General features: G+C 44.6%; 1 protein-coding gene across 5 annotated transcripts; it reads left to right on the forward strand.

Annotated features, from left to right (window-relative positions):
• The first annotated feature begins 2,379 nt into the window (after positions 1-2,379).
• Positions 2,380-75,261, forward strand: LOC140731166 (LIM/homeobox protein Lhx2). 5 transcript variants are annotated; one of them, XM_073052571.1, is made up of 5 exons: positions 2,380-2,819; positions 21,775-21,977; positions 24,900-25,258; positions 56,493-56,698; positions 74,482-75,261. In XM_073052571.1, exons 1-5 carry the CDS (start codon positions 2,778-2,780, stop codon positions 74,770-74,772), a joined length of 1,101 nt encoding a protein of 366 aa, XP_072908672.1. In that variant the 5' UTR covers positions 2,380-2,777; the 3' UTR covers positions 74,773-75,261. The 5 variants fall into 5 exon arrangements, with proteins under 5 accessions (XP_072908672.1, XP_072908673.1, XP_072908675.1 ...); XM_073052572.1 differs by lacking the exon at positions 2,380-2,819 and adding an exon at positions 2,888-3,011; XM_073052574.1 differs by lacking the exon at positions 2,380-2,819 and adding an exon at positions 17,352-17,371.
• Positions 75,262-144,179: the final 68,918 nt, after the last annotated feature.

Here is a 144,179-nt window from a genome sequence, read left to right on the forward strand (position 1 = left end):
TATTAAAGTACCGAAGTTCGGGGTGGTTAGAGATTGCAAGGGAGATCTTTCCCAGCCGTCATTTGTAAAGATACATTTAGGAACAGTTACAAGTTATTTGCTACCGGGCGGTTGAATTTTGACGAGGTAGAGGAGGTCTGACAGGAACGGGAAAGATTATTGATGAATGGGGAGAGGTGGCAGACAGTGGGGAAGGAATTGCTGGTTTTAGGGGCCAATAGAAGAAAACCCCTAAAGACCAAGTGACCTGCGACCCACGCCCATAATGAAGTCCATGGCTTTTAAATTCCGTTCAGACTCCGAGAAATGGTCCCGGCCTTTGGCGATAATTTAACCGTCAGAAACAAAATACCATAAACGCCTGGAGATCAGGGAGTACTTTCAATGGTTCACGGGGAATGGGATTTATTTTTTTTTAAATCTCCTCCCACTCGTTATTTGTCAGTGCATTGTGTAGGCTGAGAGAGGAAAGGGTGCAGTAAAGGCTGGCATTGTGTGGAGATTTTGTGTTACGGACTGCCTCCTTGTACTGACCCGCTACAAGAGCTGATAATATATTCATGGTGTAGAAAGAGCAGTTCCTCAGAATGCGATACTTCCAAGTACGAAAAATATTCATAATACTGCTCGTAATTCTGTTCTGGCATCGGCTATTAAGTTTAATGCAAATTTAGTATGAACATCACTAAAGCTCCCTGTAGCTCATGGGAAGATTGTCCCGTTTTTTTTAAAGAAATAATTCATCTTAATCCCTGCTGTTTCCTATCCTTCAAGGATTTTGTTTTTTTAAGATACGTATGTTTGTATTAAGTACACACACACACACACACACACACACACACACACACACACACACACACACACACACACACACACACACACACACACACACACACACACACACACACGTGACGATGTAATTCCTTTCTGATGGACCCTGGTGCACCCAGCTTTGTTTAATGAGCGCATCCTCGGTGACAGATTCATTATTTGCATTCAGTTGCTTGAAGTCAAAACACATTAGTTACACTTACATTGCAATACAGATTTAATGATTTACTGTTTAACACCAATTTATTTTGATTAACATCTCGCTATTGGCAATTGTAAGTCCAATTAAATGCAGGACAACAGCGATTATGCGTTGTATAAATTAAAAATTCCGCAAACAGCAAATGTTACACGTTATTAGTATAATTTTGCCTGTAATTTCACATAAGAAATTGTATTCAATGGAATGTTGCAAAGGGCGTCGAATAAAATTAAATCAGCGATTATTAAATATGTTTTTTTAAAAATACCGTTTCAATATTCGACATATGCAATTTGTATTTCCAGTGTGATGCTTAATACATTAACGGGACATGAATAGTTGATCGTTTTTGTAAAAATTGGCGAGGTATCTCCCGGTGCCAAGATACCGGGCGGCGCGCTGTTTTGCAATTTATGAACTTCGAGCCAGGATTTCTGAAAATGTCAATCATTATAATGTCATTTTTAATATATCATGTGAAAGATTCAGGGTCACCAGCGCCTACACAGGAGAGCTGGTGGTAATTTAAAGCAGAGAGTCCTGCTACACGGTGTATGCTAATGTGGGATGGGTGCAGGTAACACGGAGTGAGCATGAAGCTGCCTCTTACATTACCGCTACAGCGCTGTCATACGTTGTGACTTTAAGCGAATTCATGTAATATGAATGATGTAAATGCAGAAGGTGTTTACCATTCTTGTCACCTCCAAAGAGACTGTTTTCAAAATAATGACACTTCACAGAACTTTCGGAAAGGCTATGCTGGAAAAAAGGGACATATGAAATGTTCATTTACATTCTAAAAATGTGGATTGTGACAGCGTGTATTTAAGACGGTTCTCGGGGCGGAAAATAATCTAATTGCGTAAATAAAATAAAAACTGTTACAAGATTAAGAACCAATACCAATTACAAAGTCCCCCAAAGGAAAAGCTATTTTGCCCACCAAGCGTTGCGTGTTATAGCAACAAACAGCGGCTTCTATTCAGTTCCGTCTTCGCTCCCCCCCCCCACCCCCCCACACACAGACTCCACTAATGCTCAAACTCACGGAGAGCCCTGCTCTTCCGCCGAAAGTTTGCGGATTCTTTTGCAAAGGCGATACTTTGTCACCCACAACGACTTATTTGTCCTTAGGTCAACGCTGTGGTATGGAAGAGGCGCCGGGCTTTCAGTAGGTTCTGCTAGATGAGGTGACTAGCTGTAAAAGCTAATCAGAACCATTTGTTAGAGAGAGCGAACAGGACTTTTCCGACTAATAGACGTAACCGACGTGGAAGAATAGTTATTCGTTTCCGGTATAGCACTTCATCGGAAGGATTTTATTTGTACTGACTAAGGCCAGGGGAAGTAAAGGTAACGGGCATGTCTTGAACTTATTAAACGGGCCGTGTAAGGGGTCCTTTGCAACGACCAGACAGTCTGACTGTGAAGCAATCATTCAGAGGATTTACATTAACATTTTGTCCAAGGTAGTTCCCAACTCTTCCGATACTCCCTGCAACCTATACGGAGCTCGTCAAATTAATTAGAGTGGGTTATAAAATCGTCTTTTCCTTTGTCAAAGAATTCGCAGCCGTTGCGACCGAGAGAGAAAGAGAGAAGAAAAAAAACTATCTGACGAAAGCGAAGGATGTTGCAGTTGGCGATATCAGATCACGATCAAACGTGATTGACTTGTCACGGGGCATGTTTAACAAGGAAAGTCAGCCAGCCCTCAACAACAAGAAAAAAAAGTTCAGAAATGGAAGAAGAATTGATGCGGCGGCGGAGTTTGACGCTGCAGGTGGGTCAGAGGTCAGATATACACAAGGATTATAAAGGGAGTGGGGGCTCTGGATTACAGCTGTATGTGGCGTTCCGTCTGGGTTACTGGCGATCGAATACAGATTCTCCAATTGTTCGTAAACAATTAGGTTACAGTCCTGCCAGGAGAACAGGTCTGGCGGTGTTACCGCAGTGGCGAAACTGGCTGGCGGTAAGACATGATTTATCCTGTGACGGCGTAATATTGTTCGAACCAACCTCAAATTTATTAGACTGTGAAAATTTAGTAGGCTGATTAATTTATGCTCGGTTGATGCATTAATCGCTTGTGAATGTTGCAATATCATATTTCATACACGCCTGCGGACATCCTGTGTATAAGAATGATGTATAATGTATAACCCAAACATCTAGACGTTATAATGCCCCGATAACATGCGCCTGTATTAAATATGTATTTATTCAATTAAGCATTCTGCATGTTTTAATTTGCATGGGGCCCGAGTAAGCGGGAGCCGATCTTTAAGCAGTTGCTGTTTATTATGTAGATCCGTAGACGCTTTAAGGTTATTGATTTTAATCTTAGCAGCACGAAGCAGAGTTGAAGAGACAGTTAGACTAAATAGTGTACAGCGATTTCAATTGCAATATATATATATATATATATATATATATATATATATATATATATATATATGACTACCACTATTAAAAATAAAGCTGACTTCTATACTGGATTTATACGCTTCATGTACGTTAGGCAGAAATAGTTTAAGAACCTCTTGTGTTTAAAATATTTTAGAGGATTGATTCTGTGCTTTGCACGTGTGGTGACCGATCCGTGTTGCGCGATGTTGAAAGAAAATTGTACATGGTAATTTAAACCTGATTGTGTAGCGGGGATCGACCCTTACGAATATAACAACAGACAGATCGTTTTGGGACGGTTAATCCATGTAAGGTTGAGGTTTCTTTTGTTTTGGAATTACACTGTGGATTTTTGTCCCGTTTTTAATGCCCGCTTCAGTGGTGGCTAATTATTCGAATGTCGCTTCAAGATAGTTTGACTTCCTCTTACAGCGTTTTCCCTGTATTGACAATGCCATAGATAGTGTCAGGGCTTATCACACTGCACGCCACCCTCGTGTGCTTCTGTTCATCAACAGAGCTCTATCCACATTTTAACGTGCGGGCTTTTTAATGCCCACATTTTGTGATCTATTTATTATCATCGATTCTAACATGGTGTGGTCAGAAATACAAATAAAGCGAATAGCTTCATAGGAAATCCTGGATATATTTCATAGTGAAATTTATGTTAAAATAAACTAGCGTTATAAAGACTGATGTACAACGATTATTTATTCTAGTTTATGAAATTACTATGCCTATTGTTTAAAATGTGAACGCGTGTAGCCGAAATAATACAGCAAAAACAACGCCTACAAGGTTGCTAAGCATTGTTTTTGTGCTCTGTGAGATCTTGGGTATAATCTGATATTTTACGCAATACTGTGGATACTAACTATCTTAATCTTGACCCCCATGCAAGGTAAAACTGGTCTTGGAAAGTAAACATTTTGGGTTGTTTTGTAATCTCCCCTCTATGTACACATTGTTTTATGTAGAAATTTTGTTTTCTACCTTCGAGCTAACATGAGTTACGAAGTTAGAAGCGAGCCTGTGTCTCAAAGAAATTCTAAAACAGCCCTCACAATGTATGGCCGTTTTAAAAACCACTTCCTATTGAAGTATTCAGTCCAGCAACCAACAGTGTTAGTTAAACTGGTTAGGATAAACAAAGCGCGATTGTTTAGTTAAACTAGTTAGCATAACACAAAGCGCGCTGGTGAATTCAGTTCTGTAATATCCTCATTATAAACGTAGAGAGTAAATATCTGACTTCTCTCCCGGTTTAAGTTATGCATCAGCGATACATATAGACGGACTAGTCTGTTAAAGGGGGTGGGGGTGGGGCGGTGGAGGTGGGGGGGGGGGGGGGGAACAGGTCCAGGCTGCTTGTTGCCCAGAGTAAACCATGAAATGTCTCGTACAGCAGGGCTGTAGTTAATTTGGCAGACAAGTCAAGTGTACCATCAAATAATCGGCTTTAAAGTCGTCAGAGCGAACTTTCCCTCGTGTGTTCAGATTTTGCGAATGCTAATTCATTCCCCAGCGTAAGTTTGGAAATCAGGGGGCCAAGTTGGCAAGATAGGAACGTATTTCATCCTCTATTAATTGTTACTAAAACTGTCCTAACTCGGGTTATTTGTCTTTCTCGCCTTAATGCAATGCTCATTCGCAGGATGAATTTTATGATGTTAAAATGGGGTCGTATTTGTCCGCCAGATAATCTATAAAATAAAGGGAACCGGAGCCATGGAGTTAAAATAGCCGGCACTTTGAGTAAGCTTAGTCTTTGACTGATGAAAGGTCTCAGCCCGAAACGTCGACTGTTTATTCCTTTCCATAGATGCTGCCTGTTCTGCTGAGTTCCTCCAGCATTTTGTGTGTGTTAGTCTTCAACTGTGTGACTTGTTCACTTTGTAGTTATAAGCGGGTGGGAGAAATTCTGCTGATTTCACTAGAAAATAGTTCTGGAAAGCGATTAGAACATGGGACTTGAAATACGATGGGCCAAGGAGGCCGTGGATAGCGGATAGCCGACCTACGTTGTAGATTGATCTACAGACCGTGTTAATGAATCAAGCGAGGAATGAATTGATGTCACGACTAAAGTGTACAGCATAGATCAAATTATCAGACAACATAGGACACGCCAATTGCTGACAGCTTGCATTCGCGTGTTGATAGATCGGAAAGACACTCATTCACCGTCATGAATTATCAAGTATGATTGTAAAGCAGTTAACCAGGCGGAAACCGGTCCTTTGCATTGGAAACCTCTCCAGCGACTGATAATTTAATTGTAGTATTAATATTAGTGTTGGTTGATACTTATATTCCATTCATATAAATATTTCTCACGTGCTTTAATGTTTCAGTAGATTATAAACATTGCCCAGGACTGCCCAGTCTGGCTAAAATTAAACAGGGAGTCCTGTCGAAACGTCGACTGTTTATTAATTTCTACAGATGCTGCCTGACCTGCTGAGCTCCTCCAGCAATTTGTGTGCGACTGTGTGTTGCTCCGGATTTCCAACAGAAGCTCGTGTTTTAAAATACCGAGGGTCCGTCTACTGACGCGGATAAATTGCCGGCACGACCAGTACTTGCGAGAACCATATTCACCGCCTACCCTCTAAATTTTGAGCAACTATTTTAATCTGAATCGTTCTTGGTTTCCAGTTTAATCTGAAATGTTCTTGGTTTCCACTGACAACGAGGAGAGAGGTCTCGGGCTGTAATAAATGACATCTTTTTACCAGAGCACGAGGGGGCAGGTGCAGAATAAACTAGGTATCTTTATGCAAATTAAGGAATGCAAATATTTACAACATGCTTTCTAAAACTGTGTTTTGAAGACGATATCACCACAATTCCCTTTTCTCGATGTTTGCCACTGGATTGGTTCCCGCCACGCCAACCTGTACTTGGGGAGATCCCAGTAGTTCCTCTCAATATTTGTCAATACATAGCGTCAAGATTGGAGCCATCAGTAACTCAAGCAGCTCCTATCTATTTGACTCAAAGTAAATTTATAACCCAAGGTGCCTGTATGTCACCTTATACTACCCTGAGATTCGTTTTCTTCTGGCCATTCACAGTAAATACAAAGAGAACAATAAATAAATATCGACAAAATGAGATGAAGAGTCCTTGAAAGTGTGGGAACAGTTCAGTGTCGAAGTGAGTGAAGTTATCCCCTCTGGTTCGAGAGCCTGATGGTTGAGGGGTAATAGCTGTTCCTGAACCTGGTGGTGTGGGTCCTGAGGCTCCTGTGCCTCATTCCTGATGGCAGCAGCGCGAAGAGAGCATGGCCGATGGGTTTTAAATCGTTATTCCGCTGTGGCAATAAATGTAATGGGGAGATGTAGCTCAGACCCCTGGTGCCCAATTTCATGGACTACCTATAACATCTCATTGGCCAGAATCCAAACTTAAATCTATCACTGGCGTAGTAGTGTTCAGCACAGTTGACCCTCTCACCCTTGCAATGTTAACAGACAGTATTAATTATTCTGGTTTACTGGTTTGACCGGCCAGGTCTTCCCAATTGATTAACTAAAGTAACTAATGATTCAGGGTCCAATATGCTTGAACTGTTTTTAATCGGTCCAGCCGCCTTGTTAGGGTGGAGAGGGAACAACTGGTCAACAGATGTCAGTCACGCTGATATAATGATTAATCTGTTGTACAGCAGGGAGCAGTTACTCCGGCAGACCGCGTGCACGTCCGGCATCAGACGCCGTCAGTGGACGAGACATTTTCCAATACAGAGTGCAGCTGATACTGGTGCCTGGCCCGTGCCTCCCGTAACATCTACTCCGGTCTTAAGCGGACTAAACAAGCCAATGGGTTGACAACACACAGAGAATGCGGAACTCCGCAGGTCAAGCAGAGTGGGAGGAGCCGAAAGAGCAATGGTTGAGGATGGGGACCAGTTCCGCCGGACGGTGGAGCGGTGGTGGTGGAGAACCGCATGGGTCTGTTGTCAAGAAAGAAGTCGAGAGCTTTAAGGCCTTCTTGATAGGATGGGGTGGGGGGGAGGGGGTGTATACTGACCGGAGATGCATGCTGAAAATGAGGCGGCCATGGCTATGGAATGGAAAGCTGTTGAGGGGATCGTGAGCATGTGATGGTGTCGCGGATGTGGGCGGGAAGAGACTGAACTAAAGGGGATTAAATGGAGTCGAGGTTATGCGGACACCAGCTCAGTGGGGCAGGAGCAGGCTGAAACAATGGGCCTACCGGGACAGGCAAGTGTTGCCTGACTTGCTGAGTTTCTCCAGTATCCCGAGTGTTGCTGTGGATTTCCAGAATCCGCAGTATTTCTTGTGCCAACGGGGTGTCGGTTGTGCCACGAGTTAAACTGCTTCGCCAACAGTGGCGTGCAGTAAAACTCAGCGCAGATTTCACAGTCCACGTGGGCTTAGGTGCGAACAAGTCAATTTCACAGAATGATCCATGCGGTGGGCGCGCCATTTCCATAACTCTTTACTAAGATTCAAGATTGTTTAAAGTCATTTCCAGCACACAAGGACGAAATAATTGTTACTCCGATCCGGTGTAGCACAAGAAGATAAAGAGCACTATGATAATGAAAACACAATAAATATAAATACATAGTATATATATATATAGTATGTTTATAAATTCACACTAAGCACAGGAGTGTCTGTACATAGGTGACTGACAGGAAATGATAAAGTAGTGGTGATTGGGGGTGTGGAGGGGAGGGTTAGTGGGTGCAGGTGTTGATCAGCCTTACTGCTCGGGGGAAGTAACTGTTTTTGAGTCTGGTGGTCCTGGTGTGGATGCTACGTAGCCTCCTCCCTGATGGAGAGGGATGAACAGTCCATGCGCAAGGACTCATGGGCATTTACTAAGTTAAAGTAATGAACACCATTCAGTAATCTCACAAACAATGAGAGCTCCTGTTCATTTTAGATAAACTTGTGATAATAATTTGAGTCATTAGCTGTCTTCCGGCCTGGGGCGTCTTATAAATTGTAAACTGAGTTCGCATTGATGATCTAATATATACACAGGTGACGTTTCGTGCCGAGACCCATCCTCAAGTCTCAAGGGTCTCTACCCAAAATGTTGCCGTTTTCTGCCTTTCCATAGATGCTGACTGACCAGCAGCCTGTCCAGTATTTTGTGTATGTTACTCTGGATTTCCAGCTTCTCTTCTGCTTCTGATATTTAATTCGAGTTGTTAGCCGTCTCCGGGCCTGGGGCGTCTTTGAAATTGCAAATTGAAACAAAATAAAACCTTTAAATTTCTGAAGCGAGAATTTGGTGCCTGTATTTCTCTCAAAATACAATGAATTCCTGATGAATTTCAGATCACAATTAAAACTGAGTTTGTGCCATCTAGAATAACACAAAAAGACACTAAACTTGATGCTTGCTGGAGCTGATTAAATGATAGACTCCACTCTCCGGTCCTCACTTAAAAACTTAATTTAAATAATTGGAATAAAATATCGTGTTCGATGTATTTTTTCGAAATTGAAATGGACAGAATAATCAATTTCCTTAATCTAACTTTTAAACAAATCACTACAAGACGGGCCCTATCATTGGAATAGTACAACTTGACCAGCAGAATTACTGAAATGTAAACACAAACGGAAGCATCTCCCGATTTCTTTTTTTTTTTAAATCTTGTTTTAGTACAAACTGATTCTGCTAAAACATACAGAAACAAAACTCCGCCATGGACAGTCCCAAGCCCGGCTGTGAAAGGTGGGTGGCTGGCAACTCATCCCGCAAAGACCCAGAGCTACAGAAACTCCAAAGACCTCATCCCTGGGTGAGGGAGGATCTGCGAAGTTGGGCCACACCTGGGGGCAACTTGAAAGACTGGCGAGCTGCTGTTGGCATCCTTTGCCCCAGTAGGGAGATGGCTAAACACAACGACAAAATGTGAATAAGAGAAACGCGTGCGTTGCGAAATACAGAACTTGTCGCTTCATCGACATGTATAGTACATCTGGTCCCACAAAAAAAAACACATTGCCTTCTTACGTTTAACTTCGAACTTTTTACATTTAAGTGAGCAGAGCTGGTATTTTAAAATATTCCACCATCACTTCAAATGGGCCTCAGAAAACGTTTGCAATCTTTCCCAAATTCTTCTTAGTTTCATGAAATGTAAGTAATCAACGAACCAATCAGGTCAAACAAAATGAGGCCAAAATTTAAACATACCTCTGCTTGGATTGAAATTGAACTTGCGAATGACAAAACCTGTTCTTACGAAGCCAACGTTTAAATAGCGTTGGGGCTCCCAGCGAAAGATGGGGAGCCTTAAAGTGGTCACAATCGCAATCAACTCGAATAACTGACCTTTCACCTTGTTATGTTTGACCTGGCACTTAATTAATCTGCTTTCTTGTAGAAGATGTTGACGTGAAGATCAGAACTAATCTCATCAAACCAGCAGTTTTTTTATTTTTAAAAGACGCAAAATCAGTAAATTTCCAGCTTCTCGGTGAGAATTATGGAGAAAGTTTGCTCCATCCTCTCCCCTGTAAAAAGGGCGCAGTGGTCTGTCCTCAGTGAAAATCCGCCAGGAGTACTTAATTAAAGAAACGACCAGCTAATTGCTCCTCGCGTTGATACGCAGAGATGTTAAAGTGCGTTGGGAGTAAGGTCGGTTCAACGTGTGAAGTGCGTACTTTTAAATTTTGTTTAAAAGCGTTTATGTGTGTGCGTGTGTGGAACCCTGAGCATTTTGGCCGCCGCTTTCCGATCATGAGGCAAGCGTGACATTTAAGTGTTCAATTGAGTTTTAATTAATGGAACTTCTGCAGCCCGACCTATTAGTGTCATGACCGATATACTGAAGCGTTTTATTTAACTTTCGGCAGGTGGCTCCGTTAATGAGAGAATGAATCATAGACTGGTTAAAAAAGGCGATTAAATTTAAAATGGGAACCTAATTCAATATAGGCGTTCGGTACTTACCATCAAACTGAGGAAAACATAGGCATTGTAAAGATTTATCTAACCTCTCCTGCTGCACGGATGCTAAACCAACTGCAGAAGACAATGGCATCTTGACATCTTATTTCCTTGCTTCTCATGACGCTATATAGTTAATAGCACAAAACTCGCGTTGCGCTGGTTTCTAGTTATTTATCTATTACAATCGTTAAACTGCGTGTGTCGTGCCCAACTAATTCTGAAGACTTCCACGTTCATCCCCTCCCCCCCCCCGCTTAGTTCCCGAGTCCGATCACAAAGTTTCACATACCGTTATCTGCCTGTAAAAGTAAATTCTCAAAAATTGCGTATTTAGTATTCAAGAAAATGCTTGAGTACTGGGAGCATTCACCCAGTGAACCCCCACCCCACCTCCCCAACAGCCACCCAACAACGTACAGTTAGCGGGCAGAGCGTATGGCGTTAAATGCCAACCTGAAGTTCGGTTTTTAAAACAAATCTCCGGCTGTAACTCCAGAATCCTTCTTTTATCTGCTTCGGATATATTCAGATCAGGTCGATCTCTCTTAGGCTGCAGTTATTTTAGTAACCTTTTACAGATGTTTCATGCTAAACAAAAGGATTTGGGACTACCCCTCTGAATTGTATTTACTAGAGTTCCGCAGGACAGAAATTCGCGTACAATCACATATGTGTATACTATTCCTACAAATGTAAGTATAAATGCATATAAAGGCCCATACAGTACATACAGGCGTACCTACATGAAACATACACGTGGGCGTCACAATAGCATAGTGGTAAGCACAACGCTTTACAGTACCAGCAATCCGGGCTCATTTTCCGCCACTCTCTGTAAGGAGTTTGTACTCTCTCCCTTGTGACCCTGCGGGTTTCTTCCGGGTGCTCCGGTTTCTTCCCACAGATCAAACACTTGATAGAAATTGGTCATTGTTGATTGTCCCATGATTAGGTCAAGGGTTAAATCGAGGATTGCTGGGCTCGAAGGGCCAGAGCGACCTATTCCGCGCTGTATTTCAATAAATAAAAATAAATAGAAAAATATTCAAGCCCATATATATTAAAACACACACAAGCACGTTCATAAACACATACATGCAAAAAACTCCGACTAAAGTTGAAATAACATACACAATTGCACACGCATGTAGACCACATACACAAGAGGTGCACACATACACACGCACTCACATTCAAACTCGTATACATACATGCATCTACTTTAATTCCGGATGCAAGGGAAAACTAAAGACAATTTCGCCCTTTTGTTGTGATTTCTAACCGAGCCGGCCTCTTGCGTTGGAGGCCAGCCCCGCGGAAGTAATGCGATACTGGTCTCTGCTGTGCTAAGAAGAATGCGGATACATCCAACACTCCAAAAACACTTCTGCGTCTAAAAATTTCATTTGCAGACAGATTTCCCGCAGACGAATACCCCCTACAGCCATCCTCATAACCTACTCATAAAAATGGAAACGTGCAGAAACACATCAAATAAAAAGAGATTCTTTACTTATTATTTCCCTGAGAGGAGACTTTAAGTGTGTTGAATCCTTTTGATGTGGAAAGAAAATTATGAGAAATGGCCAGTTCCTGCAGTCTACAGTAAACGCGTCCAAAAGTTTCTCTCTGAAAAGTCTGATGGTTGTTGGAATCCCAAACGAGCAACATTCCCAGCAAGGGGATGTTTGGGGGGAAATTGTCCAAAACCAGGCACCGTTCGCATGCTTGTTCTCTGAATAGCTGCTTCGTCCTGCACGCATCAAAAACTCGGCTCCAAGATCAGTTCTAGCTCCTCGCTTAGTTGCCACGTTTACCCTACAGGGGCACTGTTTTAATTGTGAATTTGATGCTGAGGGTTCATAGGAAGCCCGTATTATCCGGTAAGGACAAATTGTTACTGTCCCGGTAACAGCCAAAGCGGCTAATTAATTCAGGTCCGGGCTCTCCACATTTTGAAGACAGACAGCAGGGAGAGCTGGGTGGGGGTGGGGAGGGAGGGTGGAAGGATATGCATGTATACACACAAACACACACACAGACAAACACATACACATACTCTCACACACACAAACTCACAGACAACACACACACACAAACACTAAAACAAGTGCGCGTACACGCACAGAAACACGCCACAGACACTGTTCACACACCAATACTCCAATTTTTACACTCATCGGCCCTCGCAAAAACGCACGAGGTTCACACTCGTACACGCTCACACCAAGGCGCACACTCGCGCAAATTACGTAGATTCGCATTTTGACACAGCCCACAAAATCAGACACACAAATACGAACACAAACACACCCTCATTAGATGCACATCTCTCTCTCTGTCACACACACACACACACACACAAACACACAAGGATTTGCATTCATACCTGCGTACAGGCAGAGACATATCTACACTAAACTACACTCAGTCTTTTTTACAGATTTACATTAACACACAGAGAGAATCGTGCCGAAGAACTCACACTCACAAACAAAACAGGTCCACACATACATTCAGATTTACAGAGACTCTCTCTCCCTCAGTCTCTCAAGCACAGACACACATCCACACAGATTTAGTTATATATCTACATACTCATACACACTCAGACATGTAGAGATTTAATCACAATACCTACACACAGACACACTCATACGCCACCATATACACAATCTCTCTCCCACTCTCACACATGCATACTCACTTTCACAAACACGGGAAAATCTGCAGATATTGGGAAGCTTCTCTCTCTCTCTCTCTCTCTCTCTCACACACACACACACAGATTTAATCACACATAGTTCGAAGTTCAAAAGTTCAAAGTTAATTTTATATCAAAGTACATTTATGTCACCATATACAATTCTGCGAATCATTTTCTTGCGGGCATTCACTAAAGAATACAATAAATTCAATGGCAGAGAACATCCAACAGGATGGACAAACAACCATTGTGCACACGACAACAAAATAATGCAAATACAAAAAGAATCATATTGAGAACTCAATACATATCGAGAAAATGGTATGACGAGATTCTCTCTCTCACACACACACAGGGAAACTCTCTCACACAATCTCTCCCTTGCTCATACATACTCTCTCTGTCTCTCCCACTCCCCCCCCCCACACACACACATACTTTCCGTTGTGGTATTCAGATTCTCGCGGAAACGTTTCTCCAAAACATTCGCCAGTTGCACGGTTGAGCCGTCTGACATCTCTCCAGCTCCAGTTTCCAAAACAAGTTTGTGGCGAAAACATTCTCAGTGACGGGACAGACACACAGACCAGAAGGGGCCACGAGCCACCTTTCCGAGTAAAGGGAGCGCTTACCCTCCACCCTCACCTCCCCCCCACACACACACACCACCCAGACTAAATAGGAACGATTACGGGGAAGCGGTTAACGAGGATAAGGTTAGTTCAAGACGGCCTGATTGTGTAGCTAGAGCGTGCGGTGAGTTCAAAGCTAACTCAGGAAAGGGGCTACTGGCTTATAAGGAGGTTGCACTGTCGTTTGGAAGTTTACCCCCTCAACCATCAGGCTCTTGAACCAGAGGGGATAACTGCACGCAACCACACTCACCCCAACACTGAACTGATTCCACAGCCTATGGACTCACTTTCAAGGACTGTTCATATCATGTTCTCGTCATTTATTAGATTTAATTCATTCATAATATTATTATTTTGCGTTTCTTTTTTAAACTGTGAATGTCCACAAGAAAACGAATCTCGGAGTTGTATATGCTGACATATAACTAATTCCGATAAGAAATTTACTTTGAACTTTGTGTGAAATTGGCGCCCGTTATTTACTAATTAGATATTTACACGGGCATCTTCACAGTCACTGAATACGGCGTTTAGAACACGGACCGAAGCAGCCCACACTGTTCCAAACGCAAAGTTTAACACAGGAAAAATGAAATGAAGCTTTCAAGGTCGGGTCACATGCTACCTTCCTTGCGCTGAGGTTTCGCAATAATGCGTCGATATTTTGGACAAAATAATTCAGTTTATATTTACTTGTGATATTGTGATCGTGAGACACCGAACACGCTCTCACGCAGATTTCCCATTGCATGTGTTCCTCGTGTCCAGGGAACCGGTTTGTGCAGTGAAATATTGGCGCTGAAAACTCGACAAATGAGCTTGTCAGTAGGCAGTAACTTCTGTTCAATTAAGGCAGGTAGATTTTACGCCCCTCCCAGATATATCGTGACATCTACGCGCTATCCAATTTAAATCAAGTCGCTGATATTTACCAGGAGAGGATCGTTCAAGTGTTTTACGACTATTTAGTTACTAAAGAAGCCGCGCTCTCTCTCTCTCTCTCTGGGATCAAATGCTTACAGAAACCTACATTCAATTTGAGACTTTCCGAGGGGATTGTAACATCTCCGGTTGTAACATTGCCGGATGAACGAGGTCTGGTTCAGCTGGTTGGGCGCACCCTCGGTCCATGCTCGGCAGCGCCTCCTGCTGGCAGACTGCGCGGCGTCTTAGCACTGGAGACGGGACAGTTACTGGAGGGGAGGGAGTTCTAGCGGCGGACAGGGCCCGCGTGAAGGTAATAGGCCTCGGGGTTTTGTAAAAGAAAGACTCTGCTCCAGCGCCCACCTCTGCAATTATTTTAAGCAATGGGGACAGTGAATGAAACGTTGCTGATGTACCTCGGGATGTTTCTATGACATTATCACGTTATTGAAGTTTGGCCATTTAGCAGACAAATCGACTTAGTGTTGACAACACTGAAATCTTGCCCTCCTACTGTCTTTCAGTGTTGACAGTTCCTTCCCCTATTCCCCCGTGCTTTTACAAACTTCAGCTCACTGTCAAAGAGCAGTACAGCACAGAAACAGTTCTTCGGCTCGTCTAGTCCAAGCCGAGACCCATCGACCCGCACCCTCCATTGCCCTCTCATCCATGTACCTACTCAAACTTCTCTTAAATGTTGAAATCGAATCGAGGCCACCTGTTCCGCTGGCAGCTCGCTCCACACCTTCATCACCCTCTGAGTGAAGACGTCCTCCTCCCACCACCCCCCCCCCCCACCACCAGCCCACGTCCCACTGCTTTTAGATGTTATAATAAGATTTTTTTTCCATAGAAAAAGAAACAGCCAATCTTCAGCAAAGCAAATCGAGTCGGTATGGAACAGCTCGTCCGCAGCTGAAGGGGACCCAGATAGAGCAACTGGCCCGCACGCAGTCGGCGGAGGTTTCAACTGATCACAGTTTGACATCAACGCGCTGTTAAATCATTACAATAAGCACATTACATGTAATTTAATCTAATATCTCGTATTTTCATTTGGAAAAAAATACCACGTGGAAATAAAATGGTGGATTATTGCACTCGAGAAAATTGCTGATGAGGGTTACAGAATAAACCCATACTTACAGCAGAAATAACGATGATTAATTATACCTTGTCAATCACTGTGTATGAAGATATAAAGCCACCATCAAGCAGTATATTAAGCGCCTAGAGCAATTACAGGTTTTAATTCGCAGTTCAATTTATATCAAATTAAGTACTTGAATTTTAAATTCAGATAAAATCATTTAAGTGAAGAATAATATGGTGCTGGTTCAGTCGCTTAATAATATCAAGAGATTTGCTGGATCACAGTATCTAGATTACAACCTGTCATTTATCAGAGCGGAGCTCGGTCACGTAGATTAAGCAGTCTGCGCCTGGAGTTTTATTGTTTGGAGTTAGTCACGGTTGCTGGCTGGTGGTACCTTTGTGTGTTGGTGTGGGGAGCGGCTGCTAACAGATGGTAGCGGGGAAGGTGACGTGTTGTTGCTGAGGTTGCAAGCGGCCGCTGCAGTCAGCTATTCAATTCACCTATCAACTCTTACCCCGCGCAGGAGACACAATCTGTGATATCAGCAGCATTTCCCGAACACCCCCCCCCCCCCGCTCCCCTGAGCGCGTGGATAACAATGTCTTTATCTACCGCCCCCCCCCATTTATTTAAATCTGAGGAACCGAGTCTAATTCGGTGCTTTCCAGAAGTAGGTAGAACGTGCATGTCACACACGTGACAAAATAAAGTTACAGGTATTAAAGTTATAAAGATTTATTTTTCACATTATTGGGAGAAATGAGTAATAATCCCCCTCCCCACACCCTCCCACCCTCCACTGAGTTAAGCCGCTGAAACGTCGTAACACCGCCAAGGCCTACCTGTACTCGTGGATCCCACCTAACCTTGTAAACTGCAGAAGCAAATGCGATATGGAGGGTAAATGGACGTATACTTTTCTATAACACCTCAAGACCACAAGACTTAAGAGCCAAATTGGGCCACTCGGTCCATCGAGGCTGCTCCGCCATTCTATCACGGCTGGTTTATTGTCCCTCTCAACCCCATTCTCCTGCCTTCTCCCCGTACCCTTACTAATCAAGACCCTATCTTTCCGACTGCGAGTTAGGAGTGGCTCCGGTGAATTGCATCTGGATTCAGGGTGCCGCCGACTCCTTTGTGACCAATGTAGAATGCCTTGATTTTCAAGTTTAATCTTGTTCTGATTGGGCACCGTGCGCTCCCGAGACTAACAGGATTATTCCTGTTTTCTCAGGCGATCTTGTAGTTCGTATTATTCGAGGCTCCCAGCACCCACCCACCTACGTTCCGCTTAGAGGCTAGCCCTAACAGCTATATTTCAAATGCATGCCGTGAAAATATTCCAATAGGAATTATTTTAATTGCAATCCAGAGAAGAAGAAAAAAAAAATCAGACGTCACGCCTGGCATCCACGTTCTGGGGATTTAATGATAACATGGCACTCGTCCAATACTTGGTTCATTCATCAGTAACCTCAGGATACAATATCTTGACTGTTATGGGAAACTCAGTATACGGCTCATACCGCCGTTAGACGCTGCTAACATTGATATTGCGGAGAAATTGTTTCCCGACATGATACCTAGACCAGGATGTACTTCACAAGGTGGGTAAGGGGAGGGAGGAAGAGCTCTCAACTGTAGAAAGCGCGCCCGCCACGCTCATTTGCCTCAGATCACTCCCGCGACGGTTTCAATGCACCCCCTCTGCCGCCCTTAGTCACTTACAGGGAAATAAACCTTCTTCTTATCAAAAATGGTTTGCAACGGAAGCACAAGTAAGTAGAAAAGCAACCTGTTTATTTTTAGATTGTTCAAACATGCGTTAACAACTTTGTAGTGTATTTACAGACAAATAGACTGTGCATTATATTACTCCCGGTACACCATCTACGCTGTGCACTAGGGCTATTTGCATTTCACGTTTGCAATATGCGGTCCCCACCAATGGCGAACGCTCATTCACACCTCCAGTTTATGTAGAGTTAAATTAAAGACGCAACGCTTCGGTTTATTAATCTTGTTGCGGCCATCCAGTTGAGAGGAGTAATCTTTTCCCTTATCCGTCAACTTTCCCCGGTGTTCTGCGTGTAATGTTGAGAATGCCAGTTCGGGGATTGTCATCTCAGAGAGGTCCCGTTGTATTCGGTAGCGGGTTTTGTTTTCAGAATTAGTCCTCCCCCATAACCGAGCGGGCGTTATCAATACCGCCCGCAGTAAAACAGACGTCGCTGGGACGGGGCAGGATCGTAATCGCGGGATTGTTGTAAACAGAATGCGTTTTATTTATGGGCTCTATAATGTAAATTGCTGAACATTCAGCCAAACAACGATCTTCTCTCCTCGCTGTATCACATAAACAAAATATACATGTACTGATTGTTAAGGAGCTGTATGTTAACCAACAAGCGGCGTATCCGTGTTCATATCTACATACCAGTCTCTGGGGTTATACAATCACAATCTGAAGACTTGTGCGATAATACTCATAGTACTTTCCTATATATATATATAAAGCTCCTTCATACACACAAGCGCGTGCGATATAAAGAACGCTTGGCCTATATATAGGTGTGCGTATATGTATACATGTGTGTATACTGTATATTTCCTATGTACATATTAACAACGCTTTGCCCATTCTCCTTTCTCCGAACGATATTATATCTACTTGTATAGTTTGAGCATGGACAGCTGGTCTTCGTCCTTGCGTGAAACCAATTGACTGACTAGGCCAAAGTATCAGTGACTATCAAAAACCTCTGTGCCACGGATCATTCGCGACCCGCGTCTATCGCAGCCCAGGCAAGCAAGACAATCCTCTGCCAGAGGCGAATTCCGTCTCTTGGGTGTTTTCGCCCCGACTTGGAGCTCCATGCTGCGGAGCTGGTCCAAGCGGTTATCTTTGTATGCGGTCTCTCTGCTTACAAATATGCAGTTTGACAACTGACTCCGGCCACCGTGTTCTCCGATAAAACAATTATATAAACAAATCGAATTCAGCATATAAACCTGAACAATTAATGAGTACCCTTCACTGTATAGGACACCAGCGTGGCGGGCAACACTTAGTGGAGCCCGTTATCTTTCTCACAACTAATAATAAATCGATATGAATGAGCAAAAATCGTCTGCAGACAAACAAATTTCGAACACTGTTTAATTGCTGCCAAGTATAGAGATTGAAAATCTCCTGAAGTTGCACCATTCCTTGACACGGGGGATTGGTCAGATACCTGGGATGTTTAGGAATAAAGTTGCGGTTATTTGATACTCGATTTCCGGCAAACTTACAAACCTTGGTCATTACCAGTGGAAAATGAACTTCTTTCTGCATTTCTCCAAGATGTACTGACATAAATATCTATTTAAAAAAAAGAGATAAAATTTCAATGGCGAATATTTGCCCTTTGTAACGACTGCAATCAGGGGAATAAAACTGGGCTTGCGGTGCTTGGTGTGTATGGGAAAGGGCCAGAAATGCAAGGCCAGACTTTGACTGTTCTCATTTGGGGTCACGCCTCTTCCCGCTCAATCCACAAATCCCATTCCACTTCAATACAATTCATGATTGTAAAGTTTTGGTTAAACCCCATTTCGCCGCCGCATGTAGTATCACTACCGATTTAAATGTTGGATATAACGGGAGTCCATAGTTCAGGGGCTTCGCTGCTAACTCGTTTTCTTAAGTCCGAAGCGCTGCCTTACATTCTGAAGCAGATGCTTCTTTGCAAACCAGTACTTTCGAGTTAGTCAGGGTAATTATTGCAATGACCCGAACGCGTGTGGGTAGGTTTGCGATTGACTTAATGGGGCAAACTAATTAGGATTCTGCGTCTTTAAGGGAAAAATCGTTGAACTTTTAAAAATGTTATTTTTCCATGCAGTCTCCCTTTAAATTTGAAAGCCCCCAGCACGCGTTGCTATAATAGGAAGGCGGTGGCGTGGAGACAGCCAATGGGCACACGCGGGGGGCGGTGACGTGTCGTCCCGGTAGAAAAGGCGCGGAGCCGGCGATGGCCGCTGCTGTCAATCACGGAGAGAAAACCGGGTGCAACAGAGCGGCGTTAAAGGATTACACCAAATTCAGAACTAACCCCTCCTCCCCAATTACTCACACAAGACTTCGCTTTGCACAAGAGTAACTTACTAAAAACAACAAGCCATCAAGTCTGCAGCTTTTTGCATCGAGATCAGACATTGTAAAAAAAATAACCTGTGTTTTTTACCCTCTGTGATCGAGCCTTTGTACATCTTGATGCGAGCTATTTAAAAGGAGCGGGGTACCTTCCCCACTTAAAAAAAAGTTGCAAGTGACGTGATTTTTTTTTTGATTTTCTTATTTTTTTTTAAAGACCGGTCCTGTGGTCTGACCTCGCTTTTGTTTCTGTTGCTGAGAGAGCGAGAGCGAGAGATTTGGGCATATCCGCGTATAAATGCATGGCTTAAGTCTCCGGCTTATGGAAGTTCTGAGTTCGAAGCCTGAGCAAGACACGTGTAATTTCCGCCGCTCAGCGATGCTTTTCCACGGAATCTCGGGGGGTGAGATGCAGGGAGTTATAGAGGAGATGGAAAGACGGTCGAAGATGGAGCCAGCCAACAGTGCGGGGATAGAGATGGGGGAAAAAGACACGGTAGGCACCACGGGTTTAACTATTCTAGAGGACTGCGCTGGGATTGGGCAATTGTTATTTAAAACAAAATCGTTTTATGCACCCACGCCTAACGAAGTAAGTTATTTTTAAAATTAGTTTTTCTTGCTATAATCTTTTTAACCGGATGCTAGAGCGACTGCTTTGAATCTGAGTATCACAGACTCGGTCCTGGTGGCGGGTGACTGATGTCTTCCGGAGTATCCATCAGATGGAAGACTTTAATCAAACGTTATCATTAATCAGATTTTTAAAGGAAGATGCCTGCGCTTGTGAAATCAAAACTTTGGAGAAAGGCAGACAATGTGTAGGATCCTGCCCACGAGCAGGTCGGATGTGTTCCGCGTGATAACCTGGGCTCTGCCGCTTGTGTTTAGTCTTAAAATTTCACCAGACAAACAACAAAAAAAAATTAAGAAAAATTAGGGGCAGCTCGATTTCGTTGTCTGAGTAACTTTATTTTCAAACTGAAACAGACATGTCTGCGCACGGATTAAGCAGACGGTAAGAAATTGCAAACATGGGCTCAAGGGTTCGGCTGTTCTGGTGGGAAGTCGCCTGGAATAAGTTGTGGAGCAAATGAGTCTTAGACGGGATTGCTGCGAAAATAAATCCCACAAATTACCGATCGAATATTAAAACGTTTACAATGATTTTCTCGAAAGGAACCGATGTTGCCTTTCTTTTTAAAGATGGGGTTGTTTCAAATCGCTGGCATTCAGGTTCCAAAGTATCACCCTCAAAGAGATGTTTCAATGGGATTGCAAAATAACGGTAGGCCTGTGTTCATAAATAATAAAACTTGTCATATAAACAGCGACTTTAAACCTGACAGTTATTGAAACAGAATGTGATTAATAGTTTGGCAAAGGATCAGTGATACGTGTTTGTGGAAATGAAGGCGCCCTTTGTATTGAGCGAAATTGTTAGCAGGAATATTTGCATTAAAGTGGAGATGAGGTGTTTTAAACAGTGGTTGTGGTGGCGGATAGAAGAAGCAAAAATATTCTGTGTGACGAGGCTGTTAGCCCGCAGCTACTTTGAAGGTTTGCAAGAATTCGGAAGACAACAGGACAAAAAGAGCCGCTTCGGTAATATTCAGCAGCAATCAAGTTCTTGTTAACCACGTAATTTAGTCCAAGTCAAAAATTAAACAAGGCAGCATCTAGAATAACCATAGAAGCGTGCATGTAACGTATCAAAAGTATAACGCTGTAGTGGAATTAATCAGACCGTAATCCGTGTTTGAAATATATATGGTGTGAGCACTTCCCCGGCTGACAAGGTGTATATATCTATCGCTGTTTCTGGTGCGTGGTAGAGTGGGCGCTGACGGGGTAACCGCTTCTGTTTTTCAGACTATGCCGTCTCTTAGCGGCGACCGGCCCGCTCTCTGCGCCGGCTGTGGGGGCAAGATCTCCGATCGCTACTACCTCCTGGCCGTGGACAAGCAGTGGCATATGCGCTGCCTTAAGTGCTGCGAATGTAAGCTGGCCCTGGAGTCCGAGCTGACCTGCTTCGCTAAGGACGGCAGCATCTACTGCAAGGAAGATTATTACAGGTACCTCAAAACACTAAAATCGCGGCCAACACGCCAATCCCAGCCCGCAGCAACACGGGGGCGACCGCATTGTAAGAGAGAAGACGCGAATTTCCACCCAATTAGTCGGGATGGTCTAACTTGGAATGATATAGCCATAATTAGCGTTAAACATTATTGTCTGAATCACTGTGCGTCAGTTAAAGACCTTTTTTTTTACACAAAGTGCTTTTCGGAGTAGACACCACACTCAAGCAGAGGGCACGAATGCCTTTTTCTTGATAAGTAAATGCTTTAATTCCATCGGGTACTTAGATACTTTTTTGCTGTTTCCCTGTCAGAGGGTCTGAAGTTTAGTGTGAAAACAGTGAGATGATCATCCGTCTATGATCAAAACGGAATATTAAATCCAAACAAGCAATTAAATTGTTTTGCGATGGTCGAAGTTGTTTGAAACCTGTTATTGGGGGGACGGTGTATAAATAAAATCACATTAGCTCTTGTCACGCCGTAAGTAGACCACAATAGAAACAATAAAACGAGGCTTGTGTTAATACTCTAATTAAGTTTAATTGTGTTCTAACTGTGTTAAATAAAATTTAATACCAGCGACAGCGATTCTTGCAGTTAAATATAATGGAATGAACGACACCCAGCAGTTACAATAACCCGGCAGGGCACGGTGTGTTCCCACTGTATCAGGCGAAAGCGGTGTTTCTGCCGCTAGTCAGTTTCCTTGTATCGGGGTCTTGGCTATGGAATTAATCCGAATCGGAATCAGGTTTATTATCACTGGCATATGTCGTGAAATTTGTTATTTTGCGGCAGCACTACAGTGCAATACATAAAACAAATTTCACGACATTGTGCCTGTGATATTAATGCTAATTCTGATTTTGATTAAACGGACTTGTGAATTTAAATTGGGGGCAAATATAGGCAGTCCGGTACCGGAGAGATCTGGGCTTTTTGCTTTCAGCCAACCGTGTGGTTACCGGGCACGAACAGGGAGAAAAGAACAAGCTCGAGAAGTTTCACACAGGGGAGGTTACTACGAGTTAACGATGTTTATTTTTGTATCTTGGGAAGGCATATTTGCCGTATTTTATTGCAAGGCCGCGAGACAGTGATTCTATCTGGCATTGATAGCGAGAGAGAAAAAAAACCTTTGCAAACCTTTGAAACGCTTACAACGACGGGGAAATGATCCCCTAATCCGCATTCGGCGCGAATAAGTGAGGGTTTAAAATAGGATTCTGCTAGTAATAAGATTCTGCGGCTCTACAGGACGGAGCTGGTTAGTAGAGATTTCACGCCTAGTCTCAACTTGGTCTGTGAGCTATTTCTGCAGAGCACTCTTATACTTACAAGGGACATTTAAATAGTTAATGTTTTAAATCATGCAGCGTCATATTTTTCCAACGATTTTCTAATTTAAGACCCGCAACGCAGTTTAAGGCAAACGGGCCGAAATATAACAGGAATATTTATTTCGGTTCGTGTGCTCTAGAGCAGGCGAAACGTCAGCCAGCTAAGCTCAGAGAAGCTGTTTTACGGGAGTAGTGATTTCCAAGTGGAATATGTGGGAACAAGTGCAGGGGACGCCAACGAATTATCATAATTTTTCGGATGGGAGGGGTTGCTAAAATGTGTGGGATATAATGGAGTCTAAGGAATTGTTTTGCGCTATAATTCCAGTTGTTAAACTCCCTCACCCAGTTTGATTAGCGGTTAACGAAGGCGGAAGGGTGGCGGTTTAAATGGAGCTCACCCGTTAACCGGTATCCAGCACCCCCAAGTTTTAAACCTTCAGTTTCAGGGAGGAGGGAATCCTTCCTGAAAGAGCCCCCCGCTGTAAAACGAACCATTTGCCCTTCTGCGAGGAACTGTGGCCTAAAACGGTATAATATTTCTAAAGTTAAGACAAATCTCATTGAATAGAAAAGGAGATGGAGTGTGTCAGGCGCCGCTGCGAAGATGTGGCTGACAATCTTTTCAGCGGGGACGGGCAGTATTCTACAACTTCACGCCGACCCCAACCAAGAGTGTGTAGGATTCTTAAAGCAGGGAGACGGGACGTTTTGAAAGTAGAGTTTAATCATTTTCTTGATATGTTATTGCAAATATGACGGTACTGCCAAAACCCCAAACTCTAATAATTCCTGACCAAAACCTTTCTGCAAACCCGACCTGTGCTGGGGGTGGGGGGGGTGGGGGGGGAATGTGGTTTTAGTGCGTTGTTTGTATGAATGCTTATGGTAAGAGTAGAGGTGTGTGTGTGTGTGGTGGGGGTGGGGGGGTGGAGGTTGAGAGAGCTAAAGACAGAGTCTTAGAAACACAGTTGGTGCGTGTGTGTCAGATTGGTGTCTGTATCTGTGTATGAGTGCTGACAGATGTGTGTATGTGGGTATTTGTGTAAGTGTCAATGTATGCGCGAGAGAAGAGAGCGTGTGGGAGAGGTAAAGGCTGACTTAGGAAAAACTGTTAGTGATCGGTTTAGTGTGTGTGTGTGTATTCGTGTAAGTGTCTATCTATTTGTGCATGAGGGAAAGATAAAGACAGAGACTTTCAGTACATGTGATAGGTTTTGTGTGTGTCTGTGTGTCTATGTGCATGAGTGCTCATATCAGTGTGTGTATATATATTCCAGTCTTTGTGTGTGTGTGTGTGTGTGTGTGTGTGTGTGTGTGTGTGTGTGTGTGTGTGTGTGTGTGAGAGAGAGAGAGAGAGAGTGTTTTGTATGGGTGTCTACCTGTCTGTGTGCGTGTACCTGTGGTTTGAGACATACTCTTTAGACAACACCACCACCTTGGTTCTTCACGGGAAGTATCTGATTGTAATGATATTCCACACCACGGACGAAGCGTTAAACTAACTTAAGAACAGTTGACATAAGACACCAACAGGTTTTATACGTAACGTTTCCCTTCGCACTCCCCGCAGGAGATTCTCCGTACAAAGGTGCGCCAGATGTCACCTCGGGATCTCAGCGTCGGAGATGGTGATGAGAGCCAGGGACTTGGTCTACCATTTGAACTGTTTCATATGTACCACGTGCAACAAAATGCTGGCGACCGGAGATCACTTCGGCATGAAGGACAGTCTGGTGTACTGCAGGGTGCACTTCGAGACACTGATTCAGGGCGATTTTCAGGCGCACTTCAACCACACGGATGTGGGCTCCAAGAGCGGCGCCACTCTGGGGTTACCCTTCTACAACGGCATGAACACGGTGCAGAAGGGTCGGCCTCGCAAGAGGAAGAGCCCAGGGCCCGGGGCTGACCTGGCGGCTTACAACGCAGGTAGGAACCTCGCAATACTCTGTCTGGGCTGGTTATAACAACTGGTGAGAATGTGAGCCAGATTGGGCGCTTCTTGTGAAAGCAGCGCCCACTTCTACCACAAATAGGATGGAGGTAGACCCATGTCAGAATGCCACTTTTGCCCCTTGTGTTGCCCTATGGCAGGTGGCTGTAATTGCGAGGCACCCGTGGTTGGTAACTAAGTCCTGGACTTAGAAGTCGTAGAACATTAAAGCACAGAAAGAGGCCATTCTGCCCGTCTAGTCCGCTCCAAACCATTATTCTGCCTAATCGCCACGACCCGCACTCGGACCATAGACTTCCACTCCACATCCGTTTACCTATCTAAATCTTCCTTAAATGCTGAAATCGAACCCGCATCTACGGCTCGTTCCACACTCTCACCGCCCCCTGAGAAGGTCCCCCCTCAGGTTCGTCTTCAACATTTCATCTTTCACCGTGAACCCGTGACCTCTGGTTCCGGTCTCACGCAACTTCAGCGGCGAAAGCCAATCTATACCCTTCATGATCATACACCGTGTGAGGTGGTACTGTCCAAGCACAGAAAACAATACCCCACACTTTAAAGTGGGGCGCACAGCCTTTTCCTCCTGGTGAAAGGGAACGGGAGAGATGTGGTTCCACATCACCCCAACCCCTTCCATAGCAGGCTATTTGTCCAAGAGGCGCCTAAGCTTGGGGCAAAGTTCCTTATGAGAAACTTATAGTTTTGTTGTCTGTAGTTCCTGGGAGCCGCTGGCCTCGACCCAAGATTCCCTCCCACGTGTGTGCGTGTGTGTTTGTGTGAGACAGAGAGAGAGATCGTGTTTCTGTATTAAATGTGTGTACTGTTGTAGTGTGTGTTGATGTGTGTATGTGTGTGTGTGAGAGAGAAAGAGGGGAGGAGATTGTTTATGTGTGAGAGATAGCGTTTGTGTGTGTTGTAGTGTGTGTGTGTGTGTGTGCGTATGTGCCCGTGTGTGTGTGTGTGTACGTGCATATGTTAGGGTTTTGTGCTTTCCAGCTTTCCGGAGCGACCTTTCACCTCCTGTTTACTGAGCTATTTTTACACGTCAATATTCTTAAAGAGACACTCTCTCAGTTCAGGCCCAACTCTCCAGTGACGTTCTGGGAACAGTCCTGAAGACAGTTTGCAAATTGTTTCAACCACTTTGCAAAACACATACTAACTCAAGAACTGAGGCAAAACGATGAGGTACGGGAGTTGGGGGGGGGGGGGGGGGAGAGGGCCGTATTGATGAAGGAGGCGATTGATTTGGAAGACGGGTTCTGTGCGGCTGGTGTGGGGCGGAAAGGGAGTGATATGGGACGCGTTTTCCATCTCACTCCCTCTAGCTGCCCCTCATAGTCCATAAGTACTTAATTTTTAGGGGCAGAATTATTTAGGGCTCATGGAATCTGCTCCGCCATTCGATTAGGGCTGATTTACTATCCTGCTCAACCCCATTCTCCTGCCTCTTCCCGGTAACTTTTGACGCCATGACACATCAAGAACCTTTGAGCCACCGCTTTAAATATACCCGCTGACTTGGCCTCCAGTTTGAGGAGGACGACCTGGTTCCCCTCTGACGGGAGTTCATTTGTCCTGTTCTTGGGTAAACAACCCCATACCCTGTCCAGCTTTGTGGCGAGGTTAGCGCGGTGTTTTTCTTCCGGTGAATAGGGATCCGGAGAGGTGTGACGCCACATCCCAACCATTGCAGGCCATTTTACCAAAAAGACGCGTCTAAACCTGAGGTGAAATTGTATGTAGGGAACTGTTAAATTGGTCTATAATTGTAACAGATACCGAGGTACAGTGAGGCCCATCCGTTCAGTGTAGCAGTGAGCGGATAGTTTCTCGATCAGTAAGGAGATGACAGGAGAATGGGATTGAGAGGGATAATGAATTAGCCGCGAGTAAATGGCGGAGCAGACGATGGACCAAATGGTGTAATCCTGCTCCGAAGTCTTAAGGTCTTCCCGTTGGAAGCAACAACAGAATACGGGATAAAATGTTAGTTGCAGAGAAAGAGCAGTTCAGGTCGACAATAAGGTGCAATGAGGTAGATTGTGAGGTCAAGTGACTATCTTATCGTACTAAGGGAGCGTTTAATGGTCTAACATCGGCGGGGTTGAAGCTATACTTTAGCGCACTTCTCGGGGATTCTCAGCGGTGTTAAAGCCAGCGGGAGAATCTCAAAAGAAGAAAAAAAACGAAATATCATAAACCGAAACATTTGTAAACTCTGGGATTCAGCTGCCCGAAGCCGAGGGGCACTCGGGATGGAATCGGAGCGAGAGTTTGACAGTGTAAGTTTTGGTGTTGTACTAAGGTGCGTTTTACAGTCGATTACGGCTCAAACACGTGTGGCGTTCTGAGAACTGGTCAGAATCCGGTTTAAAAACAGGCATTTGGCGTGAAATTTGTTGTTTTGCGGCAGCAGCAAAACACAATAAAACAATAAATTACAACAAGCACACGGACGTATATAATTAAGTAAGTAGAGCAAAGAGGGATGAGGAGTAGTCAGGTAGTGCACATGGGTTCAATGTCCATTCAGAAATCCGACGGCAGAGGGCAAGAACTGTTCCTGAAACGTTGAGTGTGTGTCTTTAGGCTCCTGTCCCTCCTCCTTGATGGTAGCAATGAGAAGAGGTGATGGGGGTCCTCAATGATGGATGATACCCTTTTGAGACATCGCGTTTTGAAGAAGTCCTCAATGCTGGGGAGGCCGGTGCCCATGATGGAGCTGGCCGAGTTGACAATTTTCTGCAGCTCTTTCCGATCCTGTGCGGTGGGGCCCTGCGCACTGATGATGGTCAGTTCTGGCGGGAAGGACTGTCCGATCCTCTCTAAGGGTCTTCACAATGGGGAGCGTCAGCCCCTCTCAACCCAGCTGGTACTTTCTGCCCCAGCAGTCAAATATACACGACGTCCGCCAGGAAGTTAGTGTAGATTCCTAAAGCGAATTGTTGTTAGTAAATAATTGTTTTTTCTCTCTCTCTCTGTTTCTGACCACAACGTGGAAACTATAGTGCTGGTCCATATTTTAGCGCACACTTGCCTAGATCCGAACTGGAGACCGTCAGGACGGAATAAGGTCCGGTTTCACGGAAGCCTTTGCTGCGGTTGCTTTAGAAGGCACCAATTTGCTTTCAGAGATTCCATGAGTTTACTGGAGACTGTTACCGCTCCGTGCTTGGTCTTTAGAGAGCTGAGAGGGGGGTGGGGAGACTCTGAGGAAGGTTTGAGACAAGAATGGAGATTGACAAGTGGAAAACAGGTCAGAGATCCCGGGACTTTCTTTGCTAAGGGTTTCTCTTTTTATACTCCCATTTTCTGCTCTTCAGTGGGGTGGCGAGGGGAGGGGGGGCGGGGGTTCATTTTTGGCGCCTTTCCGGGAGAGATCCAGTGTTTGTGGCCAGTAACATCAATGAGTGAAATCTTGTGGAACGAGGGGCTGGCTCGGAGCGGAACACCTGTGCGATATAACAAATCCCTCGGGGTTTCCCTACGAGCGCGGAGAAAACTTCACACCAAGCTTTGCTTTTCGTAACATCTTCCCTAACTTCATACCAAACAACTGCTTAAATTTCATTTTGAAGAAGGGCAATTAATTGATTCAAAATTGCGTAATTATTGATCAATAGTTACACGTTTCTCTCTGTGAACACTGCCGCTATTACTGAACACAGGTCAAAGCAATTGGAGAGGTTATCTGTATTAGATGCCTGCATTTGTATTTCTTTAATTTTGAAAGTAGCCGTTATAGGGAATGATAATTTCCCCCTAACAACCTGCAAGCTGCGAAAACGATTAAATTTATTTGCATAAAGTGACGAATTTGCACATGTTCGTATTCTTTCCCGTTCGGCACCATTTAGCTTTACAACAGTAAGCAGAGTAAGTAGCGGCTCCGGCAATCACATATGTAATCGACTGTTCCCCCGAGTCACTGTAACTCCCCAAGTCCTCCCAGAGTTTAGAACGACGCCTGTGTTTTTTTAAAAAAAAGTAAACATCTGTAGACCCGCTCATTGTAGGAAACTGCACATTAACAGTTTAAAATCACACTCGTGAATTCCCATTATTTTACCCCGCAGTTTTATTGAGTCGAACCTATTTTTTCGACCAGAACTTTACCTATTTTGGACCTTTTAAGATCCAGGATCAACTTTATTCGCCATATACATTTGCCATGGTGTGTTGGCCAACAAAAAACAACAACATTCAAAAATTATCAAGAACAAAGAATTATATACAAACAAAACTTATAACGAATAAATTAAATAAAATAAAGTGCGGGCTTGGGATAAAACGTATATAAATACAGGCATGTATTTACAAAGTAAAATTCATTATAAAAAGAGGTTTAAAGTGTTTTATAGTACAGTGCAGTGACGGGGTAATAGAGAGGTTTTGGAGGGTTAACTAGAACGATTCTTCTATTAAAATCCGATCAGCCTCGTGAAATTGCGGGTTTTCTTTCTCAGAACGCGGTTTTCTCCCGGATTCAGCGGAAATTTGTCAATATATTCATGTTTCACTCATTATATGAATTACTTCATCCACTAGCTTCAGTTATGCTAATTAAAGTCTATTGCCTACTAATTTACATATTCTAGTCACCAAACACCTTGTTGTTATACATAAAACGCGCACTACAATTCTCTCAAAGAAGAGTACCAGTCGTTTAATTTAACACCGAGCGAGAGGAGAGAGAAAAAAACCCATTTACAACAAAAGGCTTTTAGGCAAAAGACAAAGGCAGGCGATTTGATATTTCCTTACACGCCAGCACCCAGTTATATTTAATGTTTACCACATAGATTTTTTCCCGCTCTTGGAAGTAATTATTAAAATCGCGAGCTTCCAGTGAGAGGGGGAACCCAGCTAACAACCCTCTGTTTTGACAATCTCTTTGGGTCACTCGTTGGTGTCTGGCGCCGTAGTTTTCACATCTATTCCTCAAAGCCCCGGTATAGAGCTGACACTGGGTAGTCGGATTCAATTCAAGGAAATTAATTTGAAGTAGGTGATCCAGATGGAAATTTAAACGGCGATCATCTTAGGGGCTCTGAATTCTCTTAAAATTGGATTACATCAGAAAGTCTGGTCAAATCGGAGGGTCTATGATCTGGACGTGCGGTGTGAGCATCGCCTTTACACGGCAGATCGAGGTGGCGGATAATACCTACAACAGTGTTATAATTTAGTTTTTGTTACAGGGCGGGCAATCTGGGTAGCAAGAATTTCTACCATTTATTCGAAAGTGGCATCAAATCGGGTTATACAGCCCCCTTTCCCGCGCAAGACTATATTCAACAAGTGTTCTGGGTTTAATTGGGAATGTGCAAAGGCCGTTGGTGTTATCTATCCAGAAATCATTTCAAAACGGTGGGCCGGTTTGCGGTAATTCAAGGTCTTGAGTGGCGATCAGGAGCTGTTAACCCTTTGAAACTTCTGTACATTGGAAGAATCTCCCTCCACCTCAGAAAACACCTTCCTTGCTTTTCCAATGCAGGCCTTAAACCTTAGCATCATTGTGCAGTGGACCACGTTTAATTTCACAATGCGTGTGATAGAATTAGAGTTCTATAAACAGACATATCTAATGTGGGGAGAGTCGGGTGGTTGAAAGTGCAACACTGATCGGTAACTACGGGGTTATAATTTTGTGATATTTATTTAGCCGGTATTTTACAATCAATACGGAGACTTTAATTTCTTTCTTCATTCGTGTTGCTGGAGGAAGGTTAGTTACGGTTATGAAAGCGGACACGGATTCTAGACCACTATCTCCCCCTGGAGGCAATCGCGGGACCTGCAAACTATTCGCTGGACAGTTGATGGGGCAGGCCAGATCAATCTTCTCCCCCTAAACAAACACCATTGAAAAATCCTGGATCCATTTCCCCTTGGTAGAGCGAGAGAAAAGAAAATCCTAAACTTTCAGCCTATAAGTAGGAAGGCTGAAATAAACTTCTGTTTTATTTCATTAGACACAGGGTTGTGAATTTCTGGAATTCAGACGACAGTGGAGGCCAGGTCATTGTGTATATTTAAAACGGAGGTTAGTTTCTTGATTAATCAGAACGTCAAAGATTATGGGCAGAAGAAGGAGAATGGGGTTGAGAGGGGTAATAAATCAGTCATAATGGAGTAACGGAGCAGACTGGATGGGCCGAATGGCCTGATTCTGCTCCTTTGTCCTATGGCCTAACGGTTTTTTGTGTCTTTCAGAAGTTAAGACTCCTAATGATTTTTGCAAAGATTCCTTAAACAGGGCTCTGTGCAAGGGGTGCCTAACTCAATTCGGATTTGCAATCTTAAAATGCAGATCTGAAGTTGTAGAAGGAAAATGGCTCCATGTTACAAGTCATTTCAACTCCCTTCCCCGTTCCCACGCTGACCTACCTGTCCGCAGCCTCCTCCACTGCCAGGGAGAAGCCGGATGCAAACTAGGGAAAAGCCAGGATCAGAATAAGGTTTAATATCATTGGCATATATTTGTTGTTTTGCAGCAGCAGTACATTGCAATACAAATGAAAATATATAAATTACAATAAGTATATATACTGTATATTAAAATTAAATTAAAGAAGTATTACAAAAAGAGCAAAAAAAAAAGGGAAAAAAACAGTGAGGAAGTGTTCACGGGTTCTTTGTCCATTCAGAAATCTGATGGTGGAGGGGAAGAAGCTGTTCCTGAAGTGTTAAGTGTGAACCTTCAGACTCCTGTGCCTCCTCCCTGATGGTAGCAATGAGAAGAGGGCATGTCCTGGGTGATGGGAGTCCTTCACGATGGATACACCTTCTTTAGGCATTGAATTCTGAAGGTTTCCTCGACGCTGGTGCCCAGGATGGAGCTGGCTGAGTTTACAACTTTCTGCAGCTTTTTCCGATCCTGTGCGGTGGCCCCTCCATAGCAGACAGTGATGCAACCAGTCAGAATGCTCTCCACATTCTAACTGAGTAACCTTCAACATGAACGCTGAATCCTCTCACTTCGGGTATCCTGCTCCCTCTCTCCACTTCTGATCCACTCAGTTCCTTTAACACATCTCCTTTCCCAATGTTCCAACAAAATTTATTATCAAAGTTATCATATACAATCTTGAAATTCACTTCTTGCAAGCATTTACAGAAAAAAAAAGCAATAGAATTTATGAAAAGCTGTATATAAACAGACAAAGACTGACACACGACCAATGTGCAAAAGAAGACAAACTGTGCAAATAAAAAATAAATACTACTGAGAACTTAGCAGGTCAGGCAGCATCTATGGAAAGGAATGAAGAGTTGCCACTTTGGCCAGAGACCCTTCATCAGGTCCTGGGCTGAAAACTTTGACTCCTTGTTTCTTCCCATCGATGTTGACTGACCTGCTGAGTTCCTCCAGCATACTATGTGTGCTCCTCTGGATTTCCAGCGTCTGCAGAATCTCTTGTGTTTATAACATTGAGAACATGATTTGTAAAGAGTCCTTGAACGTGAGTCTGTAGGTCGTGGAACCAGTTCAGATTTGTGGTGAGTGAAGTTATCTACGCCGGTTCAGGAGCCTGATGTTGGAGAGTAATAACTGTTCCTGAACCTGGTAATGTGGGAACCCAGTGAACCTGGAGGTGTCCACCAACAACTGCTGACATAGTTTTAAGGTGATTGGAGGGAAGTACAGGGGGGATGTGATGGGAAAGTTTTTTAGACAGAGAATGGTGGGTACGTGGAACACTCTGCCAGGGTGGAGGCAGATACATTAGGGACATTTAAGAAACTCTTAGATAGGCTCATAGATGATAGAAAAATGGAGGGCTATTCAGAAGAGAAGGGTTAGATTGATCATAGGTTCGGTTAAACGGTCGGCATAAAATCGTGGGTCAAAGGGGCTGTACTGTGCTGTAATGTTCGATGTGCTGTGTTTAAGATTCCACACAGAAGAATAACATTTTTCAATAGGTTGGTTGGTACTGGAGCAAGATACGATGGCAAGAAACATTTAGGAATTATTTCATCTTCTCCAAAGGGCTTCATGAGCAAGAGGATCTGAATAAGGCAGGAAACCCAGGATACCAGGAGCATTGATGGAGATAGTTTTATTGCTGGCTTCCCTTTGACTTAAAGGCACTTTAGGAGTGATTGACAAAGGAACATAACCAGGCACAGAAATTATAAAATTAATCAGAATCAGGTTCATTACCACTGACATATATTGTAAAATCTGTTGTTTTGTGGGAGCAGTACGGTGCAATGCATAAAATATGTTCTAATTACAATAAGAATATCTATTTTTTTTACACAGAGTGGTGGATGCATGGAATGCACTACCAGGGGTGGTGACAGAGGCAAATACATTAGGAGCATTTGAGAAACTCTTAGATAAGCTCATGGGTGATAGAAAACTGGAGGGCTGTGTGTGAAGGAAGGCAAGAATTGATCTTGGATGAGTTAAAATGTTGGCACAACCTTGTGGGCTGAAAGGCTTGTACTGTGTTGTAACGTTCTATACACTGGATTTTAAAATAAGACTGCGAGATTGTGGGTGAAAAGTATTAATTTTAATCTGGAAATTTGTAAAATTCAAACCAAATAAACACCTTTTCAGGATAGGAGGAGAGACAAACCTTTTTGGAGATGAATCGTTTTGAATTTCTCTGGGAAATAAAAAATAACAGATTAGATCACTTCTGGGACAGTTAAGCTGAAAGACATTGGGTACAAGGGACATTATAGATGCCGTCTTATTAAACAAGCTGCTGGAGGTGTTCAGTGGGGCGAGCAGCATCTGTGGGAGGAAAGGAGTTATTGACATCAGAATCAGGGTTAATATCACTAGCATATGTCATACAATTTGTTGATTTGTAGCAGCAATACATTGAGGAGTAAAAATAGCAAGGTTGTCTTCATGGGTTCAATTTCCATTCAGAAATCTGATCGTAGAGGGGAAGAAACTGTCCCTAAAAATGATGAGGTGGTTGTCTTCAGGCTCCTGTACCGTCTCCTTGATGATAGCAACGATTTGCTATCGTTGCTATTTGATGATAGCAACGTCCTGGGTGACGGGGGTTCCTTAATAATGGATGCCACCTTGTTGAGGCATCTCCTTGTGACGATGTCCCCCACGCCGGGAGCCCACTGCCCATGATGACGCTGGCTGAGTTTGTAACTTTCTGCAGCTCTTACTGATCCTGTGCCGTAGTCAACACCCCGGAACTGTCCAGATGAAAGGTTTCGACTGGAAATTTCAACATGACGTTTCCTCCTCCAGATGCTGTTCAAAGTCAAAGCAAATTTATTGTCAAAGCACCTCCATGTCACTATAATGCCCCTTCTTGTAGGCATTTACAGGGAAATAAAGAAATATAATAGTATTTTTTGAAAAACTACATAAAAAAGATGAAAAAACAACCAATGTGCCAAAGAAGATAAATTGTGCAAAAAAAGTCCTGAGAACGTGAGTTGTAACAAAGTGCTTGAAAGTGAGTCCCTAGGTTGTGGTAACATTTCAAATGTGGGGCAAGTAAAGTTGAGTGAAGTTATCCCCTTTGGTTCAAGAGCATTATGGTTGAGGGGTAATAACTGTTCCTGAGCCTGGTGGCTCCTGTACCTCCTTCCTGATGGTTGAGGGGTAATAACTGTTCCTGAGCCTGGTGGCTCCTGTACCTCCTTCCTGATGGTTGAGGGGTAATAACTGTTCCTGAGCCTGGTGGCTCCTGTACCTCCTTCCTGATGATTGAGGGGTAATAACTGTTCCTGAGCCTGGTGGCTGCTGTACCTCCTTCCTGAGGGCAGCAGGGAGAAGGGAGCACGACCTGGAAGATGGTTCTTTTGATGGGTGCTGCTTTTTTGCGGCGCTGCTCCTCGTAGACGTGCTCAATGGTGGGAGAGCTTTGCCTGTGATGGACTGGGCTGTGCCCGTCTATTTCTCAACGCTGATTCTCGATACTCACAATAAATCTATAGATTTATTGATTATGCCCACAAGAAAATGAATCTCAGGGTTGTATATGGTGACGTATATGTACTTTGATATTGATATACTTTGAACTTTGACTTCCTTCAGCAGATTGTCTGTTGGCCCGGATTCCACTCTCTGCAGTCTCTTGTGTGCCTATCCGACTGAGATCATTTTATCAAAGTATTGATAAGTCTTTTCACAAGTGAGATCATTGCGGCAGGTAGTGCTGCTGCTGAGAACTTCCGTGACCCAGATTCAATCCTGCCCTCTGGTGCTGTCAGTGTGGAGGTTGCATGTTCTCCCAGTGACTGCGTGGGTTTAGACCATAAGACATGTGAGCAGAATTAGGCCATTTAGCCCATCGAGTCTGCTCCATCATGGCTGATTTATTATCCCTCTCAACCCCATTCCTGAGCCTTCTCCCTGTGAGTGTTGATACCCTAACTAATCAAGAATCTATCAGCCCCCACTTTTAATATACCCAGTGACTTATCCTGCACTGCTGTCTACGACAATGAATTCCTCAGATCCACCACCCTCTGGCTAAAGAAATTCTTCCTCATCTCTGTTCTAAACAGATATCCCTCTATTTAGACTCACCCACCCTATTAGGCTTCACAATATTTAATAGGTTTCAATGAGATTCCCCCTCCCCAGTTCTTTTAAACTCCAGGTATAGAGCCATCAAACGCACCTGATATGTTAACACTTTCATTCCCTGCGTCATTCATGTGGACCTCCTCAGGTTTTCCCCAGGTGCCTTAGTTTCCTCCAGCTTCCCATCAATGTGCAGATATGTTGGTTGCTTGGTCACTATAAGTTCAAAGTTCAATGTAAATTTATTATCAGTGTAGATATATGTTACCATTTTCAATTTGGAGATTCGTTTTCTTGAAGAGGATAACAACCATAACAATATCTATGAAAGACTGCACCAACTTGGGTGTTCAACCAGCGTGCAAAAGACAACAAACTGTGCGAATACAAAAAAGAAATAATAATGATAAATTAATAAGTAATAATTATCGAGAATGTGAGATGATGAGTCCTTGAGAGTGAGTCCATTGGTTGTGGGAACATTTCAGTGATGGGATGAGTGAAGTTGAGTGAAATTATCCCCTTTGGTTCAAAAGCCTGATGATTGAATTTCCAGCATCTGCAGATTTCCTCGTGTTTGCCCTGAACCTGATGTTGTGTGTCCTGAGGCTCCTGTACCTTCTTCCTGATGACAGTAGGGAGAAGAGAGCATGACCTGGGTTACACACACAAAATGCTGGAGGGATTTAGCAAGTTAGGCAGCATTTATGGACAAGAATAAACATTTGACATTTCAGACCAAGGCCCTTATTCAGAAGTGAAAAGGAAGGGGGAAGTCTGAGTAAGAAGGTGGGGGACGGTAAAAGTATGAGCTAGAAGGCGATAGGTGAGACCAGGTTGGGGAGGGAAGGTTGGCGGATGGGAGAGGAGGGATGAAGTAAAAAGCTGGGGGGTAATAGGTGGAAGAAGTGAAGGACTGAAGAAGAAGAAATCTGAAAGGAGAGGAGAGTGGACCATGGGAGAAAAGGCAGGGGAGGGGAACCAGAGAGAGGTGATAGGCAGGTGAGAAGCAGAGAAGAGGTGAGAGGGGAACGAAAATGAGGAATGAAAAAGAGAGAAGGGGTGTGTTGTGTATTTAATATTTCAGTAATATATGAGTGATATTGTAAATATATTGTTTGATTAAGCATTCTTTGTTTGCATAATTCATTATAGTTTATATGTAAGAAGTACGTGAATGGCATACATCATTATGTCACCACATCATACGCGCGCACCTCACTGAAGTAAAACGAAATAGACGCGTTTCCCCTTTCTCCCATGTTTTACTTATGATCTTTTCCTGGAGTTACAAAACATAATGGGGGATGGGGGAAGGGAGAAATTACCAGAAGTTGGAGAAATCGATGTTTATGTCTTCAGGTTGGAGGCTAAGCTTTGTGAAATATGAGATGTTGCTCCTCCAACTCACTTATCAACTCTTTGTCCATAGCTTTGCATGTGTTGATGATTCAAGTACTCAGACAATGAGTTACCCATTCCATCAACCTCTGGGAGAACAAGGTTCTTCTTCATTTCCCCTCAAATGCTCTTACCCCTTCTTTGCTGTGTAGTTGAAGATATATCTGCTCTAGAAAAAGGTTTCCCATTATCTATTTTCTCTGTCCCGTTGATAGTTCTGGTTATCAGGTGCCCCTCAGCATCTCCCACTCAATGGAAAACAAACCTTACTTTTCCAGTCCCTTTTTAGAAGTATGCCTGCAACATTGGCTAAATTCCTACCACTGTTTGTACATTCTCCCTGGACTGCTTGAGTTTCCTCTGACAGTTCTGGTTTCCTCCCACATTCCAAAGACGTACGGGTTAGTAGGTTAATTGGGGACGCTGGCTTGTTGGGCCAGAAGGGCTTGATACTGTGCTGTCTCCTTCTTAAGCCCATCAAACCTACTGAGGCAGAGGCCACCAACAGCAGCTCGTCAGAGCCCTTTGTCCTGGGCCGAGGGAAGATTGATCTGTCCTGTGGCTTCCTCTTTCACTACACAACTTCATACATCTTCTGGGCGAAGATCCTTCCTTTTCCAGGGATGAGGACTTTGGAACTTTGTCGTGGTGTTTCTGTAGCTCTGGGTATTTATGGGATGGGATTGCCAGCTTCATGTCCAACCTTCCTCCTCTCACAGCTGGGCTTGGGACTGTAGAGTTGTTACCGAGCTGTATCTCTAAATGAAAAATTTATAAAATGCCCTCCCGCTGATACTCCACACGCCCGGTCACGTTTGCTCATGTGACTCTTGACCTCACGATCTACCTGATTGTGATCTTGCGCTTCACGGTCTGCCAGCTGTGTCCTTTCTCTGTAACACACTGTTACTATTTTACCTCCATGTACTGTTGTAATGACTTGATCGATATGGAATATATACAAGCGAGTATTTTAAAGATTAGATTTATTTGTCACATGTGCATCAAAGTATACAGTGAAATGTGTCATTTGCTTCAATGATCAGCACAGTCCGAGGATGTGCTGGGGGCCGCCTGCAAATGTTGCCACTAACATAACATGCCACCGTCTTACTAACCCTAACCCTCCGTCTTTGGATTGTGGGAGGAAACCAGAGCACCCAGCGGAAACCCACGCGGTCACTGGGAGAACGTCCTTCCAGACTGTGGCGGGAATTGAACCTGGGTCGCTGCTGCTGTAATTGTGTTATGCTAACTGCTACTTTGCTGACCATTTTTTTTCACTATACCTCGGTACACGTGACAATAATAAGACAATTTACTAGTGAATTTGGCCCAATCACACCATGTTGGCCACGGTGCCCACACAGCTAGTCCCGATCTCCTGGGTTCAGCCCACGTTTCTGCCCAAATGCTTTTGTTAGATGATGTTATTGTAACTGCCTTGATCACTTCGTCTGGCAGCTCGTTCCAATTACTCTCCCTCCTCTGGGTGCAAAATTGGCCCCTTAGGTCCAGTTTCTCCCCCTCACCCAACACATACGTCCCCTGGTTTTGGACTCCCCTGTCTTAAGACCGTAAGAGCATAAGACATACAATCATCACTCCTGTCAGAGTCACCTTATGTGCAGACACCCCTGTGCCTGGCATCTCTTTATGGACATACGATCAATCTATGCATATAACCTATCGTGGTTTTTGCACTGCGTCATATCTGGAGTAATAATTATTTTGTTCTCCTTTACACTTGTGTACAAGAAATGACATTAAACAATCTTGAATCTTGAATCTAGAGTCTATGAACCTCTGCTTTAAATATACCCAATGACTTGGCCCCCACAGATGTCTGTGACAATGAATGGATCCTGGAGTAAAGACTGTCACTGTCCACTTTGACGGTGCCTCTCAAAATTGTAAACATTTCTATAACCTTTCTCCTCACTCTCCTACGTTCCAGGTAATAAACACCTAGACTGGACAGCACAGTATTGTGGACCGAAGGGCCTGTTCCGATACTGAACTGTTCTATGTTCTATTTCCTGCCGACTCTCAGCAAATACCGATATACCAACAGCAAAATGATTGATTCCTTTCTGTTCCCAAATGCTACCCACGTGGCATCATTTGACGAATCTTTCAGAAAATTATTTCTTTTTACTGCAGCGATCATTAAAAGCGCAAAGGCATCTCCTCTTCTACCTCCCGCAGTCAGACCTGACACTCCTGTACCCTGTTTGTTGAGTGGCTGACCGTGCTCGTCCTTAAACCTTGTCTCTGTCACGTAGAAGGGAAGGTTCAGAAGCCATCAGAGTTGGATGATCACGAGCAGCAACACTCAGAATCAGGTTTATTATCACTGACGTATGTGGTGAAATTTGTTTTGTGGCAACAGTACGCTGCGACACATCAAAATTACAAGAAATAAATGAATCGTGCGAAAGAGAAATAATGAGGTCGTGTTTCTGGGTTTGTGGAGCATTCAGAAATCTGATGGTAGGGGGAAAGAAGCTGTTCCTCAAACGCTGAGTGTGGATCTTCAGGCTCCTGCACCTCGTCCCAACGGCTGTAATGAGAAGAGGGGCACGTCCCGGATGGTGAGGGTCCTTACAAATGGATGCTGCCTTCTTTAATTAAAACGTGCTGAGTGTTCAGAATCACAGTTAGGTTTGTTATCACTGGCGCATGTCGCTAAATTTGCTATTTTGTGGCAGCAGTACCGTGTAAGACATGAAAAAAACTACCGCAAGTTACAACAATAAATAAATAAATACCGGTAAGTGTAAAGAGGAGCAGTGAGGTAATGTTTATGGACCGTTCAGAAATCTGATGGCGGAGGGGAAGAAGCTGTTACTAAAATGTTGAGTGTGTGTCCTTAGGCTCCGGTATCTCCTCCCTGATGGTAGTAATGAGAAGAGGGCAACTCCTGGGCAGTGAAGGTCCTTAATGATGTATCCTATGCATTGGTACCCCCATACTACAGACAGACAGACAGATGTACTTTATTGATCCCGAGGGAAATTGGGTTTCGTTACAGTCACACCAACCAAGAATAGTGAAGAAATATAGCAATATAAAACCATAAATAATTAAATAATAATAAGTTAATTATGCCAAGTGGAAATAAGTTCAGGACCAGCCTATTGGCTCGGGGTGTCTGACACTCCGAGGGAGGTGTTGTAAAGTTTGATGGCCACAGGCAGGAATGACTTCCTATGACGCTCAGTGTTACATCTCGGTGGAATGAGTCTCTGGCTGAACATACTCCTGTGCCTAACCAGTACATTATGGAGTGGATGGGAGACATTGTACAAGATGGCATGCAACTTGGACAGCATCCTCTTTTCAGACATCACTGTCAGAGAGTGCAGTTCCACCCCAACAACATCACTGGCCTTACGAATGAGTTTGTTGATTCTGTTGGTGTCTGCTACCCTCAGCCTGCTGCCCCAACACACAACAGCAAACATGATAGCACTGGCCACCACAGACTCGTAGAACATCCTCAGCATTGTCTGGCAGATGTTAAAGGACCTCAGTCTCCTCAGGAAATAGAGACGGCTCTGACCCTTCTTGTAGACAGCCTCAGTGTTCTTTGACCAGTCCAGTTTATTGTCCATTCGTATCCCCAGGTATTTGTAATCCTCCACCATGTCCACACTGACCCCTTGGATGGAAACAGGGGTCACCAGTGCCTAGTTAGAATGTAATTTATGGTATATCTGTAGAAATTTGCTTGAGTTTTACCAAATCTCCTCAAACTCCTAATGAAGTAGGCACACTTTCTTCATGATTGCATCAATGTGCTTTGCCCAGGATAGACTTTCTGAGATGTTGACACCCTGCGAGGAGGACTGCTGTGTCTTCTCCTAACTTCCCCTTCCTGTAAGTCTTGTGTGTGTTCAACTGCAGGGAAGAGCTGGAAAATGTATGGTGAGGCCTTACACCAGAGTGGCACAGGAATTAACAACTTCAGGAGGCTACAGCTACCCTTGTTGTGAGCTGGGAGCACAGTCCTGTCTTATTTGTGGGATTCTCCACCCTAATGGTCCAAAACTCGTTTGTCCATGTCACAACCGCACAGTCTGGGCACTCTCACAGGCGGGCAGCTGATGGAAAATGACAATCACACCTGTGAAGACACTTGCGTTCCAGCCAAATAGGGTTTCTTCGTAAATGTATTCAACTCTCGTCCTTTTGTTTCAGTCCTGTCGAATCTTGATTCAATCACAGCGACAACAATGCTCCCTGCTTACCTTAGTCTACATTTCAGGAAAGATCAGAGGTTTAGATAGAGTGATATGAGTTTAGTTCCAGGTTAGTATTTTTAAGACACAGTGACATGTTAGTTTTAGTTAGTTTGAGAGTTTTTGATAGTAGCCAGTTGGCTGAGCATTTATTATTATGTTCTTTATCTGATTATGGTTTTTTCTGCTGCATCGGATCCAGATTCACAATTACGAAGGGTCTCGGCCCGAAACGTCGACAGTGCTTCTCCCTACAGATGCTGCCTGGCCTGCTGTATTCCACCAGCATTTTGTGTGTGTTGTAACAATTATTTCATTCTCCTTTACACTTGTGTATTGGAAATGACATTAAACCATTCAGAAGCTATCAACCTCCATTTTAAATATACCCAATGACTTGGCCTCCGCATTGTGGACATCTGTGACAGTGAATGGATCAGCATCCACTTTGACGGTGCCTCTCAAAATTGTAAACATTTCTATAACCTTTCTCCTCACTCTCCTACGTTCCAGGTAATAAACACCTAGACTGGACAGCACAGTATTGTGGACCGAAGGGCCTGTTCCGATACTGAACTGTTCTATGTTCTATTTCCTGCCGACTCTCAGCAAATACCAATATACCAACAGCAAAATGACTCATTCCTTTCTGTTCCCAAATGCTACCCACGTGGCCTCTTTTAACGAATCTTTCAGAAAATCCTTTCTTTTTACTGCAGCGATCATGATGAGTGCCAAGGCACCTCCATAGATGCTGTTAAAGGAACGGTGTTAACTTAGTTCTAGGCTACTGCTTTCGAACTGCAGTGACGGCATTAGTTTTCAGTTAGTTTGAGAGTTTTTAGAAAGCAGCCCTGTTGGCCTAATGTTTACTATTTTCCTTTGACCTGCACAGTTCTCATTAAACCTCTGAGAACTGTTAACCGTGTCGGTGTCACTCCCTCTGCACTTGGCCCATCACTGGACTCCCATCAGCCCACTGTGCGAGATGAGCTCCTTGGGCCAGTACAACAAAATGTTTCAACATTTATCTGCAAGCAAACACATTCATGGATTACAATGGCCAATCAGTTATCAAGTCCTCAATTCAGCTGAATCCGATCGGGGTAGCATACTGGTGAGTGTAAAGTTTTACAGTGAAAGCCATTCGGGACCAATTCATGGTTTCATCGTGAATCAATCTATCCCGGGCCCAACATATTAATCAATTACGAAGAAGGCATGATAGCAGTTATATTTTCTCCTGAGTTTGAGGAGACTTGGTATGACACCAAATACTGTAGCAAATTTCTACAGCTGTACTGTGGAGAGCATTCTGACAGGTTGCATCACTGTCAGGTATGGCTGCACAGCACCGGGAAAAGCTGCAGGAATCTGCAAACTTAGCCGGCTTTATCATGGGCACCAGCCTCCCCAGCTTCGAGGATATCTTCACAAGGCGAAGCCTCAAAAAGACAGCATTCATCATTAAGGACCCCCATTGCCCAGGATGTGCCCTCTTCTCATTGCTACCACCAGGGAGGAGGTACAGGAGCCTGAAGGCTCACACTCAACGCTTCAGGAACAGCTTCTTCCCCTCTGCCATCAGATTTCTGAATGGACAATGAACACTTCATCAGTATTTGTTTTTCTCTCTTTTTACACTGCTAGTTTAATTTTTAAAAATGTTTTTCATTGTAATTTATAGACTTTTGATTATTATGTATCGCAGCGTACTGCTACTGCAAAACAACAAATTTCACAGCATGTACTTGACATGTATCAGATTCTGATTCTGACCGCGTGGGTTCCCTCCGGGTGCTTGGGTTTCCTCCCACATTCCAAAGATGCATGGGTTGGCATTAGCAAGTTGTGGACGTGCAACGTTGGAGCCGCAAGCATGGAAACATTTGCGGGCTGCCCCAGGTACAGCATCTAACGGTGTTGGCCATTGACACAAGTAACGGTTTTCACCGTATGTTTCGATGTGCATGTGTCAAATAAAGCTAATCTTTATCTTTAGATGTCATCGGCAGGGAACAGAACTATCAAAGCGGATCTGGAGAGGCGAGCGGGGGTTGATTTGGGATAAACAATTGGGGAGAAAGGGGCTTTTGGGGGAAGAAGGGTTGCCTGTGGGTGGTGGAGAGTGAGAGGGCTATGAGGTGAGTGAGGGAGAAAGGAAATTGATGGATTTCTAATGAGAGATAATCGGATTGTCAAATGATTGCGCCTTTTTGTGGGATTGTCACGCTGGTTTTCGAGAGACTGAAGTGAAGATCTGGTTAATCTAACACAGTTAGAGAATTTTATGGGTGACTCACATTGTATGGGGAGAGAGCTCACACACATCCTGGGGGAATATTCTGGAGGCTCCAACATGGTACTCTTTGTGAATTCCTGGGTCAAATCTGAGGCCTAGACTTTACCACTGAGCCTGTTTGTCTAGAATATTCTACTATTAAAAGAGGACTCATGCTTTAACAATTTTGAATTTTTCAGAGCACTGTTAAAAGACTATTGAAAGCTCCCCTAGGACTTTTGACCTCACAGTCTACAGTACTGTGGAGCGGAGAGTGAGTCTGTAACTATGGTGGGAGAATAGGATATTGGGAATGGTGAAAGTTGAGCACCTGATGCACCATCAATAACTCACGCCGAGACTTAGGAAGTGAGATATCGGCTTTTATTGACTGAAGAACAACACTACATCCTGGGGAAAATGAGGGAGAGCAGCAGGCCACAGTCGCCTTTATACAGGGGTCTGTGGGAGGAGCCACAGGGGTAGTCAGCAGGGTCTTGGGAGGAGCCACAGGAGCAGTCAGACAGGTATATCTAGTTCACCACAGCACCTCAGGAGGGGTGTGGGTCAGAGAGAGGAGAATAAGTGCCAGGGGTGGGGGGGGGGCGGTGTTTGGGTGTAGACACAGCAAGCCACGAGACACCAGGCAAGGTTATTTGATTCCAAATAACTGGTTTATCGATCATTCCAGAATGGCTCTCTGGTGCTTCCTGCTCGCTCCCCTCTCCCTTCACCTTTTCCCAACTTTGGTTCCTCTCTCCGTGCCCTCTTCCCACTCTCAGTCGACAAGAGAGACCCATATCAGAATCAGGTTTGCAATTGCACACGTACAGTATGTCATGAAATTTGTTTTTTTTGTTGTGCCCGCAGTACAGTGTAATACATAGAATTACTACAGTACCGTGCAACAGTCTTGGGCATCCCATCCATAAATATGTGCCCCAGACTTTGCACAATGCTATACCTTTGGTATTTGTTTTGGAATTGGTTTATTACTGTCAGATGTATCAAGATCCAGTGAAAAGCCTATCTCGTGTGCTGTTCTTACAGATCAGCTCATTATACAGTATATTGAGGTAGAGCAAGGTAAAGCTATTACCATGCAGCATAAAGTGTAACAGCTACTGAGGGAGTGCAGTGCAGGTAAGCAGTAAGGTGCAAGGTCATAATGAGGTAAACTGTGAAGCCAAGAGGTCCGTTCAAAAGCAATATACCATCTAATTTTGTTTTAGAGCTGTGCAGACCAACTATTGCTCTGAATAGGAAAGCTTTACACTTCCTGAAAACTGCACAGCACTTCAAATGACTTATTAAAATATGCATACAGTGAAAATGGACTAAATGGCGGTTTATTAACAATGAGCTACCTTCTTCCATTCTGTGTTTATTGTCACAATTCATAAAAGTCTTCGATCTTGAAACACTGACAGTGAAAGTGTGTTGAAGCTCTAAAATGTTTCAAGGTTGTGGCATGTTTATTATCTAGAAAAAGTATGAATTATATTCATGAACACAATTAATTACAGGGTATTCACAATTATATTAACATAGATTTCAAAATTATATTAGCATTCTATAAAAGAAAATTCCAGTTGTGTTGCAGCAAAGACTATGTGCGTGGGAGCATTTCAGTTTTTGTGTGGCCACACACCCATGCAGCTAGAGGGAACAGTGTTCAAGAGTCTGATACCGGCGAATAGAAACTGTCCTTGAGCCCTGTGGTACGTGCTTTCAGCTTTTGTATCTTTAACCTGATGGGAGAGGTGAGGAGAGAGAATGTCTGGGGTTGGTGGGATTTTAGGTAATACTGGCTGCTTTACTGAGGCAGTGAGAAGTACAGGCAGAGTCCAGAGTCCATGGAGGGGAGGTTGATTGCAGTTTCTTGTGGTCCCATGCGGAACAGTTGCCGTACCAAAGTGTGACACATTATTGTCTACCTACACTGTCCTTTGTAACACTTTATTCCACATTCTGTTCTGGATTTCCCTTGTACTACCTCAATGTACTGATGTGATGAACTCATCTGTGTGGATGGCATGCAAAACCAAACTTCATCGTGACTTGGGGAATAATAATCCATCATCAAGGACCTTTGCTGTCCAGGCCGTGCTCTCTTCTCACTGCTGCCATCAGGAAGGAGCTACAGGAGCCTCAGGTCCCACACCATCAGGTTCAGGAACACTTATTACCCCTCAGCCATCAGGTTTCTGAACCAGTGTGGATAACTTCACTCACTCAACACTGAACTGATTCCACAAACTATGTACTCACTTTGAAGGACTCTACAACTTATGTTCTCAGTGTTATTTATTTGGTATTGTTTTTATTTCCTATTATTTTGTCTATTTGTGCAGATTGTCTTATTTTGTCCATTGGTTGTTTGTCAGACTTTGGGTGTAATTTTTCATTGATTCTATTGGATTTCTTTGTTCCACTGTGAATGCCTGCAAGAAAATTAATCTCAGGGTAGTATACAGTGACAGATATGTACTTTGATGATAAATTTATTTGGAACTTTGAACTTGTGAACTAATTAACTAATTTAGCCGAACACACTCTGTAACACGCCTGTCTGTACGCGTTCTTTCACGAGGAGCTAGGATGAGCATTTATTGGCACTACTAACAATCCTAAGCAGAAGGGACACTTCTGATGATAGATGGTAGTCGTAGCTGGGAACCAACTCCATCGCTGAGGTTTGGAGTTTGCATATGATCTTTCTACTGGACTCTAGCAGACCAGTCTGTTTCTACAATGATTCAGTTATTATTGGGCTGCTTATATAACTCTTTGAGAAATAGAAGCACAGAGAAATGTACAGGGAAGGAGGCAGTTCGGCCCATTGTGTCCATGAGAAATAGAACAGCTCGTCTAACACCACCTAACAGCCCGGTCCCCACATTGAGCACATCGACAAGGAGCGTTGCCACAACAAAGCAGCATCTGTCATCAAGAACCTTTGTTGTCCAGGCCATGCTCTCTTCTCACTGCTGCCATTGGGGAGGAGGTACAGGAGCCTTAGGTTCAGGAACAGTTATTATCCTTCCACCATCAGGCTCCCGAACCGGTGGATAACTTCACTCACCACCAGGTTTAGGAGCAGTTATTGCTTTTCAAACCTCAGGCAGCTGAACTGGTGTGGGTAACTTCACGCACTTCAATACTGAAATGAATCCACAACCCTTGGACTCATTTTCAGGGACATGGCAACTCATGTTCTCAGTATTATTTAGTTACATATTTCTTATTGTTAATATTATCATAGTTTTTTGTGTTTGTACAGATCGTCTTCTTTAGCACATCAGTTGTCGTCTTTGTGTGTAGTTTTCCATTGATTCTATAATATTTCATTGTTCCACTGTGAATGCCCGTGAGAAAATGAATTTCAGGGTTGTATATGGTGACATGTACTGTACTTATTTTGATAATAAATTGACTTTGAATTTTGAACTCCTGCATCCTGCCTCTTAGTCCCTAATTCATTGTTAATCCATTAAACATCACAAGGGTGTCTGCCTCTGCCACCCACACTCAGGCAGTGAGTTTCAGACCTCATCCCTCTTCGGCTGAACAATTCTCTTGTCTAATCCTTCCCCCAATTAACTTAACTCAAGCCTCCTGATTATTGGTCTTCTACCAAGGGAAATAGGTCCTTCCTGTTTCGGCCTCTTAATTAACATCTCGGTTTAATCTCCTCTCATTCCCAAAGGAGACAATCTCAACTAAACCAGTCTCTCTGCATTCTATAATCCTCCAGCCCTGACAACATCCTCGTAAATCTCCAACGCACCTTGCCTGGTGTCTTCCTGCGGTACAGTGAGCAGACCAGTATTGAACTCCTACAGCCATGGCCCAACTGGGAGAATAATGCCCAGACTTTTAATGCAGGATTTATTTTATTAGCTGAATTTAAGAGCTGTGGTGGGAATTGAACTAATGTCTCATGTTCATTAGTCCTGGATTACAAATGAATGGTTGCTATGCATCCACATAACAAGCTGTGGCGTGAGGTGACAAAGGAATCGCTACCTTTATTTAGTTGGCTAGGGAGGTGAAATGATTTTAAGGTCAGTCATAGTTAATTACTTGCTTACTTACTGCCCATTATGCCACTGGAATTTAGGGCAGCAATGAACATCCTCCATCTTGTCTGTCCTTGGCCATCTGCTCTATTGTGCCCCCGGTGTGATTCAGGGCCCTCAGTCATGCACAGATATGGAAGGCTTCTTCATTGCTGTTCACATAACAATTTTTTTTTGACCAGTCAGATTTGATAGCCCTGAGCTGAACCCTGAACCTGGAGGACCGGTGGACCATTCTGAGTCTGTCCTCTACCCTTTGTCCTGCTTGGCAGGTGCGAGCCCACCAAGAGGCAACGCACAAAGCCCCTGGCTTCAGCATGGGTCACTGAGGCACGCAAGCCTCCAAACCCTACGACAAGGTTGTGGTCCTCTTGCGTGAGCTATAGGTAATTGTAGATATTAAAATCACTATTATAAATAAGTAGCGCACACACAAAATGCTGGAGGAACCAGCAGGCCGGGGGGCAGCGTCTATGGAAAGGAATAAAGAGTCATGTTTCAGGTCGAGACGCTTCATTAGGAGTGGAAAGGAAGGGGGAAGGATACTGAACCCAGAAAACAAGACAGAATGCAGAGGGCATCAGGACTTCATCAGGTCTCGGCCCGAAACATCAACTGCACTCTTTTCCATTGATGCTGCTTGACCTGCTGAGTTCCTCCAGCAGTGTGTGTGTGTGTGTGTGTCGCTCTGGATTTCCAGCATCTGCAGAATCTCTGGTGCCTTGAAATGATACTCCTGTATTCTAAGGCTGAAAATATGAAAGAAGTCTTTTCTTGGGAGGGGAAATTCATTTTAATATTACATTCCCCAGAAGTGGTCGCTGTTACTAGGATGCACTTAGCCAAAACTATTTAGAAAGAATCAGAGAACCCAACCTTTGGCCCATCTAGTTCGTGCCAGACAGTTACTTTGCCTAGTCCCATCGATCTGCATATAGACATTACCCTCCATACCCCTCCCATCCAGTCCTTAAGTGCTGAAATCAAAATCACATTCACCACTTCCACTGGCAGCATGTCCCAAAAGATGATTAAGATGGAAAATTTTATACATATGCATAGAAGATAAAGGTTAGCTTTATTTGTCACATGTACATTGAAACATACAGTGAAATGTGTCGTTTTTGCGTCAATGGCCAATGCAGTCCGAGGATGTGCTGGGGGTTGCCCACAAGTGTTGCCATGCTTCCAGTGCCAACGTGGCGTGTCCACAGCTCACTCACCCGCACGTCTTTGGAGCAGGGGTTCCCTACCTGGGGTCTACGGACCCCTTGGTTAATGGTAGGGGTTCATGGCATAAAGAAACATTGGGATCCCCTGTGTGGGAGGAAACCAGATCCCTGTGGATACGGGGAGAAGGTACAAACTTCTTACGGGCAGTTGCTAAGAGCGTTTGGGCTATTCTAGTGGTGTTTAGTATTGTGGCTTCCTGGAGATTTACATCAATATTGCTGTGTGGGCCTAGTTGTTCAATGCTATTGTGTAGTGACTTTGGGATGCCACCAGTTGTAGATATTACTATTGGGACTTTTATGTGAATAGCCATAGGTAGGTAGGTATGTCGCATCCAGAATTATTTCCAGATAGTGGACACGATTTCCTTTCACGCCACTCTGACGTATTGGGAAATCGCGTACCAGGCAAGTTACAGCAGCGGTTTGCCATTGCCTTTTGCTGGGTGAGTTTTTTTTTTAAAGAGATCACCAGCTCTTAATGGGATACTATTACTATTATTATTATTATTACTATTATTATTATTATTATTATTAAGATAAGGGGAACATTCACCTGATTTGTTGCATGAAGTGACGATGGAATCACGACCCTTGTTTGATGGGGTAGGGAGGTGATATGATCTTAAAGTAATTTACAGGTAAATATAAATATTAAAACCAATTATTATAACCATATAACAATTACAGCACGGAAACAGGCCATCTCGGCCCTTCTAGTCCGTGCCAAACGCTTACTCTCACCTAGTCCCACTGGCCCGCACTCAGCCCATAACCCTCCATTCCTTTCCTGTCCATATACCTATCCAATTTTACTTTAAATGACAATACCGAACCTGCCTCTACCACTTCTACTGGAAGCTCGTTCCACACAGCTACCACTCTCTGAGTAAAGAAATTCCCCCTCATGTTACCCCTAAACTTTTGCCCCCTAACTCTCAACTCATGTCCTCTTGTTTGAATCTCCCCTACTCTCAATGGAAAAAGCCTATTCACATCACTCTATCTATCCCTCTCATAATTTTAAATACCTCTATCAAGTCCCCCCTTAACCTTCTATGCTCCAAAGAATAAAGACCTAACTTGTTCAACCTTTCTCTGTAACTTAGGTGCTGAAACCCAGGTAACAGTCTAGTAAATCTTCTCTGTACTCTCTCTATTTTGTTGACATCTTTCCTATAATTCGGTGACCAGAACTGTACACAATACTCCAAATTCGGCCTTACCAATGCCTTGTACAATTATTATAACATCATAAACAATACTCCTTTATTCTAAGGCTGAAAACGGGATTTAAGCCTTTTCATGGGAGAGGAAATTCATTTCAAAATTACAGAAGTGGACGCTGTTTCTAGGTTGCATGGATGTTTGTACTGTCAGGAAGGAGGTACGGGAGTATCAGGACTAGGACTGCCAGGCTGGGGATCTGCTTCTTCCCTCAGGCTGTAGCTGAGGTCTCGTCACTAGGACAGCGAGCTGTTTACTGTCTATCTGTGCAGTTTGCAGTCACTGCATGCAGTTTGAATGATACTTTATTAACTTATCTACGTTAATATTTTGTTTCATGCATTGTGTGTGCGATATACGTCTTGTGGGTGCCACTGTGGTCTGGAGAAACGTTGTCTTGTTTGGTTGTACATTCAGATGACAATAAGCTTGAACTTGAACTAGAGCTTGTAGAAACTTCTCACGGATGGTGAATCTTCGGAAGTCTCCGCCACACTGCATTGTGGAGGTTGGAATCGGCGGGGGGTGGGGGGGGTGGATTTTAGAGTGGACGTACACACACCTGGAATTGGGATTGGCTTATTATTGTCACATGTGCCAAGGTTCAGTGAAAAACAAGGTATGGGAAAAAAACAGGGGCAGTGTGGTAGCATAACATGTTACAGTGTCGCTGATGAGGGTTCAGTTGCTGTAAGGAGTTTGTACATATCCCTCAGTGACAGCTCGGGATTCCTCCGGGTGCTCCGGTTTCCTCCCACGTTGCAGAGGTGTTTGGGTTAGGGTTAGTAAATTCTAAACACGCTACGTTGGTGCTGGAAGCATGGCCACACTTGTGGGCTGACCCAGCACACCCTCAGCCTGTGTTGGTTGTTGATGCAAAATGACGGCAGGGGTTCCCAACCTGGGGTCCAAGGACTCCTCGGTTAATGGTAAAGCTCCATGGCATAAAGAATGTTGGGAACCCTGCTATATACTTTGATGTAATGTGACAAATGGTGTCATCGAGTTACGGAGTGCTACAGCACAGGAACAGGCCTCGGCCTGTCTAGTCTGTGCTGACCTGTAATTCTGCCTGGTTCCATCGACCATGACGTTCCATCCACGTAACTACCCAAACTTCCCTTAAACGTGAAACCAAACTCGCATTCACCACTTCCGCCGGCAGCTCGCCCTGCAGATAGGGCAGCACGGTAGCGTAGTGGTTAGCACAACGCTACACAGTTCAGGCGACCCGGGTTCAATTCCCGCCGCTGCCTGTAAGGAGTTTGTACGTTCTCCACGTGACTGTGTGTGGGTTTCCTCTGGGTTCCCACAGTCGTACAGGTTAGTAGGTTAATTGGTCATAGTAAACTGTCTTGTGGTTCAGTTAGGATTAAATCGGGGGATGACTGGGCCTGTGCCGTGCTCTATCTCAATAAATAAAAATATAAAAGTAATGCTAATCTGTTCATGTGGGAGGGAACTGCAGTCCCCAGAGAAAGTCTATGGGGATAACGTGGGAAGTCTGTACAGGCAGCCACCGGAATTGAACCTGGGACCCACTGTGCCCAAATACGAGGCATTGAATTCCCTTTCCCAGCTCTTGCTCTGTCACCCAATAGGCAGCAGTACCTTTAAGAACCTGCTGGCTCATTCAGCACCGAAGCAGGCCCTTCGACCCACCAAGTCTGTGATGACCATCAAATACCCACCATCCACCCTGAGCAACACACACAAAATGCTGGTGGGACTCAGTAAGCCAGGCAGCATCTATGGAGGAGAGTTTTTGGGCCAAGTCCCTTGTCCACTGATTCCATTTTATTTTCTCCTCTAATTGTTCAGCATGGGCTAGAGGGGCTGAAGGGCTGTTTCCATGCCATGGCGTCATGTGACTATTCAACCACTCACATACTCACTACGAATATTTGACAGCGGCCAGTTAACCCGCCGACCTGCCTGTGTTCAGGACGTAGAGGGGGAAGCGGTGAACCCAGGGGGAGCGGTGCCATCTCGGGGAGAACGTAGACAGCTTTCGAGCTCAGAACTGAAGCTGGGTCTCTGGAGGCCCAAGGCAGCAGGCTGTACTCAGCAGGGAATTCCGGATCCTGTTTGTTGACAGCTCCTTTCCCTTCCATGACACGTTACCTTGGACGCAAGAGATTCCCCAGATGCAGGAAACCCAGAGCTTTTTGCATGCTGTCTCACAGCCTTGTTTAAAATCCGATGTAAAACTATATATAGAACATTACAACACAGTACAGGCCCTTCAGCCTTTCTATCATCCATGTGCCTATCTAAATGTCACTTAAATGCCCCTAATGTATCTGCCTCCACCATCACCCCTGGCAGGGTGTTCCACACACCCACAACTATCTGTGTAAAAAATAAATATGTATATATTCTTTTGTAATTTATAGTATAGTTTATGTATTGCACTGTATTACTGCCACAGAACAACAAATTTCAATGTTCAAGGTTCAAAGTACATTTATTATCAAAGTATGTATACATTATGCAACGCTGAGATTTCTCTTGCTTACAGGCAGCCACAAAACAAAGAAACCCAATAGAACCCATTGAAGAAGACTGTAAACACCCAGTGTGCAGAAAGAAAAACAAATTGTGCAAACGATAAAAGTAAGCAAATAGCTTTCAGAACAAAAGTGAGTCCACAGACACAAAGCCAGGCATCACTGCAAGCGGGTAGGCCACAGCCTTAGTTCACCGCAAAGCCGAGTACGTATCACAGAGCAAGGAGCTGATCCAGCCCGTCCCTCACCTCTGGCCCTGACACCCTGACCTTTCCAATCTGGCCCAGCGCTTAAATCCTCCAAGCCTCGAGTCGTTCCTTGTTCTCGGACCGGGGCCCTGCCGCTTTGAGATGCTCTCAGGCTGGTGCCCCACCACCTCAATCTGGTCCATACCCGACCTTTCCAATTTGGAAAGGCATTTAAGTCAATCAAACCTCGTGTCTATCCCTATTCCTGAGCCTGGACCTGGGCTCTGCTTCACCCCCACTCACTTCGCCTCGGTTCTGCTGCATTGTCTCGGCTTCCAAGTCTGTTTTCACAACCTATGTCAGTGATAATGAACCTGATTCTGATTAATTTTATAATTTCTGTGCCTGGTTATGTTCCTTTGTCAGTCACTCCTAAAATGTCTTTAATCAAAGAGAACCCAGCAGTAATGCTCCTGGTATCCTTGGTCTCCTGCCTTACTCAGATCCTCTTGCTCATGAACCCATTGGAGGAGGAATAATTCCTAAATATTTCTTGTCATCATATTTTCCCCAGTGCATCATTTGGAAACCAACCTACTAGATCCCAAAACGTTGACTCTTTATTCATTTCCACAGATGCTGCCTGACCTTCTGAGTTTCTCCTGCATTTTGTGTGTGTTGGCTTTGGATTTCCAGCTTCTGTATGTAGACTTTCTCAAATTTATTACTGGAAAATGTTACTCTTCTATGTGGAATTTTAAACTCAGGACATAGAACATTGCAGCACAGTATAGGCCCTTTGTCCCAGGATGATGTTTGGCCTTTTAACCAAACCCTTCTCTCCCACATAGACCTCCATTGTTCTATCATCCATGTGCTTAAACAACCCTACTGTATCTAGCTCTATCACCACCCCTGGCAGTTTGTCCTACATGCCCATCACTCTGTGTAAAAAATTACCTCCGACATCCCCCATACTCTCCTCCAACCACATTTAAATGATGCTAGGGGTTGTTGGTAGACACCACCAGGTTCACTGGTCTCCTACACCACCAGGTTCAGGAACAGTTCTTACCCCTCAACCATCAGGCTCCTGAACCAGCGTGGATAACTTCACTCACCAGCAGGTTCAGGAACAGTTCTTACCCCTCAACCATCAGGCTCCTGAACCAGCGTGGATAACTTCACTCACCAGCAGGTTCAGGAACAGTTCTTACCCCCTCAACCATCAGGCTCCTGAACCAGTGTGGATAACTTCACTCACCAGCAGGTTCAGGAACAGTTCTTACCCCCTCAACCATCAGGGTCCTGAACCAGCGTGGATAACTTCACTCACTGCAAATCTGAACCGATTCCACAACCTACAGACTTGCTTTCAAGGACTTTTTACAAATCATGTTCTTAGAATTATAAACACAAGAAAATCTGCAGATACTGGAAATCCAGAGTAACACATACAAAATGCTGTAGGAACTAGCAGCACCTATGGAAATCAATAAACACTTGAAGTTAGAAGTCTGTAAAATTATAAGAGGCACAGGTAAGGTGAACAGTCAGAATCTTTTTCCCAGGATAGCATCAGATTCTAGAGGACATGCATTTAAAGTGAGATGGGGAAAGTTTAAGGGATGTGTATGGGACAAGTTTTTTACACAGTGAATGCCTGGGACAGGTTGTCAGTGGCGTTGGTAGAGGCAGATATAGTCATAGAATCTTTGAGCACTACAGCATTGAAACAGGCCCTTTGGCCCATCTGGTCCTTGCTGAAGAGTGGCAGTGTGGAGATACATCTCTACCAAAGGAGGTGTGAGGTGCTCCTTCCCTCTGCAAACATGCAGGTTACCCTTGGGCAAGGTGTAGCACCTTCTTAGTCCCCCCGATCAGGGTCACTTGAAACCATGGGAGCAGGTGGTGGATGGCCGTATGAGCAGCCGGTGCAGATCACAAGTCCTGGTTATGTGACCACTGATGCCAGACAGACCATCACTGAAGAGTATTAATAACGGCTGGGGTCACCTGTCCTGTAAAGAAACTGCCCAGAAGAAGGCAATGGGAAGCTACCTCTAGAAAATTTGCCAAGAACAATCACGGAAAGACCATGATTGTCTATGGCACATAAAGAACAAATGTGTCCATGCTGAACTATTGTTCAGCCTAGTCCCATCGACCCACACCTGGACCATAGCACTCTCTACCTCTCGCATCGACGTTCTTAACCAAACTTCTCTTAAAAGTTGCAGTTGAACCTGCAACATCTGCTGGCAATTTCTTCCACAGCTGTACAACCCTCTGAGTGAAGAAGATCTCTCTCTCAGGTTCCCCTTAAATATTTCACCTTTCACCCTTAACCTCTAATCTCTAGAGTGATAGAGGCATTTAAAATAGACAAATGAATGAGCTGGGAATGGAGGGATATGAATCAGAAATTGGCAGAAGACATTTTATTTAATCTGGCATCATCTTTGGTGCAGATGTTGTGGGCTGAGGGGCCTGTTCCTGTGCTGTTTCGGGTTGAGATTCATTTATTTATCACATGAACATCAAGACAAGTTTATTGTTATTTAACTACATACGTCTATATAATGTGTATAACCATATAATGCGTATCGAAATGAGACAGTGTTTCTCCAAACCTGGCTGTAAAGCACAGTAGGACACATAACACACGATAACTTATGAAGGTAAGGATAAAGTCTACAGATGAATCAGACAAAATAACAAACTGAACTGCATCAATATTAAATATCATAAAGTATGGAACTGATTAACCAGTGATATTTTGAATATGATGCAGCAGGGAGCTCAGAAGCCCAGTGGCCTTTGGGAAGAAACTGCTTCTCATCCCGACCGTTCTTGTCTTTATGCATTGGAGTCTCCTGACTGATGGTAGAAAGTCAAAGAGGATGCTGGGTGGGTGGGTGGGATCTTTAATAATACTAAGGGCCCTGCGTGCATAATGCTCCTGATAAATGTCCCCACTGGATGGTACGGAGACTCCAATGATCCTCTCAGCAGATCTCACAGTCCTTTGTAGGGACTTCTGGTCCGATGGTCGACTGGCTCCCAGACCAGATGGAGATGCAGCTTGTCAGGACGCTCTCAGTGGTGCTCCTGTAAAACGCAGTTAAATGAGGGATGGGAGCCTTGCTTGCCTCAGTCTCCCTAGGAAATGGAGACACTGCTGTGTCTTCTTGTACAGGGAGGTGATATTAAGGGTCCAGGTGAGGTCATCCGTGATGTGAACTCCCAGGAACTTGATGCAGTTAACACTCTCTATGGAGGAGCCACATATCCGTTTGTGTTAACAACCAACACAACCAAAGGATGTGCTGGGGGCAGCCCCCAAGTGTCGCCACACATTCTGGCGTCAACATAGCGTACCCACAATGCTCAGCGGTTCTATTCTACTGTTCCGCATTCTATAAGTCATCAAAGGGATATATTCTAGCCAGTAGCTGCACTTATTCAAATTTCCTTCTTAAATTTACAGTAAATCTTCCTAATATTTTATAGCATTGAGTTGTAATGAAAATGCTGGTGACCACATGGAGAGAGAGCAGCAGTATCCTCCCGCCCAGAAGACAAAACGCATGCGCACTTCCTTTAAGCATCATCAGCTGAGAACCATGAAATCTTACTTCGCCATTAACCACAATCCCGACGCAAAGGACCTGAAGCAGCTAGCGCAGAAGACCGGTCTTACAAAGCGAGTTCTGCAGGTAAGGGAGATCTCCTCAGTTACCGTCTACAAAGTATTGGAAGTTCTGGATAGTCAAATCCTTTCCCCAGGGCAGAACTGGCTAACACGGGTGGGCGTAACTTTAAGGTGATTGGAGCAAAGTATAGGGAGATGATTGTCAGAGTCAGTTTCTACATAGAGAGTGGTGGGTATGTAGAACTCACTGCCCAGGGTGGTGGTACAAGCAGAATTGACTGGACTTTGAGAGGATGTTTCCTATAGTGATGGAGATTTCTGGGGCTGAATTTCCCTCTGCAGGAAATTCCTATGTGCCTTAGTAATAAATGAACATCCCACCCCCAGTTTTGTAACCGTGTCCCCTCATTCAAGACTCTCCCTCTAGGGATCTTGGAATCTTGGAATTTACCCTATATTGCCCCCTTAGGATTGTGCAGCCTCATTATAGGAAGGAGGTAGAAGCTTTAGAGAGAGCGCAGAGGAAGTTTGCTAGGATGCTGCCCAGATTAGAGGGCATTGAGAAAAGATTGAGGATAGGTTGAGTGAGTTAGGGTTTTTCTCTTTGGACTGAAGAAGGATGAGAGGTATACAAGAAGATAACAGGCAGGAACAGAGTGGACTGCCAGAAACATTTTTTCCCAAAGCAGAAATGGCTGAAACAAGAGAGCATAATTTTAACGAGATTGGAGGGAAGTATTTGGGAGATATCGGAGGTCAGTTTTTTTTTACACGGAGTGGTGGGTGTGTGGAACACCCTGCCGGGGGTGGTGGTAGAGACAGATACAGTATATTAGGGACATTTAAGAATCTCTAAATCACACGGATGAAAGAAAAATGCAGGGCGATGTAAGAAGGAAGGGTTAGGAATCCCGAACGGTTGACTTGCAGGTTGAGTCAGTGGTAAGTAAGGCAAATGCAACGTTAGCACTTTGAGAGGACTAGGATACAAAAGCAGGGATGTAATGCTTTTAAAGGCATTGGTCAGACCGCATTTAGAGCACTTGGAGTATTGTGAGCTGCTCTGGGTCCCTTATCTAAGAAAAGATGTGCTGGCAGTGGAGATGGTCCAGAGGAGGTTCATGGATGATTCCATAGATGAAAGGATTAATATGTGAGGGTTTGATGGCTCTGGGCCTGTACTTGCTGGAGTTTAAAAGAATGGGGGCGGGGGGATCTCATTGAGATGCACTGAAAGGCTTAGATAGAGTGGACTTTGAGGGGATGTTTCCTATAGTGATGGAGTCTAGACCAGAGGGCACAGCCTCAGAACAGAGTGATGTCCATTTTGAGCAGGGGTGAGGAAACACTTCTTTAGACAGATGGTGGCAAAACTGTGGAATTCATTGCCACAGACAGCTGTGGAGGCCAAGTCATTGGGTATATTTTAAGGGGAAGGTTAATATGTTCTTGGTTAATCAGGGTATGAAAGGTTACGGGGAGAAGGCAGGAGAATGGGGTGGAGAGGGATAATAAATCAGCCGCTATGGAATGGCGGAGCAGACTTGATGGGCCAAATGGCCTAATTATTCTCCTATGTCTTATGGTTTGACTGATCTTAGTGGATTAAAAGTCAGCACAACATCATGGGCTGAAGGGCCTATACTGTGCTGTATTGTATTATATATAAGCAAAAGTTCCTGGAAATGGCCGGCAGGTCAGGCAGCATCTGAGGAGGGAGATTCTGATGACCTGAATTGGTTTCTGTCTTCACAGATGCTGCCTGATCTACTGATCATCCATTGAGCAACACACACAAAGTGCTGGAGGAACTCAGCAGGTCAGGCAGCGTCTATGGAAATGAATAAACAATCGACGTTTCAAGTTGAGACCCTTCTTCAGAACTTCTTCAGAGAGGAAGGAGGAAGAAGCCAGAATAAGAAGGTGGGGGAGGGGGGAAAGGAATATAAGCTAGAAGGTGATAGGTGAAGCCAGGTTGCGCAGGGGGGGTAATGAAGTAAGAAGCTGAGAGGTGATAGGTGGAAAAGAAGGAATCTGATAGGAGAGGAGAGTGACAATGGGAGAAAGGGAAGGAGGAGGGGAACTGGGGGAGGTGAGAGGCAAGTGAGGAGAAGAGAAGAGGTAAGAGCAGAGCCAGAGTGGGGATTTGAAGAAGAGGGAAGAGGGAGGAGGAAAGAAAAGCATCTGTTGGGTCTCTTTTCAAATTCTGTTTCACAGGCAATCTCTTTCACTGAGCAACGCTGCTATTTAAAGTAATACATTCAGATTCACACTTTAATCTAACACCATCTCACTCGTGTTGCGGTTTTGCCGCGTGGAGCAGGAAGCAGTGACTTGGCTCAGCTACTCCTTTCTCAAACACGCCTCCCTGGAGTGCTTTGTTTCAATTAGGATCACGGAGGGTGGAGTACACGTTAGTTCCTGGTAGAACTGTTCCATCAGCCTCATTCCCCACGGGCCTGCTGATGATCTTACCTCCATGTCCCATCCAATTCCCTTTCGAAGGCACTTTATAAAACTCTCGTTATACCACCTCGGGAGTGCTGCCTTCAGTCCTGGTTGCCCCATTACTGTGAGGATGTGGAGGCTTTGCTGAGGGCGTGGACGAGGTTTATGGCATGGAGTGTAATGCAGTACAGTACAGTGCTGGATCTTGATGCTTTTGCAATGCAAAGGTTTGTTTTGGAAATCAACAAAGAGGCATAATGCTCATTGCTTACAATCGTTTTGTTGAGTGTTACAAGAGCGTAGCAGATGAAGAGTAAAAAAGCATGAGGATAAAGAACAAAGGAAGAGCAGGCAGGGAAAGAGCCTAAGGAAAAAGAGGGAGAACAAGGAAGATCTGGTCTTCACATAAGACCATGAAAAAGCAGGAGCAGATAGTTCATTTGGCCCATCAAGTCTGCTCTGCCATTCCATCATGGCTGACGCCCTTACCTATCAACCCCCATAGGGTGGCAGGGTGCAGATACGTTTCTACCAAAGGAGGTGTAAGGACCTCCTTCCCTCCTCCAGCCTGCAGGTCACCCTTGGGCAAGGTGTAGCACCTGCTCAGCCCCCTGATCAGGGTCACATGAAGCCATGGGAGCAGGTGGTGGATGGTCGTACGAGCAGCTGGCGCAGATCACAAGTCCTGGTTATGTGACCACTGACGCCAGGCAGACAATCTCCGAAGAGTATTTACAAGACACTGTCCAGAAGAAGGAAATAGCAAATCTCTTCTGTAGAAAAATTTGCCAAGAATAATCATGGTCCTGGGAAAACCATGATCGCTTTTGTCATACGACATGGCACATAACGAACGAATGCTCAAAGTCCATGCTCTGTTGTAATGAATAGTTCAAATGGTTCAATTCTATATCAGAGAATGTATACCGTATACAACCTGAAATTCTTACTCTTCACAGACATACACAAAACAAGAAACCCCAAAGAAAGAATGATAGGAACATAAGAACCCCAAAGCCCCCTCTCACCCTCCCAGTGCACAAGCAGCAGTAGAAACTCTGACCCCCTCCCCCTCCCCTCACGTGCCATCATAAGAACCAACCGCCACCCACTTCCTCACCTTGCAGGCAACAGCAAAAGCCCCCCAGAGAGACCTTGATCTAGAGTTCCTCAAAAACTACAGTGCATTCCTCAGTGCTTTAGTACCTCAGACAGGCGTTCTCTCACTAGCAAGCTAGAGAGAGCAGTCACTCCAGTAACAACGACCAGCAGCTCGCTGTTTCGATGTGATAACCTTCTATGTCACTTCTCCATCCCTGTCCGAGAGAGAGAGGGGGAGAGAGGGAGAGGGTGGAAGGGAGCGAGAGGGAGAGAGAGAAGGGGGAGAGAGAGAGGAGAGAAGGGAGGGGGAGAGAGAGAGAGGGGGGGGAGATAGAGAGAGAGAGAGAGAGGGGAGAGAGGGGGGAGAAGGAGAGAGAGAGAGGGGAGAGAGAAGGGTGAGAGAGAGAGGGGAGGGGGAGAGAGAGAGGGGGAGAGAGAGAGGAGGGGGAGAGAGAGAGGGAGAGAGGGGAGAGGGGGAGAGAGAGAGGGGAGAGAAGAGAGAGTGGAAGGGAGGGAGGGGGAGAGAGAGAGGGGGAGAGAGAAGGGGGAGAGAGAGAGGAGAGAGGGGAGGGGGAGAGAGAGAGAGGAGGGGGAGAGAGAGGGGGAGAGAGAGAGAGGAGGGGGAGAGAGAGAGAGAGGGAGAGAGGGGAGAGAGAGAGGGGAGAGAAGAGAGAGTGGAAGGGAGGGAGGGGGAGAGAGAGAGGGGGAGAGAGAAGGGGGAGAGAGAGAGGAGAGAAGGGAGGGGGAGAGAGAGAGAGGAGAGGGGGAGAGAGACAGAGAGAGGGGGAGAGAGAGAGAGTGGAAGGGGGAGAGAGGGGGAAGAGAGGGGAGAGAAGAGAGAGTGGAAGGGAGGGAGGGGGAGAGAGAGAGAGAGAGAGAGAGAGAGAGAGAGAGAGAGAGAGAGAGAGAACAAACAGAGGCCTTTCTTCTGATAGCAGCACCTCTGCCTGCTCTCCCGGTGTTTCAGTCTCCCACACAGAACAAAGTTTCTTACTGTATCTTGGCATATATGACAATAATAAACCAATTTATCAGTTTCCCACAAACATCTTTACCGGAGGTTTAGGCTTCTACAGGTAAAATAGTCTGCCATGGTGGGGGGTGGAGGTGATGTGGAATCACATTTCTCCTGTTCCCTATTCACCAGAAGAAATCTCCGCCTGCTCCCTCTACAAAGTTGGGACGGGGTTTGATTTTTCTGTGCTTTGTACAGGGATCAAAATCAAGGTCACTCCCTTCTGTTGGAAAGCAAGGTTATTCTACTGCCTCTCACCAGAACCTTCGACGCCCTTACTAATCCAGAACCTAATAACGCACATAAAATGCTGGGGGATCTCAGTAGGCCATTGATCCTGGCAAGTGGAACAATTGCCACAACTCGTCCCTCACTACCATTCAGAGCTCCAAACAGTGCTTCCAGGTGAGGTGACACTTCATCTGTGAGAACTTTGGTGTCATATATTGTATCTGGGGCTCTCGGCGTGGCCTTCTGTATATGAGTGAAACCCAATGCAGATTGGGAGACCGCTTCACCGAGCACCTACACTCCATCCGCCAGAGAAAGCGGGATCTCCCAGTGGCCACCCATTTTAATTCCACTTCCCATTCCGATATGTCGGTCCACGTTCTCCTCTACCGCCACGATGAGGCCACACTCAGGCTGGAGGAGCAACACCTTATGTTCTGTCTGGGTAGCCTCCAAATTGGTGTCATGAACCTCGATTTCGCTAACTTCTTGGAAGTGCACCTCCCTTTCACCATTCCCCATTCCCATTTCCCTCTCTCACTTTACCTCCTTACCTGCCCATCACCTCCCTCTGGTGCTCCTCCAACTTCCCTTTCTTCCTTGGTCTTCTCCTCTCCCCTATCAGATTCCCCTTCTCCAGCTCTTTACCTATTTCACCAATCAGCTTCCCAGCTCTTTACTTCACCCCTCCCCCTGTCCAGGCTTCACCTATCACCCACCACCTTGTACTTCTTCCTCCCATCCCCCCACCTTCTCGCTCTGACTCCTCATCCTTTTTTTCCAGTCCTGGTGAAGGGACTCGGCCTGAAATGTTGACTAATTTACTCTTTTCCACTGATGCCTTCTGACCTGCTGTGTTCCTCCAGTACTTTGCGTGCGTTGCTTTGGATTTCCAGCATCTGCCGACTTTCTTGTGTTTGAAGAACCTATTAACCTCTGCTTTAAGTGTGCCCACTGACCACTAATACCGTGAATTTCCATTGATAACACTGACCAATCGGATAGCCAGATTCGAGTAATGTGATACCCACCACTGACCAGTCGGATTCAAGTAATGTGACACTTGCCACTGAAATCAAGAAGTTTCCAAAAAAATACAGAGGCAACTTTAACCACTGAAAACTCATTGAACACGTGTGTATATTGGTGATGATATAAAAATACAAACGAGCATAAGAAAGTTAAACCACGGGAACAGCAACAATTCTACAGCCCAATCCAACAACAGGGACGGGTTTTTTGGCCTATATTGAGGTGTTAAAATAAATTAGTAATTAAATGTTAAACTTAAACTGAAGAAAGGAAATTGTTGGCCAGTTACCCTGACCTCAGTGGTTGGGAATATGTTGCAGCTTATTATTAAGAATGAGGTTTCAGTATGGTTTCCTTAAGAGGACATCTTGCTTGTCAAATCTATTGAAATTTTATCAGGAAATAATGGGCAGGGTAGACAAAGGAGAGTCAGCAGATGCTGTTTACTTGGATTTTCAGGAGGTCTTTGACATGGTTCCACACTTGAGGCTGCTTAACAACATAAGAGCCCATGGTTTTGCAGAAAGATATTAGCGTGGGTAGATGATTGGCTTACTGGCAGGAGGCAAAGAGTAGCAATACAGGGAGCTTTATCTGGTTGGCTGCTGGTGACTAGTGGTTTTCTGCCGGGGATGGTGTTGGGTTCACGTCTTTTCATGTAGTATGTGAATGATTTGGGTGATGTAATTGATGGTGTTGTGGCCCAGTTTATGGACCATATGAAGATTGGTGGAGAAGAAGCAAGAAGTCTGCAGAAGGGGCTTAGACAGACTGGGAGATGCTGAAGCTTTATAAAGGCATTGATGAGATCATATTCGGAGTATTGAGAGCAGTTTTGGGTCCCTTACCTAAGAAAAGATGTGCTAGCATTGAAGAGGTTCACGAGAATAATTCCAGAAATGAAAGGGTTAACATACGAGGAACATTTGATGGCTCTGGGCCTGTACTCGCTGGAGTTTAGAAGAATGAGGGGGGAATCTCATTGTAGTCTATCAAATATTGAAGGGTCTGGATAGAGTGGATGTAAGCAGCATGTTTCCTACAGTGTGTGAGTCTAGGGGCAGAGGACGCAGCCTCAGACTAGAGGGATGTCCATTTTGAATAGAGATGAGAAGGAATTTCTTTAGCCAGAGGGTAGTGAATCTGTGGAATTCATTGCCCCAGTTGGTTGTGGAGGCCAAGTCACTGAGTACGTTTAAAGTGGAGGTTGATAGATTCTCGATTAGTCAAGATATCAAAGGTTACAGGGAGAAGGCAGGAGAATGAGATTGAGAGGGATAATAAATCAGCCATGATAGAATATCAGAGCAACTTGATGGGCCGAATGGCCAAAGTCTGCTCCTATGTCTTATGGACTAATCTCATCCTTTCTGCCTACACCATGTCCATACTCTGTATTTGTGTCAATCTAGTAGCAACCAGCATGGTGCTGTTACAGCTTGCGGTGTCAGAGTTTGGAGCTGAATTCCACCGCCGCTAGGGAAGAGTTTATACGTTCTCCCTGTGATCGGCTTGGCTTCTGATTTCCTCGCACGTTCCAAAGACGTACTGGTTAGTAGGTTAATTGGTTATTGTAAATTGTCCTGTGGTGAGGCTAGGGTTAAACTGGCAGTTGTTGGACAGCACAGCTCAAAGGGCCAGAAGGGCCTGTTCCATGCTGTACCTCTAAACAAATAAATAAAATCCGAGCCTTTTGGATGTCTCTATTGTATTTGCCTCCATCAGCATCCCAGACAGAACATTCCATGGATGGGATAGATGGTCACAATCCTTTCACCAGATCAGAAATGCCAAGCACCAGAAGACAAACTTTTAAGTTTAGATTGGGACCTGAGGTACAAGTTTGTTTTGTCAGGCTGGAATAGGTTACAAGGGGTAGAGGTGGAATCAGGCAGTTTGGTGGAGTTTAAGGTGGCGACCCCTGAATATGAAGCTTTGGATGAAGTGTTGTGGCTCGAAATGCCGGCTCTGTATTCCTCATAGATGCTACCTGACCTGCTGAGTTCCTCCAGAATTTTGTGTGTGCTACCAGGATGCTGCCTTTTATAGCGAGCACGTGCTATAAAGAGAGGGTGGGCAAACGAGGATTGTGTCCCGTGGAACGGTAGAGTTTGAGGGGATGCAGGAGAGTGGGGCTGAGAGGGAAAATAAATCAGCCATGATGGATGCTGGAGCAGACTCGATGGGCCAAATGGCCCTAATCCTTCTCCTATGTCTTATGGTCTTTTAGAGAGCTGATGGAGTTTATAAAATTATGTGAGTTATCGATAAGAGTATTGTTTTTCTCAGGGCTGAAATCTCTAATACCAGGGGGCATGCATTTAAGGTGAGAGGGGGTAAGTTCAAAGGAGATGTGGGGGACATCTGGGGTGGGGGTAGAGGGGGATATACAGGTATTTAAGAGGCTCCTAGATAGGTACATGAGTATCCAGAGAATGGACCATTTACAGGCAGAAAGAATTAGTTTGATTTGGCATTATTAGATTAATTGGTTAGGCACAACCCCGTGGACTAAAGGGTCTGTTCTTGAGCTGTACTGTCCTGTGTTCTACACTCAATGTCCTCTTTGTTAGGTATCTCCTGTACCTAATAAAGTCACCACTGAGTGTATATTCATGGTCTTCTGTTGCTGTATTCCATCCACTTCATGGTCCGACATGTGTGTTCGTAGATGCTCTTTTGCACACCACTGTTGTAACGTGTGGTTATTTGAGTTACTGTCACCTTCCTGTCAGCTTGAACCAGTCTGGCCGTTCTCCTCTGACCTCTCTCATTATCAAGGCATTTTCACCCACAGAACTGACACTCACTGGATTTTCTTTTGCTCTTTGCACTGTTCTCTGTAAACTCTAGACACTGCTGTGCATGAAAATGCCAGGAGATAAAGCACATTCTGAGATACTCAGACCTCCCCATCTGTCACCAACCATCCATGATTAAAGTCACTTGATCACATTTCTTCCCCATTCTGACGTTGGGTCCGAACAATAATTGAACTCTTGACCATGTCTGCATGAGTTACTACCACATGATTGGCTGATTAGGTTTTGCATTCATGGGCATGTGCACAGGTGTACCTGATAAAGTAGCCACTAAGTGTGTGTGCTGAAGTTAATCGGTTTCACCCACCCCTGGTGATACTAGTTTCCACGTGATGAATTAAGTTTCCCTGAGAGCCCCTTTGTCCATTGCCTATCTCTGTCAAATGGGTGTAATGAGTGCACAGGTCAGCTTTGCTGAGAACGTGCTGCCTGATGTTTACTCCTGTGGCTGGTTTTGTCACCTTGGTATTCCAGTCCATTACCAGAGGCTGTTGTTATGCTGATGCACAGACAGGAGCTCTTTAAACGTGCCTAGGAGTTATTCTGCAGGTTCTGTTTGTACCCCAAAGACTATGAGCAGATGGTGACAGTGGGATACTTGGAGATTGGAACCAGAATTAGTTTTTTTTTAATCATCACATGTACAAAGATACAGTGAGAAGTTTGTCCTGCATACTATTCTTGCAGGATAGATCATTACATAGCGGACTGAGATATTACAATAACAGACTGAAGAATAAAGTGTAACATCTACAGAGACAGTGCTGTGCAGATAGACAACAAGATGCAAGGTCATGACAATGTAGATTGTGAGGTCAAGAGTCCATCTTATCATACTCGTGAACTAAACAATAGTCTTATAACTGTAACACACACAAACTACGGGAGGAGATCAGCAGGTCAAGACAGCGTCTACGGAGAGGAATGAACAGTTGATGTTTTGGGTCAAGATGAGGGGTCCTGGCCCTAAATATCGACTGCTTATTCTCAAAGTTCCAAGTTCAGTGTACACTTATTATCAAAGTATGTGTTGTTTAATATATTTTCAGATGCTGCCTGACCTGTTGAGTTTCAATAGTGTTCTGTGTGTTGTGCTCTGGATTTTGAGCATCTGCAGAGTCTCTTGTTTCTGGGATAGGTTGGGGTAGCTACAAGTATGATTCAACATTGCAGTTAGAAAGGTTCCACTGCCACTACGATTACTCTTTGTGCTGTTCCTCCCAGTGGTAGGGATGGAGGAACAAGCCTGAGCCTCCACCCTCACTGTTATAATTCAGCCATGTTGGAGCACGAACTACACGTGAGACATGAGAAACAGAACCAGTGGAGGCCATTTGTCCCCTCTGACTTGCTCTGCTATCCCGTAAGGTCATGGCTGATCTGAAAAGAAACTTCAGCTTTCCCGTCCTCCCTGTTCCTTGGGTAGCTTGGAGTGTTGGAGGCTGAGGGGTGACCTTATAGAAGTGGATACAATCAGGAAGGGCATAGATAAGACCGTAAGACTATTGGGAGCAGAATGAGGCCATTCAGGCCATCGAGTCTACTCCGCCGAGCCATCATGGATGATTTATTATCCCTCTCATCCCCATTCTCTTGCCTTCTCCCTGTAACCTTTGATGTCATTACTAATCAAGCTCTGCTTTAAATATACCCAGTGCCTTGGCCCCCACAGTTGTCTGTGGCAATGAATTCCTCAGATTCACCGTCCTCTCTCGAAAGGGACGTCCCGCTATTCTGAGGCTGTGCCCTCGGGTCTGAGACTCGCCCACTATAGGAAACATCCTCTCCATGTGCAGTTTATCTGGCCCTTTCAGTATTCAATAGGTTCCCCCCAAACTCCAGTGAGTACAGGCTCACAGGCATCTAACGCTCCTCTTACATTAACACATTCAGTGCCAGGATCATTCTTGTGACCCTCCTCTGCACCCTCTGCAATCCCAGCACATCCTTTCTTAGATACGGGGCCCAGAACTGCTCACAGTACTCCAAGTGAGGTCTGAGGTGACTGTAGGGTTGAGGAATCAACAACGAGAGGGCACAGGTTTGAAATGAGAGCGGAAAGATTTAGGGGCACTTCAGAGGCAACATCTTTTACACAACAAGTGATGCGTATGTGGAATCGGCCAACAGAGGGGAGTGGTTGCTACAATGACAACTTTTAAAAGACAGTCGGACAGTTAGACGGATTGAAAAGGTTTGGAAGGTTTACGTGCCAAACACTGGCAAATGGGACTCGCTTGGACAGGGCATATTAGTTTGCACGGAGTAGTGGGTCAAAGGGCCTGTTCCCATCACCAAACACTCTGACAAACTTCCGCAGATACACAGCATGGTGCAAAAGTCTCAGGCACAGGTGAACAAAGTTCTGTAAAGTGAAGATGCTTTCAAAAATAATGAAGTGAAAAGTTTCTAAATATAAAAAACCCATAAAGAATAAATAGTAAATTGTAAATATTAAATCAAATCAATATTTGGTGTGACTAGCGTTTGCCTTAAAAACGGCATCAATTCCCTTAGGTACATTGTTGTGCAGTTTTAAAAGAAAATTAGCAGGCAGGTTATTCCAAGCATCTTGGAGACTTTGCCACAGTTCTTCTTCAGACTTTGGCTGTCTCCTTTACTTCTGTCTCACCAGGTAATCCCAGACAGCCTCAATGATGTTGAGATCAGGGCTCTGTGGAGGCTATGCTACTGAAACCATACAAAATCTAGGGTGCCTAAGACTTTTGCACAGTACTGTACTGTTGAAGGTGTCCTAACTGGTTGCATCATGGTCTGTTACGGAATTACAAATGCACAGAGACACAAGAAGCTTCACAGAGTGGTGGACTTGGCCCAGGAATTCACAGGCACGTCCCATCGCCACCATTCCGATTCTGATTCTGAACATGAAGCACTGCCTCAAGATGGCAACATGTTTCAAAGCAACGCGCACAGAACGCTGGGGGAACTCAGCAGGTCAGGCAGCATCTGTGGAAATAAATAGACAGTGGACATTTCAGGCCGAGACCCTCCTTCAGGACTGGATTGGAGGGTTGGAAGGTAAAGGGCTGTAGAGGAAGAAATCTGATAGGAGAGGAGAGTGGACCACAGGAGGAAGGGAAGAGGAGGGGACCCAGGGGGAGGTGATAGGTGGGTGAGAAGAGGTAAAAGGTCAAAGTGGGGAATAGAAGAAGAGGGGAGAGGACGGGGGAATTTTTTTTACTGGAAGGAGAAATCAATAATCATGTCATCAGATTGGAGGTGTTGCTCCTCCACCCTGAGAGCAGCCTCATCGTGGAACAAGAGGAGACCGTGGACTGGGAACGGGAATGAGAATCAGAATTCAAATGTTTGGCTACTGGGAAGTTCCACTTTTGACCGATGGAGCGGAGGTTCTCGATGAAGGACGTCACTTTAGAACAGAGATGGGGAGAAGTTTCTTTAGCTAGAGGGTGCTGGATCTGTGGAATTCTTTGCCACAGACGGCTGTCATTGGAGGTCTTTAGACTCTTGATTAATCAGGGTGTCAACAGTTACAGGGAGAAGGCAGGAGAATGGGGTTGAGAGAGATAATAAATCAGCCATGATGGAATGGCAGAGCAGGCTTGATGGGCTGAATGTCCTAATTCTGCTCCTTTGCCTTTAACGTTTTAGATTCCCCACCGAAGTCCCTCAGAGTCTTATACATCACAGGAGGGGATTCGTAGCTGTGCCACTGGTTATGAAAGTCTGTTCAAATGCTGTTTTGATGGAACCATTTCCCTGAGGATTGTTATCTCAGCAGTTGCTGTGGGAATTGCTCTGGAGAAGAAAACTGGAATAGGGGAGCATTCATTTTAGTTTGAATGTCTTAATATTTTGAGGGCAACATACTATCGATAATTCTTTCTTAAGATGCTCAGTTGCTTGATGTGAGTTCACTGTCATGGTGGTGTAAGCTCCCCAGTTATGTAACCACACACACAAAACATTGGAGAGGCTCAGCAGGTAAGGCAGCATCTGTAGACGGGAACGAACACTCGACAGTTCGGGTTCAGACTCTTCATGAAGACTGGGAAGGAAAGGGGCAGAAAGCAGAATAAGAAGACGGGGTGACGGGAAGGATTGATTACAAGCCGACAGGTGATGCGTGAGACCAGGTGAGGAAGAAGGTGGGTGGATGGGGGAAGGAGGGGATGAAGTGAGAAGGTGAGAGGTGGAAATGGTAAAGAGCTGAAGAAGAAGGAATCTGATAGGAGAGGGCAGTGGACCATGGAAGAAAAGGATGAAGGAGGGGAACCAAAGTGAGGTAATGGGCAGATGAGGAGAAGAGAAGGGGTGAGGGGGAAACCAGAATGGAGAATGGAAAAGAAGAGAAGCGTGAGACTGCTGAGAAGTCTCAGCCTGAAACATCAACTGTCTATTTCCCTCCATAGTGTTGCCTGACCTGCTGAGTTCCTCCACCATTTTGTATTTGTTGATCCAGATTTCTGGCATCTTCAGAACCCTTTGTGTGTCCTTCCAGTTACAGGGCTACTTTTTTCCCAGCCAGAGTGACTTGGATGAGAGTTTCTGGGCTGAGGTCCCTCTGTCCTACCACTAAGGCATAGTAACGCTGTTATGATAGTGCTGGAAATGGTAGAACTGAGGAGGTGAAAGAATGGTGAGTGGTAATGTGGTCAGATTTTCTTCAGATCACACTTGTAGTGTTTTGTTCCATTCTGGTCATGATAGGAAGGATGTGGAAGCTTTAGAGAGGGTGCAGGAGAAATTTACCAGGTTTTGAGAGCACATTTATGCGTTTAGGTTGTGTGAGCTAGGGCTTTTCTCTTTGGAGCGAAGTTTCTATATTCTGTGAAGAAGAATGAGAGGTGCCTTGATATAAATGTACAAGATGTTAAAAGGCATGGATAGAGAAGACAGCCAGAGAGCTTTTCCCCGGGTGGAAATGGCTAATATGAGGGGAAATAATTTTAAGCTGATTGGAGGAAAGTATAGGGGAATGTCAGAGGTAAGTGTTTTTTATGCATTGAGTGGTGGGTGCATGGAATGCACTGCCCGAGGCGGTGGTAGAGGCAGATACATCAGGGACGTTTAAGAGACTCTTACATAGGCACGTGGATGGTAGTAAAATGGAGGGTTATGTAGGAGGGGAAGGTTAGATTGATCTTAGAGTAGGTTAAATGTCAGCACAACATTGTGGGCTGAAGGGCCTGTACTGGGCTGTATTGTTCTATGCTCTATGTTCTATGATTCCTGGGGGAAAGGGAATGGAATGATGGGTAGGGTCTGGATTCTGTCCTCATTGCAAAGATATGCAGCTTTAGTGGGTGTTGTAGATGGAACTTCGAGTTCAGGTTCATGGTTCCCTGAAAGTTTCATCACACGTAGACAGGGTGGTAAAGAAGACTTTTGGCCTGCTGGCTTTAATCAGTAACACCGGCCTCCATCTATCAACATATCATTCGCAAACTTGGTCACAAAGCCATCAATTCCTTCTTCCTAATCATTGACATATAATGTGAGAAGAATCGGTCCCAGCCCTGACCCCTGCGGAACGCCACTGGTCACCAGCAATCAACCAGGAAAGGTTCCATTTGTTCCCATTCTTTGCCTTCTCCCAGTCAGCTAAACTTCTGTCCATTCCTGTAACTCGTACACTTTGCACAATACCATGGAGCTGCTATGTCTGCACTTTGGTTTTAGAAATTAAATTAAGAGTAACCCTAAAAGTAACAGAGGTACTACAGATGCTGCAAATCTAGAGCAAAACACACAATGATAGGTTAGGCTGATGAAGGATCTCGGCCCGAAACGGTGGTGGCTTATTCCCCTACATAGATGCTCCCTGAAAATAATATGGTTGGCCTCTCTTGATTTTTTTTGCATTGTAGAAAATCAGGAGAAGCTGGGTGCTAACATTTCTGATTAATGCCAAATAAAACACATTTAGATTTACAACTCTAAGTTATAACTTGATACTTAAGGAGGTAAGACAATATAAGAAATACTTGGCATACTGATGTACTCTAACAGACACACTCATTCAGTAGCCTTCTTCAAAATAGGAGCTGGTTATCCCTGTACAGGAATGCAGCATGCAGAAGTTTTCCATGGAATTTCTCTTAGTTTTACACACAGCAGGAGATCCACGATCAAAGGCAGTTACAGCCCTTGGGGCAAGAATTTATAGCACTTCAATGTAATGTAGTCAAAATTGCAATGACATTACCAAAAGTTTTGAAACACAAAGTCAAAGTAAATTTATTGGCAAAGTATGTCTGTTACCATACACTACCTTGAGATTCATTTTCTTGCAGACATTTACAAGAAAATAAAGAAATACAATAGAATTCATGAAAAACTGTACATAAGTAGACTGAGATTCAACCAATATGCAAAAGTAGACAAATAATACAAATAGCAAATTAAATAATACTGAAAGTATGAGTGGTAGAGTCCTTGAAATTCATGTTCTCAGTATTATTGACTCTTTTCAGTATATGTTTAGTATGATCAAGGACTGCACTCACTTCACAAGCCTTTTGTACAAGTGCACACATTTGAATATAGAACATAGAACATAGGGCACCACAGTAGCATGGCGGTTAGTGCGACACTATTACAAGTCAGGGTGTCGGAGTTCAGGGTTCATTTCCAACGTCATCTATAAGAAGTCCTCACCATGAGTGTGCGGGATTCCTCGGGGTGCTCCGGTTTCCTCTCACGGCCCAAAGACGTACTGGTTAGTAGGTTAGTTTGTCATTGTAAATTGTCCTGAGGGTAGGCTAGATGGGTTGATGGGTGTTGCGGCCTGTTGGGCCAGAAAGGCCCGTTCCATGATGTGTCTCTAAAATAAAATAATATAAACATTACTGCATAGTACAGGTCCTTTGGCCCATGGTGTTGTACCGACCTTTTAACCTACTCTAAGATCAGTCTAACCATTCCCTACTATATAACCTTCCAGTTTTCTATCTAAGAGTCTCTTAAAGGTCACTAGTGTATCTGCCTCTACCCTCAGGGCATTCCAGGCACCCACCACTCTGTGTGTAAAAACCTTAACTTTCACCTTCCCCCCCCCCATACTCCCCCTAATCACATTAACATTAAGCCCCCTGATATTAGACATTTACTTTCTTAATAACAAAATGAAAATCAGAGTATTTAGTGTTCCAGGGTGTGACTTGCAAGCTCAGATCTTGTACTGGTCCTGCATGTGCTGTGAAGTTTAAATTGATTGGCCTTACTCTAAGTACACAGACCTCTTACAATGAAAAATTAAATGGTGCATATATAAAGACTTGTCTACGAGAGGGGTTTCTTATACCAGTATAGTAGGAATAATTGTATCCTTAAGCTCTTTCCTCTTTACAAAGTAAAATTTCTAGATATCTATTTCCATAATACCTTCAGTTCACAGGGAATTGGGAGATGTTGTAACATGTATATTAGCAAATTATTTTCTTGGGATTGGCTTGTGGACAAAATTTGTTCTGTAAACTCTAACACAGGACATCAATTCACCAGGCAGTGTGACTGTGCACCAGATTAACTTGGCATAAACCATATTTATGTAATCCACATGTAGAATGATGTGATATTTTACAGTCATGCCTCTGATAGTTGTATTGAGAAAGGCAGGCAGTTTCTCATCTCAGCATCACTGTTCATCAATGAGTTGCATCAAGCAACATCATTGGTGGGAATAACCTCTAAAACATCATAGATAACAACATGCAAAGAGAGCTTTTGGCACACTGGCCTTCATAAATCAAAGTATTGAGGACAGCAGTTGAGAAGTTATGTTGAAGTTCTATAAGACATTGGTGAGGCCTAATTTGGAGTATTGTGTACAGTTCTGGTCACCTAACTACAGGAAAGATAGCAATAAGATTGAAAGAGTGCAGAGAAAATCTACAAGGATGTTGCCAGGACTTGAGAATCTGAGTTATAGGGAAAGGCTGAAGAGGTTGGGACTTTATTTGTAGAACATAGGAGAATGAGGGGAGATTTGTTAGAGGATGTAACATTGTGAAGGGTGTAAAGAGAGTGAAACTGGGTGAAACTAGAACTAGAGGTCTTGGGTTAAGGGTGAAGTGTTTAATGGAAACATGGGGGAAAGCTTTTTCAGTCAGAGGGTGGTGAGAATGTGGAATGAACTGTCAGTGGAAGTGGAGGATGTGGGTTCGATTCCAACATCTACAAGAAATTTGGATAGGTATGTGAGTGGTCCAGGTGCAGGTTGATGTAACTAGGCAGATTAACAGCCTGGTACAGACTAGATGGGCCAAAGAGCCTGTTCCTGTGCTGTTATGCTCTAAGACTCCATGACTCTACAGCTATTTTATCATTTCTGTGCCTGGTATGGATTTAAAATGATCCTGGAGGCTTGTCCCGATAAGATCAGACCTTTACAGCTGGTCATCTCAAAGTTATTTTAAATAGTTTATTTTAATTTTTATCTAAATAACCTTATTTAAACAGAAATTTGTCAATAAAGTGCAGAAAATTCACTAAAAACCCTGAAATATGAGAATTTTGTTATGTACTTACATTGGCTTAAAGTCTAAACTTAAAATAGTCACTAACACTAATGGTTAATAATGTCAAAATCAAAAATCTATTAATTTGTCAACACACAAAATGCTGAAGGAACTCAGCAGGTCAGGCAGCGTCTATGGAGGGAATGAGCAGTGGACATTTCTGGTGAGACCCTTCATCAGGGCTTTGTCAAGAGTTGTTCCTCTTAGGGGAAGTTGAGAATGCAGGTTATTTATTGTACCTTTGATTCCTATGGTATCTACAATCATCTTAGAGGGGTGGATAAGCTAATTTAGTAGTTTGTTTCTTAAAAATTATTTGCATGCTTGGCACTTCTTGTAATCACAAAGCAACCCAGGTAATGGTAAATCTCTTCAATCAACTTTCTTTGTTAAAATATTCCTGCCCCCCCTTTTTCAATTTGTTCCTCGACAAGACCAGAGTTTTAAGAATGGCTCTTAAATTGGACTCCTTGTTTTAGAGAATAAATTCAAACCTATGGGGCCTTACAGACCAGAAATGGGTCACATGTGGTGAAAAAAATTCAACTTCTTAAGTCTGATTAAAATCTCTACCCAAGTATGACCTCTGTGATAATACAGCAAGTGTTTTCCGTCGCGATCGTTTTACTGACTTTATGCTCGCTTGTGTGGGTTCAAAACTGGTACAAAATTACATCAAATTGGTTTGCAGGTTTGGTTCCAAAATGCACGAGCAAAGTTCAGGAGGAATCTGTTACGGCAAGAAAATGCAGGGGTTGATAAAGCATCCGACGGCACTTCGCTTCAAGCAGGAACCCCGTCCGGTCCAGCGTCAGAAATTTCCAACGCCTCTCTCAGTCCTTCAAGCACCTCCACTACATTAACTGACTTGACTAACCCTTCTATGCCAACCGTGACGTCGGTCCTGACGTCAGTGCCTGGTAACCTTGAAGCTCACGATTCCCGAAGTCCCACACAAACTACACTAACAAACCTTTTCTGAGAACACTCTTTTACACGATTCCCACGGAGAAGAGGAAATTCCTAGTTTAATTATAACTGTATTTTTAATAGATACTTTGTACAACTGACTAATAGCACTATGGATCTATACTGAAAACTGATTCAAATCTGGGAAAAAAAAGTTTACAGTCGGCTGCGGAGAAGCTTTGGAGAGTTAAGATGGATCCCCTATTGTGTAACTGTACAATTCTGTGGACTGAACATGCAATGAATTCAAAATCTGAACCATTAAATAAAGTTGGCTAGGAATTATGTGTAGTTCTAAGTTTTCAAAGACTGTCATGTGCCTTAATACACTGTCTTATAAACACACAATGGACTGCATCTGCGTTCAATTCAGATTTATGAGGACGGCTCTTAACACTTGTCTTTCTGGTGCACTGGAAGTTCAGAAACCTTTCAGAATGTCACAGTGAAAGGTCAGTTTCAATAAAGTTGTGCTAACGTTATAAAACAAAATACAAAGCAAGAGCTTTTTGGACATTGAAATATTGTGGTTGAAGAGATGGAAGTGTCTGTGTAAACCCTTCGGGTTCATCTCTGTTTGCTGGAGTTCAGGGGCCTATTATCGCTAACTAGAAAGGTAATATTTGGTTTTATTGGGTATTTTCAGCATCAGACCGCCAGCCATTTCCTTTTGCTGCTGTGCCCCGCGCACATTTGTTTTGCGTTATTTAATATATTCCAGTCTGAGGACAGAAGCATTACAAGCTGTCCAGTTCAGGTAATGTACTCTGACCGTCCTTTCATGAATCCAAACCTGCCTGTCTTCTTGCCGGAGATGTCTGTAATGAGTTTGAGCGCACACAGAGTTAATTTTAAACACCTTCTGCAGTTGGATTGTTAACTGGTGATTTGTGGCAGTGTATTGCTGGAAGCTGAATTCATAAGACCATACGACATAGGAACAGAGTGAGACCATTTGGCCCATCGAGCCAATGCTCCTACATTCCATCGTGTTTGATTTATCATCCCTCTCAACCCCATAACCTTCTCCCCGTAACCTTTGATCAAGAACCTATCAACCTCTGCTTTAAATATACCCAATGACTTGGCCTCTACTGCCGTCTCTGGCAATGAATTCCACAGATTCACCACCCTCTGGCTAAAGAAATTCCTCCTCATCTCTGTTCTAAATGGACGTCCCTCTATTCTGAGGCTGCGCCCTCTGGCCCTAGACGCACCCCACTATAGGGAACATTTTCCTCACACCCGCTCAACCTAGGCCTTTCAACATTCGATAGATTTCAGTCAGATCCCCCGCATTCTTCTAAACTTATCTTTCAAACTCACAAACAGACGATGAAAAAGAATTTCTAAATGAACCTGCATTATGAGAGAGGCTGGGATGTGACCGGCAATAAAGTTGCTGGGGTTTCGTTCTTCAATGGGATCGATGTACATGAAATAACTGACAGGTAGATTCCAATAACCTAAATGAACGAATCAAACCCCACCTTCAGTTTGAATATTTACACACCACTCCCGAATTAATCTCAGGAATCCATGGAAACCCTAGGTGAAAATAGATCGGCTTTAGAGCTCATACCTTTTAATTTTAGGATTCAAACATTTTAAAACGTAATATTTGAATGTTACCAACGCGTATAAGGTAAATTTAACATTTCCTTTTTTTATTTGCCACGGGACTCAAAAGTTCTAAGTAACTTTTATTATCAAAGTACGTATACGTCACCAAAAACTATCCTGAGAGTTGTTTCTTACAGGTATTCACAGTAAGACAGAGAAATACAATAGAGTCACACACACACACACAGACTGACAAACAACCAAGGTGCAAAAGACGACGAACTGCCAACAAATACTGATCTCAATGCTTGAATTCAAATATTGAAAGTTAATACTCTGAGTATCCAGTCAAATTGAACTTTACTTTTTTTTTAAAAAAACTTTTTTTATTGAGTTTTCAAATAATTACAGAAATTGAACGAAAGTTCTTCCTTATGTGTATATCGATTTGTTTTGTTTCACCGTTGTCGTTGGTCGGGTGGTTGTGCGGGTTTAGCGCTGAGAACTGCCGCCCCCCCAGTCCGGCACAGGCTGCAGCCCCCCTCGCTTTGGGCCCTCGCGTCGAGCCCCCGCTTCAAGCAGAGTTCAGCGGCAGGTCCGAATGTCTGTTAATCTGGTTCACTGGATTTCTTTTCTGTGCGTTTCCAAGTTCGTTCAATGGCGGCCGCTTGCCGGCAGACTTCTGCAAGGTTGCCGCATGAATCACCAACAGATCTATTTCAGTCCGGGGATTGATCTGCAGAGCGCTGAGAAAGAAAGGCTGCTTACATTGGAGGCAGCTGGCACAACAGATATTACTTTGGAGAGGATACAGCTAAGAGCCAAGCCACTGCTGCTATAGAGAGCTCAACTTCTTCCAAATAGATTAATTGGCACGGAACGAAAAGAAAAGAGGGAGAGTGCTCTGATGTCAAAGTGCCATGCCCGAGTTCGATGTATTCAGTATTTACTGGGATGGGATTCAGCGCTTCTTCCGCATTCATTCAACAGCAAAACAGTCACACCAAAAGGTTTGTATTAGATGTCCTAGGCACCAGATGCCAAGGCAATTGTGTGTCTTGTATAGTACCAGCCTGGAGGAGTGAAACAAGTATTTAAATTGTAACCCCCAATCAGTTCGGATTGGCAACAGTATCCCCATCGGCACAGGTGCACCACAAGGCCGTGCGCTTAGCCCCCGCTCTGCTCGCTTTATGACTGCGTGGCCGAGCGCAGCTCCAGTACCATATTGAGGTTTGCTGACGACACCACTGCTGTTAGCGAATCAAAGGTGGTGACCAATCAGCATAGAGGAGGGAGATCGAGAGGGTCAGCAACTTTAAATTCCTCAGTGTTATAATTTCAGAGGAACTAGTGCAGTTACAAAGAAAGCGTGGAGGCGCCTCTACTTCCTTAGAAGTCCGGGAGGTCCGGCATGACATCTGAAACTTTGGCAAACTTCTACAGCTATGTAATGGAGAGTATATTGACTGGCTGCATCACTGCCTGGTATGGGAACACCAATGTTTTGAATGGAAAATCCCACAAAATGTTGTGGATATGGTCCAATTCATCACGGGTAAATTTCTCTCCGCCTTAGAGCACATCTACAAGGAGCATTGTAGCAGGAAAGCAGCATCTGTCATCAGAAACTCCCACCACCAGGACATGCTCTCTTCTAGCTGCTGCCATCAGGAAGAAGGTACAGGAGCCTCTGGACTCATACAATCAAGTTCAGGAACAGTTAATACCCCTCAACCATCAGGCTCTTAAACAGAGGGGATAATTTCACACAGCTTCACTTGCTCCATCACTGAACTATTTCCTTTCAAGGACTCTTCATCTCATGTTCTTGATATTTATTGCTTATTTATTATTATTATTTCATTTTTTTCTTTCTTTTTGTATTCGCACAGTTGTTTTTGTGTCTTTTGCACACTGTTAATCCGTCCTGTTGGTGCGGTTTTTCACTAATTCTAATATGGTTATTGGATCTGCTGAGCATGCCCACAAAAAATGAATCTCAGGGTTGTATATGGTGACGTAGGTGTACTCTGATAATAAATTTACTTTGAACTTCAATTAGATCAAAACAACCAGAAAATAACAAGCACAAGGGATTCTGCAGGCGCTGGAAATCCAGGGCGACACACACAAAATGCTGGAGGAACTTGGCAGGTCAGGCGGCATCTGCGGGGAGAAATAAGCAGTGAACGTTTCAGGCAGAGACCCTTCATCAGGACTGGCAAGGGAGTGGTGGAAGACAGAATACTGAACACAGAATGCACAAGCCAAAACCAGAATTCTGGCTTCCTCCCCCTTCCTTTCCACTCCTGGTATTTATTTATTTATTTAGTTTAGCGATGCAGCCTGCAGTAGGCCCGACCGGCCCTTAGAGCCATACCCCCGTCAAAGCCAATTGGCCCTAATCTCATCACAAGACAACTTACGATGATCAGTTAATCTACCCAGTACGTCTTTGGACTGTGAGACGAAACCAAGGACCTGGGGAAAACCCACACGTTCCACGGGGAAGGGCTATCAGGGACTCTACAGCATGGCACTGGAATTGAAAGCTGGGCTCCAGAGCGCCCCATGCCGTAATAGCGTCACGCTGACTGCTATGTTACCGTGGCACCTGTGATTATGTATTTCTAGTCCCAATGAAGGGTTCTGGCCTGAAACGTTGACCGTTTATTCGCCTCCATAGAGGCTGCCCGACCTGCAGCATTTTATGTATGTCCCACCAGTAAGTAATATGTAGCCAGACTGTAACCTTCTGAAGTACACTAGAAGCTCATGCAGTAAAATTTTATTGCCAGTTTGCCGTTCTGTGTGCAAATGTGCTATCACTGGATTATTTTTAAATGAAGGAGTTCACTTTCTTGCTGGGCTAATGTGGACGGATGTGACAGCCCCTCGATATGAAGCTTCCATATCTATCTAGGCGAGGACCACATAATTGCATTAATTTTATTTTGATTGTATTTTTTAGAGATACAATGTGGAACATGCCCTTCCGGCTCAGCGAGCTGCATCTCCCCAGCAACCCACTTATTAAACACTAGTCTAATAACTGGACAATTTACAATGACCAATTCATCTATGAACCAGAAAGCCTTTGGACTGTGGGAGGAAGTCCATGGGGAGGACGTACAGAGACTCCCTACAGACGGCACTGGAATTGAACTCCAGAACGCTCTGCGCTGCAATACTCTACCGCTAACACTAGGCTACTGTGGCGCCTATCAATTCATCGATTTTAATGAATTAAAAAATAAACTGTTCACCGTCGTTAAAAAAAATCTGGAGCCGTAAACAGAACAAATAATCAGATACGGTAGCAAATTCTACTCAAATTCTACCGTGAGCTTGAGTGTGCAAACATTTTCTCCCTCTAAGTACTTGTGGTATTTTTCACAGCTCATGGGACATAGTAAGAATCCAGTGTTGCATTTCCCTTGTCTGAAGAGACAGGCAGATGTAGAATTATCTTTGCCTTTTCTTTTTAAACCCGCAAATGGTGACAGGAGGATGAGAAGGCTGCTCCTTCCAGATAAAAACAACACCATAGGAAGTTGTGGCAAATGGAAGCAAGTCTCCAACCATTGACAGTGTGACTGATAACAGGATGCAAATTATGGACTGGTTACACAGGCACCATCGATATTGTTTTCCTCATGTCCAGCAAAATAAAACCTCTGAAAGAGTTTGAATAAGCTTGATAAAGAAAAGTGGAAAATATACTATTACTTATTGAAGGAGGTGGATTAGTTTTGAATCACAGGAGATTTTGCAGATGCTGGAAATCCGGAGTAAAACATACAAAACGTTGGAGGGACTCAGCAGGTCAGGCAGCACCTATGGAGAGGAATAAAGAGCTGAAGTTTCATGCCAAGACCCTCCATCACAACAGGAAGGGAAGGGGGCAGAAGACTGAATAAGAATTTATTTATTTATTTTTATTTATTGCGATACCGCGCAGAATTGGCCTTTCCGGCCCTTCAAGCTGCGCTGTCCAGAACCCCTTGATTTAACCCTTGCTTAATCACGGGATAATTTACAATGATCAATTAACCTACCAGCTGATACGTCTTTGGCTGTGGGAGGAAACCTGTGAACTGGGAGGAAAACCCATACGGTCAGGGGGAGAACATATAAACTCCTTACAGACAGAGGCAAGAATTGAACCCGGGTCACTAGCACCGGAAAAGGGTTGTTCTAACCATGAACGTGATCATTGGCTCATTATCCCTCTCCATAGATACTGCCTGGAATATGTTTGAGGTTTCCAAGCATTTCTGAATCAAGTATCTCATTTCCATTGGGTTCACCACGCTGAGGTTGGTCCCTATTCTGAATCCTTCACTTCTCACAGTTCAAGACTATGTTGAGGTCACTGCAGCTCTGATCGTTACTGACACAGTTTACAAAAGAAACCTGATCTAGAAGAAGACTATTAGGACGCAATGCAGTTTCGTACAAACACTTTGATGATCTTTGCCGACCCTGTATATTGTTTTGATGCTGTGGTCTTTGTCTGATTGTGAAGAGCACGCTGGCTTTGAATGCTGTACATTTTCTATAATATCAATTGTACCCGTCCTGTACACATTGTTGTGCAGTTGAATGTGATGTATTTGAACAGTCTCCATTTTTGTTGATATGTATAAATTAGCATAAAGTAGTTCTAATTTTTAAAGTGTTCTCTTGGCAGTGAATTTAATCCACAAAGTGTACAAGGGAAAATGGCAGACATGATTTCCACCACAGTCACACAGACAGTGGCTGCACACTTTAAAGACTCGAAGTGTAAATTTTTACAGAGGGTGTGACGTCATTGAAAACAGAAATGACAAATCTTTTCCAGTTAGTGTCAGAACATCTTATTTATTCTTTAAAGATACAACACGGAACAGGCCCTTCCAGCCCAGCGAGCTGCACTGCCCAGCAATCCCCTATTTTGTTTGTTCATTTACATGCCGTGTCGTATGACGTGGGTGACCATTGTCTATCCCTGACCATGATCATTCTTTGCAAATTTTTCGACAGAAGTGGTTTGCCATTGTCTTCTGGGTAGTGTCCTTACAAGATGGGTGACCCCAGCCATTATCAATACTCTTCAGAGATTGTCTGCCTGGCGTCAGTGGTCACATAACCAGGACTTGTGATCTGCACCAGCTGCTTAGATGACCATGGCTTCCATGGCTTCATGTGACCCTGATTGGGGGCTAAGCAGATGCTACACCTTGCCCAGGGTGATCTGCAGGCTAGTGGAGGGAGGGAGCGCCTTACACCTCCACCCTGTCACCCAACTCCCAATTTAGGCCTAGCCTAATCATGCGACAATTTACAATGACCCATTAACTGGTTTGACTTTGGACTGTGGGAGGAAACCAGAGCACACTGAGGAAGCATATGACAGAGGAATGTACAAACTCCTTACAGATGACATTGGAATGGAACTCCCAAACTCCGACACCCTGACCTGTCGTGCAAACCACTACGCTATCTTTCTGGGGATACGAATACTTCTTAGGTAGAGTAAAAGGTTAGAAGGTATTTAGGGGGCTAATCACTTTGTAAATATGATTTTTTTTTGCAAGTAGAGCAAGTACTTGGGGCAATTGAGGCTGCCAGTTCCGAGGTTTGAAATGTCCTATTGTTAAAAAGAATGAAAGTTGTAAGCCTGGAAAGTAGGTGACTTCAAGACGGAAGTTATTTGAGAAGTGAGCTGTCTTGATTAGCTCACTCAGCTGCCGATGAAACGATGTAACTTGGCTGTTGGGCATTTCTTTTTTCAATTCAAGATTCAGGATTGTTTTACGTCATTTCCAGTACAAGGAGAATGAAATAATGGTTATTCCAGATCTGATACAGCACAAAAAATACACAATAAGATAAAGAACAACATAATCATAAAATGCAATAAATATAATTACATAAGATGGCTTATATACATATATATGTTCATAAAGTGACACTAGGCACAGGAGTGTCTGTACATAAGGTGACTGACAGGAAATGATAAAGTAGTGGTGATTGGGGGTGTTGATCAGCCTTACAGCTCGGGGTAAGTAACTGGTTTTGAGCCTGGTGGTCCTGGTGTTGATGCTGTGTAGCCTCCTCCCTGACGGGAGTGAGACAGACAGTCCATGAGCCGAGTGGGTGGGATCCTTCATGACGTTAAGGACAAAGGAATTGATACAGGGATATTAAGTTCAAAAGTTTAAAGTAAATTTATTATCAAAATGCATACTGTATACGTCACCATATACAGCCCAGAGATTCATTTTCCTGTGGGCATACTCAGCAAATCTATAGAATAGTAACTATAACAGGATCAATGAAAGATCAACCAGAGTGCAGAAGACAACAAACTGTGCAAATGCAAATATAAATAACGAGATCATGAAATGAAGAATCCTTGAAAGAGAGTTCATAGGTAGTGGAACATTTCAATGTTGGGGCAAGTGGAGTTATCCCTTTGGTTCGAGAGCCTGATGGTTGAGGGGTAATAACTGTTCCTGAACCTGGTGGTGAGAGTCCTGAGGCTCCTGTACCTTCTTCCTGATGGCAGCACTGAGAAGGTGGCATGTCCTGGGTGGTGGGGGTCCCTGATGATGGATGCTGCTTTCCTGCACAGTGTTTCCATGTAGATGTGCTCAATGCTTACTCTTGCTGCAAAAGGCAAATAGTGCTCCCAAATGGGGAACGTGTTATCAAATATCAGCACAAAGGAATTCATGAATAACAATAAGACTGTCTCTTTCACAGTCTTCCGCTGTTAGTTCCTGCTTACAGTGTAATACCTGTGATAGAGCCTATCAGTTGTTCGTTATCAAGACTGTTGATTTTTTTTTCATTCTCTGTTGTTGAATGATGCCTAATTTCAAGCCTTTCTTCATTAACAGCCTTCAATGAATCAGGTAAGTGCACTCATTGGCCACTTTATCAGGTACCCCCTGTAAATGATAAGGTGCCTACTGAACGCAAGTCTGTGGGCTTCTGCTGTTGGACGCCACCCATTTCAAAGTTCAACATGTGCATTCAGGGACGCTGTTTTGCACCCTGAATCGTAGGAAAGCGCAGCACGCAAACAGGCCCTGCAGCCAATCTTGTCCATGCCAAAGCACTGAAACTGCCCTCAATACCCCTATCCTAACTTCTCTGAAACTACTGCTGCAACATTTGAGTTACTGTCACCTTCCTGTCAGTTTGAACCAGTCTGGCCATTCTCCTCTGACCTCTTTCATTAAAAAGCTGTTTTCACCCACAGAACTGCCGGTCACTGGATGTTTTTGTGTTTTTGCACCATTTTCTGTAAACTCTAGAGACTGTTGTGTGTGAAAATCCTGGGAGATCAACAGTTCCTGAGATACTCAAACCATCACATCTGGCACGAAAAATCATTCCACGCTCCAAGTCATTTAGAAGGCATTTCTTCCCTATTCTGATGTTTGATGGGAACAGCTACTGAGCCTCTAGACCATGTCTGCACACCTTAATGAATTGAGTTGCTGCTGTGAGATTGGCTGATTAGATAATTGCACAAACGAGCTGGTGTACCTAATAAAGTGGCCACTGAGTGTACCTCTTGGCTGTTGTTAGATTCATAAATCAAAGGGTTAGTATGTTCTCATGATGAAAGAGGTCCTATTGTCCGGTTTCACTTGGCGTGAATAACTTCAGATTCCTGGATTCTTTGAAGTATTGACTGGAATATTGGATGAGAAAATCAGGTTATTTATTATAGTTCTTGTGAAGAGTTTCAATGAGTCATGAAAGCGATGTGTGTAGGGTGTTCAACAGAACAAAGCTGGCAGAGATACCGTGGGTGTTCTGGTGCTTCAGAAGGCATGGCAGTGTAATGACTAGTGGGATCCTAAATAATGCCAGTGATCGGGGTCTGTTTTCCGCCGCTGTTTGTAGCTACTACCTGTGTCTGTGTGGGTTTCCTCCGGTGTCTCCTCACACAGTCCGAAGACGTGTGAGTTAGGATTAGTAAGTTTTAGGAATGCTATTGGTGCCAGCATTGCATGACGACTCTTGAAGACTGCCACCAGCTCACACTCAGAGGGAGAGAGAGAGAGAGAGAGACAGAGAGAGAGAGAAAGAGAGAGAAAGAGGGAGGGAGAGAGAGAGAGAGGAGAGAGAGAGAGGAAGAGAGGAGAGAGAGAGAGAGAGGAGAGAGGGGGAGGGAGAGAGAGGCAGAGGGAGAGGGAGAGAGAGGAGAGAGACAGAGACACACATATAGAGAAAGAGAGAGAGACAAAGAGGGGGAGAGACACATGAAAGAGAGAGGAGAGAGAGACACACACAGAGTGACACAGATAGACAGAGAGAGAGAGAGGTGGGGGAGAGAGAGACACACATTCATATAGAGACAGACAGAGAGAGACACACACACATATAGAGAAAGAGAGAAAGAGAGAGGGGGGAGAGAGACACACACAGAGTGAAAGAGAGAGAGAGAGAGAGAGAGAGAGGAGGGGGAGAGATAGAGAGAGAGGCACAGAGACAGAGAGGGGGGAGAGAGAGAGGGGAGAGAGAGAGAGGGGAGAGAGAGAGGGGAGAGAGAGAGGGGGGGGGAGAGAGAGAGAGAGAGAGAGAGAGAGAACGAAAGGCGCCTGTCTTGAAGGCACAGGAACAAAGAACACAGAACAGTAGAGGCCCTTCGGCCCATGATGTTATGGTGACCTTTTGACCTACTCCAAGCTTATTTACCCCTTCCCACATAGCCCTTCATTTTTCTATCATCTATGTACCTATAAAAGAGTCTTTTAAATGCTCTGATGTATCTGCTTCTACACCTCCCCTGCGAGCACGTTGCACACAGCCACCACACTCTATGAAAAAAACCTACTTCTGACATCCTTCCCCCCTACTTTCCTCCAATTACCTTAAAATGATGCCCCCATTGTACTAGCCATTTCTGCCCTGAGAATAGGCCTCTAGCTGTCCACTCCTATCATCTTTTATACCTCTATCAAGTCACCTCTCATCCTCCATCTCTCCAAAGAGAAAAGCCCTAGCTCACTCAACCTTTCCTCATAAGACATGCTCTCTAATCCAGGCAGCGTCCTGGTAAATCTCCACTTTTGAGAAATCAAGCTGTGGTCAGAGATGGGGTACTGCATGTCATCTTTCCCAGGGGGAATGTCAAGTTCCACTTTCTCAGCTGGACATAAATGATTTCCAGGGAGAAGAAGAGTCAAGGAGTTATCCCTGGCATTCTGACCAATTCTTAACCATATAACCATATGACAATTACAGCACGGAAACAGGCCATCTCGGCCCTTCTAGTCCGTGCCAAACGCTTACTCTCACCTAGTCCCACCAACCTGCACTCAGCCCATAACCCTCCATTCCTCTCCTGTCCATATACCTATCCAATTTTACTTTAAATGACAATACCGAACCTGCCTCTACCACTTCTACCGGAAGCTCGTTCCACACAGCTACCACTCTCTGAGTAAAGAAATTCCCCCTCATGTTACCCCTAAACTTTTGCCCCCTAACTCTCAACTCATGTCCTCTTGTTTAAATCTCCCCTACTCTCAATGGAAAAAGCCTATCCATGTCAACTCTATCTATCCCCTCATTATTTTAAATACCTTTATCAAGTCCCCCCTCAACCTTCTACACTCCAAAGAATAAAGACCTAACTTGTTCAATCTTTCCCTGTAACTTAGGTGCTGAAACCCAGGTAACCCTTAACTAACCCAAAAGCAGATGGCCTGGTCATAGTCACAATACTGAGTATGGGAGCTTCCTGTGCACAAAGTGACCACTGTCGCTTATGATGATTGCTAGGTTTCAAAAGCATGACAATGATCACAGGATGTCATGGCCACCCCAAGGTAATAGCTGCTGGTGCATGCATCAGAGTCTCCTCATTTACCTGATGTCGGGTAAACCGAAGAATGACACCAAGGAAGAAGAGAACTGGATCTCCTCACCTGCCCATCACTTCCCTCTGGTGCCCTTTCTCTTTCCCTTTCTCCATGGTCCACTCTCCGCTCCAATCAGATTCCTCCTATTTCAGCCCTTTACCTTTCCCACCTATCACCTGCCAGCTTCTCACTTCATTGCCCCTCCCCCACCAGGCTTCACCTATCCCCTGCCAGCTTCTCACTTCATTGCCCCTCCCCCACCAGGCTTCACCTATCCCCTGCCAGCGTCTCACTTCATGGCCCCTCCCCCACCTGGCTTCACCTATCCCCTGCCAGCTTCTCACTTCATTGCCCCTCCCCCACCAGGCTTCACCTATCACCTGCCAGCTTGCAATCTTTCCCCTCCCCCCCACCTTCTTTTTCTAGCTCCTTCCCCCTTCCTTTCCAGTCCCAACGAAAGGCCTCGGTCTGAAACATTGGCTGTTTATTCCCTTCCGTATGTGCAGCCTGACCTGCTGAGTTCCTCCGGCATCCTGTGTGTGTTGCCAGGGAAGAAGAGGATTGGATCAGCTGGGGGAGCTCCTCAGGTCAGGCCGCATCTTGGGGGGAAAATGGACATGTGAGGTACTCTGTATAAAAAGATGGAAGGAAGGAGTGCTGCATTCACCATGTCAGTCCACAGCCTCCTCTCCAGCCACGATGAGGCCACACTCAGGATGGAGGACCAATACCTTATGTTCTGTCTGGGTAGCCTCCAAACTGGTGTCATGAAGATCGATTCCTCTAACTTCAGGTAATTGCTCCCCCCTTCACCATTCCCCATTCCCGCTTCCCTCTCTCACCTCATCTCCTTACCTGCTCATCACCTCCCTCTGGTGCTCCTCCCCCTTCCCTTTCTTCCATCACCTTCTGTCCTCTCCTATCAGATTCCACCTTCTCCAGCCCCTTATCCACCAATCAACTGCCTGGCTCTTTACTTCACCTCCTCCCCTCTCCGGTTTCACCTATCTCCTGCCACCTTGTACTTCTTCCTCCCCTCTCACCACCTTCTTACTCTGCCTCATCTTCTTCTCTCGTCCTGATGAAGAGCCTTGGCCCAAAATGTTGACTGTTTACTCTTTTCCATAGATGCTGCCTGACCTGCTGAGTTCCTCCAGTATTTTGTGTGTGTTGTTCTGCATTCTCCTGCCAGCTCTTTACACTGGCCATCTCCCCTCTATCTTTCACTTCAGATGAAGGAACTCAGTCCAAGGATCATTTCCTTCCACAGATGCTGCCTTCAGCTTTTTGTGTGTTGCTCCTGGTTCCCGCATCTGTCATCTCCTGAATCTCCAAGGGGTTAGAAGGAGCTGATGTATGGGGGGAAGGTGTGGTTGGATCCGAACGCAGTTCCATGCCTACAATATTTTTGTAAAATTATTTTGCACAGGGTCAGGGAGATTTTCCTTGTGGAGGTTAAGATGTGAATTTAAACTTTAAAAAATCATCTCTGTCTCAAAGAGCTTACATAATTTAAACTTGGGTAATATGAAGAAGGTGAGCGAAATTCTCCAGAGGAATTTGAGTCTATTATTAGATGTGTGGGGACCACCGGTGCGTATCTAATGCAAGTGGCTCCATCGCACCTAGCAACAGACAACACAGTTGTGTAAACAAAGACAATTGAAACCATGCTTCATTAAAATAAAATAATAAAACACTCACTTCAATTTTAGTGATGAATCACGTACAGGGTTGAATGTTGGTAATATGATGTGTAACCATTGCAACATCTCCCCAAGTGAGGACAATGCACTAAAAGGAATGGGAAGAGGTGTGGGTACCAAGGAAGATTTGATGATTAAAAATTGATCACCCGCATATAACCATCTAGTTTAATGTATGTTGTCACCATATACTACCCTGAGATTCATTTTCTTATGGGCAATTCACAGTAGATGCAAAGAAACACAATAGAATCAATGAAAAAGACGGACAAAGAACCAACGTGCAAAAGAAGACGAACTGTGCAAATACAATAAATAACTAATAAAATAACAAAGTAATAAATAGATAATAAATAAATAATAGATAAATGAATAAATATTAAATAATATTGAAAACAAAAGTCGTAGAGTCCTTCAAAGTGAACCTGTAGGTTATGGAATCAGTTCAACGTTGGGGTGAGTGAAGTTATCCCCTCTGGTTCAGGAGTCTGATGGCTGAGGGGCAATAACTGTTCCTGACCCTGGCGGAGTGGGACCGAACGCTTCTGTACCAAATTTTCTTCCTTAGAGCTAACATGGACTCAAAAGGCCAAACAGATGACTTTTGTTCTGTAATGATTCTGTGAAACTGGCTATAGGGATGGACTTTTGTACTTGATTCAAAGAGATCTAGAGTCATAGCACAGAAAGAGGACATTTGGCCATTGCCTCCATACTGTTTGGTATTAAGGATCAGGGATAAATTTTATTTGCCATATACATTTACATGTATTAGGAGTTTGCTGTGGTGTGTTGGTCAGGGCATGACATGCAACAAAAAACAACAACATTCAACAATCATAAAGCACGGAGAATTATATAAAAATAAGATCATGTCTGAAGTACGGAGATGGAATAAAATGTGCATAAATACATAAATAGCAGCAGGTATTTACAATATAAACAGTGGTTAATTCCAATAATTGGCCCAGACCATAAGACGTAGGATCAGAATTAGGCCATTCAGCCCATCAAGTCTGCTTTTCCATTCCACCATGGTCAAATTACTTTCCCTCTCAACCCCAATCTCCTTTTCCCCAAACCTGAACTGTACTATACGGTTGGCAAAAAAATGGCATAGCAGTGTGACAGTTAGCATTAACACTTCAACAGTGTCGGTGACCCAGGTTCAATTCCACTATTGTGGAATTTGTAAGGAGTTTGTATGTTCTTTTTGTGACCTTGTGGGTTTCCTCCAGGTGCTCCAGTTTCCTCCCACATTCCAAAATGTACAGGTTGGTAGGTTAATTGGTCACATGGGTGTAATTGAGTGGTGTGGGCTCATTTGGCCGAACGGACCTGTTACTGTGCTGTATCTCTAAATAAAATAATTTTAAAAATTAAACCAAAAAATATCATGATGTATACGTCAGTGAAAATCAATCTGGACACAAAAGACTTGCATTCGTTGAAAAACTTGAACAACACATACAAAGTGCTGGAGGAACTCAGCAAGTCGGACTGAGTCAGGCTACGGAGAGGGATAAATAGTCGATGTTTCGGTCCATGACCTTTCATCAAGACAGATTTCATTAGGGTAGCTTCCAACCTGATGGCACGAACATCGATCTCTCCAACTTCAGGAAATTTCTCCCCCCCACCACTTCTTTTTCCATTCCCCATTCTGGTTACCAACTCACTCTTCCTTTCTTTTCTCCCATGGTCCACGCTCCTCTCCTATCAGATTCCTTATTCTTCAGCTCTTTACCTTCTCCACCAATCCCCTCCCAGCTTCTTATTACAATTCCCCTCCCCCACTCACTTTCCCCCTTACCTGGTCTCACCTATCACCTGTCAGCTGGCACTCCTTCTCCCACCAACAGTTCCGATGAAGGGTTTTGGTCCGAGATGTCAACTCTTTATTTCCCTCCATAGATGCTGCCTGATTCTAATGCTTTTCCATGCCTGGGTGCCTCATGTGTTTGTCTAGACCCTATGGAGATGTTGTCTGTAACTCTACTGTCTCAGGCAGTAGACGACTCACCACTCTCAGCTCCCCTCTAAATCTCCTACCCCTTATCCTGAGTTTACTGTATGTTTTATTTAATTTTAGAGATACGGTGTTTAACAGGCCTTTCCGGCCCAAAGTGCCGCACCGCCTAGCATCTCACTTTTTAACCCTAGCCTAACCACAGGACAATCTTGTGGTGAACTACATATACCTGCCTGGACACGCCCCTCTGCTGACTGCTCCTGTGGCTCCTCCCACAGACCCCGGTATAAAGGCGATTGGAGGCACTGCTCCTCCCTCAGTCTCCAGGATGTTGTGTGGTGGTCTCTTGCTGCTAATCGTGGTCTCTTGCAGCTAATAAAAGCCTATCGTTCGCCTCCCATCTCCGAGAGTTATTGATGGTGCATCAAATCTACTATGATCAATTAACCTACCAACCTGTACATCTTTGTACTGTGGGAGGAAACTGGAGCACCTGGAGGAAACCCACGTGCTTGCTGGGAGGACCCTTACAGACAGCGCTGGAATTGAACTCCAATCTCTGATGCCCCAAGCTGTAATAGCGTTGTGCTGACCATTAAGTGACTGTGGCGTATCTACCTCTGATATTCCAGGGAGTACAAATCCAGTCTATCCTCATAACAGAAACCCTCCAGTCTCAGGAAACATCCTGGTGAATAGTGTCTGCTCTCCTTCCAGCTCTGTCGCCCTCTTCCGATGGTGTGATCACCAGAACTGTGTACAGTGCTCCAGATGAGGTCTCACCCCGATGTTTGCTACAGTTGGAGTAAAACTTGCCTCCTCCTCTACTGCCACCATGAGGCCACTCTCAGGTTGGAGGAGCAATGCCTCATATTCTGCCTGACTCTATTCAGCACAACACTATTACAGCTCGGGCCATTGAAGTTTGGAGGTCCATTCCACAGCTGCCTGTAAGGAATTTGTATGTTCTCCACATGACTGTATAGGATTCCTCCAGGTTTCCTCCCACGTTACAAAGACATACTGTACCTGGGAGGTTGGTTGGTAGGTAATAGGTGAATTGTCCTGTAATTAGGTTAGGGTTAAATAGGTGGGTTGATGGGCGGTGCGGCTCATTGGGCCAGAAGGGTCTGTTCTGAGCTGTATCTCTAAATAAATAAATAATCTGATGGCATGACCATTGATTTCTCTCACTTGCATAATTTCAACCCCTCCCCTGCTCTCTTTTTCTATTCCCCATTTTGGCTTCCCTCTCACCCCTTCTCTTCTCCTCACCTGCCTATTACCTCCTCCTCCATGGTCCACGGTCCTCTCATAACAGATTCCTTACCTTCAACCTTTCACCTATCACCTACCACCTATCATCCCCTCTTACCCACCCACCAACTCCCCCCCCCCCTCACTTGGTCTCACCTGTCACCTGCCAGCTTCTCACTTTCATCCCCTCTCACCCTGCCACCAACTTCCCCCCCTCCACTTGGTCTCACCTGTCACCAGCCAGCTTGTACTCCTTCCCCTCCCCCACCTTCTTATTCTGGCTTCATCCCCCTTCCTTTTCAGTCCCAATGAAAGGTTTTGGGCCGAAGTTTGCCTGTTTATTCCTCTCAATAGAGGCTGCCTGTTCTATGCTTTGACTAAAGAAGATCTTATCTTATCTAGAAACAAGAGAAAATCTGCAGATGCTGGAAATCCAAGCAACACACACAAAATGCTGGAGGAACTCAGCAGGCCAGGCAGCATCTATAGAAACGAGTACAATCGATGTTTCGGGTCAAGACCTTTCCGCAGGCCTGGAATGGCGACTGTTCCTTCATTTCCCTAGATGTTGCCTGACCCGTTGAGTTCTTCCAGCATTCTGTGTGTATTGCTCTTACCTTATCTGCATTCTCCAGCTGCAAGGAGAGTAAGACAAAGTTTAAGAAAATTGATTCAAGATTTAAGATTTAAAACCAGAAGATCATAAGAACATAGGAATTAGCAGATAGGAACAGTATTAGGCCATTTGGCCCATTGAGCCTGCTCCGCCATTTCATCATGGCTGATCCATTTCCCTCTCAATCTCACTCCACTGCCTTCTGCCCATAACCTTTCACATCCTGACTAATCAAGAACCCATCAACCTCTGCCATGAATACACCCAATGACTTGGCCTCCACATTCACCTGTAGCAAAAAATTCCACAGATTCACATCCTCTGGCTGAAGAAATTCCTCAGAATCTCTATTCTAAATAGATGTCCCTCTGTTCTGAGACTATGTCCTGGACACCCTCACTATAGGAAACATCCTCTCCACATCCATTCTATCTAGACCTTTCAACATTCAGTAGGTTTCAATGAGATCCCCCCCACCCCCAATCTTCTAATTTCCAGTGAGTACAGGCCCAGAGCCATCAATCAGTCCTCATATGGTAACCCTTTCATTCCCAGAATCATTCCTGCGAACCTCCCTTGAATCCTCGCCAACAGCAGCACACCCTTTCTCAGATAAGAGGCACAAAACTACTCACAATACTCCGAGTGAGGACTCACCAGTACTTTATAAATTCTCAACAATATATCCTTGCCTTCATGTTCTAGTCCTCTTGAAATGTACACCAACATTGCATTTGCCTTCCTCACCATTGACTCAACCTGCGAGTTAACTTTTAGGGAATCCGGCACAAGGACTCCTAAGTCTTTTTGCGGCTTGGAATTTTAAATTTTATGTCCAATTAGAAAGTAGTCTACACTCCTGTTCCTTCTACCAAAGTCTATTGGCAGCCAGTGGTGTAGTGGCATCAGTTCTGGACTTTGAGGTAAATAGTCCTGAGTTTGAATCTAGCTGGCTCCTTCCATGCTTCCCATTCGTGCTAGCTTGAGCATTGAGTGACAACTCGTGAAAAACAAGTGCTAAGAGAACAGCAAAAATGTCGCCCAATGTGCCACAAGGTGCGACAAGGAACAACAATAACAACGAAAGCGAATGATAATACACTTCTCGACACTATTTCATCTGCTACTTCTTTGCCCAGTCTCCTAATCTATCTGTCCTTCTGTAGCCTCGCCACTTCTTCAAAACTAACTGCCCCTCGCCTCTCTTTGTATCATCCGCAAACATGGCCACAAAGCCATCAATTCTATCATCCAAATGTAAAAAAAATTGGTCCCAACACTGACCTTTGTGGAACATTACTAGTCACCACCAGCCAACCAGAAAACCTTTATTCCCATTCTTTGCTAGTTAACCAGTCCTCTATCCAAGCTGGTATATTTCTGTGATACCATGGGCACTTATATTGTTAAGCAGTTTCACGTGTGGCACCTTGTCAAAGGCCTTCTGAAAATCCAAGTACACAACATCCACCATTTCTCCTTTGTCCATCCTGCTTGTTATTTCCTCAAAGAATTCCCAGCAGATTTGTCAGGCAAGACTTTCCCTTAAACAAAAGCATACTGACTTTGGCCTGTTTTATTACGCGTCTCCAAATACACAGAGACCACATCCTTGACAATTAACTCCAACATCTTCCTAACCACTGAGCTCTGACTAACTGGCCTATAATTTCCTTTCTTGATCATCAAGATGGCGGCGCGACGACGCAGGGCGCAGCGGCCACTCCAGTAAGGAATATCCGTTATCTGTAAGTAGGGGCCGTGCACAATCCTGATTTGATTGAGACGGATGTGTGAAGCACGGAGGAACATCTGGCGAAACTTCTGACATGCCTGTGCTGCTGACGCTGCTACTGAGCGATCGGAGAGATCTCCAGAGAGGAAGGCCCCGAATCCTCGGCTTTGCCTGTTGCTTGGTGGCCGGAGCCGGGGTTGAAGCACTCGGCAGAGATGGTGCTCGGTGCTCGGTGTCGGAGGGCTGGTCGGAGGCACGAAGTTGTCGGAAGTTTTCGGACGGACTCACAGTTGGCTGTGCTCGGGTGCTTCCAGAGGCTGCATCGGGAAGTTTTGCCACGTTGGAGGTTTCTTCCTTCTGCCATCTGCGTGAGATGATGGGCTATCTGGGACTTTGAGACTTTTTTTTTACCGTGCCCATGGTCTGCTCTTATCAAATTATGGTATTGCTTTGCACTGTTGTAACTGTATGTTATAATTATGTGGTTTTTTGGTCAGTTAGTCTTGGTCTGTCTTGTGTTATGTGATATCATACTGGAGGAACATTGAATTTCCCCTTGGGGATGAATAAAGTATCTATCTATCTATCTATCTATCTATCTATCTCATTCCCTTATTGAAGTATGAAGTAACATTTGCAATTTTCCAGTCTTCTAGAATCATGCTAGAATCTAGTGATTCTTGAAAGATCATTACTAATGTCTCCACAATCTTCCCAACCACTTCTTTCAGAACCCTGGGGTGTAGAAAATCTGGTCCAGGTGAATTTTCCACCTTCAGACCTTACAGCTTCCCAAGCATCTTCTCTCTAGTAATAGCAACTGCATTCACTTCGAACTTATGACACACTATGAGTGTCTTCCACAGTGAAGACTGATGCAAAATACCTATTTAGTTTGTCCATCATTTCCTTGTCACCATTAGTACCTCTTCTGCATCATTTTCTAGCAGTTCAAAATCTATTCTCCCTTTGCTTTAACTCTTTATATGTCTGGAGAAACTTTTGGTATCCTCTTTGATACCACTGGCTAGCTTATCTTCACATTTCCTCTTTTCCCTCCTTTTGGCTTTTTAAATTGCCTTCTGTTGGTTTTTTAAAGCTTGCCAATCTTCCAACATCCCACCAATTTTTGCTCCATTATGTAGCCACTTTTTCATTTTTATGTTGCTTCTGACTTCCCTTGTTAGCCACAGTTATGTCATCCTGCCTTTAGAATCTTCTTCAGCTTTGGGATGTACCTGTCCTGCACTGACCAAATTGATTCCATAGGCTCCAGCCATTGCCATTCTGCCATCATCTCTGCTACTGCCCCCTTTCATTCAACTTGGCCAGCTCCTGTCTCATGCCTCTACAACTTCCTTTACTTCACAGTAATTCTGATATATCTGACTTCAGCTTCTCCCTCTCAAACTGCAGGATGAAGTCTATCATATTGTGATCACTGCCTCCTAAGGGTTCCTCTTCCTTATGCTCCCTAATCAAATCCGTTCTTTTTTACAAAACACCCAATCCAGAATAGCCTTTCCCCTAACTGGCTCAACCGCAAGCTGTTCTACAAAGCCATCTCGTAGGTATTCTACAAATTCTCTCTCTTGGGATCCAACAGCAACCTGATTTCCCCAATCTACCTGCATATTGAAAACCCGCATTGCTAAAGTAACATTGCCCCTATTACATGCCTTTTCTATCTCCCATTGTAATTTGTAGTCCATATCCTGGCTACTTTTCGGAGGCCAGTATACAATTCCCATCAGGGTCTTTTTCTCTCGCCGTTTCTGAACTCTACTCAACAAGGATTCTACACCTTCCAATTCTATGTCACCTCTTTCTAATATTCAATGTCATTTCCTGTACTTAAGTGTAAATAAGAATGAAATAATTGTTACTGTGGATCCTATGCAGCATATAAAACACAATAAATATAAATACATAAAAGATAGCTTATATTATAGCTATTGAAACTATGTCTACAAAATAACGCTAAGCATAGGGGTGTCTGTACATAAGATGACTGACAGGATATGATAAAGTAATGGTGGTGGGGTGGTGGTGTTGATCAGCCTTACTTCTTGGGGAAAGTTACTGTTTTTGATTCTGGTGGTCCTGGCCTGGATGCTACGTAGCCTCCTTCCCAATGGGAGTGGGACCAACAGTCTGTGAACAGTGTGTGTGGGATCCTTCATGATGTTACCAGCACTTTCCAGCATCTTTCTGTATGATGGTGGATAGGCTGATGCCAATGATGTGTTGGACAGTTTTGACTACCTGCTTTCCTGTCTGCCGCACTGCAGTTTCTATACCATGGAGTGATGTAGCTTGTTAGGATGCTCCCTACTGTGTATCTGTAAGGCAGATCAGTAAAGCAGGGTACAGCTTTACAGGGATGTTCCAGTAGGGGACAGTAAGTGAGGAGATGAGAGGGTGAGGTAAATGGGGGAACTAGGGTGGCGGGGTGGAGATATGTCCCTACCAAGGTAGGTGTAGGTCACTCCTTCCCTCCGCTAGCCTGCAGGTCACCCTTGGGCAAGGTGTAGCACCTGCTTAGCCCCCCCGATCAGGGTGACGTAAAGCCATGGGAGCAGGTGGTGGATGGTCGTATGAGCAGCTGGTGTAGATCACAACTCCTGGTTATGCGACCACTGACACCAGACAGACAATCTCTGAAGAGTATTGATATTGGCTGGAGTCACCTGTCTTGTAAAGACACTGCCCAGAAGAAGGCAATGGCAAACCACTTCTGTGGAAAAATTTGTCAAGAACTATCATGGACTTGGAAAGACCACCCAAGTCATATGATGAACGAACGAATGAGAGGGTAAAGGTAAATGGAGGAATTAATGGATAACTGTTAAAATAGGGGAAATGAGGGCAGCGGTTAATTGAGAATAAGAGGATAACAGTGCGCAGAGGGAATTAAACAAGAAATTAGAGAAAGACACATTAAAGGAATGTACTGTATTAGCAGAAATTCATGGTAATTGGGGATTTTAGGAGAAGGTGTCAAGAAATAAAACTCTCCAAATTGGTTCTTGACTCACTTCAAGGATTTGTTTCTGAATGTTCTGTTGAATAACTGGGCCCGACCTGCTGATTCTGACGGAGCTTCCTGTGTAAGTGCTGTGAAGATTTTGTTTTCCATAGTCCACCATGAATGGGGGGTCCTGACCTCTGCCAATCACTTCCCAGCTGCGCTCCATCTCCAGACTCCCTGCGGCAGGATGGAAGTCGAGGCTCGATGGCCGTAAGTCTGCTGACGAAGTCCAAAACCTAATGTCTGCAGTCTGTGAGTCCACTGGAGGCTGAAGGCCCAGAGGCGGCCTTTCCTGTCCGTGTGTGCGTGAGTGTCTGGGAGGGAGGAACAGCGTGTGTTTTGCTGTTGCTGTTGTTGATCTTGCTTGTCTTGTTCTGCTGAACACAGTGGGCATTCTACGTTGGCGCCAGAATGTTAGGCAACATTCTACTGAGTTTGGGTGGGACTGCAACTAGAGGTCATGGGTTAAAGGTGAAAGGTGGAAAGTTTAATGAGGGGATATTTCTTCACTCAGAGGATTGTGAGTGAGTGGAATGAGCTGCTAGCAGAAGTGGAGCATGCAAGCTCAGTTTTAACGTTTAAAGGAAGTTTGGATGGGTACATGGATGGTATGGGTATGGAGAGCTATGGTCCCAGTGCAGGTTAATGGCAGTAGGCAGTTTCAATGTTTTGACACAGGCTAGATGGGCTGAAGGGCTTGCTTCTGTACTGTACTTTTATATGACTCTAAGACTTGCAGGCTGCCCCCCCCCCCCCCCCCCCCCCCGCACATCCTTAGGTTGCGTTGGTTGTTAACACAAACAATGCATTTCACTGTATGTTTCAATGTACTTGTAAATCTGAATCTGAGATTCCCGGTACACTCACCTAGGGATCGCCACCCAACTGGATCTGAGAACCCGTGGATCTGAGTGTAGGGCTACAGGGAATAATGCTGCTAGGTTAAGGGTTTGTTTAGTGCATTTTTTTAAAATTCAGTGCCTGCAGAGGGTTTTAAACTCAGTCTTCTCCATAGGCACTAGTCTCCCCACCATCGAGGACATCTTCAAAGGTGATGCCTCAAGAAGGCATCCGTAATTAAGGATCCCCAGCAACCCTGTCATGCCCCTTTCTCATTACTACCATCAGGGAGGAGGTACACGAGCCTGAAGTCACACACTCAACATTAAAGGAACAGTTTCTTCCTCTCTGCCATCAGATTTCTGAGCAGTCCATGAACATTCACTACTTTGCTATCCCTCTATCTATCCATCCTTTCGTTCATCCATCTATCTAATTATCTATCTGTTTATTGTAACTTACAGTAATATTTCATGTGTTGCACTGTGCCTCAAAACATCAAATAGCACAACATAGGCCAGTGAGCATCAGAGATCCTGCAGATGCTGGAAATCCAGAGGAACACACCCCAAAGACGGAGGAATTCAGGAGGTCAGGCAGCATCGATGGACACGAATAAACAGTCACCGTTCCAGGCCAAGACCCTGAACAAAAAGGTGGAGGAGAAGGAGGATAGGAAGCTGGAAGATGATAGGCGAAGCCAGCTGGACGTGAAAGGTAAAGGGCTGGAGAGGAAGGAGAGGAGAGTGGATCATGGGAGAAAGGGAAGGAGGAGGGGACCCAGGGGGAGGTGACGGGCGGATGAGAAGAGATGAAAGGCCGGAGTGGGGAATAGAGGAAGGGAGGAAGAGGGAATTTTTTCAGTGTAAGGAGAAAAAAATTGAATATAAATGAAATATAAATATAAATCTGGTTCTGATTCTGGTCTTTAGAATCTTATTGTTGCCAGCATTTATTGCACCCTCCCAATAACCTTCATGAAGGTGGATATGAACTGACAGTATGAACCACTGTAATCTTCTAAATTACAGTGCTGGCGGCGAAAGGAATCTTGTGAGCTGGACACAGTGACAGTGAAGAAGTAGCAAGATATTCATTCAAATTTCAATGATATGGCTTGAGTGTTCTCATTACTACTGCTGCGTTTGTGTGTAGTGTTTGTCATGGATTCTATTGTATTTCTTTGTTCTAGGGTGAATACCTGCAAGAAAATGAATCTCAAGACAGTATCTGGTGATCTATGTGGACTTTTATTTTTGAGCTTTGATATCTCTTGAACCATTGGTGTTTACGGCAATACTGTGGTCTCAACCTTATCCCAATACTGTGTCAAAGCCAATAACACGCTTTGGCAAGACGACACAAGCAATCAATGCGACCGATAGCGACGTCTTGCAGACAGTTCACAGAACTACTTCTTCTCTTAAATATACACCTACCGCTAATCTGTCTGTGATTGGAGCCTGTAATTTACATTTCGATGATGTGTTTTTGAGCGACCTGTCTCCGGGGCAGGGATCGGTGCGGTTGGGAGAGAGTCGAAGAATGGAGTGTGCAGAGTTTGTGTGTTGGGTGTTGATGCTTTCTTTGAACAGGTTCCATGGTGCTCATTTGTTTTGTGGCTGCCTGTGGGAAGACAAATCTCATACACTAAGACCATAAGATATAGGGGCAGAATTAGGCCATTCAGTCCATTGAGTCTGCTCCACCATCCCGTCTTGGCTGATCCCGGATCCCACTCAACACCATACATCTGCCTCCTTGCCATATCCTTTGATGCCCCATCTGATCAGGAAACAATCAACTTCTGCCTTAAATATACCCACAGACTTGGCCTCCACTGCAGTCTGTGGCAGAGCATTCCACAGATTCACTAGGCTCTGGCTAAAAAAAGTTCCTCCTTACCTCCATTCTAAATGGTCACTCCTCAATATTGAGGCTGTGAGCTCCAGCTCTGGGTCCTCCTAGCACTAGTAACATCCTCTCCACATCCATCCTATTTGGTCCTTTCAACATTTGGTAGGTTTCAATGAAATCCCCATGTATTCTTCTAAATTCCAATGACTGCCAAACACTCCTCGTATATTAATCCCTTCATTTCCAGAATCATCCCTGTGAATCTCCTCTGGACTCTCTCCAATGACAACACATCCTTTCTGAGATACAGGGCCCAAAACTGTTGACAATACTCCAAGTGCGACTTGACTAGTGTCTTATAAAGCCTCAGCATTATCTCCTTGCTTTTATATTCTACTCCCCTTGAAATAAACGGGAACATATGAATTTGCCTTCTTTACCACAGACTCAACCTGTACATTAACCTTCTGGGAATCTTACACGAGGACTCCTCTGCACCTCTGATGTTTGAACCTTTATCCCGTTTAGATAACAGTCCACACTATTATTCCTTTTACCAAAATGCATTATCATACATTTCCCAACACTGTATTCCATCTGCCATTCTTTGCCCATTCTTCCAATTTGTCTAAGTCCTGCTGCAATCACATTGCTTCCTCAGCACTACCTACCCCTCCACCTATCTTCTAATCAACCACAAACTTTGCCACAAAGTCAACAATTCCATTATCCAAATCATTAGCAAACTATGTGAAAATTAATGGTCCCAATACTGACTCCTGAGGAACACCACTAGTCACTAGCAACCAACCAGAAAAAGCCCCCTTTATTCTCACTCGCTGCCTCCTGCCTGTCAGCCATTCCTCTATCCATGCCAGTATCTTTCCTGTAGCGCCACAGGATTTTATCTTGTTAAGCAGCCTCATGTGTGGCACCTTATGAAAGGCCTTCTGAAAATTCAAGTAAATGACATCCACTGCCTCTCCTTTGTCCACCCTGCTTGTTACTTCCCTGAAGAACTCTAACAGATTTATCAGTTTCCCTTTACAGAAACCATGCTGACTTTGACTTATTTTGTCATTAGTCTCCAAGTACCCCGAAACCTCATCCTTAATAATAGACACCAACACTTTCCCCAACCACTGAGGTTAGGCTAACTGGCCTACAATTTCCTTTCTTTTGCCTTCCTCCCTTCTTAGTGGAGTGACATTTGCAATCTTCCCGTCCTTGGGGACCATGCTAGAATCAAGTGATTCTTGAAAGATCATGACCAATGCATCTGTTGTCTCTTCAGCAACCTCTCTCAGGTCTCTGGGATGTAGTCCATCCGGTTCAGGTGACTTATCCACCTTAAGACCTTTTGATCTGCCTAGTTTGTCTAGCACTTTTCCTTTGTAATAGTAATGGCACTCACTCCTGCTCCCTAACACTCACGGACCTCTGGCACACTGCTAGTGTCTTCCACAATGAAGACTGATGCAAGCTACCCATTAAGTTCATCTGTTTTTTCTTTCTCCCCTGTTACTACCTCACCAGCATCATTTTCCAGTGGCCCAGTGGTCTCACTTCCCTTTTACTCTTTATATAACTGAAAAATATTTTAGTATCCTGCCTTATATTATTGGCTAGTTTGTCCTCATATTTCATCTTTTCCCTTCATATAGCTTTTTTAGTTGTCTTTTGTTGGATTTTAAAAGCTTTCCAATCATCCAACTTCCTACTCACTTTAGCTACCTTATATGCCCTTTCCTTAGCTTTTATGTAGTCTTTAACTTATCTTGTCAGCCATGCATGCCAACTCCTGCCACTTGAGAACTTCTTTTTCTGAGGGACATATCTATCCTGCACCCAGAAACTTCAGCCATCCCTGCTCTGCTGTCATCCCTACCAGTATCCTCCTCCAATCCACCTGGGCAAGCTGCTCTCTCGTGCCTCTGTAACTCCCTTTATTCCATTGTGATACAGATACATGTGATTTATGCTTCTCCCTCGTAAACTGAAGTATGAATTCTTTTTTTTTAATTGATTTTTTAATGCATTTTCTACAACACTACAAACAACAACAAAAAACCTCCAAAAACAAAGTAGGAAATTAGTACAGTGCAAGATAAACATAAAATAGTAATATAATACAAAATAAAATAATTGGAAAAGCACCAAGTTGAAGTCGTATAAAGTTAGTGTCCACCCCCAAACCCACAAAAAAACTCCAGACCAACCAAAGCAAAATGTAGAAAATATAAATCCGAACATTGAAACCCCCAAAACTGTAAATACATTTGAAAACAGAAGATAATAATGCCTACTACCAAAAAAAAGCTGAAAGCAAGGGACTGAAAAAAAACTTAATTAAAAGGAAAGTTATGAAAATACTCAATAAAAGGTCCCCAGACCTTATGAAACTTTATATCCGAATTAAGAATAGAATAATGAATTTTTTCAAGGTCTAAACAGGACATGATATCGTTAAGCCATTGAGTATGCGTGGGTGGGGCAACATCTCTCCATCTAAGAATTAGACGTCTAGCCAGGAGAGAAGCAAAAGATAATATTCAACATTTAGTCGAACTCAAGCGTATGTCTGTCTCACCCAAGAAACCAAACAGAGCAATTAAAGGGTTAGGTTCTAAGTGGCGATTCGGAATACTGGATAAGGTTATAAAAACATCTTTCCAAAATTTCTCTAGACTAGGACAGGTCCAATACATATGAATAAGAGAAGCCTCGCCACTTTTGCATTTATCACAAAGAGGACTAATATTAGAATAAAATCGAGAAAGTTTAGATTTGGACATATGGGCCCTATGAATAATCTTAAACTGTAAAAGACAGTGGTGAGCACAAAGAGAAGTTGAATTAACCGATTCGAGAATCGAGTCCCAAACCCCATCAGATAAAGGAAATATTTAAGTCATGCTCCCAAGCCATTCTGATTTTATCCACGGGGCATGCCGTAAGGATACTAATTTATTACAAATAAAAGATATTAAGCCTTTACCCAATAGAAAGAAATAAGTCCATAGCACTTTTCTCAGGCATTTCTGGAAAGTTGGGAAATAAAGGATTGATAAAATGTCTAATTTGGAGATATCTAAAGAAATGGGCATTAGGTAGATTGAACTTAGCAGAGAGCTGTTGAAAGGATGCAAAGCGATTATCGATAAAAAGATCTTCAAAATACCTAATGCCCTTTCTATACCAATCATAAAATGTTGAATCATACATAGTAGGTAGAAAAAGATGATTATGTAAATTAGGACTAGAAAGGGAAAAACCATAAAAACCATAAAATTTCCTAAACTGGGCCCATATTCGCAAAGTATGTCTAACAAGAGGATTAACAATTAGTCTAGACAGACTACTAGGGTGTGCAGAACCAAGAAGTGCAGAAATAGATAGATCTTTAGTGGAATTCAGCTCCATTGCTACCCAATTAGGGCGATCTATGAAAAAAAGACCAGAAGATAAGACAACAAATGTTAGCTGCCCAGTAGTACAGACGAAAATTAGGTAAGGCCATGCCACCCTCTTTTTTAGATTTTTGAAGATAAACTTTATTAATTCTAGAACGCTTACTCTTCCACAGATAGGACAAAATAATAGAGTCTAAGGAATCAAAAAAGGTTTTAGAAATGAAAATTGGAGTAGATTGAAATAAATATAAAAATTTAGGGAGAACATACGTTTTAATAACATTAATACGACCTACCAAGGACATAGATAGAGGTGACCATTGTGACAAACTCTGTTTTGTAGAATACAAAATATTGGCAAAATTTTCACGAAAAAATCTTTAAACTTCCTTGTAACTGTAATACCAAGGTAGGTAAATTGATTATCAACTACTTTAAAGGGGAGGTCAGTATGAATTCAATCATATTATGATCATTGCCTCCCAAGGGTTCCTTTACATTTAGCTCCCTAATAAAATCTGGGTTATTACACAGCACCCAATCTAAGATAGTTTTTCCCCGAGTAGGCTCAAGCACAAGCTGCTCTAAAAAGCCATTTCATAGGCAGTCAATAAATTCCTTCTCTTGCGATCTGACACCAACCTGATTTTCCATCCCCTTGCATATTGAAGTCCCCCATTGCAATCATGACATTACCTTTATTCCATGCTCCCTTTGGAATCTCAACCTCACATCTTGGCTACTATTTGGAGGCCTATATATGATTCCCATATTTTTTTTTAAACCCTTGCAATTTCTTAACTACACTCACAAAGATTCAACATTCTCTAACCTTATGTCATCTTTTTCTAAAGTTGTAATTCCATCCCTTACCAACAGAGCCACACCACCACCTATATCTTCCTGTCTGTCCTTTCAAAACAAAGCATATCCTTTGATGTTAAACTCCCAACTATGGCCTTCTTTCATCCATGACACAGTGATCCCCATGTCATATTGACCAATCTCTAATTGCGCCACCAGTTCATCCACCTTATTCCGAATGCTACATGCATTTAAATACAGCACTTTCGGTCCTGCATTCTTTGCTGTTTTGAATTTTTCCTGTGGTATAATTTAACTCTTTGCTCTGTCTGCATTTGTACCCAATCATTGGCTTGTCCTTCCTTACATTCATGTTACATCCATCATCGACTTGTGAACCTGCTGGCTCATCCTCAGCTCTATCATACTGGTTCCCATCCCCCTGCCATATTAGTTTAAACCATTCCCAACAGCTCTAGTGAACCTGCCTGCAAGAATATTGGTTCTCCTCGAATTTCAACTCCCTTCCCCAAATGGTAACCAGTGGCCAGGTGGTCAGGCTGCTGATAAGTTTTGGAATTTGTTCGCCAAAGATACTATGGGTTAAAGGTTGGGAGGTGTAGGCTCTCGGCCCAAAATGTTGGCTCTTTATTCCTTTCAGTCGATGCTGTCTGGCCTGCTGAGTTCCTTCAGCTTTTTGTGTGCTACTCTGCAAAATCTCTTGTGTATAGTAGGTGGGTGGAGTTAGGTCACAGGCCAACTGTGACCATGTACTCACAGTCCCAGTTTCGAGGGGCTGAATGGCCCTATTCTGCTCTCATATTCCTGTGTTAAAAGAACATTTTCATGACTAATTAATATAGACTGTTCTGTAGAACAAGGGGGTGGGGTGGTAGTTCATCTCAGCATTAAACAAAAGCTTGGAGATAATGGGACAGAAAATTAGGATGGTATTACTTGAGGTCTTCGTTAGAAATTCTTTCCTCTGCTAATTTAGTACACGTGCTAATGTATTCAGAATAAACACATCTTGCTGCATTAGAATAGTAGTCAAAACAGTCTGATAAGAACCCGTTAAACATTCATGCAACTAATATCACGGTGACATTTCAAGGTTAAATTAATGGATTTAAATTTTTCTCAGGGCATGGATAAGAAAAAGCCACTTCAATAATGATATTGACTATATTGGCCAAAATACCATGGAGAATTTCCCTGAATTTCCTTGCTCTTTGTTGAAATCAAGATTCCAGATGATAAGGTTCAAGATTGAAGATTCAGGACACGTTTATTTATCACGTGTACAAGGAGACATTCAGTGAAGTGCTTGCATTAATAACCAACACACCTGAGGAAGTGCTGGGGGGGCATCCCACAAGTGTCACCACACATTTTGGTGCCAACATAGCATTCCCATAATGCTCAGCAGAACACAACAACAAAAAAAGCCCCTTTCCTCCCTCCCATCCACGCACATACTCAGTCCTCTATCCCCAAAGTGGGCTGATTTCTTCGTTCCAGCCTCCAGCGGATTCTGATTCAGATGTGGGCACACAGACGTGGGGCCTTCAACTTCCCTTCACAGCCTCAGAACGGATGGACATTCCTTTATAACAGGGATGGGGAGGAATTTATTTAGCCAGAGGGTGGTGAATCTGCGGAATTCATTGCCACAGACGGCTGAGGAGGTCAGGTCACTGGGTATATTTAAAGCGGAGGTTAATAGGTTCTAGGTTATTCAGGTCTATAAAGGTTACCGGGGGAAGGCAGGAAAATAGGGTTCAAAGGGAAAATAAATCAGCCATGATCAATTTGAGAAGCTGATTCAATGGGCTGAATGGCCTAATTCAGCTCGTATGCCTTGTGATTTTATGGATTCCGTGGCAGGAGTTACCACTGAGCTGTGGACTTCTGGAATGGAACTCTCCTTAGCGAACTGCTAATCTTTTTACACATCATTCTCCCAACTCACACCTTTTACAAGGCTGTTCACCCTCACACTTCTACAAAGCTGCACGCCCACACTCAACGTATCGATTCCTGAAAGGCATCTTATAAAAGCGAGCGCAGTTTCAAACAGGCCAGCAAAACTATCCGTACAGATTAATAATGGCTATGACGTGATAGAGACAAGGAGTTATTCACATGGAATATTTGAATAAAAAGGGGAAAAATGAAATCTCTTTCTGAAATTAAACAAAAGCAGTCAGATATGTTTGGACATGTGCCTCTTTTGAGGATGGCAGTGCATGGTTTTAAGATTTTGACAGCAGACCTTTAACTGGCTGGCTTCCTGATTTTTTAATCTGAGGCAGACATCTATTATGAAAGCCGTTGAATGTGTAACTGTAAAACATGTGTAGCAGCTACCAGTCTGGCAGCGATCTCTGGCTGCAAAGAGGAGATTTAGAATTGTATTATGGCCAAGTAACTGCTTACATGAGAGAAACTGTTTTTAACAAGTGACTCATAAAAGCTGTGAAAAATGCTGCTCTTTCGTTGGAGGGATGTGGGGGACGAGAGAAAAATTTTGTTCATGCTGCTAAAGTAAGAGAAAGCATCAAGAGAACAAATATAAAATAATTATTATTTTAATTAGAATAATAATTATCAAATTTAATAATTATTATTTTAATTATATTATTATGTATATAGGCTACCTTACGTATTTATATTTATTGTGGTTTCTTTTGCTGCTACATCAGATTCAGAGGAACAATTATCTCGTTCTCATTTACATTTGCGTACTGGCAATGACATTAAATAATCTAACAATATAATATTAAATGCACTCAGTGGCCACTTTATTATGTGCCTCCTCTACCTGTATGTTCATGGTCTTCTATTGCTGGAGCCCATCCACTTCCAGGTCCGACGTGTTGTGCATTCAGAGATGCTCTTCTGCACACCACTGTTGTAACGTGTGGTTATTTGAGTTACTGTCGCCTTCCTGTCAGCTTGAACCAGTCTGGCCATTCTCCTCTGAGCTCTCTCATTAACAAGATGTTTCCACAGAATTGTCTCTCACTGGAATTTTTTTTTTTGTTTTTCACATCATTCTCTGTAAACTCTAGAGACTGTTGTGTGTGAAATCTCCAGGAGATCAGCAGTTTCTGAGATACTCAAACCACCCTATCTGGCACCAACAATCATTTCACTCTCAGGATCATTTAGATCTAAACAAAATCTGAACCTTTTGACTATACCCGTGTCCTTTTATACATTGAGTTGCTGTCACATGATTGGCTGATTAGATATTCAGATTATTAGATAGGTGAATCTAATAAAATGGCCACTGAGTGTCATTTCAATATTACTTAATCTTATGTTAAATTTTTTTTGAGTTTTTTCATGTGCTGCACATCTATTAACCTGCTAAGCTGTACGTCCTCGGAATGTTGGAGGAAACCAGAGCACCCGGAGGAAACCCACACAGTCACAGAGAGAACATATAGTATAGGCCTCCGTTAGTCTCGATAGACCATGGATTGCACCTTGGAAAGTTTCCAGGGCGCAAGCCTGGGCAAGGTTTTTTTATGGAAGACCAGCAGTTGCCCAAGCTGCAAGTCTTCCCTCTCCACGCCACGGATGTTGTCCAAGGGAAGGGCATTAGAAAGATATATATTAGAACATATATACTCCTTATAAACAGTGGTGGGATTTGAACCTGGGTCACAGGTGCTGTAATAACATTTTGCTAGCTGCAATGCTACCATGTCATCCCCAATTTAGATGGATTTTACATAATAATATAATTAAAATAATAATTATTAAATTAAATAAGCGCCGTACCAAATCGGAGAAGTCGGTTACAGGTGGTGGGGTCTAGGCCCCGGTGCATATGGAGGGGAGTGAACCCAATGTTTGGACGGAGATTCAGGCTCTGGGCCGGATTGAAAAGGTCAGGGTGTTGGGGCCAGAGGCGAGGACATGTTGCTGCTCCACGACTTGGCTCTGCACTGAACTACATGGTGTGTTTTTATTATCTGCACATTGGGTGTCCAATGGAGTTTTTTATATGAGTTCTTTTATCTTTTTATGGGTTTTTTTGATGGGCATGATGTGTTTTTATTCTCTGCACACTGTGACTTTTTTATACGGGTTCCTTTGGGTTTCTTTGCTATGTGGCCGCCTGTTAGGAAACTAATCTCAAGGTTGTATGGTATATACATATTTTGGTAATAAATGCTCTTTGAACTTTTGAACTTTGAATTTTGATCATGTGGAACGGCTGGTGACCTGGGCTTAGCCAGGTTGGGACTTCAGCTTGAAATGAACCGCATTCTCCTCTGGCCAGAGTGAGGTCCTCATCAGCGGAAGGCCACAGCTGAGCTTCAGTACGTAAAGTGCAAGAACAGGCCATGGGTCCATGCTTCAAAATGGCTGCTCTCTCACTCGTCATCAGCTCAAGGCTGTTCCCTCATCTGTTCATTGGGGCCCATTCACCTCAACCATTACCCGTGTGTGCTAATTCCTCTTGCAAATGAAGCAGAAGTTTGAATTCTCATAGCAGCAGGCTCTAGGATTGCTTCCATCTCTTTGTTGTAAGACTCTTGAAGTTTCTTGGTGAACCAGCGTTCTCCTCATCCAGCTCCTCATAGCCCCCGCGCTTCACTTCAAGATGCAGTACTGTAACGTCATTACTAGTACGTGAATGTAAAGGAGAATGGAATAATTATTACTCTGGATCCGATGCACAAAGACACACAATAAGATAAAATACACAATAATAATTTGAAAACACAATAAATATAAATACATAAGATAGTTTATATACATAGATTGATTGTATGTCCATAAAGTGACACTAGGCACGGGAGTCTCTGTACATAAGATGACTCTGACAGGAAGTGATAAAGTAGTGGTGGTTGGGGTGTGGAGGGGTGGGTTAGTGGGTGGATGTGTTAATCAGCCTTACTGTTTGGGGAAAGTACCTGTTTTTAAGTCTGGTGGTCCTGGTGTAGATGCTACGTAGCCTCCTCCCTGATGGGAGAGGGACAAACAGTCCATGAGCAGGGTGAGTGGGATCCTTCATGATGTTACTGGCCCTTTCCCGGCATCTTTCTGTACATATGTTCTTGATGGCGGGTGGGCTGGTGCTGGTGACGCGTTCGTCAGATGCGGTGAAACTGCTTTGCGCTTTCTCTGTGTATTCCGCATCTTCTGCAAAGTTCAAAGTTCAGAGTATTACCGAAGTATGTATGCATCAGCGTACACTACCCCGAGACTCGTTTCTATGCAGGCACTTACAGCAGAACAAACAAATACGACAGAGTCAGTGAGAATCTACACCCGAAGACTGAGGAGCAGCCAATGTACAAAGACAAATAGGGCAAATACATAAAAAACAAATAGTAATCATAATATTAAATAAATAATACTGAAAACATGAGTTTAGAGACCTTGAAAGTGAGTCCATAAATTGTGGAATCAGTTCAGAGGAGAGTGAAATTATCCCCTCTGGTTCAAGAGCCTGATGGTTGAGGGGTAACAACTGTCCCTGAACCTGGTGGTGTTGGACCTATGGCTCCTGTATCTCCTTCTTGATGGCAGCAGCGAGAAGAGAGCATGACCCGGATGGTAGAGGTCCTTGATGATGGATGTGTTATTGCTTTTCCTTCCGAATTACCTCAATGTACTTACGTTTGGAATAATTTGGCATGCAAAGCAAAGTTCTCCATTGTAACTCTGTGAGGTGAGATCCTCTGTCAGTCAGAGTTGATCGTGGATATTTCATCCTCGCTGTGTAGATACGCAAGTCAGGGCAGTACAATATGGAGAGCAAGGTGTTGCCCATGTAGCAAGCTCCCCCTCTCCATGCGTCTGACGAACCCAAAGGAACGGCAGAGACCCATACATTTTGGCACCAGTGTCATCTGCATGAGTTGCCAATCAGTGTTGAACTCAATGTAGGACTGCCTTAGGGACTCCCTAAGGATTTTTCCCTCGGGGTTTACACCTGAAGCCTCCCCCTGAATGGCAGCAGAGGTTTGATCAGAGTTTTCCTTCTCCTATATGACCTGCCAACCACGGCTGATGAGCCCATCTACCTGAAGTGACTCGGTTTAAGGTGCCAGTAACCTGCCTCTGCCCCTTCTCCTGTCAGTAGAAACGGTTCTGCCGGGCTTAGTAGCAAAGCCACACGTGAAGGCCAGGAGCTGGACTGGGTTGTCAGAGGCTAGATGAAATGCACACCATTAGGAGCATTTAATAGGTAGAACTTGTCCACATTACCACCCCCGGCTATAACAACCTGAAAGAACCTGTATCTCCGCACATGTGACAATAATAAACCAATTTGCAAATTAAAAGCACAAGAGATTTACAGACGCTGGAAAACCCAGTGTGACACATTCTGGCTCTCTCCACACGCCACCTCTTCTCCTCGCCTGGCCCCACCTCCAAGCTTCTTACTTCCTTCCTCCACCTACCTACCTATCTTGCCCTTCACCCGGTCTCACCAATCACCTGCCAGCTTGTCCTCCTTCCCCTCCCCCCACCACCTTCTTCCCCCTTCCTCTCCGGTCTTGTTGAAGGTCGTCGACCGGAAACATCGACAGTATTCATTTCCATTGATGCAGCCTGGCCTGCTGAGTTCCTCCAACATTTTGTGTGTGCTGTATTACTATGAATTAAAATATTCGCGTTTCACTCACAGGGTCAAAGCATTGCTTCTGAATTTCCTGTTTTTGCGTCATTGATCACCTTACTCGTATTTTTTATCACAGTTGGAAAAGGCATGGCATTCCATAAGATGTAAGAGCAGAATTAGGCCATTGGGCCCATCAAGTCTGCTCCACCATTCCATCATGGCTGATTTATTATCCCTCTGAACCCCATTCTCCTGTCTTCTCCCCATAACCTTTGACGCCCTCACTAATCAAGAACCTATCAACTTCCACTTTAAATATATCCAGTGACTCGGTCTCCACAGTCATCTGGGGCTTTGAATTCCACAGATCCACCTCCTTCTGGCTAAAGAAATTCCTCCTCATCTCTGTTGTAAAGGGACATCCTTCTATTCTGAGGCTGTGTCCCCTGGTCCTAGACTCCCCCACAATAGGAAACATCCTAACAACACTTCAACAACTTTGAACAATTTGCACTAAAATGAACTTACTTTGTTCTGATTATGTTTTTCTCTTATAAAATTGCTGATTATTGATGTTTTTTCCCTGTGAATGTTGTGATCTGATTCTATGTGCTTGTCGTGCTGCCGCAAGTAAGTTCTTCACAGCAACCGTGCTTCTGTGTAAGACCAACAGACAAATGAGCAGAATGAGGCCATTCAGCCCATCAGGAGTGCTGCATCATTCCATCATGGCTGATTTATTATCCCTCCCAACCCCATTCTCCTGTCTTCTCTCTGTAACCTTTGACCCTCTGAATAATTAGGAACCTTTCAACTTCCACCTTAAGCGTACCCACTGACCTGTCCCCCACAGCTGTTTGTGGCACTGTGTGCTTGTTCACGTTGCAAGAGACACAACTTCGACTTCTGTCTGTGATTTGATCACAGTACCAAACATAAGGCAAAAAAGCAAGAACTGCAGGCGAAACTCAGCAGGTCAGGCCGCACCAGTGGGAAGAGAAAAAGAGTCAATATTTCACGTCAGAGACCCTTCGCCGAAGTGAAAAGGAAATGGAAAAGAAGTTTGTAAAGCTTTCCCTGACCCCACAGAGTGTTTCCAGAACTTTCCATTAAGATGAAAATTCTGTCCTGATGAAAGGTCGCAGCCGGAGGCGATGAGGGTTTCATAGTGCTGCCTGACCTGCTGAGCTCTGTCAGTATTTTGTGTGTGTGTTGCTTTGGATTTCCAGCATCTGCAGAATCTCTTGTGTTATTATTTTCTGCTATTTTGTTTGAGAGTTCCAGCATCTGCAGGTTTTTTTTAATCTTCACAAACCCAAATATTGTGCTTTGCCACTGAGACAAGTCATATTTATTTCTTCTAACTGTGATTTACAGAAATATTCATGGACAGAATCGTTCAGTATTCCAAAGAAACCTGCCCAGTGTTTTACTGGGCACTGGTTCAGTCGCCTGATTTGTCATTGCTTGTGTTTCTTTCTTTATGGAATGACACAGTAGCGTAGTGGAGCAGTTAGCATGACACTTCACAGTAGCAGCTGTAAGATCAGGATTCAATTCCCCCGCTATCTGGGTGGCCGGGTGGAGCTATGTCTCTACCAAAGGAGGTGTAAGGCACTCCTTCCCTCCGCTAGCCCGCAGGTCACCCCTGGGCAAGGTGTAGCACCTGCTTAGCTCCGATCAGGGTTGAGTGAAGCCATGGGAGCAGGTGGTGGCTGATCGTGCGAGGAGCTGGTGCCTATCACAAGTCCTGGTTATGCGACCACCGACACCAGGCAGACAAACTCTGAAGAGTATTGGTAATGGCTGGGGTCACCCGTCTTGTAAAGACACTGCCCGGAAGAAGGCAGTGGCAAACCACTGCTGTAGAATTTGCCAAGAAATAATCATGATTGCCCTTGTCATAGAACGTGGAACATAACGATGATGTGAGGAGATTTGATGTTCGCTCCGTGACCGTCTAGAAACTTTCTTCCTGATCAGCTGCACAGATGAACCATTGCTCTGGACAGGAAGCTTCTACAAGGCCTGAAAAGTGCCCGCCACTTTTTAATGTCTTTTTGTAATATGCATAACTATGAATATTTGGAATAAAAACAGTCAAATCACATAATTCTGATTTTATTTATTAATTGAACTGTATAATGAAATGCGGTACAAAAAAGAAAATCTTTCCTGTTTGGTAAACTTTTCCTCATCTGTCTTTCTGCATGGCAGCAAAGGCTGTGTGCTTGGGAACGGTCCGTGTGGTTTCCTCTGGGTGCTCCAGTTTCCTCCCACAGTCCAAAGCTATAAAGGTTGGGGCTAGTGAGTTGTGGGCATGCTGTGGAGGTGCCAGAAGTGCATATTTTTGCTATTTTCTTGATACACATTTACAGGACATCTTCAGAATTCAAATGTAGGAAATCACTCTAAAATCTGTCAATCCAAATCTAAGCTACCCCCTGGTGAAATACTGTGAACAGATCAGTTCCGGCATCCTCTGTAAGAAAGCTTGTACGTTCTGCCCATGAGCGCATGGATTTCCTCTGGGTGCTCCAGTTTCCTCCCACAGTCCAAAGATGTCTCAATTAGTAGGTTAATTGGTCATTGTAAATTGTCCTGTGACTAGGCTAGGGTTAAATAGGTGAGTTTCTGGGCAGTGTAACTCATTGGGCCGGAAGGTCCTGTTCCACACTATATCTCTAAGTAAATAATCTTGGCCAGAAACATCAACTGCATATTCATCTCCATAGATGCTGTCTGACCTGCTGAGTTTTGTGTGTTTCCAGTGTTTTCAGTGTTTTGTGTGTGTTGCTCTGGATTTCCAGCATCTGCAGAATCTCTTGTGTAAATAATAAATAGTTCAGATTGAGCCTGTGTAAAGTTGGACAGCTAAACAGGAAACCTTTGTTAGGTAGACAGAGAAAAATTTATCTCTATGCACAAAATTAATTTGGTTGTAACCTTTTGGTTTAAGAAGTAATATTTATCACTTTCTTTTTAGCCAAGTGGGAGAGATATTTGTAGTTAACAGCTTAATGCAGTCAATAACAACGTCTGTCACATGCACAACAGATACCCATTCTGTGCATTGTGAACATGTCCACATTTGGATTTTCTTCGGTTGTCGTTTATTGAGTATTGGCTGTGAATTACTGAGAGACTGTCTGAGTTCTAGCTGGTGATACCACTCAATTTTGTTAGTGCTCACATCCACGTGCGTATGTGTGTGTGTTTGTGTGTAGATGGGTGTGTCTGTGTATGGGTTGGGGTTAGAGTGTGTGTGTGTTTGTGTGTGTATATGTGTGAGTGTGTATGTAGATGGGTGTGTGTAGAGGTTGGGGTGAGTGTGTTTGTGTGTAGATGGATGTGTGTGTGTGTGTGTCTGTGTGTGGATGTGTGCACGTGTGAATGGGTGTGTGTGTGCATGTGGATGTGTGCACGTGTGAATGGGTGTGTGTGTGTGTGTGGATGTGCGCATGTGTGAATGGGTGTGTGTGTGTGTGTGCGGATGTGCGCACGTGTGAATGGGTGTGTGTGTGTGTGCGGATGTGTGCACGTGTGAATGGGTGTGTGTGTGCACGTGTGAATGGGTGTGTGTGTGGATGTGTGAATGGGTGTATGTGTGTGCACGTGTGAATGGGTGTGTGTGTGGATGTGTGAATGGGTGTGTGTGCACGTGTGAATGGGTGTGTGTGTGCACGTGTGAATGGGTGTGTGTGTATGTCTGTGTGGATATGTGAATGAGTGTGTGTGTGTGTGTGTGCATGTGTGAATGGGTTTGTGTGCACGTGTGAATGTGTGTGTGTGTGTGTGCACGTGTGAATGGGTGTGTGTGAATGTGTGTGTGTGTGCACGTGTGAATGGGTGTGTGTGTGTGTGGATGTGTGCACGTGTCAATGGGTGTGTGTGTGTGTGTGTGTGTGTGTGTGTGCACGTGTGAATGGGTGTGTGTGTGTGTGTGTCTTATGGTCTAATACAAACTGTGCACAAATGATACCATCCAGTGAAAGACAGACTGCACAAAAGCAAGTAGCAAAGACACGACCAAAGGCAAGTCTACTGTTGTGTAAAAGGTGTTCTCTTGGTTCTGTTTCTGAGGTTACTGTGATACTGAGGCAGTATAACACCAAGTATACGTACATAATGGTAAAACATGGTGGGCTGAGATTCCACCCCAGGTGGAACCTGGAGAAATTAGTGGGATGTGTTTGCATTGGACGTTGTCCAGCCAGGACACACACGGAGATTCTCACCCGCCATGTGGCTGTGCTTTTCGGGATCACCACACAATCCTGTTACAATAGCACCACGCCATCGTCAGTAAGGAGAGAGTTTACTTTCAGAGGGTTTTATTGGAGAACAAAATGGTCACCAGCATCTATAAACACAAGAGATTCTGCAGTTGCTGAAATGTGGAGCAACACACACAAAATGTTGGGTGGATGCTAGCATAGCGGTTAGTGTAACACTATTTCAGCACAAGTGATCGGGTAAGGTTCTTGCCACTGTCTGTACGGAACTTAAACATTCCTCCCGTGACTGCGTTGGTTTCCTCCGGGTGCTCCGGTTTCCTCCCACATTCCAAAGATACGGGTTAGGGTTACTATGTTGGTGGTGGAAGTGTGGCAACACTTGTGAGCTGCCCCCAGTGCAATCCTCGCTGGTCTGATTTGGAGCAAATGATGCCTTCCATTGTCTAAAAGGATCTGGTGCTTTCCCGTCGTACATGACAAACTCTCTTCGAGCTTCCAGACGGGTCCACATATCGAAACCTCACCAAAAACAGCCACCATCGTGCCTAGAGCGGTTCTTTCTACTTTGATTAACCATGCAAAAACTACTTCGGACCCGGAGAATCTCCATGAGGAAATAAGACAATTACCGACGATGTTCCTGCAGAATGGCTACAAGGTGAAGGAAATCCATTGGGCTCTTAAAAGGGCCGACGGAAAAACCAGGAAACCTAACAACAAGGAAGAACCCATCGCTACCACCTACCTTCCCTATATTTCCTCAGTTTCTAGGAGGATCGCCAGGATTCTGAAGAAATACCAGATTAATACCATTCACAAACCTGTAAGGAGAGTCAAATCACAGCTTAGGCGGGTCAAAGACTCAGGACGGCTGGCATTTACAGGATGTATATTGGCCAGACGGGACGCACGGTGGAAACACACATCAAAGAGCACAGGAGGCGTATCTGTTTGGGCTACAGTAGCAGAACATTGCTTTCGCAATGGCCACAGGATTGACTTTGACTACTGTGCTGTGCCAATGGCTTTTGGGACCGCCTGGTAAAGGAAGCCATTGAAATAAAACTAGAGGAAAAGAACTTTAGCAAGGACAAAGGTGTTGCTCTAAGTAAGAACTGGAATTCAATTGTAAACAAGGTGGGGCAGTGGAAACCTGATTGGATGAGGACTATCCAATCAGGAGGGATGAACTATGGGGGCATGAATACCACTGGACTAGACGTGCCCAGGCTCCATCTCAGATGAAGATGGCAGAATTTGTCATCGAAACATTGGTTATAATTGACACCTGTACCCGGCTGGAAGCCCGAGAAGTGTTTATTCGTTTATTTCATTGTCTGTTTCGATGCACATGTGACAAAGAAAACTAATCTCTTAAAATGTTAGAGGAACTCAGCAGGTCAGGTAGCATCTATGTAGGGAAATAGAGAGTTGGCCAAGACTTGATCAGCACTGGAAAGGAAGCCAGAATGAGAAGGTGGCAGAGGGGAAGGAGTCCGAAGGAAAGAGGAACAAATGACTGGAAGTTAGAGAACCCAGTATGCTTAGTAGGAGGACAGATGGGGCTGATTGTAGCCTCCATTTCTGTGCAAATCCAATTGATTTTAGAGGTTTGATGCTCAGTTTGGTTTGTCCATCAGACCCAGAACTCCCATGGTGTGTTCCATGGAGCACAGACATTGACGGCTTCGCCCTTCTGCCCCAACTTGCTGCGGGGAATCCAGATACACGTCACACCTGGATTGGCTGGTCATAGACTCTCCCTCCACTGGAAACATCTTCTCCATATCTACTCTATCTAGGCCTTTTGATATTCAATAGGTTTCAACATGATCCTCCTCCCCCCCCACCATTGTTCTAAACTCCAGTGAGTATAGGCCCAAAGCTTGTTTCAATTAGACTGTATCAAAAGCCAGCATCCAAGGAGTTAAATTACCTTTTTAATGCAGTAGCAGCTTTGAGTGCAGAACATGAATGATTTTTCTCTCCCAGAAGCCAAATAAAATTACATTTTTGTTCCAATCATTAAACTCTGATGTAAGTACACCAAGGGGCAGAGGTGTGGTTAAAGGCATCGATTAGAACTACTTACTGGCCAAGTGCGTGGACTCTGCCAGATCACCAGCATGAAGTTTTAATTTTGGTTCCTACCAACTTTCTTCTTAACTTCAGCTTGCTGCAAATGTTTAAACCCAAGTACCACGCGGCGTATTAAATGCTGAATGTCTGTTCTTGAGCCAGAAGCGTCGCTACAAATCTTAAACTCAGTCAGCAAGTCAGCCATAGATCAAGTTATATTGCTTAACCTTTTGGCGTCTGTCAAGCAAAATCTCCACTTAAGTGCACAGTGGTCGACCTGAATATGTTTTACTGCCTTCCTTTAGCAGAACCTGTCTCCGTTTTAAGTATTAAAAGTGTAACCATGGAATCTAAATCTGAACTGAACAGGATTTATTGGGAATATGAATCGGTCAGGTGCAGATATTTACTTTACAATCTGATGCTGACGGGAGACATAAGAATACAGGACTAGTCCATTCAGAATCAAAATCAGGTTTATTAATACTGACATGCACTCTGTGGCCACTTTAGTAGGGACGTCTTGTATCTAATAGTGTGGTCACTGAGTATATCTTCATGATCTTCTGCTGCTATAGCCCATCCGGAGATGCTCTTCTGCACATTGCAGTAGAAATACGTGGTCAATTGAGTTACTGTCGCCTTCCTGTTAGTTTGAACCACTCTAGCCATTCTCCTCTGACCTCTCTCATTAATAAAGCATTTTCACCCACAGAGTGGCTGTTCACTGGGTGCTTTATGTTTTTAGCACCTATATTTCACTGCCATTTATCCATTCCCTATTATTGCTTCATTGGTATTTTGATTGAATTCATTCTTGTTTAACTCCATCTTCATTGAAAGATTCAAAGTACATTTGTATTGGAGTACCATGCAGATGCAGGAGAAGTGTTCTCATGTAAGTCCAGCAAAGAGCTTAAAAAGCCAGTCTCCATAAAAAAGGGGGTCGTCTAGTGGAACGGTCATCAGAGTTGTCTGAGTCAGAGTGGTAAGTCTTCGGCTCAACAGAATTTCAGCAAGAGCAGGCAAGTTAAGTAGGTAAGTTCATCCCTTATTTCTTGTTTCTTTTTTCTTATTTAACTCTTGAGGGAATAGGGGGTATGTCTACAGAGCCAGTGTTCTCTTCTGGGTGTCAGATGTGAGATTTTCAAGAGACTACTTGGCCCCTGATGGCCACATCTGCACCAGATACATCGAGATGCAGCTCTTTAGAGACCATGTTAAAGAACTGGAGATGCAGCTCGATGACCTTCGGCTTGTTAGGGAAAGTGAGGCAGTGATAGACAGGAGCTACAGGGAGGTAGTCATCCCAAGGCTACAGGAGACCGATTATCAGGAGAGGGAAGGGAGAACATCTGATGGTGGAGAGCACCCCTGTGGTCATCACCCTCAACAATAAGTACTCTATTTTGAGTGCTGTTGGGGCGGGGGGATCGATCTACCTGGGGGAAGCAACAGTGGCCGTGCTTCTGGCACTGAGTCTGCCCTGTGGCTCAGAAGGGTAGGGAATTGAAAAGGATAGCAGCAGTAATAGGAGACTCTATAGTCAGGGGGACAGGTAGGCGATTCTGTGGACATGAGAAGGAAACACGGATGGTAGTTTGCCTCCCAGGTGCCAGAGTCCACAATGTTTCTGAACGTGTCCACAATATCCTGAAAAGGGAGGGTGAGCAGCCAGACATTGTGTTACAGATTGGTACCAATGACACAGGTAGAGAAAGGGAGGAGGTCCTGAAAACAGAACACAGGGAGTTAGGATGGAAACTGAGAAGTGGAACCTCAAGGGTAATAATCTCAGGATTGCTGCCTGTGCCACATGACAGTGAGGATGGAATACAATGAGGTGGCAGATAAATGTGTGGCTGAAGAATTGGAGCAGGGGTCAGGGATTCAGATTTCTGGATAACTGGGACCTCTTCTGGGGCAGGTGTGACCTGTACAATAGGGACGGGTTGCACTTGAATCCGAGGGGAACCAATCTACTTGCAGGCAGGTTTACTAGAGCTGTTGGGAGTGGTTTAAACTAATATGGCAGGGGGATGGGAACCAGTACGACAGAGCTGAGGATGAGCCAGCCGGTTTACAAGTCGATGATGGGTGTAACATGAATGTAAGGAAGGACAAGACGATGATTGGGTTCAAATGCAGACAGAGCAAAGAGTTAAATTGTACCAGAGAGGCAAAATTCAAAAGGGTGAAGAATGCAGGGCTGAAGGTGCTGTATTTAAATGCACATAGCATTCAGGATAAACTGGATGAACTTGTGGCGCAATTAGAGATTGGTGAGTATGATGTTGTGTACATCACTGAATTGTGGCTGAAAGAAGGCCATAGTTGGGGGTTTAACATCAAAGGATGTACTTTGAATTGAAAGGACAGGGAGAAAGGCATCGGTGGTGGTGTGCCTCTTGTGGTAAGAGATAGAATTACATCTTTAGAAAGAGGTGACATGGGGTCAGAGAATGTTGAATCTTTGTGGGTGGAGCTAAGAAACTGCAAGGGTAAAAAATCCATTATGGGAATCATATATAGGCCTCCAAATAGTAGCCAAGACGTGGGGTTAAGTTTGCAAAGGGAGCTGAAAAAGGCATGTAATAAGGGTAATGGCACAATTGTAGTGGGGGACTTCAATATGCAAGGGGATTGGGAAAATCAGGTTGATGTGGAATTGCAAGAGAGGGAATTTGTTGAATGCCTGCTAAATGGTTTTTAGAGCAGCTTGTGCTCGAGCCCTCTTGGGGAAAGGTTATCTTCTATTGGGTATTGTGTAATAACCCAGATTGGGGAGCTTAATGTAAAGGAACCATTAGGAGGCAGTGATCATAATATGACAGAATCATAATCAGTGTTCATAATATGACAGAATTCATACTGCAGTTCGAGAGGGAAAAGCATAACTCACATGTATCAGTATCGCAATGGAATAAAGAGAATTACAGAGGCATGAGAGAGGAGCTTGCCCAGGTGGATTGGAGGGGGATACTGGTGGGGATGACAGCAGAGCAGAGTTGGCTGAAGTTTCTGGGAATAGTTCACACGGTGCAGGATAGATATGTCTCACAGAAGAAGTTGTTCTCAAATGGAAGGGACAGGCAAGTGTGGATGACAAGGGAAGTTAAGGACTGTATAAAAGTCAAGGAAAAGGCATATAAGATAGCAAAAGTGAACAGGAAGTTGGATGATTGGGAAGCTTTTGAAATCCAACAGAAAGCAACTAATAAAGCCATGAAAGGAAAAAGATGAGAGCAAACTAGCCAATAATATAATAAAACAGGATATTATTTTATTTTTTGGTTCTTTAAAGAGTAAAAGGGAGGTGAAACTTGATATTGGACCACTGGAAAATGATGCGGGTGAGGTAGTAATGGGGGACCAAGAAATGGCAGATGAATTTAATGGGTACTTTACATCAGTCTTCACTGTTGAAGACACTAGCAGTGTGCCAGAGGTCCGTGAGTGTCAGGGAGCAGGAGTGAGTGCCATTGCTATTACAAAGGAAAAAGTGCTAGGTAAACTCAAAGGTCTTAAGATGGATAAGTCACCTGGACCAGATGGACTACATCCCAGAGTCCTGAGAGAGGTTGCTGAAGAGATAGCGATGCATTGGTTATGCAAGTATCACTTGATTCTTGCATGGTCCCTGAGGACTGGAGGATTGCAAATTTCACTCCACTCTTTACAAAGGGAGGAAGGCAAAAGAAAGGAAATTATAGGCCAGTTACCCTAACCTCAGTGGTTGGGGAAGTGTTGGTACCTATTATTAAGGATGAGGTTTCGGGGTGGAGACTAATGATAAAATAAGTCAACACCAGCGTAGTTTCTGTAAAGGGAAATCTTGCCTGATAAATCTGTTAGAGTTCTTCAAGGAAGTAACAAGCAGGGTGGATAAAGGAGAGGCAGTGAATGTCATTTACTTAGATTTTCTTGCAGACATTCACAGTAAATACAAAGAAACAAAAAACCCAAAGTAATAATATTAAACAAATGAACTAGAGTAAATAAGTATCAAGAATATGAGATGGAAGAGTCCTTGAAATTGAGTCCATAGGTTGTGGGAACAGTTCAATGTCGGGGTGAGTGAAGTTATCCCCTCTGATTCAAGAGCCTGATGGTTGAGGGGTAATAACTGTTCCTGAACCTGGTGGCTCCTGATCACAGCAGTGAGAAGAGAGGATGGCCTGGGTGTTGGAGGTCCTTGATGATGGATGCTACTTTCCTGGGACAGCGCTCCATGTAGATGTGTTCAATGATGGGGAGGGCTTCACCCATGGTGTACTGGGCCAAATCCACTATCCTTGGTAGGTTTTGCCGTTCAAGTGTATTGATGTTTCCATATCAGGCCGTGATGCAACCAGTCAATGTATTCCCCACCATGAATCTAGAGAAGTTAATTATCTATTCATTTTCTTATTGAGATACAGTGTGGATGGGCCCCTCTGGCCCTTTGAGCTGCGCTACACAGCAATCTCTGAGTTAACCCTAGCCTAATCACAGGAGAATTCACAGCGACCAATTAACAAACTAACTGGTATGTCTTTGGGACTGTGGGAGGAAAGCCGACTACCCGGTGGAAACCCACACCTTCATGTGGAGAGGGTAAAAACTCCTTACAGCCAGGGGCGGGAATTGAACCTGTGTTGGTGGCATTGTAAAGTGTTGCACTGACTACTACACTACCGTGCATGGAATACAGAATTGTGTAGGACTGTTAGATTCAAAATTACTTACGTGTCTAAGGTGAAGGTCTGAAGACTGTTTCTAGTCCTGATGCTAACTGGACAAGATAGTGGGTGGATAAACAAGGAGCAGGTGCAATGTATTGTGGAGTAACATGACACTATTGACTTCGGTGGGAATAGAGGAGTATTATTGAAACAACAATAGATCAGGAAACGTTGCTGCAGGAGAGGATCTGTGTGTCCCTGGATAACAGACACGAGAGGTGCCCAAGTAGCTTCAGAAAGCAAAGTTGACACAAACGACACATTTCGCTGTATGTTTCAATGGACATGTGACAGATAAAGTAAATCATCTTTATCTTTATACTTATCTCATGAAGTGACCTGTATGAACAGATTCAGAAGGCAGTTTGTAGTGTTCGAAAGAACTTACTGTAGCTGAGGTCCATGATTAATGGTGTTCTGCAGGGATCTGTACTGGGACCTCAGCTGTTCGTGATGTATATAAACGGCCTGGATGAAAATATACTTGGGTGGATTAGTAAGGATACAGATGATATGAAGATCGGTGCTGCTGTGGAGAGTGTGGAAGACTGGTAAAGACTACAGATGATATAGATCAGTTTCAGATATGGGCAGGGAAATGACAGCTGGTGTTTAATCCAGCCAAATGTGGAGTGTTGCACCTCGGTAGGTCAAATGCAAAGAGGCAGTACTCTATTAAAGGCAAGACCCTTAACAGTGCTGATGAGCAGAAGGATCTTGAGGTTAAAGTTCAGAGCTCTCTGAAAGCAGCCACACCGGCTGGTAGGATGGTTAAGAAGGCATACGGCATGCTTGCCGTTATTAGTCGAGGCACTGGGTTCAGAAGTCAGGAAGCTTTATAAACGCTGGCTAGGCTGCATCTGGAGTATTGCATTCCGTTTTAGTTGCCCCGTTATAGGAAGGATGCGGACGGTGCGGAAGAGGCTCACCAAAATGCTGCCTGGACCCGAGGGCACGTGCATGAGAGGCTGGACAAACTTGGGTTGTTTTCTCTGGAGTGGCAGAGGTTTTTTTTAGTACTTTATTTTCAAAAATACACAATGAAATCAACAAGAACATACCAGCCCAGACACGTGTAAAAATGAAATAAGCAAAAAAAAATAACATAACATTAGAGGGATGCCTATTGTACAAAGAGTGGCAGAGGTTTGGGGAGATCTGATAGAGGTTTATAAGATTACGAGAGGCATCGATAGAGTAGGCAGGCAATACCTTTTTTCCCAGGGTGGAAATGTCTTATACCAGAGGGTATGAATTTAAGGTGAGAGGAGGTAATTTCAAGGGAGATGGTGGTTGCCTGGAATGTGCTGCCTGGGTGGTGGTGGAGATAGAAACATTAGGGACTCTGAAGAGATGTTTAGATAGGCACCAGAATGTGAGGGAAATTTATTCATGTATTGAGGTACAGCACAGAACAGGCCCTTCCAGCTCTTCGAGCTGCACGGCCCCTGATTTAACCCTAGCCTAATTAAGGGACAATTTTTAATGACCAATTAACCTGCTAATCGGACTGTGGTAGGAAACCTGAGCACCTGGAGGAAACCATGCATTCAACGAGGAGAACGTACATATTCCTTAAAGAGGACGTAGGAATTGAATTCCAAGCTCTGATCTTCCGAGCTGTAAAATGGAAGGATATGGACATTGTGTAGGCATTGTGTTTGGCACAATTTCATGTTCCTGTGCTGCACTGTTCTATGTTCTATAAAATGCTCTGTACAAATGGCAAGCAAAATGAATATTTGACTGTACGTGTGAAAATAATAAACCAACGTATTAATTTACCGATTAATTGGAAGAGCTACAGGGTCAAGGTCCTGAGATTGGGACCTCATCTGGATCTTTCCAGTACCAATTACTCCACGCCTAAACTCTCTCAGTTGTAGGGAGCAGCAGGTGAGATTTAAACTAATCCGAGTAGAGAGATGCAGTGCGTATGTTTGAAGCAGGTTCACAAAACTCTGAGTCACAAGTGTGAAAATATTTTGGGAGTCTCGCTTCTTATCCGTGGAAAGTTATCTGCTTTGTGCCGATGTTGGTTTAGTCCCAAGCTTCCAGTCTGATTGTTTAAAAACAACTCGTTCCCTGGTGCTGGGCTAGCGTACAGCAGGGCTCTCTCCGCTGTCGGTAGTATGTCCAAGCCCTGCTCCACCAACGGAGTTCTAAACTGAAGTTATAATGTGGCTCTGGGAAGGCAGGGTTGGGGGCAGGGGGCAGTTCATGATTCCTTTCAACAACCACTGCCAGCGTGCTCCTGCTGGGGTTAAACCTCCCACAGCTACTTTTGAAGATAAGTTGGGGGCTCTTCCTGAAAAACCTGTTCATTGCTCGATGTAACTGAAAAATAGATGTCCTGCTGAAGGGTCTCGGTCTGAAACATCGACTGTTTGCTCTTTTCCATAGATGCTGCCTGGCCTGCTGAGTTCCTCCAGCATTTTGTGTGTGTTTCTTGAAAAATAGATGATGTAGTTATGGTAGAACATTGAATATTACAGCTCAGCACAGGCCCTTCGGCCCACAATGTTGTGCTGACCTTTTAACCTTCTCTAAGATCAATCTAACTCTTCTCTCCGACATTGCCCTCTATTTTTCTATCATCCATGTGCCTCTCTAAAAAGTCTTTTTAATGTCCCTGATGTATCTGCCTCTACCACCACCTCTGGCAGAGTGTGTTCCAAAAACCCACCTTTCTCTGTATAAAACTTACCCCTGACACCCCTCTATACTTTCCTCCAATCACCTTAAAGTTATGCCCCCTATATTAGACATTTCTGTCCCGAGAGACAGGTGCTGGCTGTCCACTCTATCTATGCCTTTTATCATCGTATACACCTCTATCAAGTCACCTCTCATCCCTCTTCACTCCAAAGAGAAAAGCCCTTGCTCACTCAACCTCTTCTCAGAAGCCTTGCCCTCTAATCCAGGCAGCATCCTGGTAAATCTCCTCTGCACCCTCTCTAAAGCTTCCTCATTCTTTCTTAATGAGCTGACCAGGACAGAACACAATACCCCAAGAGCAGTTTCACCAGAGTTTTATCGAGCTGCAACGTTACCTGCTTGATCTGAGCGGTTAAGGGCCCCATGGCAGTTTCTGAAGATAAGGTGAGGACTTCTGGGAAACCTGGCCAATATTAATCCATCGCTCATCAACTCTGAGAAATGGATGATGTAGTTATCAGAGCTCAAAGTAAACTTATTGTGAAAGTAGTACACTATACACAACCCTGAGATTCATTTTCTTGCAGGCATTCACAGTAAAGACAGAGAAATTCAACAGAATCAATGAAAGACCACACACAACAGGAATGAACAAACAACCAACGTGCAAAAGACAACAAAACGTGCAAATACAAAAGGGGCGGGGGAAGAAAAACAAACAGACAGATAGATAGATAGATAATGCTAAGAACATGAAATGAAGAGTCCTTGAAAATGAGTCCATAGGTTGTGGGAACAGTTCAGTGTTGGAGTGAGTGAAGTTATCCCCTCTGGTTCAGAAACCTGATAGTTGGGGGGCAATAATTGTTCCTGAACATGGTGTGTTGGGTCCTGAGGCTCCTGAACTTCCTTCCTGATGGCAGGAGTGAGAAGAGAGCATGACCCGGGTGGTGGGGGTCCCTGATGGCTGCTTTTCTGAGCCAGCACTCCATGTAGATGTACCCAATGGTCGGGAGGGCTTAATGGCCTTTTCTGAGACCTTCATTACAGCAATGGCTACCCTTCAAATCCACCATACTGGATAAATAAGATCTACTGCAATGATTATCCTCTACATGGCCTGTTGAGCATCACAGATCATGGGTTCCAATCGGTGATCGATGATGAATGATATACCTGAGGTTAAGGAGAATTAGGGACTGTCTGACTGTGACCTCCACTGGAAGTACTGGCAGAGGAGATGGCCAGGATCGGCTGAGTTTCCCTGCTAATACTTTCAACGAGCCTGACGAGTGAAAAGGAGCGATTAACAGTGTAGTGCAGCAGAGGGCAGTGAGTGACCCCAGATCTCTCTCAAGCACAGACTGTGAGAGACTGACTCGAGCAGCGTGAGTAAGAAATTAAAACCTTAAAACAGATCTGAGCGAAAACAAGTTGTTTCAATATTAATGCGCAGAGCAGCCTCTTCACAAAGCACACCCTATCTTTAAGTATGACTCATTACTTTTCCTGCTGTTCACTGTGTATGAATAGCGCAGAGAACTTTCACCAAGTTCAAGCTAAACTTTAATTGTCATTCAACCATACACATGTATACAACTAAACGGAACGGCGTTCCTCCAGGGCAAAGGTGCAAAACACCATACATACAGTCACACTCAACACATATATTACGACAGCACATACTGTCACAAAATAATATTAGCACAAGCCCCTGTGTGACATGGCCTGAAGATTGATGGTGCATGGGATATTGCCCTGGAGTCATGTTACTGCAAAAACAAGTATTTTCTTCTATACACGTGTGGTGGAGAGTATATTGACCGGTAGCATCACTGCCTGGTATGCAAACACCAATGCCCTTGAATGGGAAGTCCCACAAAAAGTAGTGGATGTGGCCCCAGTCTGTCACGGGTAAAGCCCTCCCCACCACTGAGCACATCTACATGCTGTCGCAGGAAAGCAGCGTCCATCATCAAGGACCCCCACCATCCAGGCCATGCTCACTTCTCAGTGCTGCCGCCAGGACGAAGGTACAGGAGCCTCAGGACCCACACCAGCAGGTTCAGTTACCGTATTACCCCTCGACCATCAGGCTCTTGAACCAAAGGGGATAACTTCATTTAACTTCACTCGGTCCATCGCCAAAAGACTTACTTTCAATGGTTCTTCATCTCGTGTTCTCGATACTTATTACTTATTTATTTATTATTATTATTAGTATTTCTCTTCTTTCCTTTTATATTTGCACAGTTTGTTGTGCTTTGCACACTGGGCCTTTGTCTGTCCTGTTGGGTGTGGCCTGTTCTGGGGTTGGAGGACTATGTGTATGAGTGTGTACAATAGTTGCATTCTTTCTCTATCATATCCTTAGGTTGTTTTGGTTGATAAACACGCACAAAACATTTCATTGTTTGTTTTGATGTACATTTATTTTGCTTATTTAGAGATACAGCATGGAACAGGACCTTCCAGCCCACTGTACTGTGCCATCCTATTTGATCCTCGCCTCATCACAGGGCAATTTACAATTACCTACAATTATCCTACTGACCAGTACGTCTTTGGACTGTGGGAGGGAACCCACACACTCACGGGAAAAACCCACCAACTTGCTTACCATTCGGAATTGAACTCCGAACTCCGACAGCCCAAATTGGAATAGTGTCACGCTACCGTGGCAAATTTGATAACTAAATGATTCTGAATGCTGGGAGGAGTTGGCTGAAGATAAACTAGTGAGGAATGTTTTCTATATATCCATTCTTGGTGCATTTAACCTTAGTGTTCCCTGGGACAAAGGCATTGCTTACTCCGTGGTGAGGGTGAGAACTCATTAGACGCAGTGCATTGTGAGGTGAGTGAAGTAGCTCAGAGGGAGGGGTGGGAAAGGGAATGAGGGTGGCAGTGAGGGTGAGGGGTGGGGGTGAGGATGGCTGATAGTGGGGGTGAGGATGGGTGATGGTGGGGGTGGGAATGGGTGACAGTGGGGGTGAGGATGGGTGATGGTGGGGGTGAGGCTGGGTGATGATGGGGGTGGGGATGGGTGACAGTGGCGGTGGGAATGGGTGACAATTGGGGTAAGGATGGGTGATGGTGGGGTTGGGGTGAGAATTGGTGACGATGGGGGTAGGGATGGGTGACGGAGGGGTTGGAGGTGAGAATTGGTGATGATGGGGGTGGGGATGGGTGACGGTGGGGTTCGGGGTGGGGATGGGGAAGGGTGACGATGAGGATGGGTGACAGTGGGGGTGGGGATGGGTGATGTTGGGGGTAGGGATGGGTGACGGCCAGGGTGTGAGTTGGGGTGAGAGTGTGGCCTGGTGTGTCAGTGGGGTGTACGGAACTGTAGGAGTTGCCATCCTGCAGATGAGCTGTTAATCAGAGACACAGTTACCTTTTGTAAGAGGGAGCAGGGTTTTCTTGCCACGTCCCTTCGCCACCCCACCCCTCTCCCCATCGACTTCCGTGTCCGTTTGGTGACACTTCAGGTTCAAGGTTGTCTCGCTGACCGTGGCTTTGTCGCTGTCAGTGTTACAGCCTGACCCAGTCGTGGAGGACGCTTCCCTGGACTGATTCTGGGACTGCACTTTGATGTTTCACATCTGCTTGTCTTTTGCCGTTTGTGCAATCTGTACCTTTTACTGTGCGTTGGGTGTTTGACAGTTTTCTGTGAACGGGTTCCACGGTGTTTCATGCCTGTCTGTCTGCGGAAAGACGAATCTTGTACAGGCTTGTACGCTGCATACATACAGTACTTTGATAATAAATGTACTTTGAATCTTTGCATCCTTTCCTCATTCTCCGTTGATCAGTGCTGGTTACACTTGGTCAGGTTCTGCTCACACGATTGTTGATATTGGGGTGGTGGAGATATTCTACCCTCAAAGGCAGAAGATCATGGGTTCACAATCATAATTAGAACCATGTTTGTTTATTTATTTATTTTGCGAGACAGTGTGCACAGGCTCTTCAAGTCCAACGAGCTGTTCTGTCTGGGAGCTTGCCTATTTAACACTAGCCCGATCAGGGGAAAATTTACAATGACCAATTAACCTGGGCTGTGGGAGGAACCCGGAGCACCCGGGGGAAATACACGTGCTCACGGGAAGAATGTCCAAGCTTTCTTACAGAGGACACTGAAATTGAACTCTGAACTCCGACCTCCTGAGGTGTAATAGTGATGCGGCAACCGATATGCTACCGCGGCACCCTGTCAGTTTATTATCATTAATGTATGGTATGTCACGCAACGTGCTGTTCGGTGACAGCAGTACTGTGCAAAGACATTAAAATTAGTATAAGTTTAAAAATATTAGACCATAAGACCATATTGTACAGAAGCAGTATTGACCATCATGTCCTCCCTGCCATTTCATCATGGCTGATCCATTTTCCCTCTCAGCCCCAATCTCCTGCCTTCTCCCTGTATTCCTTCATGCCCTGAACAATCAAGAATCTATTAACGTCTGCCTTAAATACACCCAAGGACTTGGTCTCCATAGCCGCCTGTGGCAACAAATTCCACAGATTCACCTCCTCTGGCTGAAGAAATTCCTCCTCATCTCCATTCTAAATGGATGGCCCTCTATTCTGAGGCTGTGGCCTCTGGTCTTACACTCCCCCACCATAGGAAACATCCTCTCCATAACCACTCCATCAAAGCCTTTCACCATTCGATAGGTTCAATGAGGTCACCCCTCATTCTTCTGACTTCCAGTAAGTAGAGGCCCCAAGCTATCAAACACTCTTCATGTGACAATCCTTTCAATGCCGGAATCATTTTGTGGACCTCCTTTGAATCCTCTTCAATGTCAGCACTTCCTTTCTTAGATAAGGGGCCTAAAACTGCTCACAATACTCCAAGAGAGGCCTCACTGGTGTCTAATAAAGTCTCAACGTTACATGCTTGCTTTAGTGCAGAAGATGAGTAGTAGTTCATGGACTGTGCAGAGAGGATGAAGCTGTACCTGAAAAGTGTACCTTCAGGCTCCTGTGCCTCCTCTCTGAGTGTAGATTCATGACAATGATCTCGAGAATGGAAGGGTTAATGTATGAGGAGCTTTTGATGGCTCCAGGCCTGTACTCACTGGAGTAAGTTGGGTCCAAAAGCTTGTTTCCATGTCGAATAGCTCTGTGACCCTATTGCACTAACAGTTAAGGAGCTAGGACAGAGATGAGGTGATTTTTTTTCCAGCGGTTTGTGCATTTTGGAACTCCCTTCTTCAAGGGGAAATAGGAGCAGAGCTTTTGAATATTGTTAAGGTGGAGATAGAGTCTTGATAAGCAAGAGGTAGGGGTGTTACTGAATTATGCCTCCTCCCACTGCAGCTGGCTGCTTGTTGTACCTACCATCTGGCCTTGAGTACAAAGTCGTGCCTCGAACTTATCTTTCGACCACCTCGAAAATGGCTTGCACAGAGACTGCCGAGTGAGTTAAGCCGGAATAAAAGGCAACGCAAGGGAAATGGCAGATGCTGAAAATCTGGAGCAACACTCAAACACAAAACGCTGGAGCTTACTGTCTTGATGAAGGGTCTCCAGCTGAAACGCCCCCTGTCTATTTCCCTCCATAGTTGCTGCCTGAACCACTGAGTTCCTCCAGCATCTTGTACTAGAGATCCGGTTTTCTGCATTTCCAACACCCCCACCTCTTGTCAGCGAATCCAGAGCAGGGGGGCAGGGGGTGCTGTATTGGCTTAAAACAACCTACACAGAGAGGAGCTGCATTTTACTTTCCCTGGGAGGGTTGCGAGTCTTCAGAACTCTTCAAAGGCTGCTGGAAGTAGAGTTTTAGGGCCCACATGTAGCATAGTGGTTAGCACAACACTATTACAGCTTGGGGCTTTCTGGAGTTCAGAGTTCAATTCTGGCGCCGTCTGTAAGGAGTCTGTACATTCTCTCCGGGTGCTCTGGTTTCCCCCCACAGGCCAAAGACGTACCAGTTGGGAGGTTAATTGGTCACTGTAAAGTGGCCCGTGATTAGGCTGGGGTTAAATAGTTGTGTTACTGGGCTAGAGGGGTCTGTTCTGCATTGTATAATAAATAGATAATCAACAGATGAAATGTCCCGCCTGGTGGCGCAATAATATCGGCGCCGGAGTCTGGAGCGAAGGTTCCGAGTTCGAATCCAAGTCGGGTTGAGCGTCGAGCTAGCAAATTGGCCTCATAAAAACAAGAATAGCTCGCTACGGAAACACCGTCATGACGGTGCCCCGATAACTCCACTGCCGAGATAAGGGCTGTTCTTCTTCTTCTTCAAGAGGGGAAAGGTTTCTGAGATCGGGTGGGATTGGGGATTTGAGGTTGCTGTCAAATTGCTCATGACGTCTGTAGCAGGCTTGATGGGCGGAATAGCCTTCTCCTTTTCACAAGACACATTTACAGTTTATAAGACACTGCCTCAAAAAGGTGGTATGTATTATTGAGGATCCAGGCCATGCCATCTTCTCACAGCTACCATCGGGCAGGAAGTACCAAAGTCTGCATTGGTTTGAGACCAGCTACTTCCCTTCAGCCACTGGTGTGCACAACCCTCACCCTATCTCGGCAACAGAACACCACGGACCACCTCATACACTACCTCAGATGTGTCTGATTGTGTCTTTTTTTGCGTAGAGATCTTGCAAAAATCTAATCAGTCCTTCACGTAGCAGCAACTCAATATATTAATGCATGCAGGCATGATCAAGAGGTTCAGTTGTCGTTCAGACCAAACATCAGTATGGGGAAGAAATGTGATCGGAGTGACTTCAAATGTTATTGTCCAGTAGCACTTAGATTGACATTGATAAACTGTTTTGGCAGGTTGGTGATGAAACATATCAACTCCTGCCTGAGAAGTGGCTTGGATCCACTCCAATGTGCGTGCTGGGGGAATAGGTCCAGTGCAGATGCCATCTCATTGGCTCTTCACTCAACCCTGGAACATCCTGATAGATATATCAGGATGCTCTTTATTGACTACAGCTTGGCATTCAATACCATCATCTCCTCAAAACTAATTAATAAGCTTCAAGACCTTTGTGTCAATACCTTGTGCAATTGAATCCTGGTTTTCCTCACTTGCAGACCCAGACAGTTTGGTTTGGTAGCAACATCTCCTCCACAATCTCCATCGGCACAGGTGCACCACAGGATTGTGTGCTTCGCCTCGACTCACCTTACACTTGTGACTGTGTGGCTAAATACAGCTCCAAGGCTACATTCAAGTTTGCTGATGACACCACTGTTGTTGGCCGAATCAAAGGTGGTGACATGTAGGAGGGAGATTGAATATCTGGCCGAGTGGTGTCACAACAACAATCTCTTGCTCAATGTCAGCAAGACCAAGGTGCTGGTTATCGATTTCAGGAGGGACCTGGAATTCCAGGAGCCTGTTGGAGGATCAGAGGCGGAGAGAGCCAGCAGCTTTAAATTCACAGACAACAGTCTCTGGAGCTTGCAGAAAATGGTGCAAAATGCAAAAAAAAAAATAATCCAGAGAGTGGCAGTTCTGTGGGGGAAAATGCTTTGTTAATGAGAGAGGTCAGAGGAGAACGGCCAGACTGCTTCAAGCTGACAGGAAGGCGACAGTAACCAAAACAAACACACGTTACAACACTGGTGTGCAGAAGAACATCTCTCAATGTACAACATGACAAGCCTTGAAGTGGAGAGGCTACGTGAGCAGAAGACCAGGAACATACACTCAGTGGCCATTTTATTAGGTACGGGAGGTAGGTACTAAAGTGGCCACCGGGCATGTACTCAGTGTGTGGTCTGTGATGCTGCTGTAAACAAGCTTTTACTTTGTACCCGTACCTCACTGTACTTGTGTACGTGGCAAAAACCTGACATGGGTTCAGGAACAACATGATCATATCACCTGCAGATATTTTGTTTAGAGATACAGCTTGGAACAGACCCTTCCAGTCCGACGAGCCTCACCGTCCAGCATCCCACCCACGGAACACTTGCCTAATCACAGGACAACTTAGATTCAAGATTCAAGAGTCAAGACTGTTTAATGTCATTTCAAGTACACAGGTGTAAAGGAGGACGATATAATTGTTACTCCAGATCTGATGCTGCACAAAAATAAACACAATAAAAGAACACAGTAATAGCAAAAACACGATAAATATGAATACATAAGATATACATAGATTGATTGTATAATGACCTATTATCCTGATAACCATCTTTGGATTGTGGGAGAAAAACCCCAGGGTTCACAGGGAGAATGGACAAACTCCTTAGAGACGGTGCCAGAATTGAACTCTAACCCTGGAATGCTCAGATGTAAGAGCATTGTTCTAACCGTTATGGTACAGTATGGCCCTGTTCTAAGGATCCAGAGAAAGGATCACCCTGATTGGTTCGCTAAAGTTCTTTCTGCTCTGTGTGTGACACTCAAACCGCGGAAATGCAGTTGTCTTACAAAAGCCCTCCTCATCTTTATCCCTTTTTGTGTGAGTAACTGCCCTTCAGGGGTACAAGGAGCGTTTGATGGCTCTGGACCACTACTCCCTTGTTATTAGAAGAATGAGGGAGAATCACACTGAAGCCTATCAAATATTGAAAGTCCTAGACAGAGTGGACGTGGAGAGGATGTTTCCTAATGTGGCAGAATCTAGAACTAGAGGGCACAGCCTCAGAATTGAGTGTATTTAGAACCAAGATGTGGGGGAATTTCTTTAGCCATAGGGTAGTAAATCTGTGGAATTCAGTGTCACAGACCGTGGAGGCCAAATCATTGGGTATATTTAAAATGGAGGTTGATGGATTTTTGATAGTCAGGCTGTCAAAAGGTTATAGGGAGGAAGCAGGAGAATGTGGTTATTCCCTCTTATTCCCTCAACGTATAACAGGACAATAGCAACACAAAAAGTTGTGGACCCAGATTCGGGAGGGTAACAGCTTCTTCCCTCGGGCTGTGAGACTAATGAATACCCTGCCACCACCGAGGTCTCGTCACCAGGACAGCGAGCTGGTTAGCGTTTACCTGTGCTGCTGCTCTTTACTACGTGTATTTTGAATTATATTTTATTAACTTACTTATGGTAATATTCTGCTTTATGTGCTGTATGTGTTATATTCCAGTGCCAACATATTGGTCTATGGAATCCTCATGTCAAGATGAGGCCACTCTCAGGGTGGGGGAGCAACACTTCATATTCCGTTTGGTTAGCCTCCAACCCGATGGTGTATATATTGATTTCTCCTTCCAGTGAACAACATTTTGCCTCCCCCGCCCTCAATTCCCCACTCTGACCTTTCACTTCTTCTCACCTGCCTATTAATTCCCTCCTTCTTCCCTCTCTCTTATTATCCACTCTCCTCTCCTATCACATTCGTTCTTCTCCTGACCTTGACCTTTCCCACTTACCTGGCTTCACCTATCACCTTCCAGCTCACCTCTTTCCCTCCCCCCCCACCCCCCCCCCCCCCCACTTTTTTATTCAGGTACCTCGCCGTTCCGTCTCATTTCTGATGAAGGGTCTTGGCCTGAAACGTTGACTGTTTATTACCCTCCGTGGATGCTGACCGACCTGTTCATTTCCTCCGGCATTCTGCGCGTGTTGCTCTGGATTTCCAGCATGGTGTCCATGTTTTTTTGGTGCATTGTGGTCTGGATGACTGCTGTTTCGTTTGGTTGTATATATGAACAGTCAGAGGAGAAACACATTTGAACTTGAACTTCTGCTCTTAAGGACTGCCCTCAGAGGCTGGTCAGAGGTGGCCGTTAACGTTGGCCCTACCAGCGACACCCTGCGTCTCTTGAAAGGAAGAAGCAGAAGCAGTTTTAGACGGCACATTAACTTTGTGCCTGGACGAGTGGCTCTGTCTTCCCCACACAGTGAGGTGTGCACTGATAAACGAAAGCCTTTATGAAAGAAGTGACCGACAAATTATGTATATCAGGTCAGTGGCTTGCTTCATCTTCATGGATGGTTTGTCACGAGGAGAGTACAGTACGCTGGAACAAAGCCCATCTCTGAGGCAATGCTCGATTCCCCTAAATGAGTCACAGCCATCCACAGCGCAGAACATATCCTGTCCCTGTAATTTAAAGGGACAGTACCACTTTGTACAACTAAACAGTCCAAATATTCACTCGGTGATCGCTTTATAAGGTAAGCATGTCACTGTATGCTTCAATGTACATGTGACAAATAAAGTTAATCTTCTAACATGTTCCCTGATGAGCTTATGGCATTTTAAAATTACTATGTTTTTAATATTTCTGGGTACCTAATAAAGTGGCCTCTAAGCGTACAATCATGGTCTTCTGCTGCTGTAGCCCGTCTGCTTCAAAGTTCGACGTGTTGTGCATACAGAGATGCTCTTCTGCACACCACTGTTGTAACGTGTGGTTATTTGAGTTACTGTCACCTTCCTGTCAGCTTGAACCACTCTGGCCGTTCTCCTCCGACCTCTCCCGTTAACGAGGTGTTTTCGCCCACAGAACTGCAGCTCACTGGGTGCTTTTTAGCTTTTTGCACCAGTCTCTGTAAAGCTCTAGAGACCATTGTGCATGAAAATGCCGGGAGATCAGCGGTTCCGGAGGCGCTCAAAGCTGCTCGTCTGACGCAGTCATACCACGGTCGAAGTCACAAAGTCATTTCTTCCCCATTCTGATGTCTGGTCCGAACAGCAACTTCGTGCTGCCACTGGGGCAGCTGATTAGATACTTGAAATAACGAGCAGGTGGGCAGGTGTACAGCCACCGGAGGGATTTACAATGAGAGACTTGTATTTGTGATCATTCCATTGCGCATCATAAAGAGCACCCTGTCCAAATGCTTCTCCACTTGGTGTGGCACCTGCTCTACTTGTGACTACAAACAGCCCTGGAAAGTTGCAGACATAGCTCAGCACATCATGGAAACCAGTGTCTCCTCCACGGACTCCGTCTACATTTCTTTCTGCCTTGTTAAAGCAGCCTACATAATCAAAGATGCCGCCCACCCACCTCCCATCAGGCAGAAGACAGGACAAGCAGAAGACACGTGCCGCTAGACTCAAACACACTTCTATCCCACTGTCATAAGTTTCCCTAGTACAGGGCTTCCCATCCTGGGATCCATGAACCCCTTGCTTAATGGTTTTGGTCCATAGTATAAAAAAGGTTGGGAACCCCTGCTCTGTACAATAAGATGGACTCCTAACCTTGCAATCAACCTCATTGTGACTTTGCACCTTATTTTCTACCTGCACGCTGTTTCCTCTGTACTGTAATACATTATTCTGCACTGTTACTGTTTTACCTTAAACTACCTCAATACACTGTTGCAACAGATTGATCTGTACGGATGGAATGCAAGTTAAGTTTTTCACTGTATCTTGACAGATGTGACAAAAAGTAAAACAACTTAACAACTTACAAATTTAAAATATCTAATCTTAAATTGAGTTCAGATTGGCCAAGAATAGGTCTGGTTTAGACTGGGTTAGATTTACTTCGTATTGGATTAGCTGAGACTTTATCAGCTTTGGATTGGCTAGAGTTGGGGTTTGTATTAGCTAAAGTCAAAATTTGTGCGGCAGCACGGAGAGACGTCTCCACCAAAGGAGGTGTGAGACTCTCCTTCCCTCTGCTGGCCTGCAGGTCATCCTTGGGCAAGGTGTAGCACCTGCTTAGTCTCCCCTCCCACCCCGATCAGGGTCACATGAAGCCATGGAGCAGGCGGTGGATGGTTGTATGAGTGGCTGATGCACATCACGTCCTGGTTATGTGACCACTGATGCTGATGTCAGGCAGGCAATCTCTGAAGAGAATTGACAATGGCTGGGGTCACCTGTCTCGTAAGGACCCCGCCCAGAAGAAGGCAATGGCAAACCACTTCTGTGCAATCATGGTCAAGACTATGATTGCCAAGTCATAAAGATTATGCTGAATGTCAAAAAGGACTTGAATGGTGATGCACCATCAATAACTCTCTGAGACGTGAGGTGAGATACTGGAAGAAAGAACAAGCAGCAATTGACTACCATGCTACATCCTGGAGAATGAGGCCGGGCTCAGGCCCCAATCGCCTTTATACAGGGGTCTGTGGGAGGAGCCACAGGAGCTGTCCAGACAGGTATATGTAGTTCACCACAAATGGTCAAGGTCAGATTGAAGTTATATTGACTGAGATTGAGTCATCTTTGGATTCGCTGAGGATCATGTAGGTTTGGTTTGGCTGATGTCAGGTTAGGTTTGATTAGCCATGGCCTGGTTTAGCTTGGATTGCCTGGGACTGCGTCACCTTTGGCTGAGGTTGGATTGAACTTAGATTAACCAACATCAGATTGGCCAAGAGTATGTCTGGTTTGGATTGGGTGACATGAGTGAATATTAGATCAGCTGAGACTGGGCTGGCTTCGGACCGGCTGGGACTGGGCTGGATTTGGATCGGCCAAGGTCAAGATGGGTTTTGATTGTCCAGTGTGGGTTGGGTTTGGATTAGGTTGACTTCTGATTGGGTGGGGATGGAGTGGGTTTGGATTGGCCAAGAACAATTTGGGTTTGAATTCGCTGAAGATGGGGTGGGTTTTGATTAGCCAAGGTCAGACTGGCTTTGGACTGGGTGAGATCCAGTCAGTATTTGATTGGGTGTCGTTGGGTCAGATTATCCAAAGTCAGGTTGGGATTGAACAGGCTGAAAAGAAGACATGTTTGGAATGCCTGAGCTTGGGTCATGTCCCTCTACCTCAGCTCTAGAATCCTCTCCTTAAACCTCTGCTCCTCTGAAACACTTTCCGCCTCCTACGTCAACACCTCGCTCTGTGACGAAGCCTTCAGTGGCCTGGTCTGCCCCCTGTGGGTTAGTGTCGGACCTTCTTTACCAGTGCTGCTCTGATGTACCCTGGCGGGGTTTACCGTGTAATAGGGGCTGTGCCAATGCAAATTGTTCCTGCTCGGGCCCCCCGGTTTTTCCTCAGAAAAGGTTGCCCTTATGAATACGCCTTTAATATCATATCGCTCGAGATATGTCACTCATGTCTCTCATATGCTCAGGAGAGTGTGTGACATGTTGTCGCAATCGCAAACTTTGTCCCATAAAACTGGACGGATTTACATTGAACCAGCAAGATTTATTTGTTTATTCAGCGATACGGAGTGGAAACAGGCCCTTCCGGCCCACTGAGCCACACCACCCAGCAAGCCACTGATTTAACCCTATCCTAATCACAGGACAAATTGCAATGACCAGTTAACCTACTAAGCGGTGGGTACGTCTTTGGAACGTGGGAGGAAACTGGAGCACCCAGAAGAAGCCCAGATGCTCACAGGAAGAACGTGCAAACTTCTTACACTGGACACCGGACTGAACTCTGACCTCTGGCCGCTCTGACCGCTGTAATAGTGTTGCCCGAGCTGTTACGCTGCTGTGGCTGTTTAACTGGTGTGGATTCCTGCTTTTCTTCTAGCAAGCAAAGCCAACATCCCTGGACCAGCAGTTTCACCAGCCAAGCAGAAGAGCAGTGTGGAAGGTGTGGCCGGGAACGTCCAGGCACCAGACTCCTTCCACAACGCAGCCCTCCTCCTGCAGACGTAGACATCTTCTCACAGAAGCTGCTGTTTTGTCTGGCAAAAGCTAATTGTTTTTCTTGAAAATTTTGTTCAGAAAGTGATTACCTCAGATTATAAACCAGGTGTTTTATCGTCTAACAGATGGTGGGGGATGAGTCTGATAGAGAGAGTGCCAGGCTGTTGGGAACCGCTCAGGGGTAGCACTATCTCCTGCCTGCAGGTCAGGCAGATTTATCTCAGGCGACCAGGAACAGGTTTATTGTCATTAACATACTGGATAGCAAGATAATTTTTTTGTTTTGTGGCAGCAGTACAGTGCATGCATAACAAATTTCTATAAGTTACAAACTTGATTTAGAAGAACAAAAGATTCCGCAGGTGCTGGAAATCCAGAGTAACGCACACAAAATGTTGGAGGAACTCAGCAGGTCAGGCAGCGTCGATGGAAATGAATAAGCAGTCAAGGTTTCGGGCTGAGAACCTCCATCAGGACTGGAAAGGGAGGGGGAAGAAGCCAGAATAAGAAGGTGGGGGAGGGGAAGGAGTACAAAATGGCAGGGTGAGACCAGGTGAGGAGGGTGGGTGTTTATTTATTATATGTGTTTACCAAACAAACATTATATCGATTTAATTAGATTTTAAACGCCGACAGTTTATTCCTCCCCATAGATTCTGCTGGGTTCCTCCAGCATCTTGTGTGTGTTAAAACTATTTAGCCAACTTTTGTTCAGTACAATTAATTTCCACACCTTAGAAGAAAGGTCTTCAACTGGAAACGTTAGTACTCTTTCTCTTTCTAAGGAGTGTGGGTGAAGAAGTGGCGGGTGGATTACGATGTAGGGAAGTGTGGGGTCACGCTCATCGGTAGGAAGAATAAATGTGCAGGCCAATCTCCAAATGATGCACCCGAGAAGGCATCCCATCTGGACGCATCGCAGATCAATATGGCAACAACTTTCATTGTGACCACAAGATACTTCAGGGTTGTGGACACGTCACAGAGACCAGCCTCCCCTCCGTGGACTCTGTCTGCACTTCCCACTGCCTCAGTAAAGCAGCCGGCATAACCAAAGACCCCACCCACCCCGGACATTCTCTCCCAACTGGCAAAACATACAAAAGCCTGAAAGCACAAGGACAGCTTCTATTCCATTGTCATCTGACCCTTGAATGGACCTGGTGTATGATAAAATGGACTCTTGACTTCACAATTTACCTTGTGATGATCTTGCACGTAATTGTTAACGTGCACTGCACTTTCTCTGTGACTGTGACACTTCACTCTGCATTGTTTTCCCCTGTTCTACCTCGGTGCACTGTGTAATGGTCTGATCTGCATGAACAGGATGCGAGACAAACTTTTCACTGTTTCTCAGTACACGTGACAATACTAAACCAATACCAATACCCCATTGATAGAAGGATTCAAGATTGTTTAATGTCATTTCCAATACAAAGATTGAAGATTCAAAGTACATTTTACCAAAGTATCTATTCAGTATACAACTTCCCACTGTGGGATTCGTCTTCCCACATGCAGTCACGAAACAAAGAAACCCCACGGAAGCTGTTCAAAGAAAACAGCATGCAAGTGGCAAAGGCATGAGTGAAAAACACAAAATATAAAACATCAAACCACAAAGTCACTGAAACAGTCGAGGAATATTCAGTTTAGTTCAGTTCAGTTCGATGTAGAGCTGTGTTGAGAGAGAGAGAGAGATAGAGAGAGAGAGGGAGGGAGAGAGGGAGAGAGAGGGGGGGAGGGAGAGAGAGAGAGAAGGAGAGAGAGGGGGAGGGAGAGAGGGAGGGAGAGGGGGAGGAGTGAGAGGGAGGGAGAGAGAGAGGGAGGGAGGGGGGTAGAGAGAGGGAGGACAGAGAGGGAGGGAGAGAGAGAGGGAGAGTCTGGTGGTTCTGGTCTGGATGCTAAGCAGCCTCCTCCCTGATGGGAGTGGGACAAACAGTCCATGAGCAGGGTTTGCCGGATCCTTCATAATGTTACTGGCCCTTTTCCGGCACCTTTCTGTATGTATGTCCGTGATGGTGGATAGGCTGGTGCTGGTGATGTGTTGGGCAGCGTTAACTACCCACTGTAGAGCCTTCCAGTCCACCGTGGTGCAGTTTCCGTACCACGAGATGGCAGCTCATCTAGGAGAAGGAGAGCTCTGATCTCAAACCTCCGCTGCCTTGCAGCTCTACCCACTCATTGAGAAACCCTGAGGGAGAATCCAGAACTGGAGTCATTGAGGCAGTCCTACATTGAGTTCAACGCTGACTGGCAGCTCCTGTGATGTCAGTGGTGCCGATCTCTACCGGTCTCTGCTGTTCCTTTGGATTCATCAGCTGCGTGGAGAGGGGGAGCCTGCTACAGGGGCAACAGCTCACTCTCCATATCGTACTGCCCTGGCTTGCGTATCACGTAGACAGCTAGGATGCAACATTCATATCGACTCCGAACAATGGAGGGCCTCCAATATTTTAATTTTGAGATACAAGATGGCGACAGGCCCATGCACCCAAATGCAAACGTGACCAATCAACCCACCAAGCTGTACATCTTTACAATGTGGGAGGAAACCAGAGCAGTCGGAGGAAACCCACACAGTCACGGGGAGAAAGTACAAACTCCTTACAGACAGCGTTTGGAAATGGACCTGGGCCACGGGCACCGGAACACCTGCACTAATCTCCCTCTGTAACTGAGACTCTTCATTCGGTTCATGTTTTACCTTGTTCTAGCTCCACACCCTGTGTGTTCACTGTGGTGAACCTCTCCTGCCTTCTCTCGGTCACTCTCACACCCTCCCGGTCATCTGGTGACCAGAACTGTGCGAATTCTCCGAGACTGAAGGGACGGATTCTTGGCAGCCACACTGCAAAGTGCCTCAACTGGCAGCTGTCGCAAGCAAGTCGGTATTTTTACCCGGAGATCCTGACAGCAGCTGTCTGGTAAGGAATGTGAATGAAATTAAAGCAATATCGTGTTTATTCAGTAGGAGCAGCCACACAGTTCACTGGCTGCAATATATTCCTGTGACGGAGACAAAGGATTTCTTCCCTGCACGTCTCATTATTTCACATTCGTCACGTGGGCCACAGAATTTGACTGCCAAGCTCCTGCAGAGACTCTTGTGCTTTTTGATTCCAGGATTCATTAGTGAATTAAAAACAGAACCACACTGACTGAATGGATGATCATTGAAGTGTGCAAATTAAAGACGGATAATTAAAGACATCTACCTACAGGAAAGACGTAAGCAAGGTTGAAAGAGCACAGAGAAAATTTACAAGGATGTTGCTGGGTCAGGAGGGCCTGAGCTACAAGGAAAGATTGAATAGGTTAGGACTTCATTCCTTGGAACATAGAAGATCGATGAGAAATTTGATAGAAGTATACAAAATTATGAGGAGTATAGTTAAGGTAAATGCAAGCAGGCTTTTTCCGCTGAAGTTGGGTGGGGCTACAACCAGAGGTCATGGGTTAAAGGTGAAAGGTGAAAATTTTAAGGAGAACATGAGGGGAGACTTCTTCACTCAGAGGGCTGTGAGAGTGTGGAACGAGCTGCCAGCACAAGTGGTGCGTGCGAGCTCAATTTCAATGTTTAAGAGAAGTTTGGACAGGTACGTGGATAGTAGAGGTACGGAGAGCTATGGTCCGGGTGCAGGTCAATTGCAGTAGGCAATTTAAATGGTTTTGGCATAGACTAGATGGGCCAAAGGGCCTGTATCTGTGCTGTACTTCTCTATGACTCTATAACTCTATGACTCCATAAATGAAGGATGTGAGGGACCACTGTTTAGAAGACCGATTATGTTTCTATTTATTTTTTATTTAGGGATTCAGCGGGGGTAACAGGTCCTTCTGGCCTAACGAGCCTGCAATTCCCAATAACACCCATCTGACCAATTAACTCACTAACCGGCACGATGCTGGAGGAAACCGGAGCCCCCTGAGGAAACCCTCGCAGTCACGTGGAGAACGTTCAAACTCCTTACAGGCCGTGACATGTTGCTGGCACTGAATAGCTTTACAGTAACTGCTTGTGCAACTGGGCCGGCCACACTATTACAGTATGAAATAGCTTCACAGTAACTGCTTGTGCAACTGGGCCGGCCACACAAGTTTCTCAAGATTATGTAAAACTGAATCCGATTCATTTATTTATCTCATGTACATCACAACACACAGTGAAATGTGCTGTTCGTGTTAACAACCAACACAGCCTAAGGGTGTGCTGGAGGCAGACCGCAAACGTTACCAGACATCCTGGCACCAACATAGCGTGCAAGCAACACTTGACGAACAACACAGAACATAACAAGCAACAAAATTACAGCAAAATAAGCCGTGTCCCTCACCCCCAACACACACACACACACACACACGCACACACACACACACGCGCACACACACGCACACACACACACACGCGCACACACACACGCGCACACACACACGCGCACACACTCACACACACACACTCACACGCGCACACACACGCGCACACACACGCGCACACACACGTGCGCACACACACACGCGCACACACACACGCGCGCACACACACACACACACACACACACACACACACACACACACACACACACACACACACACACACACACACACACACGGCAGGCTGTCTTGGCCTCCATTCTCTAGCAGAGTCTCGGAAACACAGACATTGGGCTTTTCAACTCCTCAGTGGACTTGCAAAGATTTGCAGACTCGAGCTGCAGCCATCGGAGCTCTGACCGGGAAGGGATTTAGGGACTTGTGTGCTATTCCAGATTCCAGATGTTCCAGATGCTGGGAGAGTCCAGTACCAGAGGGCATGGTTTGAGAATAAAGGGTAGGTCATTTAGGACAGAGTTAAGGAAAAACTTCTCCCAGAGAGTTGTAGGGGTCTGGAATGCACTGCCTCGGAAGGTAGTGGAGGCCAATTCTCTGGATGCTTTCAAGAAGGAGCTAGATAGGTATCTTATGGAGAGGGGAATCAAGGGATATGGGGACAAGGCAGGAACCGGGTATTGATAGTAGATGATCAGCCATGATCTGAGAATGGCAGTGCAGGCTCGAAGGGCCGAATGGTCTACTTCTGCACCTATTGTCTATTCTGCAGTTCCCCCTACCCCCCAGTCCACATGTGAATGGAGGGGAACTCGATGGACGTCAGCCTTATACTGTGGTTCCACCCCTATCGCTCTTCAGAGGAGGCTCTGTCAAGCCAGGATTTGAGACGGGCGGGATGGGTGGGCCCTGGCATGCATTACCACCGCTGCAGATGCCAACTGTCTCAACAGATACATAAGAACCCAGAGTAAAGATCATAACATATAAGAGCAGAAATAGGCCACCAACTCTGCCCTGCCATACCAGACAAATTATTATCCAACCCCTACCCACCCCTGATAATGGGTGATTGGCCCATGAATCATGAACACTACCTCAATATTTTGCTCTCTTTATTCATTTTTCTATTTTCTCTTGTTGTAAATTACGGCGATTTTTCTTCACCGTATTGCACTGCGCTGCTGAGACAAGCCACACATCTGACGTCATAAGTATGTCAGTGACAACAAGCCTGTTTCTGATTCTGACACTTCTCAGTGGGGACATGACAGACAGACAGACAAACTGTAACATGTGTGAACCAGCCAGGTCCTCAGCAATAATTCTACGAGGAACAATACTGTATCTCACTGAGTCGCATCCACATTCCCACCTGCGTTAGGGAATTCCTCCACTGTGCCTCTGCCTTTTTCAGGGTTATCACTCCATAGACCAAAGTACTCTCAGCTGATTTGGGAAGCATTGCCAGCTGATGACACGGCAGCCGTGTTCTCTGGGAGCTGCCGGCTTGGTTTCAGTGGTTTTTGGGGGAGGTGGATTGGTGAAGAGGGTGTGAGGTTGCTACAAAGCTATTTATCTTATGTGGGAGTGACCTCCACAGGCCTCAGTGGAATTTCACTGTGTCCTGTTAGATCTGAACAGCTGTACTGACTAGTGGCCTGGTTTGAGCTTCTAGTGGGAGATTTCAACGGCTCCAGTGCCCTCTCAGAGTGAGGCTCTACTGAAGGGCCCCCAGCCTGGCCCTTCACCCAGTAGGGCTCTGACGGCTGCCTCTCCGCGTGTAAGATTAACTGCTCGTGGTACACGAGGGATAAACCCCCCTTGGCATCGCCTGAACCAAATGAGAGCAGTTCCCTTTGCACTGTCACAGAGATAAACTGAAATACAGACTCATCGGCCCAAACGGTCTGTGCCGACCACAAAGTACCCTTTGACACTAACCTCACACTAATCCCCCTACCCACTGCCCCTCAACTCTCTCCAGATTCTAGCACCACTCCCAACCCCCAGTCCGGAGGTTGAGGCCTGAAAGTTGAAGCCCCTGGCACGTCTGGAAGTTGGAGGCCCGATGTCCACAGGTCAGCGAATCCAGGCCAGGGTCTGGACACTGATGCACCATCAATAACTCACTCTGAGACGTAAAGGCGAGATATCGGCTTTTATTGACTGGAAGAAGGAACAAGCAGTGAGTGACCACCATACTACATCCTGGAGACAGAGAGGCCGGGCTCAGACCTTCATCACCTTTATACAGGGGTCTGTGGGAGGAGCCACAGGAGCAGTCATCAGGGGGCGTGTCCAGACAGGTATATGTAGTTCACCACAGACACTAGAGGCCCGATGCCCAGGTGTCTACTAATCCAGGCCAGGCTAGGAGCTGGAAGTTGGAGGCTCGATGTCCACGGGTCAGCGAATCCAGGCCAGGGTCTGGACACTAGAGGCCCGATGCCCAGGTGTCTACTAATCCAGGCCAGGCTAGGAGCTGGAAGTTGGAGGCTCGATGTCCACGGGTCAGCGAATCCAGGCCAGGGTCTGGACACTAGAGGCCCGATGCCCAGGTGTCTACTAATCCAGGCCAGGCTAGGAACTGGAAGTTAGAGGCCTG

This window comes from Hemitrygon akajei, chromosome 7 (assembly GCF_048418815.1).
Source record: "Hemitrygon akajei chromosome 7, sHemAka1.3, whole genome shotgun sequence".
NCBI classification, from domain to species: Eukaryota; Metazoa; Chordata; class Chondrichthyes; order Myliobatiformes; family Dasyatidae; genus Hemitrygon; species Hemitrygon akajei.

Bases quoted from the DNA above. Each gene is read 5' to 3' on its own strand.
- LOC140731166 (XM_073052570.1), top strand. From the start codon at position 20,201: ATGCATGGCTTAAGTCTCCGGCTTATGGAAGTTCTGAGTTCGAAGCCT. The intron at 20,399-21,774 runs GTAGGCACCACG...TCTGTTTTTCAG, and splicing joins AGATGGGGGAAAAAGACACG to ACTATGCCGTCTCTTAGCGG. The intron at 25,259-56,492 runs GTAGGAACCTCG...AATATTTTATAG, and splicing joins CCTGGCGGCTTACAACGCAG to CATTGAGTTGTAATGAAAAT.